Raw genomic sequence first — 121,896 nt, 5'->3', positions numbered from 1 at the left:
GCTGTTCTAACATCTGTGATCTCAGTGGTGGTGGAATAATGACACGTCTCCCCCACAACAAACAACCAGATTGGACCGATAACTCCGTCCGCTTGGACATGTAGGGAACAAGGTCAGATGAGACCGGAGAGGTCTGTCGAGATGTTCCATGCATCACCAGGTCCATAACGTGGGACAATACTGGGTCAACGCGAGTTGCCTTCTTTATCTGAGTAGCAGTGATGGGTGTATTCTCTACCTGTTCAAAGTAGAAGATTTCCTTGTGGGCACTATCGTGGTGTTTGACCGGCAAAGGCAACCTTGAGAGGCCATCTGCATTGCCGTGTAGAGTGGATTTCCGATATTTGATTTCATATGTGTGTGCTGAAAGTAACAATGCCCAACGTTGCATACGACTAGCAGCTAATGGGGGAATGCCTGTGTAAGGTCCAAAAATTGATGTCAGAGGTCGATGGTCTGTGAGAAGAGTAAATTTTCGCCCAAACAGGTACTGATGAAACTTCCGAATTCCAAAAACAATTCCTAATGCCTCACGTTCGATTTGGGCGTAGTTAGTTTCTGCTTTGCTTAGAGTGCGTGAAGCAAAAGCAATAGTTCTCTCTTCTCCTGAAGGCATAATATGTGACACGACTGCTCCCACTCCATAAGGGGAGGCATCGCAGGCCAATTGCAGTGGTAAGGATGGATCAAAGTGCGTTAGAACTTCGGAATTTAGCAATGCATCCTTAGCTTTGTTAAACGCAACATCACAGGCTTCAGTCCACTTCCAGGCCTTGTTCTGCCCAAGGAGCTCATGAAGTGGTTTTAGCAGTGTGGCTAACTGTGAGATGAACTTTCCATAATAGTTCAGGAGTCCTAGAAACGAGCGCAGCTGGCTTACATTTCGAGGTGGGGGAGCCTCCACAATAGCTTTAACTTTTGCAGGGGCCTTATGAAGACCTGCAGAATCAATGATGTGTCCCAAATATTCAACAGAGGGCTTGAAGAATTCACACTTGTCTTTGCGAACTCGTAGGCCATACTCTTCCAGTCTTTGTAGGGTAGCCTCTAAATTCTTTAAGTGATCCTCTTCATTTCTTCCAGTGACCAGGATATCATCCAGATAGCACTGAACTCCTGACAAGCCACACAAGATCTGGTCCATAGCCCTCTGGAACAGGGCGGGAGCAGATGTTATTCCGAAGGGTAGACGACAGTATCGATAAAGCCCCTTATGAGTCACAATAGTCAACAGCTCTTGGGACTTTTCATCGACGTGCATCTGTAAATATGCTTGACTCAGATCAATCTTACTGAACTTTTGTCCCCCAGCCAGGCCTGCGAAGAGGTCATCGATGCGGGGAAGTGGGTATTGCTCTGCACACAACACTGGGTTGACAGTGATTTTAAAATCACCGCAAATCCGGAGAGAGCCATCTTTCTTCACGATTGGAACGATAGGAGTGGCCCATGAGCTATGGGTAACTGGTATTAGGACTCCATTGATGACCAGGCGCTCCAGGTCTGCTTCAACTTTTGGCCTGATGGCATATGGCACAGTTCGGGCTTTCAGATATTTTGGCGGACTGCCAGGTTTAATGTTCAATGTCACAGTGATTCCCTTCATACTTCCCAAATCATCTCCAAAAACAGCAGCATGTTTCCTTAGTATAGGGGTTAGACTGGTTTCTTCTTTAGTCATCCGGTGCACTTCTGCCCAGTTCAGTTGAATCTTCCCAAGCCAAGACCTACCCATTAAGGCTGGGTAGTTACCTCTCACCACAAACAGTGGCAATTTAGCCACCTGTCCATTGAGCTCCACCTTAACATCAATAGTGCCCAGCATAGGCACAGCTTCTCCCGTATACGTCTTCAGAACAGTTTTTGTTGCCTTAAGCGGAAGATGCTGTAGCTTTTCTTTATACACAGTCTCGGAGGTCAGTGAGACGGCTGCCCCGGTGTCCAGTTCCATGCGTATACGTTTGCCATCCAATAACGGGGTTACCCAGTATTCATGTGAGCCCATTGCCAAAGACAAAACATGCAGTGGCACTTCCTCTTGCGATGAGGTGTCACCTTGATCATCCTGGGTCTGCTCTAGGGTATGCAGGGTTCCTCTTTTTGTCGGCCAGACCACAGGCCTCTTTTTCTTTTGTTTACAGGCACACTCAATGTGTCCCTTTTTGCCACAGTGTCGACACACCAGGTCCTTACACCAGCATTCTGATGCCTGGTGACCCAGCTTACCACACCGGTAACATTCTTGACTCTGCACAGTTTTGTGGGTCGGTTCTTGTGACACTTTTTGCACCCTAGGGGGTGCACCGATGTATTGTGCCTCCCTTGTAGCCAGTTCCATGGAGACAGCAATATCAACAGCCTTCTGTAAGGTAAGCTGAGCCTCTGTCAGTAGGCGCTTCCGTATAGCTTCACTGTACAGGCCACACACTAACCTGTCACGCAGGGCATCATGTAACATTTCTTTAAATTCACAGTGTTCTGCTAGCTTTTTTAAAATGGCTACAAATTGTACAACTGTTTCATCTTCCTTTTGGTCTCTTTTGTGGAACCTATATCTTTCAGCAATTACCAGTGGTTTTGGGGAGAAATGAGACCCCAGGATTTCCACAATGTCACTGTAAGATTTAGTCTCAGGCTTAACAGGGTGTAGTAAGCTGCATAGCAGAGAGTAGGTTTTAGCCCCTACAACAGTTAAGAATATTGGCACCTTCTTCGCTTCTGTAATGTCATTTGCAATACCAAAAAGCTCAAAACGCTCAGTATACACATGCCACTGCTCTGTATTCTCATCAAAAGGCTCCAGGGGCCTGGTCAGAGTAGCCATGATTTTTAGTTTCACTTTCACAGTCAGTGCAAAGAAGCAGCTTTTTTCCTTTGTTTGGTCTTTACCTTGACTTCTACTTCCTTCTGTTACTGGAGCAGCACCGGAGTCTCACCCTCGTCGCCAGTGTTGTATCCTTGGGGCAGCCAGTGTAGGAAGCAATCACTTGAGGCCAGAGAGCAGGCAGCTAACCAAAACCTCCATTTTATTTACATATATACAGAGAGCTCCTCAACCGGTTGGAACCGGTTGAGCTAACCCATAATAATCTAACTCAGTTGCCATAGCAACAAAACCATGACAACCAAATACACAACATCTTTCACCCTTCCCTTGACAAATATTATGGAGGATACAGCACGCGGATATAACCGCTGAGATGCTGCTTTCCCCCAAGTCTAGTTTCCCATACAGAGATCGCCAGCTGTCTGAACTGGAGAGAAAAAGGGGAAATCCCTAGGACCATTCAGACAGGGTGAGATTTTAGGAGAAGATTGTCTTTAAATTAGGAGAAAATTTCAGTGCAAACATCTCCCTGGGATTGTAGCTAAAGTTACCAACCAAAGCGACGGTGGCCAGGACACGAAGCCCTAAAACTAGCCGATGTAGCAGTGAGGAGATCCAGGGGCACTGGAACAGGGTAGACCAGGGGCCATGGTGGTGAGGCCACTGAGCTCTGCCCATTTTTTACATGGGCACAGTTTGGGGGCAGGAGGCCACTGCAAGCCTTGGGCAGGTGCGGAGTGTCACAGGCAGTGGTTGGGCAGGGCAGGGCAGGGCAGCTGATCAGCTCCTCCCCATGAGGAACAGCCCCTGCCCGCCGTGCCAGCTTCTTCCCAGTGCCAGCCCCTCTCAGTGGCCCCACCCCTGCTCAGGCTGGGGGAGGGGCTGACCTTAGGGTGCACAGGCTGTGCTGTGCTGGGGCCCTATGTCCTGCCCCCAGAATGGGGGTGGATTTCACCTCCCCAACCCCCCTGCACTGCATGTGCAGAGAACCCAGTTTGGGGGTGCAGTGAATGGCACTCAGGGTGTCTGACCAAGTCACTCAGAGATTGATCCAAAAGCCTTTGATGTGAGTGGGAATCTTTCCTCTGCTTTCAAGAGGCACCAGATCAGGTTGTGGGATCTTCTTGTGCCTTGGGGTCTCTGCTTGCGAAAGAAGTTTAACAACACTCAGGTTATCGGCATCTCTGGGGAAGTGGCTGGTGACGGTTTCTCAGTCATTGTTTGACACCAAGTACTAAGATCCATTGTACGTTGAATTATAATTTTGATTGTTCAACCCCCAGTGAGCACCCAATCAGCATCTTCGCTGACATGAGCTGTGAATATCTAAGGGACACAGCCCTGAGCACCTGTCCCGTTGCCTTTCTCACCACCGCTGGATTTCAGTGTCTGCTCCCAGGTAGCTGCCCCCCCCCGCCCCCCGACTCTCCCAGGCCCCCTCTGTCTGTCCCCAGATCCCCTCCTGCAGCCAGGCTGGACAAGTGGCCTGAGAGCCTGGGGGACAGGAGAGCTCTGGTTAGCCCATCCCCTGTACAGTGCAGGAGCCCCAGTGCCAGCTCCCCTCACACCCGCTGCCATCTGCAGAGAGCCAGGAGTCCCGGAGAGCTGGGGAGACTGTGCAGGGAAACAGAAGCAGGAGCCGCCAGGCTAAGAACAGGTGTGACGGCTGCTCTCTTGGCCAGCGCACCCAGCACTGAACCAGGGACCCCTAGAGCTCTCTGTTTGTCCCACACCCTGTGCAGTGCAGGACCCCTAGTGCCAGCTCCCCTCACACCCGCTGCCCTTGGCCATTGGGCCCCAGCCCTCACCCAGGGGACAGGAGCTTGGTCTGAGTACATCACTGAGTCCCTGGTCTCTCTGCTGGGACTGACAAACAGGGAGAAAATGGGGGCAGGCCTTGCTGGGTGTGGTTGTGTTACAGGGTCACCTGCCCCACTAGGACCCAGGCTGAGATCCCAGCACGTTCCACAGGCCCCTGAGCTGCCATCAGATGGACTTTCAGCCAGGGCTGGTGCAAGTAAGTTTTGCACCCTAGACGAACTTGCACCTTGCACCCACGCCCCCGCTAACCCCGTCCCCCGCTGCAGCTAACCGAGCCCCCTACCCAGGGAGCCCGCCACCCGCCCAGGGAGCCCCCCGCACAGCTACCCCCCGCGGCAGCTAACCTCACCTGGGGAGCTCGCCCCAGCTGACCTCGGCTCCGCCTCCTCCGCTGAGCACACGGCGTGGCTCTAATTCTCCTCCCCTCCCAGGCTTGCGGCGCCGATTGGAGGAGATTTAGAGCGGGGATTATGTGCTCAGCGGAGGAGGCAGAGTGGAGGTTATCTGGGGCGGAGAGCAGTTCCCCTGTGCGCCTCCCCCACCCCCGTTACTGCGGGCAGACCTCCCCGCACACCTCCCCCAGCTCACCTCCACTCCACCTCCTCGCCTGAGCAGGCTTTTACGCACCCCCAACCACTAGGCGCCCTAGGCGGCCGCCTAGTTCACCTAAATGGTTGCATGGCCCTGCTTTCAGTCTCAATCCCTGTGGTGGGGAGGAATTGGGTTATTGCCCTGGGGGAGCTGCTGGGGGAGGGAGGAGATTTACCTGCTCACAGACTATTTTAATAGTTCTAAAGCTTCAACTTTTTGAATCTCAGTGTCCAGTGTCATTAAATAGTTCTCGTCTGACTGAAATATTCTCTGATCCCCCCATAATTTCCCAGAGCTGTGAACATTTAAATTGGTAACAATTGGAATGAAATGCTGAAACTGGGATTTTTGTGCAACTGTGAAAGTTTACAATAAATATAAAAATTGCTTAAAATGAGCATTATGTATCAAAATTATATAGTATAAAACAAGAAAGAAACCCACCAATTCTGACTATCGCTCCTTAGACACACAGACCCTGCTCCAGCAGGCTCATCCTCACAGGGAGAGCTGACGTCCATGTGAAGCCCCAGTGACCCTCCCCACCAGCACAGGGGCTGATTGCCAGACCACAGCCCTAGTGGTAAATTTTTCACCACAACCTCCAGGGCTCTGATCTTACAGGTAGGCCCCTTCCAACTGAACAAAGAGCAGGAAGGGAAACACCCCCTTGCTGCTGCAGGCGGGGGAGGCATAGTGTGAATTCAGGAATTTGAAACAAAGCCTGTTACAAACTGCCCAGAGGGAGCCATGGCTGCAGAGAACCCCATGGAAAGTCTCCAGAAGGAAGCGACATGTCCCGTCTGTCTGGAGTATTTCACAGAACCTGTCACTCTGGAGTGCGGGCACAATTTCTGCCGAGCCTGCATCAGCCAGTGCTGGGAGGGAGCTGATACAGACATCTCCTGTCCTCAGTGCAGACAAACTGTGCAACAGAGAAACCTCCGGCCCAACAGGCAGCTGGCAAACATGGTAGAAATCGCCAAGCAACTGAGTTTACAGGCAGCAAAGGGAAGCGGAGGGGACAGGGTTTGTGGGAAACACCAGGAGGCTCTGAAACTGTTCTGTGAAGAGGATCAAAGCCCCATCTGTGTGGTGTGCGACAGATCCCGGGCTCACCGCGCTCACACGGTGGTTCCCATCCAGGAGGCTGCCCAGGAGTACAAGGTAGGGGACTGCTCTCCCATCTAATGGATAATAACTTTGGATTTGAATTACAGGTTAATAGCATCACAAGTTTCCTGAGACTGGTGTATCTGTGTCACTCAGCTGTGTGTAGCCTTCACTGCGTGAAAGAGGCTGTACAAATTAATGATACTCCAGCCTGGCAAGAAAGGCAAGAGAACGATTTAAAAATTGTCTGATGTGGGAAAGTTTTCTCTGAGCAGCTGAAAACTTTTCAAGCTCCCACCAGTGAACTAAGGGAACTCTCTGCAGACCGGAAGTCATTAAATGACTAGTGAGGTTTTATCCACAAGAGCTGCAGGCCAGTCTATGTGGGAGCGCTGCCTTCAGACTGGAGAAGGGGGAGTTACAAGCTGTGGCTGTTATTACTGACTGTGTCACAGTGTTTATTATTGTTATTGGCATCCCAGCAGCCCCTACAGCCCCCAGATGAGATCTAACTCGATTGTGGGGGGGGGGCCCTGTAGAAAACCCAATGAGAGACAATCCCTGCCCTGAGCCATTTACAGTGTAACTCAGGGGTGGGGAAACTACGGCCTGTGGGCCACATCCAGCCACAGGCCTATCCTGCCCGTCCCCTGAGCTCCTGGCTGAGGAGGCTGGCCCCTCCCCGCTCCCATGTTGTCCCACCCCTGGTCTGACTGGACAAGAGAGACAAAAGGTGGCAGGGGAAACTGAGGCACAAAGAGGGGAAGTGACTTGTCCGAGGTCACTCAGTAGAGCAGTGTCAGAGCTGGGTATAAACCCCCATTTTTCCAAGGCCAAGCCCAGCGCCCTAACCACTAGGCTTCACTGTCCCCCTCAGGAGCACGGAGAAAAAGACTCCTTGAGAAAAGCCCCGGATTCACCAGGGAGACGAGGTTTCCCATGGGGAATCTGAACTCCTATGTTGCTCCATGAAGGGTTAATCTCAGATGCTGCCGGTCTGCACTAGAGGAGATCAGTGGGCTAAACACTGTGTGGGAACCCGAGCACCTTGAGTCCGCACACAAAAGGATTCCAGACAGTGCAGGTCCATGCCAAGTACCACTGGGATTACACTGGATTGTAGCAAAACTGACCCCAGGCTGGAACTGACCTGTTCTGTTGTGTACGTGGGCAAGGACCAGCCAGAGCTGTTCTGTTAGTCCCAACAGGCAGCCTTTAGAAATCTCACAGAATGCACTGCTTCCAAGATCTTTACCAGGGAATGGGACAGTGGGGACCTACCCAGAGGGCATTGCCACTGAAAGGGTTTAGGGCAGCACTGGGGCAAACCCCAACCGTTCCTTATACAAGTCTGCCTCATTAGGAGGGGCCCTGAGGCATCCCCAGAATATAGGACATGCCCACGCCTGCCTGCATGGGGCCCTCCCGCACCTGAATCGATCAGCCTGCTTGGGCCCTCCCCCGCCTTTGTCAGCTCGACCCCCCCCTGCATCATTCTGCATTGAAGTGCCACTCGCACCCCTCTTCCCTCTCCTCTTCCCTCTTTTTCACCAGACGAAGCCACACACAGTCCTGGGTCCCTACCAGACACGAATAGTGCTCCACAAAACTGGGATTGTGCAGCTTCCAACCAAACGAATGGCCTCCTGACGTCTCATGGGGTTTGCCCCAGTGCCTAGACCAGCTCAGCCCAACCAGTGAAGTCCCCAGGGCTTCAGGGGTGAAATCCCAGCCCATATTGAAACCCTGGTGGCTTCTGGGATTTGTATCACTTTGTTCATTAAACCTCAAAAACAGATTTATTGATTCACCCCCATGTGACTCCAATGTAATGTTATGCTCTGTACCACTGATCAATTCACAAATACCAGTAAAGCTTGGTTATAATTGAGATCTCTGTCTAATTATTAAAAAGACTGAATCTGAATTGGTAACGAGTCTGATAATGATTAGGACCAACAGTCATCTTGGATGAAAAAACGAAAAGCTCCACACCCCTCTCAACCATTCAAATTAAAGTTCCCAAATCATTTCTGTTTCTTCAGGAAAAAATCCAGATCCAATTGAAGACTCTGAGGGCAGAGCGAGAAAAGCTGCTGGGATTGAAAGTGACTGGAGAGGGGAAAAGCCAGGAGTATCTGGTAGGTGCCTGTTGTTATGAACCAGCAGGAAGTGGCAGTGGGAGGTCTGTTTGGAGGCAGACTCCTGTGTGGCCTTGGTGAACGTGGGCTTGTGTGTGTTTCTCCATGACCATGGATTACTGGGTTAGATTTAGGGCTTGTCTATGCACCAGCTTCCATTTCAGCTGATCAGTTAATGTCGAGCTCTTCTGACTTGCCCAGAAATCCCCCCCCAAGTGAACTGAATGTCACCTGTGAAGTGCTGTCCACTGGGTCTGGTCATTTCGTGCATTAACATTTGTTTCTTTTTTCTCCCCTGGTGTCTCTGTCAGTGTAGTGCTGAGTCCTGCCTCCTGCTGCTCTGGGTCTGAATTCCCAGAGACCATGAATGACATAATATGTTAACATGACAGACATGGAAACCTCCCTTTCAGAGATACAGGGGCTGAAGGGGAAGCTGTGAGAGAATCCTCTCCCCTTGGGTAAAGTCAAATGTCCGAAATCTTAGGATTTTCAACTAAGTTCTCCCTCCTGCACACTAAGCTCTCCATGAAAGGACCCCAGGCTCCATCCATGTCCCTGACCAGCCCTTGCCCTATTTTCGAACAGAAACAAACACAAACTGAGAGGCAGAAGATTGTGTCTGAATTTCAGCAACTGCAGCAGTTCCTGAAGGAACAAGAGCGACTTCTGCTGGCCCAGTTGAAGAAGCTGGATGCGGAGATTGTGAGGATCCAGAATGAAAATGTCAGTAAACTCTCCTGGCAGATTTCCCATCTCAGTGAGCTAATCACTGAGCTGGAGGGGAAGTGTCAGAAGCCAGCGAGTGAATTCCTGCAGGTGAGACAGGGAGAAACAGAGGCGCCAATTCCATGAGTGCTTAAGGGCCAGAGCACCCATGGAAAAAAAATAGTAGGTGCTTAGCACCCATTGGCAGAAAGCTCCCGCCTTTACCCCCAACGCCTCATGCCCACCGATCAACTCCTCCCCCTCCCTCCCAGCACTTCCCACCTGCCTCAGTGATAAGAGGGAGGGTGGAGGTGTGGCATTGGGGAAGGGGCGGAGTTGGGGCAGGTCCTGCGGTTGAGCATCTCCAGGGACAATTGGAAGCCAACACCTGTGGTTAGAAACATCCCAGATCCCCACACAGGGAAAGGAGGGCTCCTGAATCATAAGCACTGGAGCCAGCGGTCAGAAATCTGAGTGTAACTTGGCGTGTGCATTGCTGACATGTGAGTGACTATTGTTCTTTGCAGAGTTACAGAGAGAGATCTTAGAGATGGAAAAGCCCCATTAGCTCAGGGAATCCATGGCCCTGGGATCAGGGCAGGGCTTCTCTTCCCCATATTTGCAAAATCCCTTCCCTGGGATCCCTTGTGTGCATCAAATAGAACTGAGAGTCTTTCCTCTATTTCTCTCTCCCTCTCCTTCCCCTCTAGGACGTCAGAAGCACCTTGAGCAGGTACATAGCTCCCTCTCATTCCCCCTCGTACTTCACAATACTGGGAAAGAGCTTAATGGTGATTTTAGCACTGTATCTCCCCCCCAGGGCTGTACAGAAAATGTGTGGGGAAGGTCACATTCTAGATACAAATCTCTCTGATCAACTTCATCCGGAGGTTCTCACCCTTGCACAGAAAACTCTGGGATTCTCCATTCAGTGGGAAGGACTGACCTCAAGTATTTCCCAGAGATGTCACCTCCCTGGGGGACTGGCCTCCTCAGGATAATGGAGATGGAATATGGGCCTGTCACTCCTGGGGCCCTGGTTACCATTCAGCCCAGGCCAGCAGTGGTCAAGAGTCTTTTCCGCCTGAAGACTGTTTGGAGACCTGTGTGGAATGAGCTGGGGAGGTGGGAGTTTGTGCCTCAGTCTAGTTCCTAGGGGACAGAAATCTGCAGCTGGGAGAAGCAGAAGAATTCTAACTCCAGGCCCATTAGAGCAGCGACTCCCTGGCAACCACTTATCATGAATCTCACAATGAACTGTAATCACATGAAATTGTTTCTCTACAGGTGTAAGAAGAGGAAGTTGCAGCAGCCAGAGGAGATTTCTCCTGAATTGGAAGAGCAAGTCAGTGGTTTCTCCCAGAAAACTATTGCGCTACTGGAGGCTCTGAGGAAGTTCAAAGGTACCTAGAAGGGATCTAGGAGGGGAAACTGGGATCAGTGTCTGAGGCTGTGGAAAGAGAATGGCTCTGGTCAATTGGTTCATAATTACATTATGCTTCCATTTAATGTTTGGATGAGAATGCCACACACTTAGGGTCCAAGACACTCAGACTGATTAATTCAACCCGTTATTTGTTCCAAAAGCATGTCTTGCCATTATACTTACTGTTGAAGTAAGAAATGACAGACATACTGAAAGAAATACTGCCCAGTTACCTTCTCCTAGGGCATAGGCAGGTCATGATGCATTTCTCCTATGATGCTCCTTACAATGTCTGACGTATTACACACATCCAGAGTATATATTTATTAGTTCTTTTCCAATCACCTTTGAATGTTATGAATAGGAAGTATCTTGTATAACTCAAACACTACACATGCATGTGTTATGCATTGTAAGTATCTTCTAACTGGCAGGGCTTTTGCTGTCCAAGCTATTTTCAAGTTATTCTCGTTTCTGATTCGTTCATTACCAGTCATTACACACTGACGTGCACGGGTCACTTAGACCCGTTTCTCCACATTGGATTTTTTGGACTTTGCTAACTGCTCCTGGGCAGCACATTATGGGTGTCTGGTGTCTTTAAGCACATTGTGTGGTCGAAACTTCTCTTTGTCCCACAAAGGAACTTATGAACACATCACTTAATAACAAGGTCACTTAAGGAAACATTTCCCTTAGTGTCAAATACGATGATTTCTGAAAATCTTACTTCATCATATAACAGAAAAGGTTCTACCAATCCCAAAGGATTGGACACATTACGCCTCAGGTTAACAAATGTTTCAGATCTTACCCAAATACACGCTACAGCCATTTCTTGTTAACGAAACTATACTATATTAAAAAACAAAAGAGAGAGAGTATGGTTAACAGATCAGTATACACACAGACATGCGTTTGATTCATCAAGGTTCAGATTCATAGCGGAGATGGCGAGTTTTCTAGCTGTAAAGAGTTCTTTCAGAAATAGTTCATAGTCCAGTGTCCAATATCACCTTGAGGGCGCACCAGCATAACTGGGACCTCAGTCTTGCGACTCAAACTTCCCCTGATGAAACCTAAGCAGATCTCGGATGACAGAATCAGAACCCAAGGGTCTTTTCTACAATTTCATATCTTTTGACAAGTTGGGAATTCACAAGGATGTTGGGTCCATTGCTGGGAGATGCCTGAATGAGAGAGGAAAGAGGTTTCAGACCTTTTCACGTTAAATACCTGAGTGTGTCTCCGTCTCTTTCTGTGTCATGATGAAAACACAGTTATAGGAGATCAGAGTGACGATACTGTTATGTATATGAAGCCTGAAATCTCACCTCTCTTATCCTTTCCCCTCCAGACACTCTGCCGTCTGCACTGGAGAGAAAAAGAGGGGAACCACTCAGAGCACACAGACAGGGTGAGATTGCAGCCTCTTCCCAGCACTGGCCCTTCTCAGCGACCCCACCCCTGCTCCTCTTCCCCTGAGACCCTGCCCCTGGCCAGGCCAGAAACCAGAGCCGGGCTCCCACCCTGGGAGCTCGAGTGGCAGTGTGGAGCCCTGCACCCTCCACCTGCCCGGGGTGGAGCACCCCGAGAAGCGGGGACATGGGACGGGGGCTGCTCTCAGGCCCCTCAGGTCAAGGGCTCTCCCCAGCAGGCAACGCTCCCAGCCTGGCCAGGGGTCAGGGCTTGGTGGGAAGAGGAGTAATGGGGCAGGTCCACGGAGTGGGTGGGGCCACCAGTGGTGGGATCTCGTGCCCCACCCCCAACTTCTACCAGGGGTCCGGAACTCCTGGGGAGATCCGAAGCCAACATCACACATTCCAGGGAGCGGGGACCTGGGCTGGGGGTTGCTCTTAGGCCCCCCAGAAACCCACCCAGCAGAGGTGGAGGATTAGAAGCTCTCCACAGCAGCCAAGTTCTCAGCCTGGCCAGGGGGCAGGGCCTCAGTGGGAAGAGGGGGAGTGGGGCAGGGCCATGGAGGGGATGTGGCCATAGGTGGAGAGACCTCGTGCCCCCCACAGCAACTTGTACCAAGGTTCCAGAACTTGTGGGGAGATCCCAGACTGACATCACACAAACACTCCTGACACCAACCTTAGTGCTGAGTTCATGCCCACACTGATGAACAGAAACACTCACTGAGCAGCACCCGAACAGAGCTCTCTGCCCTGAGGGCTCACACATCCCTCTGCTTCACCCTAGTGGAGAGGTCTCCCCATCGCTCTTCTCCAACATCCTGCCTTTCCTGTGGGCAGGGCTGGGCTCTCCCATTGGAGCTGCTCACTGCTTCCTGGATTGGGGAGATGCTCTCCCTGTGATGCTGCCAGCTCCTCCCTTCTCTCTAGGCTGGGGATGGGGCTCCCCCACCTAATGCCACCTCCTACTCTCTGGTTTTAAGCAGCTCTTCCCCAGTGCTGCACCTTCCTCTCTGTTCCCCGGCCTGGGAGTGGAGGCTGCCTTAGGGGAGGGAGTTTCCCTCTGGGGTATAAAGCTGGTACCGGCCTCCTCTGCTCCCTCCTCAATAAAAGCTTCTGACGCCTTCCTGGCTGTGTCTGTGCCCCTGGGAATGGAGCAGCCCCAGCAGGGGGAGCAGGGAGCTGAAGCTTCTGGAAGCAAATGAGAAACACACTAGGCCCTGGTCTATGCTAAGGGGTGGGGGTGGAGGGGGAGGTTTGACCTAAAATGCTGCCCCTCCCCCATCGACTCCACTTCCGCCTCTCATGGCTGGGGGAGAACCGGAGTTGATTGGGAGAGAGCTCGGGGATCGATTCATCGTGTCTAAACTAGACTCTATAAATTGATCCCCGATAGATCAATCATTAACCTGAGGAGCTGCAGTGACCTCCCTGCTCAGTCTCAGGTGCCCAGGACAGAGGCAGCTCCCTGGGATCCAGGCCTGTCCCAGCCAGGACGGGGCTGCTGGGGAGTGTGAGAAATGGCCCCAGCTTCCCCCAGGGCCAAGCTCTGCCCCTCACGCTCTGATTCTCTCTCCCCAGTGAATGTGACTCTGGATCCAGACACGGCTCATCCGAAACTCGTCCTGTCTGAGGATCGGAAACGTATGAGATGGGGAGACATACGGCAGCGACTGCCCAACAACCCTGAGAGATTTGACTATTGGGAATGTGTGCTGGGCTGTGAAGGATTCACCTCGGGGAGACATAGCTGGGAGGTGGAGGTGGGGGATGGGCGATTCTGGGCTGTGGGGGTGGCCAGAGAGTCTGTGGCGAGGAAGGGAGAGATCAGCACTAGCCCTGAGGGGGGGATCTGGGCTGTGGAGCGGCTGGATCAGTTCTGGGCTCTCACCTCCCCTGCGACCACCCTGGCCCTGAGCCGGGTCCCCAGCAGGATCTGGGTTTGTCTGGACTGTGACCGGGGGCAGGTGACATTTATCGATGCTGGTGACGAGGCCCCGATCTTCACTTTCCCGCCAGGCTCCGTCCCTGGGGAGAGAATCCGACCCTGGTTCTGGGTGGGACCATATAACCGGCTCAGCCTGTGTCCCTGAGACATGCAGGGGAGGGGAAATATCTCACTGGGAGCCCTGAAATCAGCCTCTCCCTGTGGACTTTCTATCACACACCCTTGTCTCTGTGACCCTGGAGGCTTCTGCATGGTAGAGAAGCCAATCCCATCACTGCCCCAGGACTGGGCAGCCTCTTTGCCGCTGTCCTCTATGATCCAGGAAGACTCTGGGGATCCTGGGTCAGACAGTGCCACTGAGACATGGGGGGGAAGATCCCACTGGGAATGGAAAAATGGGTTTCTCTAGCCAAGTAATCCTATGGCCCCTATGGCTTGGAGGACTCCTGTCCACCCAACCTCTGACCTCTTAGCTCTATGATCTGGAAGCTCCTCCTCCTCCCTCCCTGCAGCACCAGGTATTGGAGGCGAAGGGGTGAAGAACTTCTGGGGGTGCAGGAGGAGAAAAGAGGTTTTACCATTAATGCAATAAATCCACCTCCAGGAGAGGCAGTAGTTAGAGCAACAAAAAATTTTCCCTTGACCCATCTGCATCTACATCAGGGATTAGATTGACCTAACTACATCACACAGGGTGTGTAAGTTTTCACAGCTCTGTGCAATTGTCATAAGTATAAAGGGAAGGGAACAGCCCTCCTGTGTACAATACTATAAAATCCCTCATGGCCAGAGACACCAAAATCCTTTTTTACCTTTAAAGGGTTAAGAAGCTAGGAAACCTCGCTGACACCTGACCCAAAGGACCAATAAGGGGACTTTAAAATCTTGGTGGGAGAAAGTCTTTTGTTTGTGCTCTTTGTTTTTGGGTTGTTCACTCTTGGGACTAAGAGGCACCAGACATCAATCCAGGCTCTCATGTTTCAAACTTGTAAGTAACAGCCAGGCAAGGCGTGTTAGTTTTATTTTTGTTTTCTCAACTTGTAAATGTTCCTTTTTACTGAGAGGATTTTACCTCTGTTTGCTGTAACTTTGAACCTAAGGCTAGAGGGGGTTCCTCTGGGCTATATGAATCTGATTACCCTGTAAAGTATTTTCCATCATGATTTTACAGAGATTATTTTTACCTTTTTTTTTTAATTAAAAGCTTTCTTTGTAAGAACCTAATTGATTTTTCCTTGTTTTAAGATCCAAGGGAATTGGATCTGGACTCACCAGGAATTGGTGGGGGAAAGGAGAGGGGATGGTTAAATTTTCCTTGTGTTAAGATCCAAGGGGTTGTATCAGTGTTCATCAGGATCTTGGTGAAAAAATCTCTCAAGGCTACCCAGGGAGGGGAAGGTTTTGGGAGAAAAGGGGGTGTTCCAGACTGAGGAATCTGGATGGTGGCAGCGAAACCAGATCTAAGCTGTTAGTTAAGCTTAGAAGGGTCCATGCAGGTCCCCGCATCTGTACCCAAAAGTTCAGAGTGGGGGAGGAACCTTGACAGCAATGTAGCTAGATTAACCTAAGGTTTAGGGGTGGGCCAGTGGCTAGAGTGGGAGAGCTACAACGTTACAGCTGTGTCCCTGAAGTGCCCTAGTGTAGATGTTTCCTTCATTGACAGAAGTGGTTTTTCTATTGCTCTAGTTAATCCCCCTTTCTGTGAGGCCGTAGCCAGGTCACCGGCAGAATTCCATTGTTTGCACCGGGGGTTAGGTCGATCTAGCTGTGGCACTCAGAGCACACAAAGTTTCCCAGCCCTGAATAATGTCGCCAGGTTGATCTAAGTGTTAAGTGTAGAGCAGGCCTAAGAGGGGTTTCCCTGGAGCTTGCTGAAAACACAGGGGCTGAGGGACTGGCTGGCAGCTTGGTGTGTGTGTGAGGCAGAAAGCCAAGAGAACCAGTCCTGAGTGTGATCCCAGCAGGAAACTGAGTAACAGAGTTTGCTTCAGGCCCAGGGTTCCCTGGAAAGGCAGACGTGGAGTCCTAAGTAAGAAAACTGCTGGCTGCAGTTTGTTTGTACCATGTTCAGGGCACAGGAATGTGTGGACATCATTTGTAACTAATACAGATTGCACCACAGAAATACCTGACTCCTATAATCCATTTCTCCTGCCAATGGAAGAACCTAGCAAGGCCCCAAACCCTGGCTAACTGCTGAGGTCAAAGGAGCAATGGTACAACCCGAGTCAGAATCTAGACCTATGGAGGCAAATCTATTGGTGGGAAACAGCTGTGGGGAGCTCCAGCAGGAAAGAGCCTGTGCAGAGGAGCAATTGCTGCTAACTGTGGACTTCAGCATGTCCAGTTTTGTGTGCTGAGCAGTCCCCATTGTCCCTTCTCTCCGGCCTGATACTCCTCTGCCCACAGTCAGACAAAACCCAAACGAGGATCCATGGCTCATATTTCCGCACAGCAGAACCAGCCCAGACAGTAATAGGTGGTAGCCGTGTTAGTCTGTATCCACAAAAACAATGGGGAGTCCAGTGACACCTTAAAGACTAACAGATTTCATAGAAATCATAGAATCACAGGAAGGGACCTCAGGAGGTCATCTAGTCCAACCCCCTGCTCAAAGCAGGACCAATTCCCTGCTAAATCCCCAAATCTCTAAATGGCCCCCTCAAGGATTGAACTCACAACCCTGAGTTTGATGTATTTGGTCATAAGCTTTCGTGGGTAAAAAACCCACTTCCTCAGATGTATGGAGTGAAAATTAGATTCAGGCATTATTATACATGAAGAGAAGGGAGTTACCACCCAGTGATTATGGGGTCAGTATTGGGCCAAGAACAAAGACCACATCAAGGACTGGTGACATCACCATTATCACCTGACTCTGCACAGACTGGCCTAGGGTCGGTGGGGAGGGTCCGTGAGATGATTATCAGACAAACTGTGTCTGAGCGTGTCCATCCGTCTCCTCATCCTCCTCTCCCAGGATCTGGCTGCAGAGGGAAAGATTTACCCAGTAGCGAATGCGCTAAGTTACCCAGGTTCTGTTCTCTGCTCTGTGTGAAGTCACTGATTCTGTCTGGGCCTGAATTTCCCCTCTTCTAAAAAGGGGGAAACAGCCCTTCCCCATCTCACAGCAGCAGAGGCATCATATGGGTGTGGGGGAGGGGGAAAGAGGCACATGGGGTCATGTGTCCCCCAGATTTGCTGCCTGGTTTGCAGTGACCATGCTCACACAGACTGTTCAGTAACATCAGAAGGAGGCACTGCCTTCACTCTGCCCCCTCCCCCCCCCACTGCAGGCAGGTTGTCTCTGCACAGCAGTATGGTGAGGCTAAGCCCATTGGTATTTGTGAGGTGCTCAGACAGTGCAGTGATAGGGGCCAGATAAGGACCTGCAATCGCTAGAAGTGCAGCTGTTTCCTGTCACATCAGATCACAAAAACATCACATTGGGGTTGTCACAAACTTTTCTAATTTCACACTGACTCTTTCACTAGCTGGTGTTTCTCTTAAGACGCCAGCTCCTGGAATCCTGTGATTATGTGACAATCTCAGCTCTCACTTTAACAAAGGTCAGTGTCTTGCTCTCATGGCTGAGTAGAAAGGGTTGAGAACGTGATCAGAGCAAATCATGAATGCTCTGAAACAAACAAAAGCTCCAGAATGTAATTTTTTAGAAGAAAACCCCTCATGTTTCCTTCAGCCAACCTCAAGATTTTTGATTACGCGGTGCTGGCAACACTGCCTTGGCATTGATCAGTTTGTTTTCAGGCCTCTTGTCTCCAGCAAAGGCTCTAAGGACCTAAATATAAAAATGAACAGCTATGCTAGTGCAAGGTGGGAGGCACTAAGGGGAGAGGAGAGCGGTGCTGGGAGCAGAGCAGACCCAGCCAGAGCCAGAGAGGCGCAGCCCAAGGAGCTGAGGTGGAGGCCGAGCATCCACAGCGCTGAGGCAGAGGGGAGCTGCACCTAGGGCAGTCTGGAGCCGGGTGCAGTGAGCAGCTGGGCAGAGTGAGGGGGACCCTGAGCAGAGAGCCTGGTGCAGGGAGATGCCCCCAACCAAGGGGCCTTGCATACCAGACTTGGAGGAGCATAACCCTGACAGGAGGAGATGGATGCTGGGTAGAAGGGTCCTGCCACCTAGAGCCTGAGGGCATGTGGCCACCACTAGAGCACGTGTCCAACCTGCAGCACCCCTGCAGCACAGCCAGGGCCTCTAAGCAACGGTCTGTGAACTGCCCTGACATTCGAGAGATACTGGTTGTGGTTCCCCCTATGCCCACAGAGCGGGGTGACATGTTTTCCTTTCATCTTTCCCATTTTTTTCCTTTTTTTAAATTACTTGCTGTTTAATAAATTGTATTTGTTCTGAACTCTATGCAATGGTCAGGGAAGAGATCAGGGACGCTTGCAGAGTGGAGAGAGCACCCCACAGAGGGGACACCCTAGCCCCTGTCCTGAGTGACCATGACAAGGCTGGGGGTTGAGCCCCACAGGAATCCTGGGCCCAGCCTTGTTGGGGTTACAAGAACTCTCCCACACAGAACAGTGGAAGGGCAGACCTCGAGGTCAGGCAGGTCTCTGGGTAAAGGGAGTGGGAGCAAGGACTCAGATCCTTTCACTCTCTGATTCCACCGGGTGGTGCATAAACCAGGAAAGTTCCCCACAATAGCGGGACTGTTTTCCCCCACTTTTTTAGTGTGCACATCTAATGGTTTTTCAGAAAAATTAATTACGTATTTTAGGAAAAAGTGTCAGAGCGGCCACCAGCGAGAGCTGCTGGCTGCACTCTGACACCACAAAAATTTGGTCGTGAGAACCCGTGGGCTAGATGATCGATTTGTGATGATCCCTTCTGATCCTAACATCTGTGATGCTAACAGAAGACAGACACAGAGAGGGGAAGCGCAGATCGGTAGGTTGATCGCTAGGACCCAGGAGCTGCCGGGAGGCGGCCCCGGGCAGCGAGCGCTGGGCTCAGGCCCGGCCGCAGGAAGTGACTCGCAGCCGCTGCGGTGACTCTGGCTCCCAGGCTCCTGGCGAGATCCCCGAGCCCCGGGGGGCGGCTGGTGCTGGGAGCCCGGAGCCCTGGCTGCAGCCGGGAGAGGGGAATCTCCAGCAGGGCCCTTCCCGCTGCTCCCCCCCCAGGAGCCTCTCCCAGGGCAGAGCCCCCAGCCCGGCCCGGCCCCTGCCCCGGGGGCCCCGCTCGGAGGGAAGGTGAGAGAGACCCGCCCCCCCCGCCCCCCCGGGCTGCAGGGGGAGGTTTGGCCCCAGGCTGCTCCCAGCGGAGCTGGCTGCGATTCCCGCCCGGGGCCCGGGAAAGCTGCCGCCAGCCCCGGTGGGGGCGAGGTGGTGGGAGCCCGGCCGGGGGTGGGACAGACACACGTGGGGGGAGCCGGAAGGGGACTGAAGAGGGGCGGGGGGATTGAGGGGGGGCAGGGAAGTGTGAGGCCGGGGGCAGGAGGGGGCGCAGGGGGCAGGTGGCACCGAAGGGAGGATGGGGCATTGTAGGGGAATCAGGGCGTGGGGGGAATGATGGGGCCGAGGGAAGGAGGCTGGACTGGAGGGAAGATGTGGGGGGGTCACTGCGGGGGGAAGGGGGGATGTGGGGTGGCGGGGCTGGGAGGAGACAGAGCAAGAGCAGACTTGGGGGGAAGGGGCAGGGACAAGGCGGAGGGTGGGAGAGATACAAGGCAGCTCCCCGCCCCATGGGGGTAAGGGCGGGGGAGGAGGGTGCCCTGCCCATCAGCCAGTGGGGATTTGTTCCCCCAGAAATGGCCAAACCAGCGGTGGGGGGAGGGCAGAGTGACCATCTGTCCTGACTTGGGCAGGACAGGCCTGAAGGGCAGAGTTCAAGTCCCGATCCTGGGCTGAATGACTCCGGGACACCATTTGTCCCGGATTCCCGGTGCCAGGGCTCTGCGCCTGCCCCAGGCTCAGGGGTAGCGCCAGCCTGTTCCCTGTGGGCGGGGCTGAGGTGAGCTACGAGGCCCCGCCCCTTACTCCTCCTCCTTCCCTGAGGCCCCTCCTACTGGCCAGGCCAGAAACCAGAGTCAGGCCATAGCAAGAGCCCCCCAGGGACCCTAGGCTGCTTTGAGGAGCCCCAGAGCCTCCCCCTGCCCTGGGCAGTGCACGCTGGGGGGTGGGGATACAGTCTGGGGGATGTTCTCTCGCACCCCCGTCTGGGCTCCCTGAGCAGCTCTGGTCATTCCATGGCGGCGCTAGGCTCTGCCGACGACGGGGAAGAGGAAGGCGATCACCTAGGGATAGGGGGTGGGCAGACAACTTCCCCCGCAGGGCCAAGAATTTACAATGCAAATACCACCCCACCCCCTCACACACACACACACACCCTGCTCCCAAATTTCATATTTGTGTTTAAAGACAATCTCATCATTTGCGGGAGTCTGACTCCTGGGCTGACAGGAGTAAACAGGGGCTGGTCTGATTTCAGAGCAGGATTCGGTGTCCAACCAGAGTCACTGTGGGCCACAAGGAGTGGAACTGGGGTTTGGCTTGGTTCAGTGGCACTCGTGTTCTTTTCTTGTTCAGGACAGTCCAAAAATGTTTCTGTTACCAGGCAGTGCCCCAGAAGAGGGGTGGGTGGGAGTGAGCCCTGTGGCTTGCTTCAGTGGGGAACTGAATTTGGGGCATGGGGCCTACCTCAAGTGGGGCAATTGGAGGGAGGAGCTGCCCCAAGGGCTGAGGACAGGTGAGAAGAGGCCCCGTCTAAAGGGAAGAAGAATTGAGCAGCCTTTTTCCTGGCTCTTGAAGAGTTAATGTTAACTTCTGGGAGCAGGGAGCCACACACTTCTCCCCCCTCCCTCCTGCTCCTGTGGGCTGCCCCCTTCTCTTCTCCTTCTACTGGGACAGGCCATTCTGGTAGCGATCACATGCCTGGGCGTTGTCTTGTTTTATAATGAGTGAGATCAGAGTAGGTTTTATTTTATATTGTCAAATATTGAGCTGAAAAATTGCTGAAACTTTATTTTAACTGGCAGCCAGTTTTTCCCCCTGAGTTTCATTCAGGTTGATCCCGTAAGAGAAAAATTATGGTTCATGTCTGGTTCCAGTTCCATTTAAAAAAATACTGGTTCAAACTGGTTCTCCGGTTCTGTTCTGGTGTGAGTCCAGGTGGGCAAATGAAATCTGCAGCTGCTGAACTGTGCCTGGGATCTGCTGGGGCAGCCCAGGGAGGCCCAGTCATGGGAGGGCACCTCTGGTTACTGCTAAGCAGAGGTGGCTGGTGTCTCTCTGTCTCTCCCTGCTCATGATATTAGAGCCCAGGAGTTAATTGAGCTTCCTGGGTCAGCTGATGTTGTGTCCTCCCTTGTGATCCTGGAGCCCAGACTGAGCAGCTGCTGCTCCCCCAGGGGGTCTGTGCTGGGGAGAGACCTTCATTAAAGTCCTCTCTGTGCCCAACCCTGGGCTTTTCCCACACCAACTCCTGAGCCGGAGCTTGCAGGGGAGGAAAGAGAACAAAAACACCTTCAAAACCAGACTCCAATGAGAAACTGTAGAATTGGAATTAATTTGCAAACTGGACACCATTAAATTAGGCTTGAATAAAGACTGAGAGTGGATGGGTCATTACACAAAGTAAAAACTATTTCCCCATGGTAGTTTTTTTCCCCTACTGTTACTCACACCTTCTTGTCGACTGTTGGAAATGGGCCATCCTGATTATCACTACAAAAGTTATTTTTCTCCTGCTGATAATAGCTCACCTTAATTGATTACTCTTGTTATAGTTGGTATGGCAACCCCCATTTTTTCATGTTCTCTGTGTGTATATATATATATCTTCCTACTGTATTTTCCACTGCATGCATCTGATGAAGTGAGTTCTAGCCCACGAAAGCTTATGCCCATATAAATGTGTTAGTCTCTAAGGTGCCACAAGTACTCCTGTTCTTTTTGAGGGAAAGGGCTGGGGCTAGGCAGGAAAGTGACTCTGCACAAAGGGCCTGTTTCAGGGACCTGCTGGTGAGTTTATACTGGAGTGGGAGGGGCTCCCCATGAATCTGTGGATCCCAGAGCTGCTGTCCTGAGTGACACAGACAGGGTCACACTGGAGAGCAAACACCCATGGGAACGGGACAGTCCCCAGTTCTCCCAGGCAGAGGGAGAGGGAAGGAGACAGGAAGGGGAGGGGTGAGACCGAAAGGGGCAGCAGGAGCAAGAAGTGGGGAGGGAGGTTCCCAGCCCTGCCCGGATCCATTCCCTGCAACTCCCTGGGCCTACTGACTCTCCTTGGAACAAGGGGAGGAGCTGACAGAGGAGAAGCCAGGTTCTGCCCCGGCCAAGTCACCATGCTGCTGGGGGGACGTGCTGCCCTCGGGGCCAATGTCGGGGGGGATCCCCCAAGTGGCTCCTTTGATTCTGCTCCTGTCTAGACTTTGTCTTAGTGACTCTGTCCCTGGGAGGGTTTAAAAGTGTCTCAGGGGGTTCGTGCTGATGGGTCTGTGTTGTAATAAAGGGACTGAGGGTTTTCCCAGCGTGGCAGAGTCCAGAGCGTCTGTCTGCAGGGAGAGGGGGTGTGACATGGACTCTAGCCCCTTCTGAAACCTCCCCCATCGCCCCTCTCGCCCCCACAGGCTGAGGAATCACGTCAACGTTTCATTCCTGATCATCCTGTTTTCCAGGGGACAGGGAAGGGAAATGGTTGTGATGGAGCCAGCTCAGGTAGGGGATTTCCAGGGAGTTGCAGGAGGAGGTGATATAGAGCGGGAGGGACAGGAAAGACACAGGATGAAGCAGGGAGGCGACAGAGTGTGTAAACCCTCTGTGACACATTGAACCTGGGCCTGATTTTCTAAAAAAGGCCCATTGGCAGGGGGGGATTCCCCCATTTCTGAAACAGGAAACACCTCACTGGGGAAAGCTGGGAAAACTGACCAGACTCCCAGTGCTGGAGCCTGGACTCAGTACCCAGAAACTGCTGTGAAATATGAAGGGAAGCTGTTGGGATTCCTGTCCCTATCCCCGGCTCAGAGCTCCGCTTCCCGTATCAGCCTGTGGCTGGCAGGTGTGTGGGAAATGAGAAGACCCTGCTCTGCTCCGTGTGCTGGAGGACAAGGAGCTCTCACCTTCTCCCACTCCCTGAAGCCTCCTCGCTGCTCCGGGGAGGGGGAAAGAATTCTGCTTTTCTGGGCCTCCTCCCCTGTAAATAGTGGGATTGTGGCTGGGGCAGCAGGTGCTGAGTGGGGGACTCTTGTTGTTCCAGATGCCGGTGACCTTCGAGGAGGTGGCTGTGTATTTCACCCAGGGGCAGGGGGCTCTGCTGGACCCCGCTCAGAGAGCCCTCTACAGGGACGTCATGCAGGAGAACTACGAAATGGTGACCTCGCTGGGTAAGGGATTCCCATCCTCTCGGTTATTAGAAGCTGTGGGGTCTGTGTGTCTGACTCTGGTCAGGTTCTTCCCTGGTCAGTTAGATTTGAGGAGGAGGGTCACGTAGTCCACAGCTCCATTGTGAGAGACTTTCATCTCCATACCCCCTTCGAGGGAACAGAAGAGTCAGAAGCCTAATGGACAGGCTAATTCATCCCCATCTCCCCAGCTGTCAAGGGTCCAGAAACAGGGGATTGCCCTGCCTGTGTTATTTCTCCTTCATACACCGTTCACCTTGCTCCATCCGTGGGGAGGGCTCTAGGTTCTGCAGGCTTGGAATCAGGCAGGAGTTTAACATCCGAGCTATGTGTGTGTTGGCAAGTCCCCCAGAGCATCTACCCTGAGACCTCCTAGTGAGGGTGTAACAACACCTCCGCACCCTCAGAGTCTGAGTTACCCTACATGGGATTGTGGTAAGGTTAAACTCAGGGAATGTTCCTTGTCACAAATACTCTACCAATGCTCCATGTGCCCTGAGTTTGCCTGATTTCATCCCTGCTCAGGATTCCCCATTCCCAAACCTGACCTGATTGCCCGGCTGGAACAAGGGGAAGAGCCATGGGTCCCGGATCTCCAGGCCAATGAGGAAAGGGAGAGCCCGAGAGGCACCCGCACAGGTGAGGAGTCAGGGAAACTGAGACAAAAACATGGTGAGTGAAGGAAAAAACTGGGGCTCCCAAAATGTGCCATGAGCGAGAGCCCCCAGTTCTGCCTCATCTCACCCAGGTGAGGGCTGCAGTCAGCAGGTGTCATATTATCAAGTGAAATTCAGTCACAGCTTCCCACTCATCCTGTTGGCTGTCGGGAATTTCCTCCCTGACTTTCCTTCCCTGGGAGTGTTGGGGTGGGATGTGGAGGCAGACTCCAATGTCTCCATCTCCCAAACAATTACTGCGTTGTTCGTTACCCCTGTGCTATTCCCCTTTCTGTCCTATCTCCTCGGCACAGGCAGTGACTCCTGTCTGGATTCTCTCTCTCCCAGCAGGTGACAAGACAGTGAGTGAGAACAAGGAGGAGAATCATCGGCAGGAAGATCCTGAGAAAGTGGAACTGCAGGGGATATTTTTGAGAAGAGCTGAAGGGAATTTTTCCCAGTGCTTGGAACAGGGAAACGTCTGGGGAGATGGACACAGATCAGAGATGCAGCTGGGAAAGTATCCCAGGAAGAAACTGGATGAATTCATTCAAGGTGGCGGAGGATGGAAGGATCCCAAGGAAACCACAGTCCAGCAGACAAGTCACAATGAAGAGAAACCCTACAAATGCCTTGACTGTGGGAAAAGTTTCTGTTTCAGTGCAAACCTTCTTAAACATTGGAGAACCCACACAGGAGAGAAGTCCTACGAATGCTTGGACTGTGGGAAAAGCTTCAGCGAGAAGTCAAACTTTATTATACATCGGAGATTGCACACAGGAGAGAGACCGTATAAATACCTGGAGTCCGGGAGAAGTTTTAGTCAGAGGTCACTCCTTCTTGCACATCAGAGACTGCACACAGGAGAGAGACCCTATAGATGCCTTGAGTGTGGGAAAAGTTTCAGTTTGAAATCAACCCTTAATAGACATCAGAAAACACACACGGGAGAGAAACCGCATAAATGCCTGGACTGTGAGAAAACTTTCAGTCAGCGCTCAAACCTTATTAAACATAGGGGAATCCACACAGCAGAAAGACCATATAAATGCTTGGATTGTGGGAAAACATTCGGTCAAAGCTCGTACCTCGTTAAACATCGGAGAATCCACACAGGAGAGAGACCGTATAAATGCCTTGAGTGTGGGAAAAATTTCATTCGTCACTCAAACCTCACTAAACACAGGAGAATCCACACGGGTGACAAGCCCTATGAATGCAACGACTGTGGGAAAAGTTTCATTGAGAGAACAAAACTTACTAGACATCAGGCAATCCACACAGGAGAGAAACCCCATAAATGCTTGGATTGTGGGAAAACTTTCAGTCAGAAGTCACAACTTCTTATACACGGGAGACTGCACACAGGAGAGAGACCTTATAAATGCCTTGAGTGTGGGAGAAGTTTTAGTCAGAGCTCAAATCTTGTTACACATCAGCGAACCCACACGGGAGAGAGACCTAATATATGCCTTGAGTGTGGGAAAAGGTTTAAGCACAGTTCATCCTTAATTAATCATAGGAGAATCCACACAGGAGAGAGACCCTATAAATGCCTTGAGTGTGGGAAAAGTTTTATGGAAAGTTCATCGCTTACTAAACATGGGAGAATCCACACGGGAGAGAGACCCCATAAATGCCTCGAGTGTGGGAAAGGTTTTATAGAAAGTTCATCCCTTACTAAACATGGGAGAATCCACACAGGAGAAAGACCTTATAAATGTCTTGAATGTGGGAAAAGTTTCAGTTTGAAATCAACCCTTAATTCACATCAGAAAACCCATGCAGAAGAGAAACCCCATAAATGCCTGGAGTGTGGGAACACTTTTGCTAGGCACTCATCCCTTATTAAACATGGAAGAATCCACATGGGGGAGAGACCTTATAAATGCTTTGACTGTGGGGAAAGCTTCAATAAGAGCTCAGCACTGACCAAACATCAGAGAATCCACAAGGGTGAGAGACCCTAGAAATAGCCTGACTGCAGGAAAAGATTCCAGTTGACTTCACACGTCACTGACCCACACAACAGGATCTGGGGGAAGCTTTGTTTGGTGCTCCCAGAGTATCAGACACCTGCAAATCCACACAGGGAAGAAACCTCTCAGAGGTTCTTAGTTTGGAAAATGCTTCAAGTGGAGCTAACACCGTGTTGGACATCAGAGACTCCTCCACACAGCAGGGAAATTCTTTGAGTACCCTGACTGGGGCTGGCCATGGTGACAAACCCATTTCCTCGTTCCCACACACATCAGGGGCGTTTGGCTCCCAAGGATCCAGCTGCCCATTGCTGGGGTGAGGATCCAGCAGCAGCCAAGCATCAGCTGGTCAGTGACCCTCTGGCTCTGCCTGGTCTAAGCAAACCCCAGGCAGAGGAGGAGAAGCCCCCATCAGCCCCTCCCCCCTGCTGCAGCCCTGGCTGCTGAGCTGATTGGCCACAGGTGGGGAAAGGCTCCAGCACCCATTGCTGCGAGGGCTCTGGGGTCTCATGGCGGCTGGGCAGCTGCGGGGACTCTCTCTCAGAGCTCTGAGGTCCCCCCACCATTTGTGGCTCGGAGCTCTTGGGCCCTCTGCCGCCTGTGGCATCCGGGAGCTGTTGGGGGGCTCCAGCCGCCCACAGTGACTCAAAGCCCTGGGGGCCAATCACGGCAGCGGGAGTTGTGGGACACCCACACAGCCGCAACAGCTCAGAGCTCCGGGCGGCAGCTCTTGGCTGCCATGGGTGACAGGGGACCCCGCAGCTCCAAGCCGCCACGGGCTGAAGTCACAGAGGTTTCTGGAAGTCACAAATTCCGTGACTTCTGCGAATCCATAACAAAATCGTACCTTTACTTACGTGTTCTGACCCCCTCCCGTTCGCAGGGTGATCATTAGTGCCTGAGTTCCCCCTTTGGGGCCAGATTGTCTCATTCCTAGATAGTCTCACATTACTCCAGGCTGTGCTGAAAAGCATTTACGTGTTTGTATGTTTTCTCCCTTATGGACCAGAATTAACTAGATGCTAAAAAAGTGGGAGCAGGGACAGTAAAATGTGGAGTTTTAGCTTCTGTGCTAGTTTAGGGCAATGGGGTGAGTCTGAGGGATTCCCTCCTCCCTCAGCACTGTTACATTCCACTCTCGATAGAGCAGCCTCTATCCAATCGATGGAGAGTTTTATCCTGTCTCCATCCTACCCCTCCACCTTCCAAGGTGTCACTTACCACCGTGTCCCTGGCTCTCCATGCCTGGGAATCACAGTTTTGATGTCTACGATCTTAAGTCAGGCTCCGGAGGGCTGGAGAAGGAAGTGTCACACACCTGGGAGTGGGCGGGGAAATCCCAATGAACCCCAAAGCACAGTTTGACCTTTCAGAATTTATAGCCCTGTTTCCATCTATTGGTAAAATTGCTTCCTGATTTTTTCTAGGATAATCCAGATTATTTTTAGTTGGGTAGGTTTTTTGTCTTTCTCTCTCATTCTTTAATGATATTGATGCTAAAGCTTTTGCCACTAATACAACCAAATAATGAGGTGAGAAATGATGCCTTTTTGGCCACTTCAGAAGAAAATTAGGTACCTTTTTTCCCCTTGATTTTGAGTCTTAAGGGATTCTCTGAGATTTCACTTTATGAATATGAAAGTGTTTTATAACTCACCCAAACATCAGAGAATCCAGAAGGGTCTGTGGGTTTTTCTCTCTTCGTGAAGGCCGGTAGGTCACGTACTTTGATACTGGTTTCGTTTGACAGGATGTAGCTCAGATTTGTTGAGGAATTCACGAGACAAATGGTCATTTGCCAAAATCGTCCTTTTTTAGATTTTATTCTAATCTTTAACTAACCCTTTGTCATGAGATTTTTGTGTGTGGTTTGAACAATGACAGTGTTCAGTATCTCTCAGCAGAAAGGCTGATAGGGCGAGCTAAAGTCACACTGCGAGAGGCTGAGACCGAAACGAAGTTACTGCCTGATCCCCGCAGAGATGTGAGATACCATCGGGAGCGGGAGAAGTTGGGGGGAACAGAGCTGGGAAACTGCTGGGTTTGCTCCTCAGAGACTGATGGCTGAAGCTCAGAACTGTGAACTCGCTGCAGAGAAAAGCTAGAATTGGACTGTGAGTGTCGTGTGAACCTGCGCCAGAGCTCTGAAGGGCCATGAACAACATCCCAAAAAGAATGATGGAGGAGGGGCAGCATCTCCCTATTGCTGTGATGCCGAGGTTGAGCGCAGGCGAGAAGGGAGCCAGGGATGTCAACGGGCCAGGGCCAGCCTTGAAGCCAAGCCGACACCCAGCATTGAGGCAGAGGGAGATGGGGAACCTGACAGCGCAGCTGGTCACTGTGACACGGCATCCCATTTCTTTATAGAGATACTATTATGATATGGTTATGGCATAACTATGATGTATTTTAAACAAGATAGGTCATGTGAGATATCATTGAAAAGGTTATGATTTCCTGAACATGATTATGCTATTTGTATGCGTGTATCATTTTTGTATCTTAAGTTAGGAATATTGACTGTGTATCTGTATTACAAATGTGTTTACACCTGGAGAACGCCCACCAAACGAAAGATTCAATCTAAATGGCAGGCTGGGAAGTGCCATTAAAGAGAACAATAGGTTTTCCACAAAGCTAGTCTCCCACCAGGGAGCCTTCCTGAGAAAGCTTCAAACCACCTCCAAGTCATGGCTGTTGTGATGCTACAGGGTCATGTGACCAGATCACCTAGTACTGGACTCCATCTTGGAAAAGCAGTGTTTTTCCACTGAAAGGTGAGGGAACCAAGCTTGGCGACAAAGGGTTCCCACCATATGCACAAGCTATTTAAGGCAGGGGAGTGACGACATCATGGTTCTCCCCTTACTCCCTGCCCAAAGGAGACTCTGGGGAACAAGGATTGAACTGAAAGAAAGTGCTGAACCCAGGCTAGTGGGGTTTCTAGCCTGTGAAAGGAATACCTGAGAATTTTAAGCTGCAAACAAGGGCAGCTGACCCCTTAAGAATCTCTGAAACTGGCTTAAATCATCATTTAGGGTGAGAAGTTGTTTTTCATATCCAATCTCTTTAGTATATTAAGCTTAGATTGTGTTTTGTTTATTTGTTAGGCAATCTGCTTTGATCTGTTTGCCATCCCTTATAATCTATCTTTTGTAGTTAATAAATTTGTTTTTGCTTTATCAAAAACCAGTGTGTGTGGAAGACATAACTTGGGGCAGAACGCTGTTGTATATTCCTCTCCACATTGAGGGAGGGGGTGAATTTCAGGAGCTTACACTGTACTGTCCCTGTGCAGTGCAGGATGGTATAATTTTTGTTTTAAACTCCAGAGTGGGGTGCGTGCCTTAGGAACTCTCAGGTGCCTCAGCTGTGCCTTCCCATGCGGAGCTGATCACAGAGTCTGTATGATCTTCAGCTGGGTGTGTCCCTACCTGTACGTGTGCTGGCAAAGTGCAGACTGAAGCTTGGGAGAGGGCTTGGCAGGCTGGTCACAGCAAAACAGGCTGGTTGGATAGGGGGGCTCAGTGGTACCCCAGTTCCAGATGTGACAGGTTCCTCCCGGGGTGCCAACCCCCTCCCCATCTACCGCAGTGTCCTGTGTGGGGACAAGAGAGACTGTCTCTGCCCCACTGACCCCACACTGCATCCCTCCTGTAACTAACCTCCTGTACCTCATGTTAACCACTTCAAGACGGTTATGAAATATTGTACATAAAGAATGTCCGGTGAGGAATCATTGGAAAACTGATGATCTGCTGAACATTATGCCGTTGAAATGTGTGTAACACCAGTGCATGTAGAATCGTGAGATTTTACTGTATGTTTGTTATTAGGGTGACCATATTCCAGGTCCCCAAAAAGAGGACACTGAGGGGGAGGGAGCTGGGGGAGTAGAGTTGTGGGTTCTGGGGGGGTGCGGTGGGGGTATTCATGAGGTGAAGGCAGTGTCAGTCACCATCACAGTGGCAGGGTGCTGGCACAAGCCCAGAACGCAACGACAGGCATCAGTCGGCCTACTTGTGGGACCCCCTCCCCAGGGCTGGGAGCTGGGACCTGGGTGGGTGGGATCTGGCAGCAATCTGTCAGCTGTGGATGCAGGGGGATGGACCAACTGGGAAGGTGACCGATCAGGGCTGTTTCTGAGCTGCAGTCTGTCTGCTCTGCGGACATTTGCTGTTATGGGAAAACCCACTCACACAGAGGAAGCAGGCTCATAAAAGAGGTTCTGTCTGGGAAAACCCAGACATATGGTAACCCTATTTGTTACTGAAATATTTTGTAGTTCTGGGGAATGCCCATAGATTAACTCCTCAGAGACGAGAAAGGACCGACCATCGGTGTTAGAAGGCTATCATCTGGCCATCCACCAATAGGAAGAAGGGGGTAAACCAAGACATGTACAGTTCATCTGAAGGACAGTTTGGAGCTCACATAGGCCATGGAGTTGCCTGACTCCATGATCCAGCAAAGACTTTTCCACTATAAAGGGTCTGAGTCTAAGAAGGGGGGCGGAAAGACCTCTGGCCACCTCCCCTCCCACATCTCTACTTACAGTTGCAAGATCACATGAAAGACAATAGGGGCATCATTGAACTGGGGGGAGTGGTCCTAGCTGGAAGGCTTCCCAGTGAGCAGGGACTGCTGAAAGCTTTGGTGTGAGAGAAATCCTTTTGCTTGTAAGGGTGTGTCTACATGCCAAGCCAAAGTCTACATATATTCGGTTGACTTACAGCCACCACAGTAATTACTGCAGTAGCTGATGTCCACACTACCCTCCTTGGGTCAGTGGGGTGTATCCTCACCAGGAGCGCTTCCACCTACCTAAGAGGGGCAGTGTGGGGAGCTGAGAGCCCGGGCTCTCAGCTCCAGCGGCAGCTCCCTCCTAGGAGTCTGACTGCCCCACAAGCTCTGGGTGGGCATCACCCCTCTCCACTCCCCATTCCCTGGAAAGAGCAGGATAAGCCACCTGGGGCTTCTTGTCCCCACAGCGTTCCCCTCTCAGTTTGACACCAGATCATTGAAAGATGCTCTGAGTACAGTCTTTCAACCAGTTGTGCACCCACCTTATAGTAATTTCATCTAGATGAATGAATTCCTCCCTGCTGGTCAGAACTGAGTCTGACCTGGCTGCCCCCGGTTACTTCCCCCACCATCAGAAAGCAGCAGTTGTCCCCAGTGCATTCCCAGTACTTACTGCACATTGGGTGCTGCTAGGGTGGCCAAGCGCCCGGTTTTCAACCAGAAAGTCCAGTCAAAAAAGGGGACCTAACAGTTTGTGGTCAGTTCTACTGACTGGACACCCAAAGTCTAGTTACTGTGGGTTGGGGGGCACTGGGTCATCACTCACACCAGACCCTACTCAACCGGGGCTGCCTCCTACCGGCAGTGGGCAGCTGCAACTCCCAGCCCTGGCTCCACAGGCAAGTCCCTCCTGACCCAGCCAGGGAGGGGGAGAACCTTGGGGGAAGAGGCAGAGTTGGGGCAGGGCCTCGGGGGGGGGGGGGAGAGGTGGGACCTCAGGGGAAAGAGGTGAGGCAGGGGACGTTCCAGCATTCCTGCTGGAGTGTCCGGTTTTTAAATATTGCCAAGTTGGCAACCGAAGTAGCTAGCTGAGAGGCTGGGAAAAATATGAACAAACACACAAATATCACTTTTCACAGCAGCAGACTTAACTAGCTAGCAATAAAGAAATTATGATTTTGATGGGTCTCTGGGTAAGGGAACTGTTTGCCCCTCACTGAAACTTAGTGGGGCGGGGGGTTGGTTGGCCCTCCCCTGGCACCAAAAGAAAGGGGAAGGTGAATGGGAAATCAAGATCCTGAAAGTGACAATGGGAGGGGTCAGCACTCCAGGTCAGCCTGATTGACAGGGCAGGCAGGCTAATGAGGGAGTCAGGAGCCTGGGGTCCCATCCGCTGTGTGAGCTGGAGCTGGCTGGGCCGGAGCAGGGCAGGAGCTGCTAAGGAGAGAGCAGAGTGGTGCTGGGATCAGAGCAGCCCCAGCCAGAGCCAGAGAGGTGCAGCCCAGGGAGCTGAGCTGGAGGCAGAGCAGCAGCAGCAGGTGTGAGGCAGAGGGGAGGTGGGGCTGGAGCAGTCCAGAGCTGGGTGCTGTGAGCAGCTGTGGAGAGCAAGGGGGGACCCTGGGCAGTGGGCTTGCAGGCTGGACTAAGAGGCAGATCGTAACCATGACCGGGGTCGATGCTGGGAAGAAGGGTCCTGCCACCTAGTGCCATAGGCGGCAGGTTCGTATAATTTTTGGTGGTGCCCCCCCGCTCCCACCCTGTAAAACCGATATAAAATGAAGCTACAACGCGTCAGCGCCACAAGATTACAAGGGTCAATTAAAAGTGGAAAGTCAGAAGCAGCACTTGCCTACTTCAATATACAGTATTATATTTTGTTGCACCTGTTGTGATGAAGTGGGAATGTTCTTAATATTTTCTCTGAATACTGTGTGGGTGCCTCAGTTTCCCCTGCAAGATGCCAACTGAAGGTCTTGGGGACAAAGAGATCAGGTGGCCTCCTTGTCCGGAAGAGAGACAGAGGCCAGAGGAGGGAGTGTCAGTTTGGAGCTGGCTGGGGAAATGGGGGAGAGACCCAGAACTTGGTTCTGGACTCCCCACCCCGCAAGATGGACCTGACAGAGGAGTTCTGTTTTCTGTACCAACAAGCTCTGTTTAAACTGTGTTCCCGTCATCTAACAAATCTTCAATTTTAATGTCTGGCTGAGAGTCACATCTGACTGCGGAGTTGGGGTGCAGGGACCTCTGGTTGCCCCAGGACCCGCCTGGGCAGACTCGTTGTGGAAAGTTAATACTAACAACCGGTTCCCTCCTCCTCACCCCAGGAGGGGATCATGCCCCCCCCCGGGGACTCCTGCCCCATCCAACACCCCCATGTTCCTTGACAGCCCCCCCCCGGGACCCGTGCCCTATCCACCCCCCTTCCCTGTCCCCTGACTGCCCCTTGCCACCCCATCCAACCCCTTCTCTCATTCCTGATGGCACCCCGGGACCCCTGCCCCATCCAACCACCCCTTCCCTCTGTCCCCTGACTGTCCCTGGAATCCCTACCCCTAACTGCCCCCCACCACCCCATCCAACCCCTGCTCCTTCCTGACTGCCCCCCCGGACCCTTGCCCCCATTCAATCCCCCTGTTCCCTGCCCTCTGTCTGCTCTGACACTAATCCACCCCCCCACCATGCCGAACTCCCCTGCTCTCTATCCAACACGCCCTCCCTGCTCCCTTACCGTGCTGCCTGGAGGTGGGGGCCGGGGCAGGAACCACGCCGCCCGGCCGGAGCCTGGGGGCCGGACCCCGGGCAGGAACCGCACCGCCCGGCCGGACCCCGGGGGCCGGGGCAGGAGCCGCGCCGCCCGGCCGAGCTCGTGGCAGGACCCGGGGGCCAGGGCAGGAGCTGCACCACGCTGCCCTGCCCGGTGAGGTCGCAGCTGGACCCCGGGGGCCAGGAGCCGAGCTGCGCCGTGCCGCCCAGCCCCAGGGTCCGGCCGCGACCTCACCTAGCGGCGCGGCACCTGGAGCCCTCCTCCCGCTGGCGCCCCCGCCCTCCAGCCTCGGCCCCAGCCACTGCTTTCTTCTCACCCCTCCCAGGCTTCCCGCATGAACAGCTGATTCGCGGGAAGCTGGGGAGGGGGAGGAGAAGCCGGAGGATCGTTCAGAAGAGGAGGCAGAGTGAGGTGAGCTGGGGCTGGGGGAAGGGTAGGGAGCTGCTAGAGCTTTTATTAAATTTAAAAGCCCTTTTGGAACTAGTTGTTCCTCCAGGAACAACCGGTTCTAAATGGGCTTCTAAATTTAACAACCGGTACGAACCGGCTGCAGCTCACCACTGGGTGAGAGGCGGGGGCGGGCGCTCCAAGCAGGGGAGAAATCTAGCTCCAAATATTGGTGGAACAGAGCCCCTGACTTTAAATATTCCTGGGGCTTTAGCCCCAGGAGCCAATATAAGTTGGCGCCCATGGCCACTGCCAGAGCAACTGTCCAACCTGCTGCATCCCTGCAGCACAGCCAGGGCCTGGGATGTGCAAGGAACGAACTGTGAACTGCCCTGACATTCCAGAGACACTGGTTGTGGTTCATCCCGCAGAGCAGGGTGACGTGTTTTCCTTTCACCATTCCCATTTTTTTTATTGCTTGCTGCTTAATGAATTGTATTTGTTCTGAACTCTATGCAATGGTCAGGGAAGCATCCAGAGTGGAGAGAGCACCCCAAAGTGGGGACACCCTAGACCCTGTCCTGGGGGTCGAGCCCCACAGGAATCCTGGGTCCAGCCTTGTCCGGATTATGAGAACAAGTGTGGAAGGGGAGTCCTCGAGGTCATTCAGGTCTCTGGGTGAAGGGAGTGGGAGCGAGGACTCAGATCCTGCTGCTATTCCACTCCTCCAGGGTGGTGTATAAGCCAGGAAAGTTCCTCACAATAGCAGGACTGTTTCCACGCTTATTTCTGTGCATATTTATTGGTTTTTCCTAAATTTAATTAAGTATTTTAGGAAAAAGTATCAGAGCGGCCACCAGCGAGAGCCACCAACTCTTAGGCCACCAACAATTTTGTCGTGAGAGCCCCTGGACTAGATGATCGGTGATGGTCCCTTCTGATGTTCCGGTCTGTGAGTGCAAGGGCTTGTCTACACGGGCAAGATTAAAGTGCTGCTGTGGCATAAAAGAGGTTCTGTCTGGGAAAACCCAGGCAAAAACTCACCTCCATGAGGGGCATAGCTAGGGGGACCAGATAGCAACTGAGAAAAAACAGGACGGGGGTAAGGAGTAATAGGAGTGTATAGAAAAAAAGTCACAAAAAACAGGGCTGTCCCTATAAAAACGGGACACCTGGTCACCCTACTCCCAGCGCTGGTTCGCTGTCTACCTGGCGCTTTACAGAACTGAAACTTGCGGTGCTCAGGGGGGTGTTTTTCTCCCACCCCTGAGTGAGAAAGTTGCAGCGCTGGAAAGTGCCAGTGTAGCCAAGCCCAAAGAAGCCGGGACACAGAGAGGCGAAGCGCAGTGCGGGGATATCGCTAGGACCCAGGAGCAGCCGGGAGGCGGCTCCGGGCAGCGAGCGCTGGGCTCCGGCCCGGCCGCAGGAAGTGACTCGCAGCCGCTGCGGTGACTCTGGCTCCCAGGCTCCTGGCGAGATCCCCGAGCCCCGGGGGGCGGCTGCTGCTGGGAGCCCGGAGCCCTGGCTGCAGCCGGGAGAGGGGAATCTCCAGCAGGGCCCTTCCCGCTGCTCCCCCCCCAGGAGCCTCTCCCAGGGCAGAGCCCCCAGCCCGGCCAGGCCCCTGCCCCGGGGGGCCCCGCTCGGAGGGAAGGTGAGAGAGACCCGCCCCCCCGGCACCCCGCGGGGATCAGAGGTGCAGGGGGTGAGGGCAGGCGGGGGGAGCGGGGTGGGTGCTGGGGAGGGCTGGGATGGGGGCGGGGACGCACTGAAGGGAAGATGGGGGGGATCGGGGGGCTGAGGGGATCGAGGCTGGAATGGGGGAAGATGTGAGGGGGGCACTGCGAGGGAAAGGGGGGGATGTGGGGGGACTGGCTGGGGAAGGGAGAGACAGAGGCAGGGAGAAGGCAGCCGGGTAGGGAGAGAGACAACGGCAGCTCTTTCGGCCCTTGGGACGCGAGATGTTGAGGGGCTGCCCTGCCCAGCAGCCAGTGGGGATTTTTTTTCCTCCTGAAACTGGTGAAACAAGGGGACTAACCCCTCAGGGCTCAGCAGCTACAAGGCAAATTTACACACACACACACACACACACTCACACTCTTACTTCATTATTTTAAGGCAGACCCATGATTTTGGGGTCTGTCTCCTGAGTGTTGGGGGCTGCCCAGGGCCCTGGTCTGATTTCCGGGCAGGATTCAGATCTCAGCCAGACCGGAGTCAGATCGGAGTCACTTCTGGCTCTGGCAGGGGTGAGTGCGGATTGGGCCAATGAGATCAGCCCCTGCCTGTCCGGGGGGGCTGCAGGGGCAGGACAGGGAGGTTCAGAGGGCCATCAAGGGGCTCCAGTTCTGGCTAAGGGAGAGTAGGAGGCAGGTGTGTGTCTCTCCTTGCTCATATTATTACAGCCCAGGAGTGCAGCCCCCCTCACCCCCATCAAAAGCTGCTGCCTCCTCCATTTTGAGCTGGGAGCCCAGACTGAGGTGCTGCTTCTTATCCGGTGGAGTCTGGGCCTGGGCGAGACCTTCATCAAAGCCCCTTCCCTGCCCAGCCCCTGTGGGAACTTTCTCGGTGGCTGGAACCAGCCCCAGGGGCAGCCCCGGGCTCTGCTGACACCAGCCCCAGATCTGCAGCCTGCAGGTGATGGGGAGACCCGGGGGAAAGAGCTGGGGCCGGGCAGGACAGTGACTCTGCACAAAGGGCCCCGTTCAGGGACCTGCTGGTGAGTTTGTACTGGAGGGGGAGGGGCTCCCAGATCTGTTGCTCCTTGCACAGCCAAGTTCAAACCCATCAGTCTACTGAAGAGCAAACGCCCATGTAACTGGGGCAGAATCAGTTCTCCCAGACAGAGAGTGACCAGACCGGAAGGGGCAGCAGGAGCAGTAAGCAGGAAGGGAGGTTCCCAGGTCCCAGCCCTGCCTGGATCCATTCCCCACATTCCCCTGGACAGACAGACTCTCCTGGGCACAAGGGGAGGAGCTGAGAGAGGAAAAGCCAGCTCCTGTCTCTCTTGAATCACTGGGCTGCTCGGAGGGTGGGGGGATGTGCTGCCTTTGGGGACAGTGTCGGGGGAATCCCCCAAAGTGGCTCCTTTGATTCTGCTCTTTCTCTAGCATTCAGCCCAGGGATGCTCTTACTGGGAGGATTTAAAAGTGCCCCAGTGAGTTTAGTTCTGCTGGGAGGGGCCTGGCCTGGATGGTAATGCACTAACAGGGTTTCTTCCCAGCATGGCAGAGTCCAGAGCGTCTGTCTGCAGGAAGATACACTCCTGAGGGCATTCTGCACCCCCAAAAAATAAACATTTTGTGCACAGTATTTTAAAATTCTGCAATTGTTTTTGTCAAATAAATGTGGAGGCTCCAGCCTGGCATTGGGGAGCACAGGCCACCGGCTGCACAGAGGTGGGAGATCACTCTGCAGCTCCCCCTTCCAGGACACGGACTCAGTGGTGACGCTGCACCCAATCCTGACACAGTGCAAGGACCGGGCCTGCCCCAGAAACACCCCAGGGTCCTGCCCCCCATGCCAGGTGGCAGGATCCCAGTGTGGAGGGGCTTGGTGTGGGCGGGGAATCCAGGTGTGGGTTGAGAGGGTCTTGTGTGGAGCAATCTGGATGGCTCAGTGGAAGATCCATGTGAGGGGGGATCTGGATGCACAGGTGCTTTTGGGGGGTTCTCGGTGGAATGGTAATGGGACTCTGCAGGGGGGTCCAGGTGAAGGTGGATAGGGCTCAGCAGGGTGAGGTCTGAGTGGGGGTCAGGGATGGATCTCAGCCAGGGGGTCTAGGTGTTGGAGGCTTAATGGGGGCATCCAGATGCTGGGGAGTGGGATCAGTGGGGTTGTGATCCAGGTGTATCTAGTTGGGGCTCAGTAGGATGGGGATCTGGGTGCGGGTGGCTCCTTGGGGTGGTCAAGGTGCAGGAGGAGTGGGTGTGAGGGGGTCTGGATGGGGGAGCAGCTCCCTGCATAGCCATCCATCCCCCTGCAGCTGAGGAGCGATGGGTGCAGGAAGCATGGGTGGGAGGGTGAGTTTTCAGAGCTTTCTACACCAGGGGATAAATCTGGGGGTGCGTCTGACATGGCCCCAGGTGCCGTGCTGGGGAATAGGAAGTCCCATCTTCCCCAGCCCAGCTGGGACTAGCAGCTGAGCCCAGCACAAGGTAGGAGCCACCCTACCCATCCCACAGTGATTTACCTCTCTGCCAGCTGTCTTGCACACCAGAAACGTACTGCTGGGGAGGGTCGCATGACTTCTTTTGTGCTTCTCTTTGCTTCCCCATCAGAGAGTAATTTTTCTGCGGGGAAACAAAGAAATATGTGGGGCACATAAATTCTGTGCACACGTACTTGTGCAGAATCCCCCCCAGGAGTACGGGAGAGAGGCTGGGGGGAATTGGGATGTGAAATGGACTCAAGCCCTTTCTGTAACCTCCCCTCTCACCCTGACAGTTTGGAGAATCACATCCAGGTTTTGGTCCAGATCGGCCCGTATTCCCACGGGAGAGGGAAGGGAAATGGCTGTGTTGAAGCCAGATCAGGTAGGGGATTTTCAGGGAACTAAAGGGAGGGTTGTTGTGGAGGGGGAGGGGCAGGAAACACACAGCATGAGGCAGGGAGGGAGGGGCCAGAGTGTGATAAACCTGCTGGGACAGGTTCAACTTGGGCCTGATTTTCCAAACTGGTCAATGGGGGTATGGGGGGGCACCCCCCTATTTCTGAACCAGGAAACATCACCCTGAGCAGGGCTGGGAAGAGTCCAGAGTCCCAGTGCTGGAGCTTGAACCTATTAGCCAGAGGCTACTGTGAAATACAAAGGGAAGCTGTCAGGATTCCTGTCCCCGGCTCAGAGCTCTGCTTCCCGTATCAACCTCTGGGTAGCAGGTGGATGGTAAATGAGAAGACCCTGCCCTGCTCCATCTACTGGGAGGGACAAGGAGCTCTCAGTTTCTCCCCACCCCCTGAAGCCACCTGGTTGCTCTGAGCAGGGTACGGGTGAGATTCCACTCCTGTTGTCCTCCCAAAGCTTCTGAGATGTTTATTTTTTCTTCTTCCTTTCCTGTGTGACTAGTGGGATTGTTGCTGGGGGACTCTTGTTGTTTCAGATGCTGGTGACCTTCGAGGAGGTGGCTGTGTATTTCACCCAGGGGCAGGGGGCTCTGCTGGACCCTGGTCAGAGAACCCTCTACAGGGATGTCATGCGGGAGAATTATGAGACTGTGACCTCACTGGGTAAGGGACGCCTGTGCCCTCGATTATTAGAAAGTTTTGGGACTGCATTTCTGACTCCGGTCAGGTTCTTCCCTGGTCCGTTAGATTGAAGGGGAATGGGTTCCATAATCCACAGCTGCCGCGTAAGAGAGAGAGTTGCATCTTCAAACCCCCTTCAATGAGACCAGGGTGCTAAAACCTAATGGATGTGCTAAACCATCCCCACCCATCCCCCAGCTTTCAAGGGGATAGCAGCTGTGTATTATCCTGTCTGTATTGTTTCTCGGTTGCAAACAGAATCCCTGGTCACCTCCCTCCTTGGGAATAGCTCCAGCCATGGGGAGGGCTCTAGGCTCTGCAGGGGTTTAACTCCAGAGCTGTGTGTTTATCTGCAAGGCCCCCAAAGTGCACAGATCCTGGGAACTGCTAGTGAGGGCATAACAATTCCCTCCCACCTCCCCAGATGACTGCCTCCCCCAAGAGGGCTCAGCTGTGTTCCCGTCTCCTTGGATTCCAAATTCTCTCAGCACAGCACGGGAACAGGTTCAATTCATAGAATGCCCTTTGTGACAGACACTCTCCCAATCCTCCACACACCCTGATCTGGGCTGATTTCCCCCCCCTGCACAGGATTCCCCATTCCCAAACCTGAGCTGATCACCCGGCTGGAACGAGGGGAAGAGCCATGGATCCCTGATCTCCGGGCTTGCGAGGAAAGAGAGATACCAAGGGGCACCCACACAGGTGAGGACGCAGTGAAACTGACAGAGAAATGATCCGTCGAGTGAAGGAAAAAGTTGAGAAACTCAAACATGTGCAATGAGCGAGCGCCCTTAGTTCTGCCTCGTCTCAGCCAGGGCAGGGCTGGAGTCGGCAGATATCGGTCACGGCTTTCCACCCATCCTGTTAGCTGCAGGAGTTTCCTTCCCAACTTTCCTTCCCTGTGAGTGTTTGGGTGGGAAGTAGAGACAGAATCCAATTGCTCAGTCTTCACAGCTTTAGCGTGTTGGGTTTTTGAGCTATTCCTCTTTCTCCTGGAGTGTCTCTCTCTCTCCCAGCAGGTGCTGAGCGAGGGAGTGAGAACGAGGAGGGGAATCAACATGAGGAAGTTCCTGGGGAAGTGAAACCACAGGGGACCTTTGAGGGAAGAGCTGAAGGGAATTTTTCCCAGTGCTTGGAAGAGGGAGAAGCCTGGGGAAATTGGCACAGGTCAGAGAGGCTGCTGGGACACCACCCAGAGAAGAAAGTGGATGAAACTATTATATATGGGGGTGGAGACAAGGATCCCACAGCCCAGCAGACAAATCCTCAGGAAGAGAAGCCGTACCACTGCCTCCAGTGTGGGGAACAATTCATTCTGAGATCACAGCTCATTACACATCAAACAGTCCATACTGGAGAGAAACCCCATAAGTGCCTGGACTGTGGGAAAAGTTTTAGCCGTAGCTCACACCTCATTGGACATTGGAGGACCCACACTGGGGAGAGACCCTATAAATGCCTCCACTGTGGGAAGAGTTTCACTGAGAGCTCACACCTTATTCGACATCAGAGGATTCACACGGGAGATAAACCTCATCAGTGCCTGCACTGTGGGAAAAGTTTCATTCAGAAAACAGACCTTCTATCACATCAGACAATCCACACAGGAGAGAAGCCCTATAAATGCTTGGACTGTGGGAAAAGCTTCAATAACCGCTCAAACCTTACTAAGCATCGGCAAATCCACACAAGAGAGAGACCTTATAAATGCCTGGACTGTGGGGAAAGTTTCAGCCACAAATCAGACCTTACTGAACACTGGCGAATCCGGAGGGGAGAAAGACCCTATAAATGCCTCGATTGCGGGAAAAGTTTCACACAGAGATCAGGCCTTGTTACACATCAGAGAATCCACACAGGAGAGAAACCCTATAAGTGCTTAGACTGTGGGAAAAGTTTCACACACAGATCGGCCCGTAATAGACATCAGACAGTCCACACAGGAGAGAGACCCCATAAGTGCTTGGAGTGTGGGAACAATTTCACACGGAGATCAGCCCTTATTACACATCAGGCAACCCACACAGGCGAGAGACCCCATAAGTGCTTGGACTGTGGGAAAAGTTTCCCACACAGATCATCCCTTATTAGACACCAGGCGAGCCACACGGGAGAAAGACCCTATAAATGCCTCGACTGTGGGAAAAGTTTCATGCACAGATCAAACCTCATCTTACATCAGAGAATCCACACGGGCTATAAACCTCATGAATGCCTTACTTGTGGGAAAAGCTTCAGTAAGAGCTCAAACCTCACTAAACATCGGAAAACCCACAAGGGTGAGAGCAACCCTATGAATAGCTTGACTGCGGGAAAAGATTCAAGCCAAGCTCACACTTCAGCGATACAGACAACAGTGGGACCTTGAGTGTGGGGGCAGCTTCATTTGGTGCTTCCATTGTATCAGGCATCCGCAAATCCACACAGGGAAGAAACCTCTGAGATGTTCTCAGTGTGTAAAATGTTCCATGTGGAGCTAACACCATGTTAGACATCAGAGCAGGGAAATTCTCTCAGGGTCCTGACTGGGGCTGGCCGTGGTGACAAACCCATTTCCTTGTTCCCACACACATCAGGGGTGTTTGGCTCCCAAGTGTCCAGCTGCCCATCGCTGGGATGAGGATCCAGCAGCAGCCGAGCATCAGCTGGTCAGTGACCCCTCTGGCTCTGCCTGGTGTAAGCAAACCCCGGGCAGAGGAGGAGAAGCCCTGATCAGCCCCTCCTCCCTGCTGCAGCCCTGGCTGCTGAGCTGCTGGGACACAGGTGTGGGGAAGGAAGAGAGAGAAACTCCTCCAGCCGCTTCCTCTGTCTGGCTGAAGTTCCCTTCTAGAAACAAGAAAATTACTACAAAAATAATAAAATCCTATGTACAAGAATAAAAGCAGTCTTCCTGGAAAGATTGGACAGCGCAGCGCTCAGGATGAGAAGACAGCAGAAGCTCTGACTTGGATCCTGTGGCGGTGAGAAGGAACTGAAGATGTGGTCGGTCTGTCCCGCCCCTTAATGCCTGGGGTGAACCCACAAGCTGGTACAAGGGCACATGCGTGGACCAATGGACGCTCCTACTTTGAAAAGCTCTGGCTCCTGGCACAGTGTAGGTGCATAATCCTCATGGAATACAATAGGGACTATCACTCGAAGAAGAAAGATACTTGGGCCAGGCCTCAGCTTCACTCTAGACACCTGTCATCCCCCACCCCATCTTCCACCAGCCCCTGGGCTGGGCTCCCCCACTTACCTGGAGCTGTTTCCTGCAGGGGGAGTGTCCATGGGGTTGGTAACTCCTCCCCTCCCCAAATTCCCCAGGGTGCTGGGTTCTGGGGGATTAAGGGTTAAGGGACAAGGATGTATTTTGGAAGGAAACTAGACATTAAAAGGGTGGGGCTGGAGGAACTGGAACCAAGGGAGCTGGGTGCTGGGGTATCGAGTGTTTGGGGATGATGGGATAAGAGGCGAGGGAGAGCAAAGGGGTAGAGAGATGCTGCCTCTCCTCACTCACCCCCTCTGCCCCTTCTCCCTGCCCCCGCTGCATTCAGACAGCGCCACTGAGCGGGATTGATTCCCACAGGGCCTTTTGTGGGGGGCCTGGATATCCCACCTCTGCAACATCAGCCTCGGAGGTTCTCTCTGTGGTAGGAAATGTGGTTGGCATTAGCCAGCGCATCTCTGTGACCCTCCACCAGATTCCTCCAGGGCTGCGGTGGGGAGAGAGGTGACAGGACTGGGGCTGGGTTTGGGGAGGGGCACCCTGTGACAGGGCCGAGCCACCGCACCTGGGACCAGGCCAGGTTGCTGTGGCTGGGGCCAGGCTATGCCCTGCCACCCCGGCCGGCATTGGGCTGGGATAGGGGTGCCCTGGCCATGGCATAGCTGGGGCTGAAGGCCACCCCGGCAGGTCTGCGCTGCAGCATAGTTGGGGCCAGGTGAGGGGCATCGTGGCAGGTCCCCAGGCGGGTTCCCTGAGCACCTGCACAGAGCTAAATAGGTTGTTGTGCAGCCTTAGGTGGGGACAGTGAAATGTGATGTTTTAGCTTCTGTGCTATTTCAGGACAATGGGGTGAGTCCAAGAGATTCCCTCCTTCCTCCAGCACCGTCACCCTCCACACGACGCAGCAGCCTCCGTCCCAGCAATGGAGAGTTTTATCCTGGCCCCATTTTACCCGCCGCCTCCCAAGATGTCACCACCGTGTCCCTGGCTTTCCGTGACAGAAAGTGTCCAAATCCAAATGAATCTGAAGGCACATTTTGACCTTTCTGATCTTATAGCCCCGTTTCCATCTCTTGGGGTACGTCCACACCACCCGCCGGATCGGTGGGTAGCGATCAATCTGTTGGGGATTGATTTATCGCGTCTCGTCTAGACGCGATAAATTGATCCCCGCCGCGTTCCCCGTCCGCGTTCCGGAACTCCACGAGGGTGAGAGGCGGAAGTGGAGTCGACGGGGGAGCCGCAGCCGTCGATCCCGCGCTGTGAGGACGGGAGGTAAGTCGATCTAAGATATGTCGCCTTCAGCTACGCTAGTCTCATAGCTGAAGTTGCGTATCTTACATCGACACCCTCCCGCTCCCCCACCCCCTCCCAGTATAGACCAGCCCTTGGTAAAATTGCTCCCAGTTTTTGTCCAGGCTAGTCCAGATCATGTGTAGATGGGAAGCTGCTTTGTTTTTATTATTAGGATGATGCTAAAACTTGTGTAACTAACATGACAAAATAATGAGGCGAGAATAGGGTGACCAGATGTCCCGATTTTATAGGGACAGTCCTGATATTTGGTGCTTTGTCTTATCAGGCACCTATTACCCCCCACCCTCTGTCCCAAATTTTCACACTTGCTGTCTGGTCACCCTAGGTGAGAAGTAAAGCAGGTTTAGCCATTTTAGAAGAAGATGGGTAAATATATTGTCCTGATTTTGAATCTGAAGATTCTCTGAGATTTCACTTTATGAACATGGTTTTTGTGGGTTTTTCTCTCTTCCCGACCACCAATTGGTCACTCATTTTGGTATTAGTTTAGCTTGACAGGGTGTAGCTCAGATTTATGGAGGAAATCACAACACAGGTGGTCCTTTGGCAGAATAGTCCTTTTAAACTGTATTTTGACCTTTTTCTACCTTTGTCACAGGATTTTTGTGTTGTTAGAACCATGATAATTACCAATATCAGCACAAACATGGAGATTGAGCGCTAGATTTACACTCAGAGACTGAAACAGGGAATGAAGTTACTGCCTGATCCCTGCAGAGATGCGAGATACCATTGGGCCGGGGAAAAGACGGGGAGAACAGAACTGGAAAATGTCTGAGTTTGCTCCTCAGAGCCAGACAGCTGTGAACTCGCTGCATCAGAGCCAGAGAGAGACTAGACTTGGCCTGAGAGTTGTGTGAAGCTGTCCCTAAAATCTACATGGCTGTGAACGACACCCCAAGAAAAATGACAGGGGAGGGGGCAGCGTCTCCCTATTGCTGAGATGCTGCGTGGTTGGGCGCAGGCAAGAAGGGAGCTGGGGATGTTAGGAGACCTGGGCAGCCTTGAAGCCAGGCCGAGCCTCAGTGATGGGGGCAGAGGGAGATGGGGGAACCTGACAGCCCTGCTGGTCACCCCCCTCCCCATCTACCGCAGTGTCCTGTGTGGGGATTACAGAGACTGTCTCTGCCCCACTCACCCCTCTAACCTGAGCTCTTTGGATTCCCTGCTCCCAGGGTGTTTGCTTTTGTGACGGGCTCCCAACGCCTCTTGTGGTTTCTCTGCGCTTTTCACACAATGTGTAGATGTTGCCGGTCCGTGGGGGAGTTGGGTGCAGCAGTGGGCTGGGGGTGGGAAAAGGAGTCTGGAATAATAAAGGACAATTTAGTTTCTCTCACTCCCAGTCTCCGTTGTTTTGCATGAAATGGCTGCCAACTGCAGAGGTGAGGTTCAGGACCGGCTCTAGGCAGCAGCAAAGCAGGCACATGCTTGGGGCGGCACATTTCCAGGGTGACATTCCGGCCGACATCTTCAGAAATTCCAACATCAAGCCCCAGCTCTCCTTGGGCAACAACGTGTCAACCAACTGCCTGGATGTGGTGGGCGGCGGCCCTCCAGGCTACTGCTACAAAGTCTGCCTGACCTCGGAGTCCGCCAAGAGCGACTTCATGTTCCTAAAGCCCTACAGCCCCCGAGGAACAACGAGAAAGCTGCTGAGAACTTACCAGGGCTGGGAAGGAAGCCCGGAGCGGCCAGTAACACCATCAGTGCCACCAGCCAGGTAACCCTGCGCTGCAGTACAGCCGGTGGGGCTCAGTGAGACGCACCGGGAGAGAGAGCCATGAAAATACCCCTTCAAGGGTTAGCCTGGCATTCCCCTTTCTTCTCTCCCATCCCCCTGAAAACAAATCTGAGCCAGGAGAAATCCTTTCATTCAGGCACAACTTTTAAAAGATAATGACCCGACCCTTTGATCAAGGGGCAGTGTTGGAATTAGCACCCGTCAGACAGCAGACAAGTCTCCAGCGCGTGCCTTGCCCATTTCAGTTAATGATTTGGGGAATGTTAGGCTCATTTTAAATGAGCAAAAGTAGCAGAAAGTGCTCAGAAACAGCAGCCCAGCTCCTGTTAAGACTGAAATACGGAGCATGCCCAGGAAAGCCAAGGGCTGTCTCAAGCGATAACTGTCCCCTTGTGAGGGCTCTCGCTTAGCCTCCGATCGCGGCTGCATGAGCCCCTCGCCTTCCTTCAAGAGACCCAGCCGTGACCCCAGGGCAGCAAAGCACGCGGTGATTTAAGCCTCTTGAAATGTCCCTCTCTGTTCCGTATTTCCCCTCCGCACATGTCATGGGTGTCACGAATTACTCAGGTGTTCTAATGGCCCATGAGGTTTTCAGCTCCTCTGTCTCAATAAGAAAATCAGGCAGATACACCCAGCTCAAGCAGATTCAGAGGCCGTCATTGCCCAATGCCGCATCAGTACCGCACCCAGTCCAAAAAACCCCCCAAAAAACAACATTGCAAAGTGCAAATGTGTAAAAGCCAAAAAAAAGGGCGGGGGGGTTTGCTTGGGGTGGCAAAAAACTTAGAGCTGGCCCTGGGAAAGTGAAAGGTAAAGGCGATGCAGACGTGGTCTGGGATGGAAATGCACAGGGAGGTCACCCAACCAACCTCATCCTACAGTGTCACAGGCTCCTCAAATTTCTCATAGAGATAAAACTCACTGAAATCTTATGCTCCTCTCCCTGACCCCAGTACAAATCAGGAACAGTCTGACTGCGCTGTCGGTTCATCCTCCTTTCCCTCCCCCGGTGTTAATCAGGAGTAATCCCACCGGAGTCACGTGACCTGTGTACACCAGTGTGAAGTTGTGAGAAGAGAATCAGACGACTGGCCTCTAGGTCTGTTTGCAGGAGATACACTCTCGTTGTGATCCCTGAGCTGGGTTTCCCAAAGGCCCTGTTCTCTCAGCCTTACCACCAGTGTTCCCACTAATATTTCCCACCCATGTGCAGAATGAATTTTGTTCTGTGCACTGATATGGAGGTGATGTGTGACACATCACCTTCATATCGGTGCACAGAACAAAATTCATGTGGTGGGGGTGGGGCCAAGGGATTCATAGTGTGGGTGGGGTGGGGTGCAGAGCTCGGGTTGGGCTGGGGATGAGGGGTTTGGGGTGCAGGAGAGTGCTCCAGGGCTACATCAGCAGTAGAGGACTCCCCCGCAGCTCTGTCTCCTTGCAGCAGTACCTGGGTTTCAGGGCTGTGGCCACAGGATAAGCTCCCTGCACCCAGCCCCCGCAGGTCCAGGCCGGGGCTAGGTTCAGGGGGGGGTGCCCCATGACAGGGCTGGGCCACCTGGGTTTGGGTCAGGCCACCCTAACTGTGGCTGGGTCTGGGTCAGGCCAACATGGCTAGATCTAGACTGGGCTTTCCTGGCCGCAACTGGGTTCAGGCCGGGCCGCCCCAGCTGCGGCTGGCTCTGAGCCAGGGCCGCCCAGAGGGGGGGGGCAAGAGGGGCAATTTCCCCCAGGCCCCGAGCCCCACGGGGGCCCCCACCAGAGTTTTTCGGGGCCCCTGGAGCGGGGTCCCTCACTCACTCCTGGGGGGCCCGGAAAACTCTTGCGGGCCGGGCGCCGGAGCTTCTTCTGCTCCCGGTCTTCGGCGGGGGTCCTTCCGCTCCAGGGCGGAAGGACCCCCCGCTGGCGAATTACCGCCGAAGATGGAGCGGGACCCGCCGCCGAAGTTCAGCTCGGTCTTCGGCGGTAATTCGGCGGCGGGGGGGCCCTTCCCTTCCGGGACCCGCCGGCGAAGTTCAGCTCGGTCTTCGGCGGTAATTCGGCAGCGGGGGGGCCCTTCCCTTCCGGGACCCGCCGGCGAAGTGCCCCGAAGACCCGCGGCGGGGGCCCCTCTCCGCCGAATTACCGCCGAAGACCGGGCTGCACTTCGGCGGCGGGTCCGTCTTCGGCGGTAATTCGGCGGTGGGGGGGGCCCCGCCGCGGGTCTTTGGGGCACTTCGGCGGCGGGTCCCGGAACGGAAGGGCCCCCCGCTGCTGAAGACCCTGGGCCCCCGGAATCCTCTGGGCGGCCCTGCTCTGACCTGGGCCGTCTGGGTTCTGGCTGTGCTGCCCCAGCGGAGGCTGGCTCCAGGCTCGGCCATCACAGCTAGGTTTGGGCTCGGCCACCACAGCTGTGTCCAGGCCAGGCTGCAGCTGGCTTTGAGCTGGGCCACCTGGGTTTGGTCGGGCCGCCCTGGCTGTGGCTGGCTCTGGGCAGGGCCGTCCCAGCTGGTTCCAGGCCGCGCGGCACTGCCCAGCCCTCTCCTGGGTCCAAGCCAGGCCACCCAGGTTCGTGGCTGGTCCATGCCACCCGGGTTCGGCAAATTGCACGAAATTTCATAGTGCCCTAGGCAGCTGTGTGCTGCATATGTGGCAGCACCAGTCCCAGCGACCAGCCCTATCCCCTTGCTGGTCCTGCCACAAGCTGCGCTCGTAGGTGTCAACTTTCTCCAGCCCCGGTAGGTGCCTGCACCCCCCAGCCCCTGGGGTGCCGGGGCTGTGAACTGCCAGGCCCAGAGCTGCTGGCTGAGGCTCACCCCTGGGAAGTCCTGGTACAAATTAAGCACGGGAAAAACGACATTCCTTTGTGTAGGGTGAGCTGTCCCACAGAGTCAGTGTCCCCGAGAAATGTGTCCCCTGCTGCTAGGGCTCAGGGCAGCCTCTCTAGGATCAGGAGCTCTCACCCCCATGGGCTTGAGGATTTCGAGGAGTCTCTGGAACAATCCCCCGTCTCCATCAGAAACGCCCCTTCTCCCCCGCCCTGGGGTCGGGATGTCTCCTTTCTGTCCGGTCACTAACAGGGAGGCTTCTATGTACGATGCCCCCTTAATGCGGGCAGAAGCTGCTGGAGCCCAGGGGCGGTGGGGCCCCAGGGGGCAGGGTCTGGGGCAGGGGGGCTGCAATTCGCTGGGTTGATCGCTAGGACCCAGGAGCGGCCGGGAGGCGGCTCCGGGCAGCGAGCGCTGGGCTCGGGCCCGGCCGCAGGAAGTGACTCGCAGCCGCTGCGGTGACTCTGGCTCCCAGGCTCCTGGCGAGATCCCCGAGCCCCGGGGGGCGGCTGGTGCTGGGAGCCCGGAGCCCTGGCTGCAGCCGGGAGAGGGGAATCTCCAGCAGGGCCCTTCCCGCTGCTCCCCCCCAGGAGCCTCTCCCAGGGCAGAGCCCCCAGCCCGGCCCGGCCCCTGCCCCGGGGGCCCCGCTCGGAGGGAAGGTGAGAGAGACCCGCCCCCCCCCCCGGCACCCCCGGGCTGCAGGGGGAGGTTTGGCCCCAGGCTGCTCCCAGCGGAGCTGGCTGCGATTCCCGCCCGGGGCCCGGGAAAGCTGCCGCCGAGGGTGACCAGATGTCCCGATTTTACAGGGACAGGCCCAATTTATGTTTTTTTTTCTTTAATAGGCTCCTATTGCCCCCCACCCCGGTCCTGATTTTTCACACTTGCTGTCTGGGCACCCTACTCCCGTCAGCCCGGCCCTGCAGAACAGGCCCACTGCGGGGAGGGAAATTCCTGCATTTCTGAACCAGGAACCCCCCCTACACACACACACACACACACACAGGGATGAGAAAACTGAGCAGACTCCCAGGGCTGGAGCCTGACCCCACTGGGCAGAGGCTGCTGTGAAATACGCAGGGAAGCTGTTGGGATTCCTGTCCCTGTCCCCGGCTCAGAGCTCTGCTTCCCGGATCAGCCTGTGGCTGGCAGGCGTGTGGGAAATGAGGAGACCCTGCCCTGCTCCGTGTGCTGGGGAACAAGGACCTCTCACCTTCTCCCACCCCCTGAAGCCTCCTGGCTGCTCTGACCAGAGTGGGGGAGGGATTCTGCTGCTCTTTCCCTTCTCCCCCATGACTAGCAGGATTGTGTCTGGGGCAGCAGGTGCTGAGTGGGGGACTCTTGTTGTTCCAGATGCCGGTGACCTTTGAGGAGGTGGCTGTGTATTTCACCCAGGGGCAGGGGGCTCTGCTGGACCCCGCTCAGAGAGCCCTCTACAGGGCCGTCATGCAGGAGAACTACGAGTCGGTGACCTCGCTGGGTAAGGGATTCCCGTCCCCTCAGCTATTTTAAGCCATGGGGTCTGCATGTCTGACTGCTCAGTTGGGGTCACAGAGTGCCGTGGTTCTCAGCCTGCGAGCAGGTTTCAGGGGGGCCACCAAGCAGGGCCAGAATTAGATTTCCTGAGGCCCAGGGCACAAAATGGAAGCCGCACTGCATGGGGCTGAAGCTGAAGCCTGAGCAACATAGCTTTATGGCGCCCCGTGTTGTGTGAGACCCTGGTAATTGCCCTGCTCCCTACCCCCTAATGCTGGGCCTGTCTTTTATACGCAAAAAACAGTTGGTGTGGCAGAGGTGGGCCGTGGCATTTTTATACCATGTTGGGGGAGGGGGGAGGCTCAGACAGAAAAAGTTGAGAACCCTGGTGCAGTCCACAGCTCCACTGTGAGAGGGATGTGCATCTCCACACCCCCTTCGAGGGAACAGGGGAGGCAGAAACCTAATGGACAGGCTAATTTGTTCCCATCTCTCCAGCTGTCAAGGGGCCAGAAGCAGGGGATTGTCCTGTCTGTTATTTCTCCTTCACACTCCGCTCACTGGCCCTCTTGGGACTAGCTCCACCCCTGGGGAGGCTCTCAGTGCTGCAGGCTCAGGGCGGCTGGGACAGGTTGTACAGTGGGGGGCGCTGAGAGCCATTGAACCAAACTGTAAACCCTGGATATAATGGAAACCACTTCAAGCCAGGAGGTGCGGCAACTCCCGCAGCACGGCTAGTTCCAGCACCGCCGTGCTGCTTTGGAAATAGGCAGGAGTTTAACACCAGAGCTGTGCGTGCCAGAAAGTCCCCAGACGCATCTACCCTGAGGCTTCCTAGTGAGGGCGTGACAACTCCCCACCCCTACCCTGAGATGTCTGCTGCTCCCAAAGGGTCTGAGTTACCACAGTCGCTTGTAGGGCCAGGTAAAACTCAAGGAATGTTCCCTGTGACAAATACCCTGCAAGACTCCGGACCTTGTCTGATTTCACCCCCTGTGCAGGATTTCCCATTCCCAAACCTGACCTGATCACCCGGCTGGACCGAGGAGAAGAGCCGTGGGTCTCGGATCCCGAGGCCGATGAGGAAAAGGAGAGCCCGAGAGACACCCGCACAGGTGAGGAGTCAGGGAAATTGAGACAAACATCTGGAGAGTGAAGGAAAAAGCTGGGACTCCAAACATGTGCTGTGAGCGAGGACCCTCAGTTCTGCCCCATCTCACCCAGGTCAGGGCTGCAGTCAGCAGGTGTCGTATCATTAAGGCAAATATCAGTCACGGCTTCCCACTCATCCTGTTAACTGTCGGGAATTTCCTCCCTGACTTTCCTTCCCTGGGAGTGTTGGGGGTGGGATGTGGAGGGAGAATCCAGTGTCTCCATCTCCCCAACAGTCACTGTGTTGTGTTTTCCCTCTTTGCTATTCCCCTTTCTGTCCTATCTCTCCGGCACAGGCAGTGACTGCTGTCTGGATTCTCTCTCTCCCAGCAGGTGATAGGACAGTGAGTGAGAATAAGGAAGAGAATCAGCAGCAGGAAGGTCCTGAGCAAGTGGAAGCGCAGGAGAGGTTTTTGAGCAGAGCTGAAGGGAATTTTTCCCAGTGCTTGGAACAAGGAAATGCCTGGGGAGATCAACACCGATCAGAGATGCAGCTGGGAAACTATCCTGGGAAGAAACTGGATGAATCTATTCAAGGTGGTGGAGGACGCAAGAATCCCAAGGAAACCACAGTCCAGCAGACAAGTCACAATGAAGAGAAACCCTACAAGTGCCTTGAGTGTGGGAAAAGTTTCCGTGTCAGTACATTCCTTCTCAGACATTGGAGAACCCACACAGGAGAGAAGTCCTATAAATGCATAGACTGTGGGAAAAGCTTCAGTGAGAAGTCAAACTTTATTGTGCACCAGAGACTGCACATAGCAGAGAAACCCTATAAATTCCACCTTGAGTATGGGAAAAGTTTTAGTCAGAGGTCACCACTTATGGCACATCACAGATCCCACACAGAAGAGAAGCCCTATAAATGCTTAGACTGTGGGAAAAGCTTCAGTAAAAAGCCACGTCTTGTTATACACCAGAGAGTGCACACAGGAGAGAGACCATATAAGTGCCTTCACTGTGGGAAAAGTTTCAGTCAGAGTTCAAACCTTACTGTACATCAGACACTGCACACGGGCAAGAGACCATATAGATGCTGTGAGTGTGGAAAAAGTTTTAGCAAAAGTTCATCCCTTATTCAACATGGGAGAATCCACACGGGAGAAAGGCCATATAAATGCCTTGACTGTGGGAAAGGTTTTATTGAAAGTTCATCGCTTACTAACCATGGGAGAATTCACACAGGAGAAAGACCTTATAAATGTCTTGAGTGTGGGAAAAGTTTCAGTTTGAAATCAGCCCTTAATATACATCACAAAACCCACTCAGGTGAGAAACCCCATAAATGCCTGGACTGCGGGAAAACTTTCAGTCTGCGCCCACACCTTAATAAACACAGGAAAATCCACACGGGAGAGAGACCTTATAAATGCCTTCAGTGTAGTAGAGGTTTCATTCAGCACTCAAACTTTATTAGACATACATGTCTGAAGACAAGAGAGAGACGCTATAAATGCCTTCAGTGTGAGAAACTTTTCAGTGCGGGATCGGACCTTATTAAACATGAGAGAACCCACACCAGCGAGAAACCGTATAAATGCTTGGACTGTGGGAAAACTTTTGGTCAGAGCTCATACCTTACTAAACATAGGAAAATCCACACAGGAGAGAGACCTTATAAATGTTTTGAGTGTGGGAAAAGTTTCATTTATCAATCAGTCCTTATTAAGCATCAGAGAATCCACACAGGTGACAAACCCTATAAATGCCTCAACTGTGGGAAAAGTTTTGTTGACAGAACAAAACTTACTAGACATCAGGCAATCCACACAGGAGAGCAATCACTTAAATGCTTGGACTGTGGGAAAAGCTTCATTCGGAAGTCACAACTTACTATACACCAGAGAGTTCACACCGGAGATAGACCCTTTAAATGCTTTGAGTGTGGGAAAAGTTTTGGTCAGAAGTCACATCTTACTACACATCAGAGAACACACACAGGAGAAAGACCTTATAAATGCCAGGAGTGTGGGAAAAGTTTTGTTTATAACTCAAAGCTTACTACACATCAGAGAACCCACACGGGAGAGAGACCCTATGGATGCCTTGAGTGTGGGAAAAGATTTATGGAAAGTTCATCCCTTATTAAACATGGACGAATCCACACGGGAGAAAAACCCTACAAATGCCTCGTGTGTGGGAAAAGTTTTATGGAAAGTTCATCCCTTACTCAACATGGGAGAATCCATACAGGAGAAAGACCTTACAAATGCCTCGAGTGTGGGAAAAGTTTCAATATGAAATCAACCCTTAATACACATCACAAAACTCACACAGGAGAGAAACCCCATAAATGCCTGGAGTGTGGGAAAACTTTCAGTCTGCGCTCACACCTTACTAAACATGGGAGAATCCACACAGGAGAGAGACCTTATAAATGCCTTGACTGTGGGGAAAGCTTCAATAGGAATTCAGAGCTCACCAAACACCAGAAAATCCACAAAGGTGAGAGACCCTAGAAATAGCTTGACCGCAGGAAAAAATTCAATTTGACTTCAAGCATCAGTGATCCACACAACAGAGAGACCTTGAATGTGGTGGAAGCTTCATTTGGTGTTTCCGGAATATCAGGGATCCACAAATCCGCACAAGGAAGAAACATCTGAGACGTTCTTAGTGTGGAAAATGCTCCAAGTGGCGCTAACCCTGCATTGGACATAAGAGACTCCTCCATACAGCAGGGAAATTCTCTGAATGCCCCAACTAGGGCTGGCCATGATGACAAACCTATTTCCTCGTTCCCACACACATCAGGGGTGTTTGGCTCCCAAGGATCCAGCAGCAGCTGGTCAGTGACCCTCTGGCTCTGCCTGGTCTAAGCAAACCCCAGGCAGAGGAGGAGAAGCCCCGATCAGCCCCTGCTCCCTGCTGCAGCCCTGGCAGCTGAGCAGATAGGCCAAAAGTGGGGGAAGGAAGAGAGAGAAACTCCTCCGAACGTTCCCAGTTTGGCTGAAGTTCCCCCCTCTTCCTTCCCCTCCCAACCAGGATCCCCCTGCCATGGAGAGGAGGAGAAGGGCACTTGGGCCAGGCCTCATCTTCACTCTAAGCACTGGTCCCCACCCCCCATCTTCTACCACTCCCTGGGCTGGGCTCCCCCACTGACCTGGAGCTGTTCCCTGCAGGGGGAGTGTCCCTGGGGGCTGGTAACTCCTCCCCTCCCCAAATCCCCCAGGGCGCTGGGCTCTGGGGGATCAAATATTGAGGGAGCAGGAGGATGGGTTCTGGGGAGGGAACTGGGATCGAATGGTTGGGGCTGGTGGAGCTGGGAAGCAGGAGGAGCTGGGTGCTGGGGTATTGGGGATGATGGGATAAGAGGCGAGGGAGAGCACAGGGGCAGAGAAGTGCTGCCTCTCATCACTCACCCCTTCTGCCCCCTCTGCATTCAGACAGCACCACTGAGAGGGGCTGATTCCCACAGAGCCATTTGGGGAAGGCCGAGAGATCCCACCTGTGCTTCCAAGCATCTGTCTATGGTAGGAAATGTGGTCGGGATTAGCCAGCGCATCTGTGTGACCCTCCACCAGATTTCCTAGTGTAACCTCATCCTGAGCATCTTATGTGTAAGGCTAAGGTTTTGTCATGGATATTTTTAAGGAAAGTCATGGACAAGTGACAGGCAATAAAGAAATATTCACGGCCTCCCGTGACCTGTCTGTGACATTTACTAATAATATCTGTGACAAAATGGGGTGGGAAACAGCTGCAACACCCATTGCTGGGGCTCTGGGGTCCCGTGGCAGCTGGGCAGATGCGGGGGCCCTGGCTGGGACCTGCATGGGCCCCCTGCCACCCGTGGCTCGGAGCTCTGGGACCCCAGCCCCCACGACGACTCAGATCTGGAGGCCACCTCTGGGAGCCAGGTGCTGCGGTGTACCCCCATGGCCTGCAGCAGCTCAGAGCTCCGGGGGGCAGCTGTCAGATACTGTGGGCAGCAGGGGTCCCCCTGCTGCTCAGAGCCGCCACGGGCTGAAGTCACAGAGGTCTCTGGAAGTCACAGATTCCGTGACTTCCATTACCTCCGTAAAAACACTGAAGCCTCACTTCTGTGTTCTGACTCCCTCCCATTAGCAGAGTGATCGTTAGTCCCTGAGTTCCCCCTGTGGGCCTGGATGGTTCATTCCCAGATAGTCTCATGTTACTTCAGGTCCTGCTGAACAGCATTTAGTTTTTGTATATTTTCTGCCTTATGCACCAGAATTAATTAGATGCTAAAAACATGGGAGAAGAGACAGTAAAATGTGGTGTTACCTTCTGTGCTATTGCAGGGCGATGTGGTGAGTCTGAGGGTTTCCGTCCTTCCCCCATCACTGTCACCCTCCACTCTGCAGCCTCCGTGCAACTGATGGAGAGTTTTATCCTGTGACTGTTCTACCCCTTCACCTCTGTGTCACTTACCACCGTGTCCCTGGCTCTCCATGCTTAGGAATCACAGTTCTGATGTCTGTGATCCTAAGTGAGACTCCAGAGGGCTGGAGAAGGAAGTGTTACAGATGTGGGAGTGGGCGGGTAAATCCCATTGACTCTAAAGCATAGTTTGACACTTCAGATCTTTCAGAGTAGTAGCCGGGTTAGTCCGCAAAAAGAACAGGAGTACTTGTGGCACCTTAGAGACTAATAAATGTATTGTAGCATAAGCTTTCGTGGGCTACAGCCCAGTTCATCGGATGCATGTAGTGGAAAATACAGAAGGAAGATATATACACAGGGAACATGAAAGAAATAGTGATTAGTTAAAAGAAAGCTGGGGTAAACAAATAATCTTGTTTTGCTAAAATAGGCCTGGTCAGCAAATTGCCAGGTGTTGGAGCTAAGAACTAAATAATTGTGTCTTATTCAAAGTTGCAAATTGAACAAAGGATCCCTGTTCCTATTGTGTCAGTCTCTTCTGTAGGGAACATTCTTCCCACAGATCCAACCTTGAGTTTATGAAAAGATATGGCATTCTTTCACCTCCCTTCCCAGGGACCAATGCCTGCCTTAAGACATAAAGGGGACAATCTTTATTGTCATATACTTTCACTGTTTCTTTGCTTTAACCCCTAGGAATGTAGCTGGTGGACAATCAAAGGAGTTGCTCCATTCCTATGGACCCCAAATCAGAATTCAACATATATATTTTATACTAATAACATTTTATCAAAGTATTAATTAAATGTTAACTTGCTAACTTGAGACCATGGGCGGAGACATTATGTAACCTTTTAACCATTGGCTAATGTGCTATCTTGTCTTGCTGCAAAACCTATCCCGGGGTGTGGAACTGCCTACCCCATCACTTCCCCACCCATGGAAAATCTATATATTCTATTGTAATCCGTTCGTTGACAGTGTCTCTGAGTCTAATAAGCCAGGTGACACTCTGCCAGCGGTGTGTGTAATAAACTCCTGTGCTTGGCCTCTACACGGTGTGGATTTATGTCCTTCACTTCACGAGACAAAGGATAATTTGCCAGAATAGTCCTTTTTTAGACTGTGTTATTTTAATCTTTATCTAACATCTTTTGTCATGAGATTTTTTTCTGTAGTTTGAACAATGACAGTGATCAGTATCTCCCAGCACCACCGATGGTGCGAGCTAGATTCATAGTGCAAGAGTCAGGGGAATGATGTTACTGCCTGATCCCTACAGTAATGCGAGGTACAGTTTGAAGGGGTGGGGGGAACTGAGCTGGGAAACTGCTGGGTTTGCTCCTCAGAGCCAGATGGCTGAGGCTGAGAACTGTGAACTCGCTGCATCAGAGCCACAGAGTGACTAGGCTTGGCCTCTCAGTGTCATTTGAAGCTGCCCCTGAAATCTAAAGGACCATGAATGATGCCCCAAAAAATAATGAGAAGGGGCAGTATCTCCCTATTGCTGAAATGCTGCGGTTGGGTACAGGTTAGAAGGGAGCCGGGGATGTCAACAGACCTGGGCAGCCTTGAAGCGAGACCGACCCGTATCACTGAGGCCAGAGGGAGATGAGGAACCTGACAGGCCAGCTGATCACCCCCCTCTCCATCTACCGCAGTGTCCTGTGTTTTGATGACAGAGATTCTCTTTGCCCCACTCACCCCACACTGATCCCTCTTGTGACTAACCCCCTGTGCCCCATGCTCCCCACTTACGTATGGTTCTGATATGTCGTGTACTAAGAGTGCCTGGTGGGGGATCATTGGACAATTCATGATCTGCTCAATATTATGCCAATGAAATGCATATAACACCACTGCATGGAGAATGATGAGATTTTATTGTATGTTTGCTACTAGGGTGACCATATTCCAGGTGCCCAAAAGGAGGACAGTGATGAGGGGTGGGAACCTGGGGCAGGGGGAACAGTTGTGGATGCTGGAGGGGGTGCAGTGTGGGTACTCACAAGGTGAGGTCAGTGTCGGTCACTGTCACAGTGGCAGGGCAGTGACACAAGCCCAGAACGCAGTGACAACTGTCCGTCAGCACCTACCTGCGGGACCTCCTGCCCAGGGCTGGGGCCTCGGTGGGTGGGATTCGGCAGCAATCAATCAGCTGCAGCTGTAGGGGAATAGACCAATCAGCTGTGGATGCCAGCGAATAGATTTATTGGGAAGCTGACCAATCAAGGGTATTTCTGAGCTGCAGCCCCTCTGCTCTGCAAACCCCCTGGACATGTTGTTGTTATAGGAAGACCCTGCTCAGACAGAGAAAGCAGGTTCAAAAAAGAGGCTCTGTCCAGGGAGATCCAGACGTATGGTAACCCTGTTTGTTACTGAGAGATGTCGTAGTTCTGGGGAACGCCCACAGACTAGCTCCTCAGAGACCACAAAGGACCGACCATTGGTGTTAGAAAACTATTATCTGACCATCCACCAGGAGGAAGAAGGGGATAAACAAAGACATTTACAGTTCATGTGAAGGACAGTTTGGAGCTCGCATACACCATGGAGTTGGCTGATGACATCCCCCAGCAAAGACTTTTCCGGTATAAAGCGGGGAGGGGGCAGGAGGAAAGGCCTCTGGCCACCTCTCCTCTCCCATCTCAACTCCCACCAACAAGATAACTTGAAAGACAATAGGAGCATCATTGAACTGGGGAGAGTGGTCCTCGATGGAAGGCTTCCCAGCAGGGGCGGCTCCAGACCCCAGCACGCCAAGCACATGCTTGGGGCGGCATGAGCAGGGGGCGCTCTGCCGGTCGCCAGGAGGGAGGCAGGGGGCACTCTGCCGGTCGCCAGGAGGGCGGCAGGCGGCTCCGGTGGACCTCCCGCAGGCATGCCTGCGGAGGGTCGCTGGTTCCCACGCGGCTTTGGTGGCTGTGTGGGACCAGCGCACCCTCCACAGGCACATCTGCAGGAGGTCCACTGGAGCTGCGGGACCAGCGACCGGCGGAGCGCCTCCCGCGGCATGCCGCCCCTGCTTCCCAGTGAGCATGGACTGCTGGAAGCTCTGGGGTGAGAGAAATCTTTCCTTGTAACGGGGCATCTACACTTCAAACCTAAGGCGACCTACCAGTATATTCGGTTGACTTACAGCCACCACTGTAATTACTGCAATAGCTGATGTCTATGCTACCCTCCTGGGGTCGCTGGGGCATGTCCTGCCGAGGAGCCCTTCCACCGATCTAAGAGGGGCCGTGTGGGGAGCTGAGAGCCCAGTTTCTCATCTCTAGCGGCAGCTCCCTCCATAGGCGCCAACTTCCCCTCTGCCCGGGGGGTGCTCAACCCTCATTCCACCCCTTCCCCAAAGTCCCCATCCCACCCTGCCTTTTCCCACTCCAGCCCTGCCCCCTTCTCCCATGTCCCCACCCCTGACCTGCCTCTTCTCCGCCTCCTCCCCGAGTGAGGTGGGGGGAGAAGGAGGCCAGGAGTGGGGAGCTTGGCTGCCCGTAGGTGTGGAGCACCTGCTAATTTTTCCCTGTGGGTGCTCCAGACCCTGTTCTCTGTAAAGAGTGGGGGAAGCCAGCTGAGGCTTCTCACCGCCCCCTCCCCCTGTTCCCTGCTGGGAGTGTGGAAAAGCCGCCTGGGGCTCCTCCCCACGCCCCATCATTCCCCTCCCAGGTTGACCCCAGACCATTGATAGCTACTTGGAGTACAGTCCTTCAACCAGTTGTGCACCTACCTTATAGTAATTTCATCTAGAGCAGTGAATTCCTCCCTGCTGGTCAGAACTGAGTCTAGCCCGGCTAGCCCATTGTTACCTCCCCCACCGTCAGAAAGCAGGAGTTGTCCCTCACATGTTCCCAGCACTTATTGCACGTTGGGTGCTAATGCCAACTGCCAGCTGCAGCGCTTCACTTCCCGCTACCGGTGAGTGAGAGGAGGTTGGGGAAAGGACGCCCCGCCCCCCGCTCGCACTCACCGGCGGCGGGAAGTGGAGCAATGCGGCCCCAGCCATGTTGCTCAGGGAGGGAGGGGGTTAGAGAAAGGTTCCCCCTCCCACTGCACTCACCCGCGGTGGGAAGTGGATTGGTGCAGCTGGGAGCTGGCTGAAGCCGGGCTACTCAGTTTCCCGCCGGGGAATGGGGGCGGGGAACCTTCCCCCAAGCCCTCTCCCCAGAGCGACATAGCTGGGGCCAAGACAAGGGAAGCGTCGCGCCCTGCTCCAGGTCCCCACTAATCCCCTGGGCCATGCTGGACCTGTGGGGACCCTAAAAGTGCCCCCCACAGTTCCTGCCTCCCAGACCCTTGCGGGGAGGCCTGGAGCCCCACACAGCCCCCCCCCCGCAGGGGGCTGCACAGAGCACCCAAATGGTTAGGGACAGCCCTGGGAGCAAGGAATCAGATTCTTCTGCTATTCGATTCCAGCGGGCTGGGGTGTAAAAGGAAAGATCCCCAAAATAGCAGGACCCTTCTCCCGCTTACCTCTGTGCAGGGGTCAGCACCACCATGGTGCACGACAGACACTTGACATTACTGGGCTTAGTGACAGACACTGGTGGTGGGCAGGAGGGGGCTCTGGGCTGAGGCAGGGGGTTGGGGTGTGGGAGGAGGTACAGGCACTGGGCTGGCAGTGTGGGTTCTGGGGTGGGGCCAGGCATGAGGGGTTCAGGGTGCGGGATGGGGCTCTGGGTTGGAGCAGGGGGTTTGGATGTGGGGGGTGAGGGCTCTGGCTGGGGGTGCAGGCTGTTGTGTGGGGCTGGGGATGAGGGATTTGGGGTGGAGGAGGGAGCTCCAGGCTGGGGCTGAAGGGTTCAGTGTGTGGGAAGGAGCTCAGGGCTGGGACAGGGGATTGTGGCATGTGAGGGCTCCAGCTGGGGGTTCAGGCTCTGGGGCGGGGCTGTGGATGAGGGGTTTGGGCTGTAGGAGGGTGCTGGGACTGAGGGTTTCAGAAGGGGATCAGGGCTGGAGCAGAAGGGTCAGGCATGGTGGGGTGAGGGCTCTGGGGTGGGGTTGGGGATGATGGTTTGGGGTGCAGGATGGTGCTCCAGGCTGGGCCCAAGAGGTTTGGAGGGTGGGAGGGGGGTCGGGGCTGAGGCAGAAGGGTGGGGCACAGGAGATGTGTTCAGGCTCCATGCAGTGCTCACCTCAAACAGCTCCTGGAAGCAGCAGCATGGTCCCCCCTCTGGCTCCTACTTGAGGTGCCCTGTCCTCAGGTGCCACCCCCACAGTTCCCATTTGCCGTGGTTCCCAGCCAATGGGCTCAGAGCCACGGAGTCAGCGCTCAGGGAGGGGGGACGGAGGCAAGGTGCAGAGCCGCCTGGCCGTGCCTCTGTCATCAACAGCAGGGTTGGGGGAGGCGCTCGTGGGGAGCAGCCCCCATGGACATCATAATTTTTACCGTGTACAGACACGTTGCTGAGCCTGGCTGACGTGCACAGTTCGTGGGTTTTGGTAAAATTAATTATTTTAGGGAAAAGTGTCAGAACGGCCACCAGCGAGAGCTGCTGGCCACACTCTGAAGCCACCAACATTTTAGTCATGAGACCCCCTGGGCTAGATGATGGTGATGGTCCCTCTCCGATCCTAAAGTCTGGGAGTGGAACAGGAGCCGGAGCCAGAGATGCTGCAGCGCGATCCCTTCAGCGCTAGGACCCAGGAGCGGCCGGGAGGCGGCTCCGGGCAGCGAGCGCTGGGCTCAGGCCCGGCCGCAGGAAGTGACTCGCAGCCGCTGCGGTGACTCTGGCTCCCAGGCTCCTGGCGAGATCCCCGAGCCCCGGGGGGCGGCTGGTGCTGGGAGCCCGGAGCCCTGGCTGCAGCCGGGAGAGGGGAATCTCCAGCAGGGCCCTTCCCGCTGCTCCCCCCCCAGGAGCCTCTCCCAGGGCAGAGCCCCCAGCCCGGCCCGGCCCCTGCCCCGGGGGGCCCCGCTCGGAGGGAAGGTGAGAGAGACCCGCCCCCCCCGGCACCCCCGGGCTGCAGGGGGAGGTTTGGCCCCAGGCTGCTCCCCGCGGAGCTGGCTGCGATTCCCGGGCCCCGAGGGTGACCAGATGTCCGATTTTACAGGGACAGGCCCAATTTTTGTTTCTTTTTCTTTACTAGGCTCCTATTGCCCCCCACCCTGTCCCGATTTTTCACACTTCCTCTCTGGGCACCCTACTGCCGCCAGCCCCGGTGGGGGCAGGGCGGGGCGGGGGGGAGCCAGCCCCTGCCCTGCTGAACAGGCCCATTGGGGGGAGGGAAATTCCTGCATGTCTGAACCAGGAACCCCCCCCCCCCTGCCCCCACAGGGCTGGGAAAACTGACCAGACTCCCAGTGCTGGAGCCTGACCCCACTGGCCAGAGGCTGCTGTGAAATACGCAGGGAAGCTGCTCGGGTTCCTGTCCCTGTCCCCGGCTCAGAGCTCTGCTTCCCGCATCAGCCTGTGGCTGGCAGGCGTGTGGGAAATGAGGAGACCCTGCCCTGCTCCGTGTGCTGGGGGACAAGGAGCTCTCACCTTCTCCCACCCACTGAAGCCTCCTGGCTGCTCTGAGCAGTAGGGGTCTGAGTTTGTTACTCTGGCCTCCCAGAGCTTCAAGTACTTTTCCTTTCCCATGACTAGCAGGATTGTGGCTGGAGCAGCAGGTGCTGAGTGGGGGACTCTTGTTGTTTCAGATGCTGGTGACCTTCGAGGAGGTGGCTGTGTATTTCACCCAGGGGCAGGGGGCTCTGCTGGACCCCGCTCAGAGAGCCCTCTACAGGGACGTCATGCAGGAGAACTATGAGACGGTGACCTCGCTGGGTAAGGGAGTCCCATCCCCTCAGCTATTTTAAGCCATGGGGTCTGCATGCCTTACTCTGCTCAGTTGGGGTCACATAGTGCCGTGGTTCTCAGCCAGGGGCCCCTGTGGGGCTGCGAGCAGGTTTCAGGGGTCCACCAAGCAAGGCCAGAATTAGATTTGCTGAAGCCCAGGGCACAAAACGGAAGCCGCACTGCATGGGGCTGGAGCTGAAGCCTGAGCAACGTAGCTTTACTGCACCCCGTGTTGTGTGAGACCCTGGGTAATTCCCCTGCTCCCTACCCCCTAATGCTGGGCCTGGCTTTTATACGCAAAAAACAGTTGGTGTGGCAGAGGTGGGCTGTGGCGTTTTTATACCATGGGGAAGGAGGGCTCAGACAGAAAAAGTTGAGAACCCAGGTGCAGTCCACAGCTCCACTGTGAGAGAGACTTGCATCTCCACACCCCCTTCGAGGGAACAGGGGAGGCAGAAACCTAATGGACAGGCTAATTCGTCCCCATCTCTCCAGCTGTCAAGGGGCCAGAAGCAGGGGATTGCCCTGCCTGTGTTATTTCTCCTTCACACTCCGCTCACTCGCCCTCTTGGGACTAGCTCTACCCCTGGGGAGGCTCTCCGTGCTGCAGGCTCAGGGGACAGGTTGTACAGTGGGGGTGCTGAGAGCCATTGAACCAAACTGTAAACCCTGGATCTAATGGCAACCACTTCAAGCCAGGAGGTGCGGCAGCTCCCCCAGCACGGCTAGTTCCAGCACCTCCTTGCTGCTTTGGAAATAGGCAGGAGTTTAACACCAGAGCTGTGCGTGCCAGAAAGTCCCCCCAGACGCATCTGCCCTGAGGCTTCCTAGTGAGGGTGTGACAACTCCCCACCCCTACCCTGAGATGTCTGCTGCTCCCAAAGGGTCTGAGTTACCACAGTCGCTTGTAGGGCCAGGTAAAACTCAAGGAATGTTCCCTGTGACAAATACTCTGCAAGACTCCGGACCTTGCATGATTTCACCCCCTGTGCAGGATTTCCCATTCCCAAACCTGACCTGATCGCCCGGCTGGAACGAGGAGAAGAGCCGTGGGTCTCGGATCTCCAGGCCGATGAGGAAAGGGAGAGCCCGAGAGACACCCGCACAGGTGAGGAGTCAGGGAAACTGAGACAGAAACATCTCGAGAGGGAAGGAAAAAGCTGGGACTCCAAACATGTGCTGTGAGCGAGGACCCTCAGTTCTGCCCCATCTCACCCAGGTCAGGGCTGCAGTCAGCAGGTGTCATATCATTAAGGCAAATATCAGTCACAGCTTCCCACCCATCCTGTGAACTGTCAGGAATTTCCTCCCTGACTTTCCTTCCCTGGGAGTGTTGGGGTGGGATGTGGAGGGAGAATCCAATGTCTCCATCTCCGCAAGAGTCACTGTGTTGTGTTTTCCCTCTTTTCTATTCCCCTTCCTGTCCTTTCCTCCCAGCACAGGCAGTGACTCCTGTCTTGCTTCTCTCTCTCCCAGCAGGTGACAGGACAGTGAGTGAGAACAAGAAGGAGAATCAGCAGCAGGAAGGTCCTGAGCAAGTGGAGCCGCAGGAGAGGTTTTTGAGCAGAGCTGAAGGGAATTTTTCCCAGTGCTTGGAACAAGGAAATGCCTGGGGAGATCGACACCGATCAGAGATGCAGCTGGGAAACTATCCGAGGAAGAAACTGGATGATTCTATTCAAGGTGGTGGAAGATGCAAGAATCCCAAGGAAACCACAGTCCAGCAGACAAGTCACAATGAAGAAAAACCCTACAAATGCCTTGAGTGTGGGAAGAGTTTCCGTGTCAGTACAATCCTTCTCAGACATTGGAGAACCCACACAGGAGAGAAGTCCTATCAATGCATAGACTGTGGGAGAAGCTTCAGTGAGAAGTCAAGCTTTATTGTGCACCAGAGACTGCACGCAGGAGAGAAACCCTATCAATGCCGCCTTGAGTATTGTAAAAGCTTTAGTCAGAGGTCACCACTTATGGTACATCACAGGTCCCACACAGGAGAGAAGCCCTATAAATGCTTAGACTGTGGGAAAAGCTTCAGTAAAAAAATACATCTTGTTATACACCAGAGAGTGCACACAGGAGAAAGACCATATAAGTGCCTTCACTGTGGGAAAAGTTTCAGTCAGAGTTCAAACCTTATTGTACATCAGACACTGCACACGGGCGAGAGACCATATAAATGCTGTGAGTGTGGAAAAAGTTATAGCAAAAATTCATCCCTTATTCAACATGGGAGAATCCACACGGGAGAAAGACCCTATAAATGCCTCGAGTGTGGGAAAAGATTTATGGAAAGTTCATCCCTTATTCAACATGGGAGAATCCACACAGGAGAAAGACCCTATAAATGCCTTGAGTGTGGGAAAAGTTTCAGTTTGAAATCAACCCTTAATTCACATCAGAAAACCCACTCAGGTGAGAAACCCCATAAATGCCTGGACTGTGGGAAAGCTTTCACTCTGCGCTCACACCTTAATAAACACAGGAAGATCCACACGGGAGAGAGACCATATAAATGCCTTCAGTGTGGTAGAGGTTTCATTCAACACTCAAACTTTATTAGACATACATGTCTGAAGACAAGAGAGAGACACTACAAATGCCTTCAGTGTGAGAAACTTTTCAGTGCGAGATCGGACCTTATTAAACATGAGAGAACCCACACTGATGAGAAACCATATAAATGCTTGGACTGTGGGAAAACTTTTGGTCAGAGCTCATACCTTACTAAACATAGGAAAATCCACACAGGAGAGAGACCTTACAAATGCCTCGAGTGTGGGAAAAGTTTCATTTATCAATCAGTCCTTATTAAGCATCAGAGAATCCACACAGGTGACAAACCCTATAAATGTCTTGACTGTGGGAAAAGTTTTGTTGATAAAACAAATCTTACTAAACATCAGGCAATCCACACAGGAGAGCGATCACATAAATGCTTGGACTGTGGGAAAAGCTTCATTCAGAAGTCACAACTTACTATACACCAGAGAGTTCACACCGGAGATAGACCCTTTAAATGCTTTGAGTGTGGGAAAAGTTTTGGTCAGAAGTCACATCTTACTACACATCAGGGAACACACACAGCAGAGAGACCTTATAAATGCCAGGAGTGTGGGAAAAGTTTTGTTTATAACTCAAAGCTTACTACACATCAGAGAACCCACACGGGAGAGAGACCCTATGGATGCCTTGAGTGTGGGAAAAGTTTTATGGAAAGTTCATCCCTTATTAAACATGGACGAATCCACACGGGAGAAAAACCCTACAAATGCCTCGAGTGTGGGAAAAGTTTTATGGAAAGTTCATCCCTTACTCAACATGGGAGAATCCACACAGGAGAAAGACCTTACAAATGCCTCGAGTGTGGGAAAAGTTTCAATATGAAATCAACCCTTAATACACATCACAAAACTCACACAGGAGAGAAACCTCATAAATGCCTGGAGTGTGGGAAAACTTTCATTCTGCGCTCACACCTTACTAAACATGGGAGAATCCACACAGAAGAGAGACCTTATAAATGCCTTGACTGTGCGGAAAGCTTCAATAGGAGTTCAGAGCTCACCAAACACCAGAAAATCCACAAAGGTGAGAGACCCTAGAAATAGTTTGACCGCAGGAAAAGATTCAATTTGACTTCACACATCAGTGATCCACACAACAGAGAGACCTTGAATGTGGTGGAAGCTTCATTTGGTGTTTCCGGAATATCAGGGATCCACAAATCCGCACAGGGAAGAAACATCTGAGACGTTCTTAGTGTGGAAAATGCTCCAAGTGGAGCTAACCCTACATTGGACATAAGAGACTCCTCCATACAGCAGGGAAATTCTCTGAGTGCCCTGACTAGGGCTGGCCATGATGACAAACCTATTTCCTCGTTCCCACAGACATCAGGGGTGTTTGGCTCCCAAGGATCCAGCAGCAGCTGGTCAGTGACCCTCTGGCTCTGCCTGGTCTAAGCAAACCCCAGGCAGAGGAGGAGAAGCCCCGATCAGCCCCTCCCCCCTGCTGCAGCCCTGGCTGCTGAGCTGATGGGCCACAGGTTGGGGAAGGAAGAGAGAGAAACTCCTCCGGACGCTCCCTGTTTGGCTGAAGTTCCCCCCTCTTCCTTCCCCTCCCAACTGGGATCCCCCTGCCATGGAGAGGTGGAGAAGGACACTTGGGCCAGGCCCCATCTTCACTCTAAGCACTGGTCCCCACCCCCCATCTTCTTCCACTCCCTGGGCTGGGCTCCCCCACTGACCTGGAGCTGTTCTCTGCAGGGGGAGTGTCCCTGGGGGCTGGTAACTCCTCCCCTCTCCGAATCCCCCAGGGCGCTGGGCTCTGGGGGATCAAATATTGAGGGAGCAGGAGGATGGGTTCTGGGGAGGGAACTGGGATCGAATGGTTGGGGCTGGTGGAGCTGGGAAGCAGGAGGAGCTGGGTGCTGGGGTATTGGGGATGATGGGATAAGAGGCGAGGGAGAGCACAGGGGTAGAGAGGTGCTGCCTTTCATCACTCACCCCTTCTGCCCTTTCTCCCTGCCCCCTCTACATTCAGACAGCACCACTGAGAGGGGCTGATTCCCACAGAGCCATTTGGGGAAGGCCGAGAGATCCCACCTGTGCTTCCAAGCATCTGTCTATGGTAGGAAATGTGGTCGGGATTAGCCAGCGCATCTCTGTGACCCTCCACCGGATTTCCTAGTGTAACCTCACCCTGAGCATCTTATGTAAGGCTAAGGTTTTGTCATGGATATTTTTAAGAAAAGTCATGGACAGGTGACAGGCAATAAAGAAATATTCATGGCAGCCTGTGACCTGTCTGTGACATTTACTAATAATATCCGTGACAAAATGGGGTGGGAAAATGCTGCAGCACCCATTGCTGGGGCTCTGAGATCCCATGGCAGCTGGGCAGATGCGGGGACCCTGGCTGGGAGCTGCATGGGCCCCCTGCCACCCGTGGCTCGGAGCTCTGGGACCCCAGCCCCCACGACGACTCAGATCTGGAGGCCACCTCTGGGAGCCAGGTGCTGCGGTGTACCCCCATGGCCTGCAGCGGCTCAGAGCTCCGGGGGGCAGCTGTCAGATACTGTGGGCAGCAGGGGTCCCCCTGCTGCTCAGAGCCGCCATGGGCTGAAGTCACAGAGGTCTCTGGGAGTCACAGATTCCGTGACTTCCATTACCTCCGTAAAAACACTGAAGCCTCACTTCTGTGTTTTGACTCTCTCCCATTAGCAGAGTGATCATTAGTCCCTGAGTTCCCCCTGTGGGCCTGGATGGTTCATTCCCAGATAGTCTCACGTTACTGCAGGCCCTGCTGAACAGCATTTAGTGTTTGTATATTTTCTGCCTTATGCACCAGAATTAACTAGATGCTAAAAACATGGGAGAAGAGACAGTAAAATGTGGTGTTACCTTCTGTGCTATTGCAGGACGATGTGGTGAGTCTGAGGGTTTCCTTCCTTCCCCCATCACTGTCACCCTCCACTCTGCGGCCTCCGTGCAACTGATGGAGAGTTTTATCCTGTTACTGTTCTACCCCTTCACCTCTCAAGGTGTCACTTACCACCGTGTCCCTGGCTCTCCATGCTTAGGAATCACAGTTCTGATGTCTGTGATCCTAAGTGAGACTCCAGAGGGCTGGAGAAGGAAGTGTTATAGATCTGGGAGGGGGCAGGGAAATCCCATTGACTCTAAAGCATAGTTTGACACTTCAGATCTTTCAGAGTAGTAGCCGTGTTAGTCCGCAAAAAGAACAGGAGTACTTGTGGCACCTTAGAGACTAATAAATTTATTGTAGCATAAGCTTTCGTGGGCTACAGCCCACTTCACCGGATGCATGTAGAGGAAAATACAGAAGGAAGATATATACACAGGGAACATGAAAGAAATAGTGATTAGTTAAAAGAAAGCTGGGGTAAACAAATAATCTTGTTTTGCTAAAATAGGCCTGGTCAGCAAATTGCCAGGTGTTGGAGCTAAGAACAAATTAATTGTGTCTTATTCAAAGTTGCAAATTGAACAAAGGATCCCTGTTCCTATTGCATCAGTCTCTTCTGTAGGGAACATTCTTCCCACAGATCCAACCTTGAGTTTATGAAAAGTTGGCACATGTCAGTATAAGATATGGCATCCTTTCACCTCCCTTCCCAGGGACCAATGCCTGCCTTAAGACATAAACGGGACAATCTTTATTGTCATATACTTTCACTGTTTCTTTGCTTTAACCCCTAGGAATGTAGCTGGTGAACAATCAAAGGAGTTGCTCCATTGCTATGGACCCCAAATCAGAATTCAATGTATATATTTTATACTAATAACATTTTATCAAAGTATTAATTAAATGTTAACTTGCTAACTTGAGACCATGGGCGGAGATATTATGTAAACTTTTAACCATTGGCTAATGTGCTATCTTGTCTTGCTGCAAAACCTATCCCCGGGTGTGGAACTGCCTAACCCGCCACTTTCCCCGCCCGTGGAAAATCTATATATTCTATTGTAATCCGTTCGTTGACAGTGTCTCTGAGCCTAATAAGCCAGGTGACACTCTGCCAGCGCTGTGTGTAATAAACTCCTGTGCTTGGCCTCTACACGGTGTGGATTTATGTCCTTCACTTCACGAGACAAAGGATAATTTGCCAGAATAGTCCTTTTTTAGATTTTGTTATTTTAATCTTTATCTAACATCTTTTGTCATGAGATTTTTTTCTGTGGTTTGAACAATGACGGTGATCAGTATCTCCCAGCACCACCGCTGATGGTGTGAGCTAGATTCACAGTGCAAGCGACAGGGGAATGAAGTTACTGCCTGGTCCCTTCAGTAATGCGAGGTACCGTTTGAAGGGGGGGTGGGGAACTGAGCTGGGAAACTGCTGGGTTTGCTCCTCAGAGCCAGATGGCTGAGGCTGAGAACTGTGAACTCGCTGCATCAGAGCCACAGAGTGACTAGGCTTGGCCTGTCAGCGTCATTGGAAGCTGCCCCTGAAATCTAAAGGACCATGAATGATGCCCCAAAAAATAATGGGAAGGGGCAGAATTTCCCTATTGCTGAAATGCCGCGGTTGGGTACAGGCTAGAAGGGAGCCGGGGATGTCAACAGACCCGGGCAGCCTTGAAGCCAGACCGACCCGCATCACTGAGGCCAGAGGGAGATGAGGAACCCGACAGCCCAGCTGATCACCCCCCTCCCCATCTACCGCAGTGTCCTGTGTTTTGATGACAGAGATTCTCTTTGCCCCATTCACCCCACACTGATCCCTCTTGTGACTAACCCCCTGTGCCCCATGCTCCCCACTTGTGTATGGTTCTGATATGTCGTGTACTAAGAGTGCCTGGTGGGGGATCATTGGACAATTCATGATCTGCTCCGTATTATGCCAATGAAATGCATGACACCACTGCATGTAGAATGATGAGATTTTATTGTATGTTTGCTACTAGGCTGACCATATTCCAGGTGCCCAAAAAGAGGACAGTGATGAGGGGTGGGAACCTGGGGCAGGGGGGACAGTTGTGGATGCTGGAGGGGGTGCGGTGGGGGTACTCACGAGGTGAGGGCAGTGTCGGTCACTGTCACAGTGGCAGGGCAGTGACACAAGCCCAGAATGTCGAGATAGGTGAGAGACAGGTATTCAGCCTGTAACATGAGGAGGCAGGGCGGAGGGGAGGTCGACACCCCTGCCCGGGAAGCTAGACAAAGGAAAGGAGCTGAGTGGAGAGGGTGGGGTCAGTTTTTTCAGTTTTTCGGGTTGGGACCTGGGTGGTGGGTTTTCAGGGGAACCTATGCTGGAATCCACACCCTGAACCCCCAGAAGGGCCAGATTGAGGGGTCCTGGCTCTGAACATGAGCTCTGCTGTATCCTGTGCTCCTGTTGTCCAATAAACCTGTTTTACTGGCTGGCTGAGAGTCACTGGGGGTCCCAGGAAGAGGGGTGCAGGGCCGGACTCCCCCACACTCCGTAACAACTGGTGGTAGCGGTGGGATCTACTGCACCCCGTGGACGGCGCTTCCTGCAGTAAGTGACTGGGGAGCAGTAAAACAAAGGGGCGATTGCAGGGGTAATTAACCCCTGGAAAAGTGTGACCAGAAAGTAGGACTTTGCAGTAACAGGGTCCCTCGGGGGATCGCAGCGAGAGGTCCCAGGGGTGGAGGAGGCTGCAGCTCAACCCTGGCAAAGAGGTGGTGACCTGAAGGACTGGCACACTAGGGGTCCCCCTGGAAACTGTGGGGAGCGGCGAGCACCCCGGCCTGCGAGTGGCCAGCAGGAAGATGTATGCCAAGCGGCGCAAGTGCGACCTGGTGGAGCTGTGCAAGCGGAGGGGGCTGCGCAGTGGGAAGCTCACCAAGGACCAGCTGATTGCCCAGCTGGAGAAGGGGGATCGTGTGAATGAACCGATCCCTGTCTCTGAGGGAAGCAGCCCGGCAGATGCAGCACAGGCACCAGTGTCTGTCCCCGCTGGGAGTGGTCAGCCGGCCGCTGAGGGCTTTCCGAGACCCCCCATCCCTATGCCGAGGGGGAGGAGGAGCCCAGCGACTACCGAGGGCACCGTGACCCCCCCGGCCAGCAGGGGATCCTCCCGGCAAAGCTCACCCCCCAGCAGGGGATCGTCCCGGCGACGCTCATCCATGGAGCGGAAGCGGCTGGAATGGGAGAAGGAGCTAAAACTGAGAGAGCTGGAGGATCGTGAGAAACAGAGAGAACATGAGGAGAGACAGAGGGAACATGAGGAGAGACAAAGCCAGCGTGCACTGGAGGAGAAGGAGAAGCAGCGTAAACATGAGCTGGACCTGGCCCAGCTGAAAAACAGCGAGGCCCTGGCTGCGGTGAGTGAGGGGAAACCCAAGCCTACAAAGAGCTTTGATAAGAGCTTCCTGGCCCGGCGTAAGGAGGGGGAGGACATAGATACCTTCCTGACGGCCTTTGAGAATGCCTGCGAGCTGAACCGGGTGGACCCTGCAGACAGGATCCCGTTTCTCACCCCCTTACTGGACTCCACAGCCGTGGCGGTGTACAGCCGAATGAAAGGGGTGGAGGCAGGGGACTACGAACTGTTCAAAAAGGCCCTGCTCTGCGAGTTTGGGCTGACGCCTGAGATGTACCGGAAGAGGTTCCGGAGTCAAGATAAGACCCGGGAGGTCACATACCTACAACTGGTCAACCGGGCGCAGGGGTACGCCCGCAAGTGGACAGTTGGGGCCCAAACTGAAGAGGACCTGCTTGACCTATTCATACTGGAGCACCTGTATGCGCGCAGTGCCCATCCGACCTGAGGCTGTGGTTGATGGACCAGAAGCCGGAGAACCCGCAGCACGCAGGCCAGCTGGCCGACCAATTTGTGGACAGTCGGGCAGGGGATGTCAGGGAGGAGTCTCGAAGGAGCAGGCCTGCCTCAACGCAGAGAGAAAGTCACCATGGGACCTCCCAGCGGGGGCCTATGGAGAACCCCCACCAAAGGGGAACATCCAGTGTCAGGCCCACCCGACCCACTCGAGGGGACCCACGAGACATGGGCTGCTTTCACTGTGGCCAACGAGGCCACATACGGGCCCAGTGCCCCAAGTTCAGGGACAGACCGAGCAGACCCAACCCGCAGAGGGTTGACTGGGTAAAGACCTAATCGGATGAGGGGCAACATTACCAGGAAAGGGGGGCTGGCAGCGTCCCACCTGGGAAGGAGGGAGGAGGGCCCCAGCTCAGCTCCTCTGGGGAGCTGGATGCTCCGGACACAGGGTTTTTGGTCTACAGGGTGGGCACGGGGCTGCCCCTCCAGAAACAATGCCTTGTTTCCCTGGAGGTGGATGGGAGGAAGGTCACTGGGTACTGGGACACAGGCGCAGAGGTGATGCTGGCCTGGCCCGAGGTGGCGGCCCCAGATCGGATGGTGCCTGATACCTACCTGACCCTGATGGGTGTGAGCGGAACCCCATTCAAGGTGCCTGTGGCGAGGGTGCACCTGAAGTGGGGGGCCAAGGCGGGCCCCAAGGACGTGGGGGTACACCCCCATTTGCCCACAGAAGTATTAATGGGGGGGGGACCTCGAGGCCTGGCCAGGCAATGCCCGGGGTGCCCTGGTCGTGACCCGTAGTCAGAGTCGGCGCAGGGCACTGTGCCCTGACGACGGGGAAGGTACTCTGCCCGAGGCGCAGGACCCTAACCTGGTGGGGAGGGAACACCCAGAGACACGGCCCAGAGAGGCTGCGGCCTCAGACCTAGCTGGTGAGAGAAAGCAGGTCCCCATCTCTGTCCCAGCTGCTGAGTTCCAGGCCGAGTTGCAGAAAGATCCCTCCTTGCGGAAGCCCAGGGACCGGGCTAACCTCAGTGTAGTACAGACCATGAGGAGAGGTTGCAAGGAGAGATTCCTGTGGGAGAAGGGGTTCCTCTACCGAGAATGGGCTCCCCCTGGGGAAGTGGAGTCATGGGGGATCAGGAGGCAGCTGGTGGTTCCCCAGAAGTTTCGCCACAAGCTCCTGTACCTGGCCCATGACATCCCCCTCGCAGGGCACCAGGGAATCCGGCGCACCAGGCAGAGGCTGCTACAGAACTTTTACTGGCCTGGGGTCTTTACGACAGTACTGCCAATCCTGTGACCCCTGCCAGCGGATGGGGAAGGCCTGGGACAAGGGGAAAGCGGCTTTGAGGCCTTTGCCCATCATAGAAGAACCTTTCCAGAAGGTGGCCATGGACATAGTGGGACCTCTCAGCAAGGCGACCCGGTCAGGGAAGAAACACATCCTGGTGGTGGTAGATTTCGCCACTCGCTACCCCGAGGCGGTGGCCTTGTCCTCTACCGACGCAGACACCGTGGCGGATGCGCTGCTGACTATTTTCAGTCGGGTGGGGTTCCCCAAGGAAGTCTTAACGGACCAGGGGTCCAACTTCATGTTGGGCCTGCACCAGTCCCTGTGGAAGAAATGTGGGGTCCGGCACAACTGGGCCTCAGCGTATCATCCCCAGACCAACGGGCTGGTGGAGAGGTTCAACGGGACGCTAAAGATGATGCTAAAAACATTTATGCACCAGCACCCACAGGACTGGGACAAGTATTTACCTCACCTGCTGTTCGCGTACAGGGAGGTACCCCAGGAATCTACCGGGTTCTCGCCTTTCGAACTGTTATATGGAAGGCGGGTAAGGGGGCCCCTGGACCTGCTGAGAGACAAATGGGAGGGGAAGGCCGCTCCCGATGGAGAGTCGGTGGTGGAGTATGTCCTGACCTTCCGGGAAAGACTTGCCGAGCTCATGGGCCTGGCCAGGGAGAATCTGGCCCGAGCCCAGAGGAAGCAGAAGGTCTGGTACGACCGCACAGCGCGGGCCCGCGCCTTCGCCACCGGGGATCAAGTGATGGTTCTCATCCCCATGAGGAAAAACAAACTCCAGGCCGCCTGGGAAGGGCCCTTCAAGGTTGCCAAGCAACTAAATGAGGTAAACTATGTGGTGGAGCTGTTGAACCGGGCGCACCACCGCCGGGTGTACCATGTGAATATGATGAAGCCATATTATGACCAGGGGAATATGGTGTTGGCTGTGTGTGGACATTGGGAGGAGCCGGGGGATGACCCTTTAGTGGATCTATTCCCAGGGACAAAGGCTGGTTCCCTCCTGGAGGCGATTCCCCTCTCTGATCAGCTGACCCCGGCCCAGCAGACTAAGATGAGAGGGGTGCTGCATCTGTACCGACAGCTGTTTTCCAACCAGCCTGGGCGCACTAATTTGACTGTCCACCGGGTGGAGACCGGGTCACACCCCCCTATAAGATGCTCCCCTTTTCGGGTCACCGGGAAAACTGCCCAGGAGCTAGAAAGAGAGGTCAGGGACATGCTGGCCTTGGGGGTGATCCAGCCGTCCGCCAGCCCCTGGGCCTCCCCAGTGGTGCTGGTCCCCAAGAAGGACGGGTTGATCCGGTTCTGTGTGGACTATCAAAAGCTCAATGCCATCACTGTATCGGATGCCTACCCCATGCCAAGGCCTGACGAGCTCCTGGACAAGCTGGGAGGCGCTCGGTACCTCACCACCATGGATCTTACAAAAGGCTATTGGCAAGTGCCGCTGGACGCAGATGCCAGGCTGAAATCGGCCTTTATCACCCCTTTGGGGCTCTACGAGTTTCTGACCCTGCCCTTTGGCCTCCAGGGAGCGCCGGCCACCTTCCAGCGGCTGGTGGATCAGCTACTGAGGGGGATGGAGAGTTTTGCCATGGCATATATTGACGACATCTGCATCTTCAGCCAGACCTGGGAGGACCACGTGTCCCAGGTTAGACAAGTGCTGGACCGACTCCGGGAGGCTGGGTTAACCGTAAAGGCTGAGAAGTGCAAGGTGGGGATGGCGGAAGTATCCTACCTGGGCCATCGGGTGGGGAGCGGCTGCCTAAAGCCGGAACCAGCCAAGGTGGAGGTGATCAGATACTGGCCCGCTCCCAAAACCAAAAAGCAGGTCCAGGCCTTTATCGCGATGGCGGGGTACTATCGAAGTGGGTATGGCCCCACTTTAGCGCCATAGCCGCCCCCATCACTGAGCTGTGCAAGAAGGGGAAGCCAGACAAGGTGGTCTGGACCGAGCAGTGCCAGCAGGCTCTCCAGGCGCTGAAGGAGGCTCTGCTCAGAGGCCCAGTTCTGGCAAACCCAGATTTTTACAAGCCCTTTATGGTGTTCAACGACGCCTCAGACACGGGGCTGGGGGTGGTGTTAATGCAGGAGGATGAAAAGGGGGAGAGACACCCCATCGTGTACCTGAGCAAGAAGTTGCTACCCCGGGAGCATAACTACGCGGCCATCGAGAAGGAATGCCTGGCCATGGTGTGGGCCCTTAAGAAACTGGAGCCCTATCTCTTTGGGCACCACTTCACCGTGTACACCGACCACTCTCCCCTGACCTGGCTGCACCAGATGAAAGGAGCCAACGCCAAGCTCCTGAGGTGGAGCCTGCTCCTGCAGGACTATGATGTGGTCCATGTGAAGGGAAGTGCCAACCTGATACCGGACGCGCTGTCCCGGAGAGGGGGCCCTGAACTTCCCCGGGTCACTGGGCAGAGTGACCCCGCTCAGTTCAGTCTCGGAGGGGGGAGAGATGTGATGGAGTAGGGGCTGTCGAGATAGGAGAGAGACAGGTATTCAGCCTGTAACATGAGTAGGCAGGGGGGAGGGGAGGTCAACACCCCTGCCCGGGAAGCTAGACAAAGGAAAGGAGCTGAGTGGAGAGGGTGGGGTCAGTTTTTTCAGTTTTTCGGGTTGGGACCTGGGTGGTGGGTTTGCAGGGGAACCTATGCTGGAATCCAGACACCCTGAAACCCCAGAAGGGCCAGATTGAGGGGCCCTGGCTCAACATGAGCTCTGCTGTATCCTGTGCTCCTGTTGTCCAATAAACCTTCTGTTTTACTGGCTGGCTGAGAGTCACTGGGGGTCCCAGGAAGAGGGCTGCAGGGCCGGACTACCCCACACTCCGTAACACAGCCGTCCATCAGCACCTACCTGCGGGACCTCCTGCCCAGGGCTGGGGCCTCGGTGGGTGGGATCTGGCAGCAATCAATCAGCTGCAGCTGTAGGGGAATAGACCAATCAGCTGTGGATGCCAGGGAATAGATTAATTGGGAAGCTGACCAATCAGGGCTATTTCTGAGCTGCAGCCCCTCTGCTCTGCAAACCCCTGGACATGTTGTTGTTATAGGAAGACCCTGCTCAGACAGAGAAAGCAGGTTCAAAAAAGAGGCTCTGTCCAGGAAGACCCGGACATATGGTAACCCTGTTTGTTACTGAGAGATGTCGTCGTTCTGTGGAAAGCCCACAGACTAGCTCCTCAGAGACCACAAAGGACCCACCGTTGGTGTTAGAAAACTATTATCTGACCATCCACCAGGAGGAAGAAGGGGGTAAACAAAGACATTTACAATTCATGTGAAGGACAGTTTGGAACTCACATACGCCATGGAGTTGGCTGATGACATTCCCCAGCAAAGACTTTTCTGGTATAAAGGGTGGGGGGGTGGGGGTGGGAGGGAAGGCCTCTGGCCACCTCTCCTCTCCCATCTCAACTCCCACCAACAAGATAACTTGAAAGACAATAGGGGCATCATTGAACTGGGGAGAGTGGTCCTCGCTGGAAGGCTTCCCAGCAGGGGCGGCTCCAGACCTCAACACACCAAGCATGTGCTTGGGGCGGCATGCCACGGGGGGCGCTCTGCTGGTCGCCGGGAGGGCGGCAGGCGGCTCCGGTGGACCTCCCGCAGGCGTGCCTGCGGAGGGTCCGCTGGTCCCACGCGGCTTCGGTGGCTGTGCGGGACGAACACACCCTCCACAGGTACGTCTGCAGGAGGTCCACCGGAGCTGCGGGACCAGCGACCGGCGGAGCGCCTCCTGCGGCATGCTGCCCCTGCTTCCCAGTGAGCATGGACTGCTGGAAGCTCTGGGGTGAGAGAAATCTCTTTGCTTGTAACGGGGCATCTACACTTCAAACCTGAGGCGACCTACCAGTATATTTGGTTGACTTACAGCCACCACTGTAATTACTGCAGTAGCTGATGTCTATGCTACCCTCCTGGGGTCGCTGGGGGGTGTCCTGCCGAGGAGCCCTTCCACCGACCTAAGAGGGGCCCTGTGGGGAGCTGAGAGCCCAGTTTCTCATCTCCAGCGGCAGCTCCCTCCATAGGCGCCAACTTCCCCTCTCCCCGGGGGGCGCTCAACCCTCATTCCACCCCTTCCCCAAAGTCCCCATCCCACCCTGCCTTTTCCCACTCCAGCCCTGCCCCCTTCTCTCATGTCCCCACCCCTGACCTGCCTCTTCTCCGCCTCCTCCCCGAGTGAGGTGGGGGGAGAAGGAGGCCAGGAGTGGGAGCTTGGCTGCCCATAGGTGTGGAGCACCTGCTAATTTTTCCCTGTGGTTGCTCCAGACCCTGTTCTCTGTAAAGAGTGGGGGAAGCCAGCTGAGGCATCTCACCCCGCCCATCCCCCCGTTCCCTGCTGGGAGTGTGGAAAAGCCGCCTGGGGCTCCTCCCCACGCCCCATCATTCCCCTCCCAGGTTGACCCCAGACCATTGATAGCTACTTGGAGTACAGTCCTTCAACCAGTTGTGCACCCACCTTATAGTAATTTCATCTAGAGCAGTGAATTCCTCCCTGCTGGTCAGAACTGAGTCTAGCCCGACTATCCCATTCTTACTTCCCCCACCGTCAGAAAGCAGGAGTTGTCCCTCACATGTTCCCAGCACTTATTGCACGTTGGGTGCTAATGCCAACTCCCAGCTGCAGCGCTTCACTTCCCGCTACCGGTGAGTGAGAGGAGGTTGGGGAAAGGACACCCCCCCCCGCACTCACCGGCGGCGGGAAGTGGAGCAATGCGGCCCCAGCCATGTTGCTCAGGAAGGGAGGGGGTTAGAGAAAGGTTCCCCCTCCCACTGCACTCACCCGCGGTGGGAAGTGGATTGGTGCAGCTGGGAGCTGGCTGAGGCCGGGCTGCTCAGTTTCCCACCGGGGAATGGGGGCGGGGAACCTTCCCCCAAGCCCTCTCCCCAGAGCCACATAGCTGGGGCCAAGACAAGGGAAGCGGCGCGCCCTGCTCCAGGTCCCCACTAATCCCCTGGGCCATGCTGGACCTGTGGGGACCCTAAAAGTGCCCCCCACAGTTCCTGCCTCCCAGACCCTTGGGGGGAGGCCTGGAGCCCCAAACAGCCCCCGCTCCCGCAGGGGGGCTGCACAGAGCACCCAAATGGCTAGGGACAGCCCTGGGAGCAAGGACTCAGATTCTTCTGCTATTCGATTCCAGCAGGCTGGGGTGTAAAAGGAAAGATCCCCAAAATAGCAGGACCCTTCTCCCGCTTACCTCTGTGCAGGGGTCAGCACCACCATGGTGCACGACAGATACTTGACATTACTGGGCTTAGTGACAGCCACTGGTGGTGGGCAGGAGGGGGCTCTGGGCTGAGGCAGGGGGTTGGGGTGTGGGAGGGGGTACAGGCCCTGGGCTGGCAGTGTGGGTTCTGGGGTGGGGCCAGACACGAGGGGTTCAGGGTGCGGGATGGGGCTCTGGGTTGGAGCAGGGGGTTTGGATGTGGGGGGTGAGGGCTCTGGCTGGGGGTGCAGGCTGTTGTGTGGGGCTGGGGATGAGGGATTTGGGGTGGAGGAGGGAGCTCCAGGCTGAGGCTGAAGGGTTCAGAGTGTGGGAAGGAGCTCAGGGCTGGGACAGGGGATTGTGGCATGTGAGGGCTCCAGCTGGGGGTTCAGGCTCTGGGGTGGGGCTGTGGATGAGGGGTTTGGGCTGTAGGAGGGTGCTGGGCCTGAGGGTTTCAGAAGGGGATCAGGGCTGGAGCAAAAGGGTCAGGCATGGTGGGGTGAGGGCTCTGGGGTGGGGTTGGGGATGATGGTTTGGGGTGCAGGATGGTGCTCCAGGCTGGGACCAAGAGGTTTGGAGGGCGGGAGGGGGGTCGGGGCTGAGGCAGAAGGGTGGGGCACAGGAGATGTGTTCAGGCTCCATGCAGTGCTCACCTCACACAGCTCCTGGAAGCAGCAGCATGGCCCCCCCCCTCTGGCTCCTACTTCACCTCCCTGTCCTCAGGTGCCACCCCCACAGCTCCCATTTGCCGCGGTTCCCAGCCAATGGGCTCAGAGCCACGGAGTCAGCGCTCAGGGAGGGGCAATGTGCAGAGCCGCCTGGCCGTGCCTCTGTCAGCAACAGCAGGGTTGGGGGAGCCGCTCGTGGGGAGCGGCCCCCATGGACATCATAATTTTTACCGTGTACAGACACGTTGCTGAGCCTGGCTGACGTGCACAGTTCGTGGGTTTTGGTAAAATTAATTATTTTAGGGAAAAGTGTCAGAACGGCCACCAGCGAGAGCTGCTGCCCACACTCTGAAGCCAACAACATTTTAGTCATGAGACCCCCTGGGCTAGATCATGGTGACGGTCCCTCTCCGATCCTAAAGTCTGGGAGTGGAACAGGAGCCGGCCCCAGAGATGCTGCAGCGCGATCCCTTCAGCGCTAGGACCCAGGAGCAGCCGGGAGGCGGCTCCGGGCAGCGAGCGCTGGGCTCCGGCCCGGCCGCAGGAAGTGACTCGCAGCCGCTGCGGTGACTCTGGCTCCCAGGCTCCTGGCGAGATCCCCGAGCCCCGGGGGGCGGCTGGTGCTGGGAGCCCGGAGCCCTGGCTGCAGCCGGGAGAGGGGAATCTCCAGCAGGGCCCTTCCCGCTGCTCCCCCCCAGGAGCCTCTCCCAGGGCAGAGCCCCCAGCCCGGCCCGGCCCCTGCCCCGGGGGGCCCCGCTCGGAGGGAAGGTGAGAGAGACCCGCCCCCCCCCGGGCTGCAGGGGGAGGTTTGGCCCCAGGCTGCTCCCAGCGGGGCTGGCTGCGATTCCCGCCCGGGGGCCGGGGAAGCTGCCGCCGAGGGTGACCAGATGTCCCGATTTTACAGAGACAGGCCCAATTTTTTTTTCTTTAATAGGCTCCTGTTACCCCCCACCCCCCGTCCCGATTTTTCACACTTGCTCTGGGCACCCTACTGCCGCCAGCCCCGGTGGGGGCGGAGCGGCGGGGAGCCAGCCTGGCCCTGCAGAACAGACCCACTGGGGGGAGGGAAATTTCTGCATTTCTGAACCAGGCACCACCCCCCCCCACCCCCCACAGGGCTGGGAAAACTGAGCAGACTCCCAGGGCTGGAGCCCGACCCCACTGGGCAGAGGCTGCTGTGAAATACGCAGGGAAGCTGTTGGGATTCCTGTCTCTGTCCCTGGCTCAGAGCTCTGCTTCCCGGATCAGCCTGTGGCTGGCAGGCGTGTGGGAAATGAGGAGACCCTGCCCTGCTCCGTGTGCTGGGGGACAAGGAGCTCTCACCTTCTCCCACCCCCGAAGCCTCCTGGCTGCTCTGAGCAGTAGGGGTCTGAGTTTGTTACTCTGGCCTCCCAGAGCTTCGAGTTCTTTTCCTTTCCCTGTGACTAGTGGGTCTGTGGCTGGGGCAGCAGGTGCTGAGTGGGGGACTCTTGTTGTTCCAGATGCCGGTGACCTTCGAGGAGGTGGCTGTGTATTTCACCCAGGGGCAGGGGGCTCTGCTGGACCCCGCTCAGAGAGCCCTCTACAGGGACGTCATGCAGGAGAACTACGAGACGGTGACCTCGCTGGGTAAGGGATTCCCGTCTCCTCAGCTATTTTAAGCCATGGGGTCTGCATGTCTGACTCTGCTCAGTTGGGGTCACATAGTGCCGTGGTTCTCAGCCAGGGGCCCCTGTGGGGCTGCGAGCAGGTTTCAGGGGGGGCCACCAAGCAGGGCCAAAATTAGATTTCGTGAGGCCCAGGGCACAAAATGGAAGCCCCACTGCATGGGGCTGAAGCTGAAGCCTGAGCAACAGGGCCGGCTTTAGGCCTATTCCACCAATTCCCCCGAATCGGGCCCCGCGCCCATTGACAATCCCTTCCCCGGCTAGAGGTGCCATTTTAATTTTTACTCACCTAGTGGCGCTCCGGGTCTTCAGTGGCACTTCAGCAGTGGGTCCTTCAGTGCTGCTGAAGACCTGGAGTGAGTGAAGGACCAGCTGTCAAAGTGCCACTGAAGACTCTGAGCACTGCCCGGTGAGTACAAGCCCCACGTTTTTTTTTTTACAGGGTTTTTTTTTTTTTTTTTTTTAAGTCATCCCTGCTGGGGCCCCCTCAAAACTGTTTGAATTGGGCCCCTCACTTCCTAATGCCGGCCCTGCTGAGCAACGTAGCTTTACTGCACCCCGTGTCGTGTGAGACCCTGTGTAATTGCCCTGCTCCCTACCCCCTAATGCTGGCCCTGGCTTTTATGTGTAAAAACCAGTTGGTGTGGCAGAGGTGGGCTGTGGCATTTTTGTACCATGTTGGTGGGGGAGGGTAGGGCTCAGACTGAAAAAGTTGAGAACCCCAGTGGGGTCCACAGCTCCAGTGTGAGAAAGACTTGCATCTCCACACCCCCTTCGAGGGAACAGGGGAGGCAGAAACCTAATCGACAGGCTAATTCGTCCCCGTTTCTCCAGCTGTCAAGGGGCCAGAAGCAGGGGATTGCCCTGCCTGTGTTATTTCTCTTTCACACTCCGCTCACTAGCCCTCTTGGGACTAGCTCCGTCCATGGGGAGGCTCTCAGGGCTGCAGGCTGAGGGGGTTGGGACAGGTTGTACAGTGGGGGCGCTGAGAGCCATTGAACCAAACTGTAAACCCTGGATCTAATGGCAACCACTTCAAGCCAGGAGGTGCGGCAGTTTCCCCAGCACGGTTAGTTCCAGCACCTCTGTGCTGGTTTGGAAATAGGCAGGAGTTTAACACCAGAGCTGTGCGTGCCAGAAAGTCCCCCAGACGCATCTGCCCTGAGGCTTCCTAGTGAGGGCGTGACAACTCCCCACCCCTACCCTGAGATGTCTGCTGCTCCCAAAGGGTCTGAGTTACCACAGTCACTTGTGGGGCCAGGTAAACCTCAAGGAATGTTCCCTGTGACAAATACTCTGCAAGACTCTGGACCTTGTGTGATTTCACCCCCTGTGCAGGATTTCCCATTCCCAAACCTGACCTGATCACCCGGCTGGACCGAGGAGAAGAGCCGTGGGTCTCGGATCTCCAGGCCGATGAGGAAAGGGAGAGCCCGAGAGACACCCGCACAGGTGAGGAGTCAGGGAAACTGAGACAAACATCTCGAGAGTGAAGGAATAAGCTGGGACTCCAAACATGTGCTGTGAGCGAGGACCCTCAGTTCTGCCCCATCTCACCCAGGTCAGGGCTGCAGTCAGTAGGTGTCGTATCATTAAGGCAAATATCAGTCATGGCCTCCCGCCCATCCTGTTAAATGTCGGGAATTTCCTCCCTGACTTTCCTTTCCTGGGAGTGTTGGGGGTGGGATGTGGAGGCAGAATCCAATGTCTCCATCTCCCCAACAGTCACTGTGTTGTGTTTTCCCTCTTTGCTATTCCCCTTTCTGTCCTTTCCCCCCGGCACAGGCAGTGACTCCTGTCTGGCTTCTCTCTCTCCCAGCAGGTGATAGGACAGCGAGTGTGAAGAAGGAGGAGAATCAGCAGCAGGAAGGTCCTGAGCAAGTGGAAGCGCAGGAGAGGTTTTTGAGCAGAGCTGAAGGGAATTTTTCCCAGTGCTTGGAACAAGGAAATGCCTGGGGAGATCGACACCGATCAGAGATGCAGCTGGGAAACTATCCTGGGAAGAAACTTGATGAATCTGTTCAAGGTGGTGGAAGATGCAAGAATCCCAAGGAAACCACAATCCAGCAGACAAGTCACAATGAAGAAAAACCCTACAAATGCCTTGAGTGTGGGAAAAGTTTCCGTGTCAGTACATTCCTTCTCAGACATTGGAGAACCCACACAGGAGAGAAGTCCTATCAATGCAGAAACTGTGGGAGAAGCTTCAGTGAGAAGTCAAGCTTTATTGTGCACCAGAGACTGCACACAGGAGAGAAACCCTATCAATGCCGCCTTGAGTATGGGAAAGGTTTTAGTCAGAGGTCACCACTTATGGCACATCACAGATCCCACACAGGAGAGAAGCCCTATAAATGCTTAGACTGTGGGAAAAGCTTCGGTATAAAAACACATCTTGTTAGACACCAGAGAGTACACACAGGAGAGAAACCAAATAAGTGCCTTCAATGTGGGAAAAGTTTCAGTCAGAGTTCAAACCTTACTGTACATCAGACACTGCACACGGGCGAGAGACCATATAGATGTTGTGAGTGTGGAAAAAGTTATAGCAAAAGTTCATCTCTTATTCAACATGCGAGAATCCACACGGGAGAAAGGCCATATAAATGCCTTGACTGTGGGAAAGGTTTTATCGAAAGTTCATCCCTTATTCAACATGGGAGAATCCACACAGGAGAAAGACCTTATAAATGCCTTGAGTGTGGGAAAAGTTTCAGTTTGAAATCAACCCTTAATTCACATCAGAAAACCCACTCAGGTGAGAAACCCCATAAATGCCTGGACTGTGGGAAAGCTTTCACTCTGCGCTCACACCTTAATAAACATAGGAAGATCCACACGGGAGAGAGACCATATAAATGCCTTCAGTGTGGTAGAGGTTTCATTCAACACTCAAACTTTATTAGACATACATGTCTGAAGACAAGAGAGAGACACTACAAATGCCTTCAGTGTGAGAAACTTTTCAGTGCGAGATCGGACCTTATTAAACATGAGAGAACCCACACTGACGAGAAACCATATAAATGCTTGGACTGTGGGAAAACTTTTGGTCAGAGCTCATACCTTACTAAACATAGGAAAATCCACACAGGAGAGAGACCTAATAAATGTTTTGAGTGTGGGAAAAGTTTCATTTATCAATCAGACCTTATTAAGCATCAGAGAATCCACACAGGTGACAAACCCTATAAATGCCTCCACTGTGGGAAAAGTTTTGTTGATACAACAAAACTTACCAGACATCAGGCAATCCACACAGGAGAGCAATCGCTTAAATGCTTGGACTGTGGGAAAAGCTTCATTTGGAAATCACAACTTACTATACACCAGAGAGTGCACACCGGAGATAGACCCTTTAAATGCTTTGAGTGTGGGAAAAGTTTTAGTCAGAAGTCACATCTTACTACACATATAAGAACCCACACAGGAGAGAGACCTTATAAATGCCAGGAGTGTGGGAAAAGTTTTGTTTATAACTCAAAGCTTACTACGCATCAGAGAACCCACACGGGAGAGAGACCCTATGGATGCCTTGAGTGTGGGAAAAGTTTTATTCAGAAGTCACATCTTACTATACACCAGAAAGTTCACACAAGAGAGAGACCCTATGGATGCCTTGAGTGTGGGAAGAGTTTTATGGAAAGTTCATCCCTTATTAAACATGGGAGAATCCACACAGGAGAAAGACCCTATAAATGCCTGGACTGTGGGAAAACTTTCAGTCAAAACTCAAACCTTACTCAACATAGGAGAATCCATGCAGGAGAAAGACCCTATAAATGCCTTGAGTGTGGGAAAAGTTTCATTCAGCACTCAGTCTTTATTAAGCATCAGAGAATCCACACTGGTGACAAACCCTATAAATGCCTTGACTGTGGGAAAAGTTTTATTGAGAAATCATATTTTACTATACACCAGAGAGTTCACACAGGAGAGAGACCCTTTAAATGCCTTAAGTGTGGGAAAAGTTTTATTCAGAAATCATATTTTACTATACACCAGAGAGTTCACACAGGAGAGAGACCCTTTAAATGCCTTAAGTGTGGGAAAAGTTTTAGTCAAAGTTCATCCCTTACTAAACATGGGAGAATCCACACAGGAGAAAGACCCTATAAATGTCTTGAGTGTGGGAAAAGTTTCAGTTTGAAATCAACCCTTAATACACATCACAAAGCTCACACAGGAGAGAAACCCCATAAATGCCTGGAATGTGGGAAAACTTTTATTCTGCGCTCACACCTTACTAAACATGGGAGAATCCACATGGGAGAGAGACCTTATAAATGCCTTGACTGTGGGGAAAGCTTCAATAGGAGTTCAGAGCTGACCAAACACCAGAAAATCCACAAAGGTCAGAGACCCTAGAAATAGTTTGACCACAGGAAAAGATTCAATTTGACTTCACACATCAGTGACCCACACAACAGAGAAACCTTGAATGTGGGGGAAGCTTCATTTGGTGTTTCCGGAATATCAGGGATCCACAAATCCGCACAGGGAAGAAACATCTGAGACGTTCTTAGTGTGGAAAATGCTCCAAGTGGAGCTAACCCTACATTGGACATAAGAGACTCCTCCATACAGCAGGGAAATTCTCTGAGTGCCCTGACTAGGGCTGGCCATGATGACAAACCTATTTCCTCGTTCCCACACACATCAGGGGTGTTTGGCTCCCAAGGATCCAGCAGCAGCTGGTCAGTGACCCTCTGGCTCTGCCTGGTCTAAGCAAACCCCAGGCAGAGGAGGAGAAGCCCCCATCAGCCCCTCCCCCCTGCTTCAGCCCTGGCTGCTGAGCTGATGGGCCAAAGGCGGGGGAAGGAAGAGAGAGAAACTCCTTCGGACGCTCCCTGTTTGGCTGAAGTTCCCCCCCCCCCTCTTCCTTCCCCTCCCAACCGGGATCTCCCTGTCATGGAGAGGAGGAGAAGGACACTTGGGCCAGGCCCCATCTTCACTCTAAGCACTGGTCCCCACCCCCCATCTTCTTCCACTCCCTGGGCTGGGCTCCCCCACTGACCTGGAGCTGTTCCCTGCAGGGGGAGTGCCCCCGGGGGCTGGTAACTCCTCCCCTCCCCGAATCCCCCAGGGCGCTGGGCTCTGGGGGGTCAAATATTGAGGGAGCAGGAGGATGGGTTCTGGGGAGGGAACTGGGATCTAATGGTTGGGGCTGGTGGATCTGGGAAGCAGGAGGAGCTGGGTGCTGGGGTATTGGGGATGATGGGATAAGAGGCGAGGGAGAGCACAGGGGCAGAGAAGTGCTGCCTCTCATCACTCACCCCTTCTGCCCCATCTGCATTCAGACAGCACCACTGAGAGGGGCTGATTCCTACAGAGCCATTTGGGGAAGGCCGAGAGATCCCACCTGTGCTTCCAAGCATCTGTCTATGGTAGGAAATGTGGTCGGGATTAGCCAGCGCATCTCTGTGACCCTCCACCAGATTTCCTAGTGTAACCTCACCCTGAGCATCTTATGTGTAAGGCTAACGTTTTGTCATGGATATTTTTAAGAAAAGTCATGGACAGGTGACAGGCAATAAAGAAATATTCACGGCAGCCCATGACCTGTCTGTGACATTTACTAATAATATCCGTGACAAAATGGGGTGGGAAAAAGCTGCAACACCCATTGCTGGGGCTCTGGGGTCCTGTGGCAGCTGGGCAGATGTGGGGGCCCTGGCTGGGAGCTGCATAGGCCCCCTGCCACCCGTGGCTCAGAGCTCTGGGACCCCAGCCCCCACGACGACCCAGAGCTGGAGGCCACCCCTGAGAGCCAGGTGCTGCGGTGTACCCCCATAGCCTGCAGCAGCTCAGAGCTCCGGGGGGCAGCTGTCAGATACTGCGGGCAGCAGGGGTCCCCCTGCTGCTCAGAGCCGCCATGGGCTGAAGTCACAGAGGTCTCCGGAAGTCACAGATTCCGTGACTTCCATTACCTCCGTAAAAACACTGAAGCCTCACTTCTGTGTTCTGACTCCCTCCCATTAGCAGAGTGACCCTTAGTCCCTGAGTTCCCCCTGTGGGCCTGGATGGTTCATTCCCAGATAGTCTCACATTACTCCGGGCCCTGCTGAACAGCATTTAGTGTTTGTACATTTTCTGCCTTATGCACCAGTATTAACGAGATGCTAAAAACGTGGGAGAAGAGACAGTAAAATGTGGTGTTACCTTCTGTGCTATTGCAGGGCGATATGGTGAGTCTGAGGGTTTCCCTCCTTCCCCCATCACTGTCACCCTCCACTCTGCAGCCTCCGTGCAACTGATGGAGAGTTTTATCCTGTTACTGTTCTACCCCTTCACCTCCCAAGGTGTCACTGACCACCGTGTCCCTGGCTCTCCATGCTTAGGAATCACAGTTCTGATGTCTGTGATCCTAAGTGAGACTCCAGAGGACTGGAGAAGGAAGTCTTACAGATCTGGGAGGGGGCGGGGAAATCCCATTGACTCTAAAGCATAGTTTGACACTTCAGATCTTTTAGAGTAGTAGCCGTGTTAGTCCGCAACCTTAGAAACTAACACATTTATTGTAGCATAAACTTTCGTGGGCTACAGCCCGCTTCATCGGATGCATGTAGTGGAAAATAGAGAAGGAAGATATATACACAGGGAACATGAAACAATGGGTGTTACCACACACATTATAAGGAGAGTGATCAGTTAAGGTGAGCTGTTGTCAGCAGGAGAGAAAAAGAACTGTTTGTAGTGGTAATGAAAATGGCCCATTTCCAGCACTTGACAAGGAGATATAAGGAACTGGGATGGGGGGGCAGGGGTGGAGATAAACATGGGAATCTTGTAGCCCTGTTTGCATCTACTGGTGAAATTGCTTCCTGGCTTTTTCTAGGCTAGTCCAGATCATTTGTAGATGGGAAGACTTGTGTTTCTTTCTCTTTCTTTTAGTATAATGATGCGAAAACTTTTGCAACTAATACAACCAAATAATGAGGCGAGAAGTGAACCCGGTTTAACCGCTACAGAAGAAAATGGGTACATTTATTTTCCTGATTTTGAGTCTTAAAGGATTCGCTGAGATTTCATTTTATGAACATGAAAGTGTTTTATAGTCCACCCTGGATTTTGGGTTTTTCTCTCTTTGTGAAGGCCATTTGGTCACATACGTTGATATTTAATTCGACAGGATGTAGCTCAGATTTACTGAGGACTTCGTGAAGGGTTAAAATCCGTGTGCATTTTATATAACAACCTGGTATATGGATTGTGCCAGCTCTTTCTCAGACCCAAAGTCCAGAGTTTGGTCAAGAGACCAGAGGTCTAGTGAATAGTGATTAGCTAAGAGAAAGCTGGGGTAAACAAATAATCTTGTTTTGCTAAAATAGGCCTGGTCAGCAAATTGCCAGGTGTTGGAGCTAAGAACTAAATAATTGTGTCTTATTCAGAGTTGCAAATTGAACAAAGGATCCCTGTTCCTATTGTGTCAGTCTCTTCTGTAGGGAACGTTTCTTTGCTGTAACCCCAAGGAATGTAGCTGGTGGACAATCAAAGGAGTTGCTCCATTCCTATGGACCCCAAATCAGAATTCAATATATATATTTTATACTAATAATATTTTATCAAAGTATTAATTAAATGTTAACTTGCTAACTTGAGACCATGGGCGGAGACATTATGTAACCTTTTAACCATTGGCTAATGTGCTATCTTGTCTTGCTGCAAAACCTATCCCGGGGTGTGGAACTGCCTACCCCGTCACTTTCCCCCGCCCATGGAAAATCTATATATTCTATTGTAATCAATCGATTGACAGTGTCTCTGAGCCTAATAAGCCAGGTGACACTCCGCCAGCGCTGTGTGTAATAAACTCCTGTTCTTGGCCTCTACACGGTGTGGATTTATGTCCTTCACTTCACGAGACAAAGGATAATTTGCCAGAATAGTCCTTTTTTAGATTTTGTTATTTTAATCTTTATCTAACATCTTTGTCATGAGTTTTTTTCTGTGACTTGAACAATGACAGTGATCAGTATCTCCCAGCACCACCACTGATGGTGTGAGCTAAATTCACAGTGCAAGAGACAGGGGAATGAAGTTACTTCCTGGTCCCTACAGTAATGCGAGGTACCGTTTGAAGGGGGGGTGGGGAACTGAGCTGGGAAACTCCTGGGTTTGCTCCTCAGAGCCAGATGGCTGAGGCTGAGAACTGTGAACTCGCTGCATCAGAGCCACAGAGTGACTAGGCTTGGCCTGTCAGCGTCATTTGAAGCTGCCCCTGAAATCTAAAGGACCATGAATGATGCCCCAAAAAATAATGGGAAGGGGCAGAATTTCCCTATTGCTGAAATGCCGCGGTTGGGTACAGGCTAGAAGGGAGCCGGGGATGTCAACAGACCCGGGCAGCCTTGAAGCCAGACCGACCCGCATCACTGAGGCCAGAGGGAGATGAGGAACCTGACAGGCCAGCTGATCACCCCTCTCCCCATCTACCGCAATGTCCTGTGTTTTGAGGACAGAGATTCTCTTTGCCCCACTCACCCCACACTGATCCCTCTTGTGACTAACCCCCTGTGCCCCATGTTCCCCACTTGCGTATGGTTCTGATGTGTCGTGTACTAAGAGTGCCATGATCTGCTCAATATTATGCCAATTAAATGCATATAACACCACTGCATGGAGAATGATGAGATTTTATTGTATGTTTGCTGCTAGGGTGACCATATTCCAGCTGCCCAAAAGGAGGACAGTGATGAGGGGTGGGAACCTGGGGCGGGGGGGACAGTTGTGGATGCTGGAGGGGGTGCAGTGGGGGTTCTCACGAGGTGAGGTCAGTGTCGGTCACTGTCACAGTGGCAGGGCAGTGACACAAGCCCAGAACGCAGTGACAGCCGTCCGTCAGCACCTACCTGCGGGACCTTCTGCCCAGGGCTGGGGCCTAGGTGGGTGGGATCCAGCAGCAATCAATCAGCTGCAGCTGTAGGGGAATAGACCAATCAGCTGTGGATGCTAGGGAATAGATTAATTGGGAAGCTGACCAATCAGGGCTATTTCTGAGCTGCAGCCCCTCTGCTCTGCAAACCCCCTGGACAAGTTGGTGTTATAGGAAGACCCTGCTCAGACGGAGAAAGCAGGTTCAAAAAAGAGGCTCTGTCCAGGAAGATCCGGACGTATGGTAACCCTGTTTGTTACTGAGATATTGTGTCGTTCTGGGAAACGTCCACAGACTAGCTCCTCAGAGACCACAAAGGACCCACCGTTGGTGTTAGAAAGTTATTATCTGACCATCCACCAGGAGGAAGAAGGGGGTAAACAAAGACATTTACAATTCATGTGAAGGACAGTTTGGAGCTCACAGATGCCATGGAGTTGGCTGATGACATCCCCCAGCAACGTCTTTTCTGGTATGCGGGGGAGGGAAGGCCTCTGGCCAGCTCCCCTCTCAACTCCCACCAACAAGATAACTTGAAAGACAATAGGAGCATCATTGAACTGGGAGAGTGGTCCTCGCTGGAAGGCTTCCCAGCAGGGGCGGTTCCAGACCCCAGGACGCCAAGCACGTGCTTGAGGCGGCATGCCGCGGGAGGGCGCTCTGACGGTTGCTGGGAGGGCGGCAGGCAGCTCCGGTGGACCTCCCACAGGCATGCCTGTGGAGGGTCCGCTGGTCCCACGCGGCTTCGGTGGCCACGCAGGCCAGCGCACCCTCCGCAGGCACGCCTGCGGAAGGTCCGCCGGAGCCGTGGGACCAGCGACCGGCAGATCACCTCCCACAGCATGCCGCCCTGCTTGGGGTGGCAAAATATCTAGAGCTGCCCCTGCTTCCCAGTGAGTATGGGCTGCTGAAAGCTCTGGAGTGAGAGAAATCTCTTTGCTCGTAACGGGGCATCTACACTTCAAACCTAAGGCGACCTACCAGTATATTAGGTTGACTTACAGCCACCACAGTAATTACTGCAATAGCTGATGTCTACTCTACCCTCCTGGGGTCGCTGGGGCATATCCTGCCGAGGAGCCCTTCCACCGACCTAAGAGGGGCCGTGTGGGGAGCTGAGATCCCAGTTTCTCATCTTTAGTGGCAGCTCCCTCCATAGGTGCCAACTTCCCCTCTGCCAAGGGGGATGCTCAACCTTCATTCCACCCCTTCTCCCATGTCCCCACCCCTGCCCTGCCTCTTCTCCGCCTCCTCCCCGAGTGAGGTGGGGGGAGAAGGAGGCCTGGAGTGTGGGGCTTGGCTGCCGGTAGGTGTGGAGCACCTGCTAATTTTTCCCTGTGGGTGTTCCAGACCCTGTTCTCTGTAAAGAGTGGGGGAAGCCAGCTGAGGCGTCACCCCCCCCCGCCCCGTTCCCTGCTGGGAGTGTGGAAAAGCCACCTGGGGCTCCTCCCCACCCCCCATCATTCCCCTCCCAGGTTGACACCAGACCATTGATAACTACTTGGAGTACAGTCTTTCAACCAGTTGTGCACCCACCTTATAGTAATTTCATCTAGAGCAGTGAATTCCTCCCTGCTGGTCAGAACTGAGTCTAGACCGGCTATCCCATTGTTACTTCCCCCACCATCAGAAAGCAGGAGTTGTCCCTCACATGTTCCCAGCATTTATTGCACGTTGGGTGCTGATGCCAACTTCCAGCTGCAGCACTTTGCTTCCCGCCACCGGTGAGTGCAGGGAGGTTGGGGAAAGGACGCTCCCCCCCCCCCCCGCACTCACCTGTCACTGGCAGGGCCGGCTCCAGGCACCAGCATTCCACGCTGGTGCTTGGGGCGGCATTCTGCAAGGGGCGGCAGTCCCCCTTGTTTTGCCCACAAGTAGCGCGCCGAATTGCCGCCGCGGGCAGGGGCGGGGGCAGTCTGTGTGCCCTTAGGGCGACAGGCGCGTTTCCACGTCAGCGGCAATTCGGCGGCAGCTTCTATGTTTAGCTGTCCAGGGCGGCTTCAGCTAAACATAGAAGCTGCCGCCGAATTGCCGCCACCGCGGAAACGCGCCTGCCGCCTTAAGGGCACACGGACTGCCCCCCATCCGCCCGCGGCAGCAATTCGGCGCACTGCTTGGGGCGGCGAAAACTGTAGAGCCGGCCCTGGTCACTGGTCCAGGGATGGTTGTGCCCCTGTCACTGGTCCAGGGATGGTTGCAAATCTGGAGGGACAGGGATTGTGGTCGAAAACACTCACGATCTGCTTCCTCCTGGCTAATGTGCCAAATTGACCTATTGGATGATTGAGGCATGCTCTTTCACTGTTGTGTGTGTGAATACGTGAAAAGGGAGGTAAGGTTTGGGGGTACAGAGCACACCCCTGACCCCAAGGTGATAACCAGAATGGCCCCATTCATTTTTTCCACTGGCTTCCTCCTTGATTATTTCCAATGACTTGGCTGCCTATGCACCTGTCACTGGTCCGGGGATGGTTGTGCACCTCTCACTGGTCCAGGGATGGTTGCAAATCTGGAGGGATGGGGTTGCGGTAAAAAATGCTCATGATCTGCTTCCTCCTGGCTAATGTGCCAAATTGACCTACTGGATGATTGAGCTGCGCGCTTTCCCTTGTTTGTGTGTGAATACCTGAAAAGGGAGGTGAGGTTTGGGGGTATGGAGAACGCCCATGATGAGACCACTTTCTTTTTTTAAATTTACTTTTATAATTTTATAATTTGCATTATATATATGGACACAAATACAGAGAATAATTTTCTTCAAGTAAAAATGTTTTATTAGAATCTGATTATACATAAAACTATATTTCTTTGGGTTGCATTATGTTTTGAACAAGAGACATTTAAACTATTGGTTTTTTGGGGGGTAATGAAGTGAACTATGCACATTTCTTGCAGTTGTACTCTTTCTTCTCATCTGTCAGGTTTTCTTCATTGGTTCCTTCTGTAATGCAGGGTACCGTATTGTCCTGAGTATAGGCCGCACTTTTTTCCCCTAATTTAAGTCTTTAAACTAGGGGTGCGGCCTATAAGCGGGATCTTGCCAAAAAAAAACACCAATAAAAATACTTTCAATCCCAGCCGCGGCGGGGAATCAGAGGGCTCCGGGCTGCCCATTCCCCGCCGCGGCTGGGATTTAAAGAGCTCTGGGCTCCCCGCCGCAGCGGGCAGCCTAGAGCCCTCTGAGTCCCGGCCGCGGCTGGGATTGAAAGCGCTCTGGGCTCCCCGCCGCGGCGGGCAGCCCAGAGCGCTCTGATTCCCCGCCGCGGCTGGGATTAAAAGGGCTCTGGGCTCCCCGCCGCAGCGGGCAGCCCAGAGCCCTCTGAGTCCCGGCCGCGGCTGGGATTTAAAGGGCTCTGGGCTCCCTGCCGCGGCTGGGATTTAAAGAGCTCTGGGCTCCCCGCCGCGGCGGGCAGCCCGGAGCCCTCTGATTCCCCGCCGCGGCTGGGATTGAAAGCGCTCTGGGCTTCCCGCCGCGGCGGGCAGCCCGGAGCGCTCTGAGTCCCGGCCGCGGCTGGGATTTAAAGGGCTCTGGGCTCCCCGCCGCGGCGGGCAGCCCGGAGCCCTCTGATTCCCCGCCGCGGCTGGGATTTAAAGAGCTCTGGGCTCCCCGCCGCGGCAGGCAGCCCGGAGCGCTCTGAGTCCCGGCCGCGGCTGGGATTTAAAGGGCTCTGGGCTCCCCGCCGCGGCGGGCAGCCCGGAGCCCTCTGAGTCCCCGCCGCGGCTGGGATTTAAAGAGCTCTGGGCTCCCCGCCGCGGCGGGCAGCCCGGAGCGCTCTGAGTCCCGGCCGCGGCTGGGATTTAAAGGGCTCTGGGCTCCCCGCCGCGGCGGGCAGCCCGGAGCCCTCTGATTCCCCGCCGCGGCTGGGATTTAAAGAGCTCTGGGCTCCCCGCCGCGGCGGGCAGCCCGGAGCGCTCTGAGTCCCGGCCGCGGCTGGGATTTAAAGGGCTCTGATTCCCCGCCGCGGCGGGCAGCCCAGAGCGCTCTGATTCCCCGCCGGGGCGGGCAGCCCGTTGCGAACTGATACCCCGCCAGGGCGGGGATTGAATGGGCTGTGGGCAGCCCGCCGCGGCGGGCAGCCCAGAGCGCTCTGATTCCCCGCCGCGGCTGGGATTGAAAGCGCTCTGGGCTTCCCGCCGCGGCGGGCAGCCCAGAGCGCTCTGATTCCCCGCCGCGGCTGGGATTTAAAGGGCTCTGGGCTCCCCGCCGCGGCAGACAGCCCAGAGCGCTCTGAGTCCCGGCTGCGGCTGAGATTTAAAGGGCTCTGGGCTCCCTGCCGCGGCAGACAGCCCAGAGCCCTCTGAGTCCCAGCCGCGGCTGAGATTTAAAGGGCTCTGGGCTCCCTGCCGCGGCAGACAGCCCAGAGCCCTCTGAGTCCCAGCCGCGGCTGAGATTTTCTTTAAGTTAAAAAAAGTTAAAAATTTAATTTTTTTAAAATAGCACCAAACTTTAAGGGTGCGGCTTATAATCAGGAGCGGCCTATACTCGGAACAATACGGTATGTGTGCCCACCTCTTGCAAGAATCACACTGGACCTTTGATAAGTAACAATTAAGAAATGAAATCACAGAAGTTATGATGTTACATATACTTTGCATTCACTCATGCTATTCCTTACACATGGGAGCGTTACCTAATATATGACTATCAGCATGAAGAAAATGATTACTGTTTTGGAATTTTTACAGGAATCATGATCCTTAGCCAGTTTATGGCATATATTTCTCATTCAATCCTATGTTTCTTACCATCGTGCAATCCTCAATTTCTTTTTCATAGTTGATAAAGTTGCAGTAGTCCTCCATGCTTTCTTAAAAATAAATATAGTGTTATGAAATGATGAATATGGTACGACCAACACTGAAAATGCAAATTTTGATTTATTAATTGACAATATTTTAATCCAGTCAATGGTTTGAACTTTTTTTTTTCTTTTTTGGAATCATATTTTCTCAAATTTTTACTTTACTGCACCTGTATCTAAAAAAGCAAATTTCATTCAACTGGTCGATCAGTAGCAATTGTTCACACCATTCAAATTTTTGTGTACTTAAAGATATTATTGATTCATAGTCACCATTAGAGAACCAAAACTGTGAGATCTCCCACTTTAGGGGTATTAAGAAAACTGTCTTCTATGTGACAAAGTTCCACTCTTCAAGTTATCTTCACATGTGCCTAATGAGTCCACAATACATGGAAGAAAGTAATTACCTGACTCCTTCATTAGAAGAATTGCTATATGTCTTCTAAACGCAGTATTAGCCTCTTGTGTTGTTTCTACTGTACTGATGTCTTTGTGCTGCAAATACGTTTCTGCAAACTACCAACACAGATATTTAGAATACACCTAATTACCAGAGGTGAAAGTGGGCTGGTCCAGTGTACCGGTAAGAACTGGCCACTGGTTCCTTCCCGTACATGGCTGACATTACACTTCCACTGTGGCAGTGCTTTATGCTTTAATGGCTCTGCCCCTTTTATCCCATCGCCCCCGCATCAGCGGTCCAGCCATAGGGTCCAGCAATGCTGTTGAATGCTCCTGGCAGGGCTGCCTACAGTGGGGGAGCCAAAGGGGCTCTGGGTTACGGTGATTTACAAGCACCTGGTGCTCCTGGCCACTGCAGCAGCAGCTGTCGGGAAGGGTTGGCTGGTAGAATCTGGTTCCCCCAGCACCGCACCTTCCACTGGAGACCCCATCCCTTCTTGGGGCCAGAAGCGAACCCCATACACCCTGGCAAGGACGCTGGTGCAGTGCCCACTGGTAATCTCTGGCATTTACTTTCAACATGGATAAGTAAACATACATAACCAATATTAATGGCAATTTGGTATTCAATACCTTTAAGATGAGTGGTCCGCAGTTGTGGCCATCACTTTGTCTGGGATGCGGAACAATTTTACTGTTCCAATCAGATGAGGATTTACTAGTTAATCGTTTGATGAAGTTTCTGAAATTTTTAGAGAGTACATTAGCAGACTGCATAAATGAGCTTTGGTTTCCTTTTTTCCCCCCTCTGGTTTCTGGACATAGATAAAAATCCATTCTCTCTCTTTTTAATTAGTAACTGAAATGACTTATTGCTCACATATATACACACTTGTTTTCATATTATTGTCTCACACTTACACAATGTATCACCTGATTTGCTGTGCCCCATGTTGATAATAACACATTCTCAAACATGCGACATACTACTGTTTCGTGTCCACATTCTGTGAAGTCTTTCCCCAGAGTCAAATCACACAAGTTCACTCAAAGTCCATTATTAAGCATATTCAGTAGAAGTACATGCTGTTTCAACGTTTGCTTGCAGGGCCGGCTCTACAGTTTTTCCCATCCCAAGCAGCGCGCTGAATTGCCGCCCTGGGGGCGGAGGGGCAGTCCATGTGCCCTTAGGGCGGCAGGCGTGTTTCCGCAGCGGCGTCAATTCGGCGGCAGCTTCTATGTTTAGCTGAAGCCGCCGCGGACAGCTAAACATAGAAGCTGCCGCCGAATTGCCGCTGTCGCGGAAACGCGCCTGCCACCCTAAGGGCACACGGACTCCCCCCCCCCCCCCGCCTGCGTTTCCGCGGCAGCAGCAATTCGGCGGCAACTTCTATGTTTAGCTGTCCGGGGCGGCTTCAGCTAAATATAGAAGCTGCCGCTGAAATTGCGCCACCGCGGAAACGCGCCTGCCGCCCTAAGGGCACACGGACCGCTCGCCCCACTGCCCGCGGCAGCAATACGCTGGAGCCGGCCCTGCATCCCTACGTATGTCACGGGGGAAAGTCAGGGCAAACTCCTACGGGACACTTTAGCAGTTTGAGTTCATGGCCATCTGAGTAGTGCAGACTTGGCAAAAATATAACCTGCCTCGGGACAGAAATGGCAGGGAGCAATTTGGCAAGCAGTCCCGCTTCGCTGGAGCTGTGGGAGGCGAGGGACACCTGAGAAACTTAACTTACCTCCCCCTCCCGTGACTCTAGGTGAGGGATGATGCCTGTAGTGAGCAAATCAGCACCTCCCCAGCCGGGCTCGGGTCGCTGCAGAGCCGCGTCTCTCAGCTTGAAGCCGCCCCGGACAGCTAAACATAGAAGCTGCCGCCGAATTGCCGCCGCCGCCGAAATGTGCCTGCCGCCTAAGGGCACATGGACTCCCCCCCCCCCCCGCCGCCCACGGCGGCAATTCGGCGCGCTACTTGGGGGCAAAACAAAGGGGACTGCCGCCCCTTGCAGAATGCCGCCCCAAGCACCAGCTTGGAATGCTGGTGCCTGGAGCCGGCCCTGTTTGCTTGTAGCTAACAGGAAGATATTAGTCTCACTATTGTTACATTCCCTTTAAAAAAAATTTCAATGGAACAGTTAATGTCCAGTGTAAAAGTATCTAATAAATCACTTCCAATTCCTCAGGCATGTTCTTTCATATCTGATCTCATCACACAAGGGGTCAATTATTAACAATTCCTTTTTTTTCCCCATCAAGGCTATCTGTAAGTTTCAATATATTCACAAATTTTATTGGTAATGAGATTTTTTCAAAAACTTTATACTGATTTATCAACAATCATTATGCAACTAACATATTGTTGTTTGTAATGTCTCAGTAACACACAAGATATAAGCATATTGTGAAATCAATCAATTCTTTACAGAATGTATTCTTCCAGGATACATGAACAATGTAAAGTGACAGTAGCAATTTTTTACAACATTCACATTCCTCTTTCCTTTGCATGCACTGAATTCACTGAAAACCCGCAACAAGGGAAATTATAGTACAATACAAAACATCTTACCGCAATAACCCAATGACCTGGTGTGTGGTAAGGAAGCAATAATATATCATTTTGAAGTAATTCACTCTGTGTTTCTTTAAAAAACAAAACATTAGAATTTTAATTATAGTTTCCAGTGAAGCAAATCATGAAATGTACGTTATACTGTATTTCCCAAATTCATTACATGTATTACTATTAGACTACTCCTCCACATCAAACATACCACTGTATTTGCTGTTTCACACTGTGTTTAACTCACTGAATGAAATTGTGCTTTTCTCATGCTATGTAGGAAAGTGTGTTAGCATTTACCTTCATTTTCATTTGAGTAGCTCTGCCTGAGAGAATGACAGTGGAAACTACTGATGAGATGGCTTGTACCTGTTGACAGTCAACAAAGTAATTAATGCATTAATAATTGTGGCACGTCAAGAACATAATGAATTTAATATAGACAGACATGCAAGGGATCCTTCGTTTTACAAATCAGATACGTATATGTAAGAGTGTCCTATAAAAACAAAATGATTTGTAATCAATGTGCTCTGTCTTAGCTTAATTTAAAAATGTGACTAAGCTGTTCGCATACTTGTGTACAATTAATGGACCCACTGAACTGTACAGCAAAACTAACATGGCCCTCTATTGTATGTCCGATATGCACCTCCAAATACATTTTACTAAATTTTTGGAAGCAATAAATACACAGAAATGTTGCAATATCAGATGTCTGTTGATATTTCAAGGGTATTTGGACTTACATATGCCCTGGACCCTTACCCCCAGCCAATTACCCCTGGCGCCCCGCTCATCCGGAGCCATATCCAAAAGTGTCCCTGAATAGCTGCAGCATGGCTCCTGAGCTCCGCCATGCTCAGAGCCACGTGGTAAAGGGCGGGGCTGGGAGCGCAGGTCCCGCTGGAGCTCACAGCCCCGCCCCCTTACCACATGGCTCTGAGCAGGGAGGGGGTCAGGCCACGCCGGAGTCAGGCTGCAGTTGTTCAGGGATACTGCTGGATCCGCTGAGGCTCCGGGAGAGGGGCAGAGGCGGGGTCAGGCTGGGCCGGGAGCCTCACACATTCTCTTGGGGGCCCCTGCGGAGCCCGGGGCCTGCGGCAAATTGCCCCACTTGCCCCCCCACCTCTGGGCGGCCATGTCTCATTCTCATCAATGCCTTTAGTCAATCATTGTAATATGATTTAACTAATCAACCGTAACATAATGTTACTTGATTATCTTACCAATTAGATCCCACCATCTAAATTGTTTTAAACCAAGCAAAATTACTTATATGTCAACCAAAGACATTTAAAAAAACAGACACCGCACAGATAAACAATATAGAAATCAGGAGCAATAAAGAAATCACCATGATTACAGGCATGCAAACCATTTAAGAAATGACTATATTGTGAAGATTTTTTATTATTCATGCAGTTAGCCAGGAAGACCCTTAGTATTTGGGTACTTTTAACAGATTTGCCCATTAATTGGGATATGCTCATTTATTGTGGTTACTTATCTTGATTTTCCCCGATATTTCTACTCTTCTGGGGGGTGGGGGGCGTTGTGTAAGTCTATCAATGTACTGGTTGCGTGCCCAATGGAATGATTCAAACAGCACTTTCAAGCTGACACCCTTATTTGTCCCAGATTTAGCATGTCCCTATCATCACCCTTACATCACAACGAGAGCCTAAACAAAATAAGTTACATTCTTAAAGATTAATACCTGAGGTAGAAAAGGAAACAGAGAGATAAAAGGAAACAGAGAGATAACAGGAAGCTTGAACTCGTGAATCTTCATTGATGATCTTAACTCAGAATCTTGATTCTGTCAGGAGTAGACGTGGTTACCTAGGGAAGTGGTGGAATTTCCATCCTTAGAGATTGTCATAGGTTTATTCCCCACTCTGAACTTTAGCGTTCACAAGATGGGGACCTGCATGGACTCCTCTAAACTAAAATCCTAGTTTAGATCTGGTTTCTGCTGCCACCAGCCAAGTTTTTAGTGTCTGGCACACTCCCTGTTCCCCCAAACTCCCCCTAGGGAACACAGATCCAAATTCCTTGAATCTCAGCACAAAGGGAAATAAACCATTCCCCTCCTGCTTCTCCTAGTCCTTAGGAGAGATACCTGGATTCAAATTCCTTGAACCAAACAAAGAGGGATTCACTTTTCCCCCCTCCCCTTCCCCTGAAAATCCAAACAAGGGAAGAAATCAATCAAGTTCTAAAAAGAAAAGATTTTATTAAAGAAAGAAAAAAGTACACTATCTCTGTATTATCAGGATGAACAAATACAGAGTCTAACCAATAAACCTGGAGAGACTGCCCCTCCCTCCTCCTCAGAATAATCAAAGTAACAGCAAACAGAAATAAAGATATTTCTTCAGCAAACACACAATTGCAAATGTAGCAATCAATTATAAGACTAATTTGCCTTTCTAATACTCACTATACTGGATAGTAGAAAATACTTCAGGAAACCTTGGAGAACTTGAAGAATATGTCAGGCATCTCTTAAATCCAAAGAGAGAACGAACACTCAAACAAAGAACACAGACAAAGACCTCCCTCCACAGAGATTTGAAATTATCTTGTCCCTTGATTGGTCCTCTGGTCAGGTGTTCATCAGGTTACTGAGCTTGTTAACCCTTTACAGGTAAAAGAGACTTTAACCCTTAACTATCTGTTTATGACAGAGATTTTTAAGCTCAGGCTTCAGAAAGCCCTGGCTGGGATGATTTAGTTGGGGATTGGTCCTGCTTTGAGCAGGAGGTTGGACTAGATGACCTCCTGTGGTCCCTTCCAAACCTGAGATTCTATGATTCTATTATATGATTCTAAATCAGGCATATTTTGGGTCTATGCACGCATAAGAATTCTTACTTGAGAGTGAGGAAATGGTTTGGTAGAGAAAATATGCAATTGGTTGAATTGGTTGATGGGAGAACACTAGATTTGTTTATGGGTGAACCGAAGACTGAAGGAATTTCTTTAGGCTAGATAATAAGAGCTGATCACTTTTTACTATGGGTGATGTTCCTTCAGGGGGCTGACAATTAATTTGTCTGCTTTGGTATTTTGGATATCAATCAGAGTTTCACTACTAGAAGTCTGTCCAACTGCTAAGGTGGGTGTGAATGAGGATAGGGGTGTTGCCTAAAGCTTGTCACCAGGGATGTAGGTATGTCTCGCACCTCCATTAACTGCTCTATGCAAGTTTTTTTCTCAGATCAGTTTTGGTTGTACGGGGGTGGGGGAAAAGACTGGATAATGTGCCCTGGTTTCCAAAGAACACAGGTATTATCTGTGACCGCTGAGTTCTTAACAGGATGTTGATCTTAAAATATTTAACCATATGTTGTGACTACTTATATTAAAGAAATCCATTCACCTTAGTTTAGGAGAGAGACCACTGATTGACCGAAAGTAATCTGGTGTTGCAGATCCCCATAGTGCAATTGTTTTTTCTTCTCCACTGTCAGTGCAGCTTTCATTTTGGTGAGTTTTGCACAAAGATGCATCCAAAAATTCTGCAGCCACTGGTCATCAGCCCAAGCCTTCATTGTTGCAGAAGATTTTTGCCCTTGGGAACGATGTAGGGTGAGACCATATAATACACTTACTGAATATTTGTGAATCAGCTTCTACATACAAGCAATGATGTGTGAACATGGGACTGTAAGAGCTGGATTCACAGGCAAGAGTAATGCAGCAAAAGGCAATCCTAAAATTTGTGAACTGTTCTGATACTTTACATAGACAAATAGTTATGAGAGACTCTTTTAAATACTCAAGAGGTGTGATGCAGAGTTTGATGGAATATAGGGAAATTATTTCACTGCATCAAGTCTCCTGTAGCAGTAAATTAGCACCGGGGAAGCAGATTTTTATATTTTTAGTGGCATCCAGAAAAGGTCCAAGGGAGTTTTCCTGTGGGAGGGGGATTAGAGTCAGTACCGACTTTACAATGGTGCCAACGGTGCCGTGGCACCAGGTCCACCCTGCATCTCACTGAAGACACTGCTCAGAATTAAGCAATGTTCTCAGGGCTATTGTACTCTATACTAGTTTTCAATTGCCAGCTACATGCTTCAGCCAGGCCACTTTCTCACTAGGTTATATCCTGAATATTGTGACTGGGAATGAGGCAGGGGCAGGGAGTGTAGCAGATGCCAATTCGAGGTGAATATTGTCTTGTCCATACTGTCCTGGGTTTATGGTGCTTTATGCCATGGACTGAAGCAAAGTGGCTGGTGAATAACCAAGAATCTGGTTAATAATTGTTCTCTAAATTCAGCTTTCTTCTTTCTCTCTCTGTGAATTATCACTAATTCAAAATAGTAGTGTGCAAGTTGACTGGATAATGGTAATAGCATAATCTCTTGTTATAACATTGTAAACCATACTACCTGGTTTTTATATTAAACACCTACTATACATAATACAATAAATCTGACAGAAACAAAACCTAGGAAAAGTTTATTCTTTCTGCGTCTTATTTAAAGTATTACAATAATCTCTTGCTTCAGAATGCCTCGTGGGTCACCCATACTGTTTGCAATAGGATTCAACATGTGGCTTGGCAGCTGACTCTTTACTGATTCCTGAACAGCTGGTAGCTCAATATTAATCTGAGTTAGATACTATGTGCAGAAGCACAACTCGGTATATATGGGGAGGGGGTGATTATTGACCTTTGTGCATATGTAATAATAGTTTTTGGTGTTTTAAGACAAGGTATAATAATGAACTTTGGAAAAGTTCCTGTTTGGTGTGAGAGATGTTACTTGTACCTAAATGCACTCCCCTTCCCCACTCCCAGCCCTATGCATGCTGGCTTGGGAATATCACTACTGTAGTGTCAGCTTTTAAGAGAGCTTCACATGCAGAGCCGTCAGTAGGGATTTTTGCACACAAGGCAAGGAACAGAGGCAGCATGTCCGGCTCTTCCCTATTGGAGGGAAGGATCCACCAACGAATTTCTGCAAAAGAGCTGTATTTGCCGCCCCTCTCCATTGCTGATGACCAGCGGCAATCCGGCAACGGGTCCCCCAGTCCCTCTCAGAGGGAAGGACTTGCTGCCGAATTGCCGCTGAAGGAGAGACTGTCTGAGCCCCTCACTTTCCGTGCCCGAGGCAAGTGCCTCACTCGCATTGCCCTCGTTACGGCAATGTTCACATGCACCATTTCTAGTATTACGGTAAGTTAAAACAAGCTGCAGTACATTGGGACATTAATGCTCTATTACAGTGTTTGCATTAGCATATTAAAAGCTATAACACTTAACAGACTAGTTAGGGTTGGCTTTAGGAAGTTTGGGGTCCACCCAATTCAAACATTTTCGGCGGGGCCCCAGCAGGGATGACTTTAAAAAAAAGAAAAACAAGGTTAAAAAAAAAAGCCTTTCCTTTCTTAGCAACCGGTTCCCTTTAAAAAGTTCTGATTTAAGGGATGTGCCAGAGTATGTATTTTTGGTACCAATAGGGTTACCATACGTCCATATTTAAAAATTCCTCCCGGACAGCAATTTAAGAACCAAAAAGTCTGACATGTCCGGGAAAATATGGCTGTATGTTAACCCTACCTACAGTTCTTTTTTTAAAAGATGGGACTGAACTAGAAATGAGCTCCGTTTCATATGTGTGGGTCCCCGCCACTCCCTGGGAGTGTTCTAGGGTGACCACATGTCCCGATTTTATAGAGACAGTTCCAATGTTGGGGTCTTTTTCTTATATAGGATCCTATTAACCTCCACCCCATCCTGATTTTTCACACTTGCTGTCTGGTCACCCTAGGGTGTGCACATGTGTGGGTACCAGCTGCTCTCTTCTCCCATCATTGAAGCAGGTATGCAGGGTTACTGCCCAGGGAATTGCAGGGCACCAGTGGACATGGGGCTGGCTGCAGGCAGGGCAAGGGGTGCAGCAATGGCTGGAGACAGGGGTGTGTGGGGTGGGGTGGGGTGGGCTGGCTGGCTTCAAGCAGGGCCATAGGGGGGTGTGGCATAGATTGGCAGTGCTGAAGACAGAGGAGTGCAGGAATGGCTGGCTTCAGGCAGGGGGGGTGCAGCAGGGGTTGGCTGGAGATAGGGCACGGGGTGTAGGTACAGGGGGTACAGACCACCCGGTATGGTAAGTGCTCCCTCCTCCTCCTCCCTCCCCCACCAGGGTAGCAGCAGCTGCCTGGGGCTCCCCTGCTTCCACAGCCCTGGCCATGTACACAGCTGCCGGAGCCCTGGGGAAGCGGCGGGGCTCCAGTGGCTATTTAAAGGGCTGGGATGATAGAAGCAATGGGAGCCACGGACTTTTTAAGTAGCCCACAGATCCCCACAGCCCTACCCCAGGGCTCCAGCAGTGTGGCTGTTTTGGCAATTTAAAGGACCCCCAGGCCCTTTAAATTGTCCCCTGGAGAAGCCGGGCCACCCCGGTACAGTGCACTGACTCTTGCCAATACACCAAACTGGGGCTTGGGCGCGGGACCCTCTTAGGGGCAGGGCCCGATTCAGGGGTATTGGTTGAATTGGCCTAAAGCCGGCCCTGCCAGTATATCCAGGACATTACTAGCACACTTTTCCCCCACCAATACCTAGTAGTTGCACTGTCATCTCCCATAGCTACTTACGTTGCAGCTTTATTGTTAAAACTAAATTGGGAAGAAAGACGACTGATTCAGAACTTGTTTAATGGTTACTTTATTGCTAAAGAGTGTAGTGGGGTGTAGACTTAGAGAGAGAAAGGTTTCTATGATGTAGGCAAGATCAAGTATTTTATCCAAAACCAGAATATGAATGGTGCTGGTCTTCTTGGTGTCTGACCTTGAGCTATTGTCAAAAGTTTGAGGGTGACTCTTCTCCTTCCTCATATTTTGGTTAGGATTCCATTGATAAAGGGATTGGCCTCAAATACCTGGTTGTAGGACTCTTCCACAGTGTAGTTTTCATCTTGGGTTGCCCGGTCCTAATTATATTAAAGCATGTACTTTAGTCTTTGTAATTATCTGTTATAACTCTGTAGCTTTTTATGAAGGCAGGAGTAAAAGAAAAGTAGCTGCAATAGTTCCACAGTTAACTAACACTGAAAATGTACATAATTTAAATCAGACTCCTAATCTTAATTTTTGCTTAATAAATAAATCCATAAGAAAACTATGTTGTGAAACTGCTATAGGGAAGTGCACTTCTCCTATATAGGTCATAAGGATCCTATCTGTCTGAAACTGACTGCTCTTTCTTTCTTTGATCTGCAGAGTGACTGATGCTTTTCAGACATCAGTTGTGGGTACAGAAGGGTTTCATTGCATCTTCTCTCTTGGCACCAGCTACTGTTCTCCCTTCTTGTTGTATTGATAGTGGGTGGGTGTGTCTCACCTTTCTTTAAAATCATATATGCTAGGGACAGTCTTGTCCTCTTCTCTCCTGATGTCACTGTAGATGCAGGCAGTGCAAAATGTATTACAGTCATATAGTATCTCAAATGCAAAGCTGCATTTCAATGATCTGAAGTTTGAAGAACAATGTGTAACTAGCTGTTTTACGAGATGTCTTGATTTCATTCCTGTAGTAACAGAACTGGTGATAGGAAAGCAGGGAGAGAGAGAGGTGTGTGCTCTGCAAGGCTGCTGGCCACGGGGCCAATGGGTGTGGGTGGGCTGGGTAGGATCTCGGGAGTCACGTCTCAGGGATCTGCCCACTCCCCGGCACTGCTCCAGCTCTGAGCTGTGTCCACTGCCTGGGACCTGTGGGGCCCCACCTGCCTCCCTGGGGGAAGAGCCACCTGGGACTGGTGCAGAGGCTGGGCCAGTCTCAGCCACTCACAGGGAACAGTCGGGGACGGGGGAGGCTCAGCTGGGTCCTGAGAGAGCCTGGCCCGGGTAGGCTCTGCTCCTGCTGTAGCCTGGCTGCTTCCACCACTCCCAAGGGGCCAGAGTTATCCTGCCCCAGGACCAGCTCTGGCTGCGCTGCTATCTCAGCCTGGCAGACATAGTCACCTCCCATCAGGGCTGGCTAATGTGGCTGGGGGTTAGGGTGTGGGAGAGTAGGTCTCTAGTGGGTCTGGGTAGGTGCTGGGCACTGGGGGGTGGGGAGATCTGTGTGTTGGGAGGCTGTCAGTGGGGGAGATCTGTGTGTGTGTGGGCGCTGGGAGGTGTGGGGGGTCTGTGCGGGGCACTGTGCAGTTGTGGTGGGGGGGCACTGGACAGTGAGGGGATCTGGGGGGGGTTCTGAGTGGGTGGGGGAGTGATCTGGGAGGGCACTGGGCAGGGGGGTTTGTGGGGGTCTCTGGGTGGTGTGGCACTGGGCATAGGGAGCCAGAGGGGTGCTGGGCAGGGGGTAGCATGGGCCCACCCACAAGAGGAAGAAGCACAATGGCAGCGCTGGGATGGGCTGGACAGCGTGGGTCTGGCAGCTCCTGGTTTGTAAACAGTGCCCTTGTACTGGGCTGGGTGGAGCGGGGCTGTCCCTGCCGTGCCATGACTCATCTCCCATTGCCCCCGGCCAGCCCCTCGCTCTGATGACTCTGCCCCCCTGCCCCATCTCCCCATCTCCCCCATGGGGACCCACAAATATGTTTAGCACCGGGCCCACAAAACATTAATCTGGCCCTGTTTGGGGTGCAGGCTCTGGGATGGAGTTGGCGGTGCACGAGGGTTGCAGGCTATGGGGAGTTTGAGTGACGGGTGCAGGCTCTGACCTGGGGCAGGGGATTCGGGTACAGGAGGGGGTACAGACATGTGGGCTCTGGGACGGAGTTACCAAATCAGCACGTTGTATAAGGGAAAGGTGCTGAAGTGATTTCATATAGACACAGAAAATGATAGAAGACACTTTTCTATAGTCAAAATGTGAGAGGCAGAGTGTCAGGGAGGGAGGGGGCGTCTGTACAATATTTCCCCGCATTCAGTCTCCTGGCTGGAGCAGTAACAGCCCCGCAGCACTTGTATAGGATAGAGAGGAGCTGCGGTGTCTGACAGTCTAGGAACTGGGCTACAGGTGCCTTTAAGACCCAGCCCCAGGAACCCGCCCCCTGCTCCGGGGCTGACACGCGGCAGAACTGAAAAAAGCCTCTGCCCCCCCCACAGCTCCGACACCCCCAGATCTGTGAGCGCAGCAGGTGGCTCATCCCGAGGGGCCACTGTCCCCCCCCACCCCCTCCCTAAACGGGGGCTTTGTCCCCGCACAGGGTCTGGCAGCGTCTCCCCCTCCCCCCCCGCCTTAACCGCAGCTACCACCCCCGATTTTTCCCCTTCAGCCTCTCTCCTGCCGCTGCCTACAGCAGCTTGACCCTCCCTGGGCAGTAAATTTCTGCCCCCTGCTCAGACCCCGGCAGCCCCCCCGCTGCGATTTGCCCCCTTGAGTCTTTTAAACCCCCACAAAGAGCAGGCAGCAAATAGTGAGTAGAAGTGAGGGCAGAGAGAGGGCAGCGGCGACAGCGAAGGTTACTGGGCATGCTCAGTTTGAGTACGCATGCTCAGTGCAGCCAAGGTAGCGAATCCGGAGCGCTTCATGTTTCTGTCGTTGCAGCTGTAAGTGACTCGCAGGGTCTGGGGCAGGGGCTGCAATCGGTGGGTTGATCGCTAGGACCCAGGAGCAGCCGGGAGGCGGCTCCGGGCAGCGAGCGCTGGGCTCAGGCCCGGCCGCAGGAAGTGACTCGCAGCCGCTGCGGTGACTCTGGCTCCCAGGCTCCTGGCGAGATCCCCGAGCCCCGGGGGGCGGCTGGTGCTGGGAGCCCGGAGCCCTGGCTGCAGCCGGGAGAGGGGAATCTCCAGCAGGGCCCTTCCCGCTGCTCCCCCGCAGGAGCCTCTCCCAGGGCAGAGCCCCCAGCCCGGCCCGGCCCCTGCCCCGGGGGCCCCGCTCGGAGGGAAGGTGAGAGAGACCCGCCCCCCCCCGGCACCCCCGGGCTGCAGGGGGAGGTTTGGCCCCAGGCTGCTCCCAGCGGAGCTGGCTGCGATTCCCGCCCGGGGCCCGGGAAAGCTGCCGCAGAGGGTGATCAGATGTCCCGATTTTACAGGGACAGGCCCAATTTTTTTTCTTTACTAGGCTCCTGTTACCCCCCACCTCCTGTCCCCATTTTTCACACTTGCTCTCTGGTCACCCTACTGCCGCCAGCCCCGGTGGGGCTGGGGCGGGGGGAGCCAGCCCCAGCCCTGCTGAACAGGCCCATTGGGGGGAGGGAAATTTCTGCATGTCTGAATGAGAAACACCCCCCCCCCCTGCCCCCACAGGGCTGGGAAAACTTGACCAGACTCCCAGGGCTGGAGCCCGACCCCACTGGCCAGAGGCTGCTGTGAAATACGCAGGGAAGCTGTTGGGATTCCTGTCCCTGTCCCCGGCTCAGAGCTCTGCTTCCCGCATCAGCCTGTGGCTGGCAGGCGTGTGGGAAATGAGGAGACCCTGCCCTGCTCCGTGTGCTGGGGGGGGACAAGAGCTCTCACCTTCTCCCACCCCCTGAAGCCTCCTGGCTGCTCTGAGCAGGGGCGGGGGGAGGATTCTGCTTCTCCAAACTTCCTCCCCCATGATTAGTGCGATTGTGGCTGGGGCAGCAGGTGCTGAGTGGGGGACTCTTGTTGTTCCAGATGCCGGTGACCTTCGAGGAGGTGGCTGTGTATTTCACCCAGGGGCAGGGGGCTCTGCTGGACCCCGCTCAGAGAGCCCTCTACAGGGACGTCATGCAGGAGAACTACGAGACGGTGACCTCGCTGGGTAAGAGATTCCCGTCCCCTCAGCTATTTTAAGCCATGGGGTCTGCATGTCTGACTCTGCTCAGTTGGGGTCACATAGTGCCATCGCTCTCAACCAGGGGCCCCTGTGGGGCTGTGAGCAGGCTTCAGGGGGGCCACCAAGCCAGGCCAGAATTAGATTTGCTGAGGCCCAGGGCACAAAATGGAAGCCGCACTGCATGGGGCTGGGGCTGAAGCCTGAGCAACATAGCTTTACGGCGCCCCGTGTTGTGTGAGACCCTGGGTAATTGCCCTGCTCCCTACCCCCTAATGCTGGCCCTGGCTTTTATGCGCAAAAACCAGTTGGTGTGGCAGAGGTGGGCCATGGCGTTTTTATACCATGTTGGCGGGGGGAGAGGGGCTCAGACAGAAAAAGTTGAAAACCCCAGTGAAGTCCACAGCTCCACTGTGAGAGAGACTTGCATCTTCACACCCCCTTCAGGGGAACAGGGGAGGCAGAAACCTAATTGACAGGCTAATTCGTCCCCATCTCTCCAGCTGTCAATGGGCCAGAAGCAGGGGATTGCCCTGCCTGTGTTATTTTTCCTTCACACTCCGCTCATTGGCCCTCTTGGGACTAGCTCCACCCCTGGGGAGGCTCTCAGGGCTGCAGGATCAGGGGGGCTGGGACAGGTTGTACAGTGGGGGTGCTGAGAGCCATTGAACCAAACTGTAAACCCTGGATCTAATGGAAACCACTTCAAGCCAGGAGGTGCGACAGCTCCCCCAGCACGGCTAGTTCCAGCACATCCGTGCTGGTTTGGAAATAGGCAGGAGTTTAACACCAGAGCTGTGCGTGCCAGAAAGTCCCCCAGACGCATCTGCCCTGAGGCTTCCTAGTGAGGGCGTGACAACTCCCCACCCCTACCCTGAGATGTCTGCTGCTCCCAAAGAGTCTGAGTTACCACAGTCGCTTGCAGGGCCAGGTAAAACTCAAGGAATGTTCCCTGTGACAAATACTCTGCAAGACTCCGGACCTTGCATGATTTCACCCCCTGTGCAGGATTCCCCATTCCCAAACCTGACCTGATCGCCCGGCTAGAAGGAGGAGAAGAGCCGTGGGTCTCGGATGTCCAGACCGATGAGGAAAGGGAGAGCCCGAGAGACACCCGCACAGGTGAGGAGTCAGGGAAACTGAGAAAGAACCATCCTGAGCATGAAGGAAAAAGCTGGGACTCCCAAAATGTGCCATGAGCGAGAGCCCTGAGCTTTGTCCCATCTCACCCAGGTGAGGGCTGCAGTCAGCAGGTGTCGTATCATTAAGGCAAATATAAGTTATGGCTTCCCACCCATCCTGTTAGCTGTCGGGAATTTCCTCCTTGACTTTCCTTCACTGGGAGTGTTGGGGTGGGATGGGGAGATGGAGACATTGGATTCTCCCTCCCCAACAGTCACTGTGTTGTGTTTTCCCTCTTTTCTATTCCCCTTCCTGTCCTTTCTCCCCAGCACAGGCAGTGACTCCTGTCTGGATTCTCTCTCTCCCAGCAGGTGATAGAACAGCTAGTGAGAACAAGGAGGAGAATCAGCAGCAGGAAGGTCCTGAGCAAGTGGAACCGCAGGAGAGGTTTTTGAGCAGAGCTGAAGGGAATTTTTCCCAGTACTTGGAACAAGGAAATGCCTGGGGAGATCGACACCGATCAGAGATGCAGCTGGGAAACTATCCTGAGAAGAAACTGGATGAATCTATTCAAGGTGGTGGAAGATGCAAGAATCCCAAGGAAACCACAATCCAGCAGACAAGTCACAATGAAGAAAAACCCTACAAATGCCTTGAGTGTGGGAAGAGTTTCCTTGTCAGTACATTCCTTCTCAGACATTGGAGAACCCACACAGGAGAGAAGTCCTATCAATGCATAAACTGTGGGAGAAGCTTCAGTGAGAAGTCAAGCTTTATTGTGCACCAGAGACTGCACACAGGAGAGAAACCCTATCAATGCCGCCTTGAGTATTGTAAAAGTTTTAGTCAGAGGTCACCACTTATGGCACATCACAGATCCCACACAGGAGAGAAGCCCTATAAATGCTTAGACTGTGGGAAAAGCTTCAGTAAAAAAACACATCTTGTTACACACCAGAGAGTGCACACAGGAGAAAGACCATATAAGTGCCTTCACTGTGGGAAAAGTTTCAGTCAGAGTTCAAACCTTATTGTACATCAGAAACTGCACACGGGCGAGAGACCATATAGATGCTTTGAGTGTGGAAAAAGTTATAGCAAAAGTTCATACCTTATTAAACATGTGAGAATCCACACGGGAGAAAGACCCTATAAATGCCTCGAGTGTGGGAAAAGTTTTATGGAAAGTTCATCCCTTCTTAAACATGAGAGAATCCATACAGGAGAAAGACCCTATAAATGCCTGGACTGTGGGAAAACTTTCAGTCAAAGCTCACACCTTACTCAACATGGGAGAATCCACTTGGGAGAAAGACCCTATAAATGCCTCGAGTGTGGGAAAAGTTTTATGGAAAGTTCATCCCTTCTTAAACATGGGAGAATCCACACAGGAGAAAGACCCTATAAATGCCTGGACTGTGGGAAAACTTTCAGTCAAAGCTCACACCTTACTCAACATGGGAGAATCCACACAGGAGAAAGACCCTATAAATGCCTTGAGTATGGGAAAAGTTTTGTTGTCAGAACAAAACTTACTAGACATCAGGCAATCCACACAGGAGAGAGACCCATTAAGTGCCTTAAGTGTGGGAAAAGTTTTATTCAGAAGTCACATCTTACTGTACACCAGAGAGTTCACACAGGAGAGAGACCCTTTAAATGCCTTAAGTGTGGGAAAAGTTTTATGGAAAGTTCATCCCTTACTAAACATGGGAGAATCCACACAGGAGAAAGACCCTATAAATGTCTTGAGTGTGGGAAAAGTTTCAGTCAGCGCTCAAACCTTACTAAACATGGGAGAATCCACACGGGAGAGAGACCTTATAAATGCCTGGAGTGTGGGGAAAGCTTCAATAGGAGCTCAAAGCTCACCAAACACCAGAAAGTCCACAAAGGTGAGAAACCTTAGGAATAGTTGACCTTAGGAAAAGATTCAATTTGACTTCACACATCAGTGATCCACACAACAGAGGGACCTTGAATGTGGGGGAAGCTTCATTTGGTGTTTCCGGAATATCAGGGATCCACAAATCTGCACAGGGAAGAAACATCTGAGACATTCTTAGTGTGGAAATTGCTCCAAGTGGAGCTAACCCTGCATTGGACATAAGATGTAGGGATATTAAAGAACGTTTACATTACACGTTTTATATGAGAAATGATTTATTGATTTATTGTTTTATTATTAACTAATACTTTATAACTTAAGGTTTATGTTAGAAGTAAGTTTGTAAGGATTTATTGTTAGAAATAGCTGTGTCTGTGTGAAGCCTGCTCAAGGAGATACTTTGTACAAAACTTTTTAAACGTCAATTAACTCTAAGTGCCTGTTTTCTAAGTGAAACTTTGTAACATTTTGTAATGGCCGCTGTAAGCCGCTGATTGGTTAATTGACTCAGCACCAAGCGCGAGCTGTCAATTGACTCTGTAAGCTGCTAATTGGCCAATTGACTTTAACTCAGCGCACAAGCTGTCAATTAACCCTATGCCTCAGGCAAAACTATGTAACTACCTTGTAACCACCCCGGTAAGATACAAATAGAGAGCCCCCACCTCTGTTAATTCATTTTTATCTCACTTTGTTTCTTAATTGTTAAAAGACAAGGAGTCTCACACCCCAAAAAGATAAAAAGACAGTAAAATAAATGTAGTTAAGATAAAAAGTATATGTGAATGAATGTCTAGTTTAAATGATGAATGAATGGTTAGGGAGTTACCAGCCTGAAAAATTCAGTGTCGTTGAAGAAGGTGTCAAGTGGAATCAACCAGATGACCCCTGGAGGGCAAACTGGAATCCACCCCGGCACCTCAAAGGAAACATCTGACAGAATGGAGCCAGCCACCTGCTGATTGATTCAACAACAGCAGAATGAAGAACTAACATAGGGAAAAATCCCTATAAAACTAGACTCTGGAGAATAAGGACTTTGAGTCAATGGTTCTGCTGCCAGCCTCCAGGAGCATCAGGTGCACCTGACCCGGACTCGACTCCACTCTTGTGTGCAGGATACCTGGCCAGTATTCTGTCACAAGCAACTTTAGGCTGGTAACTATAATATCTACACAGAACTTGTATGAATGATTGTGTGAATGGAGATATATATATATATATATATAGGAATATATAATCATAGGAACAAGTAGCCAAACAACGTTGTTTGCTATCTTTTATTTTATTATGGTATTTACAATAAATGTGACAAATGTCTTTTCCCCTTTAATAAGATCCTGCTAGTTTTTATTGGTGTAACAAAGAGACTCCTCCATACAGCAGGGAAATTCTCTGAGTGCTCTGACTAGGGCTGGCCATGATGACAAACCTATTTCCTCGTTCCCACTCACATCAGGGGTCTTTGGCTCCCAAGGATCCAGCAGCAGCTGGTCAGTGACCCTCTGGCTTTGCCTGGTCTAAGCAAACTCCAGGCAGAGGAGGAGAAGCCCCGATCAGCCCCTCCCCCCTGCTGCAGCCCTGGCAGCTGAGCAGATAGGCCAAAGGTGGGGGAAGGAAGAGAGAGAAACTCCTCCGGATGCTCCCTGTTTGGCTGAAGTTCCTCCTCTTCCTTCCCCCCGCCCAACCGGGATCTCCCTGTCCTGGAGAGGAGGAGAAGGATACTTGGGCCAGGCCCCATCTTCACTCTAAGCACTGGTCCCTGTCTGTTACAGCTGTCCCCCAACTTTCTGTTTTTGCTGAGTGGCCGCCCCCCCGGCCATGGAACTAACAAAAGTCACGGCCTGGCCCTGCTGTTCATGGAAATGACTTGTGCAGACTAACTGGAGCCATTGCTTTGCTCAGGGAGGGGGGCTTTTTGCTCCTTTGTTCAGACCTGGGCTCGGTGTAGAGGTGCTCTGCCCAGGAATGCAAGACCTAAAGTGGCCACATAGCTGAGTGTATGAGTCATGCCTGTGGCCTAGAACATGCCCAGACATGCCTATGCCTACCTGGAGTTTTTCCCTGCCTCCTCTCCTCCCTGTAACAAGGGGAACCAATCAGAGTTACTGGCGGGAAACTGCCTAAGTTTGCCTTTATAACCAGACATTTTCTGATCAGACCTCAGAGAAGGTCCTTGCTTTGCCACCTGGTCTGATCAGCTAGGGGTCTTTGGGGAGCCCTCTCCCCGCTCTCATTTGTTTTTGAGCATACCCCCGTTTTAAACTCCCCTCCCACAAACAACGAATTTTGCCTGGAGATCTCCTGATTACTGTAAGCGAATCGAGTCCTCTCTGCATCCTCCGATGCTGAAACTGCTGATCCTGCTGCTGCTGCTTTGGGGATTGGTAAGAACTCCCTCTTGCAAACTCCCCCTGTGTTGGCTGCTGGCTCTTTCCCCAGCAGACAGACCTAAGCTAACTCCCTGGTCTGTGCTGCTAAAAATAAGCCTGTGCCTCTGCTAAGCTGTAACTCCCTGAACTCTATCCTGGGCTCACACCACTCTGCCCTCTGGAACTACCCCTAGTCTAAGGTGCACCCATTAGGTTAGGTTTAGCCTTTAGTCTAGATAAGTTGTAATTTCATTTTGCATAGCTGTGGTTAAGTTAGGTTTAGCATTGTACTCTGTAAGTTAGGCTTAGAGAATTGTTGCATTGTGTTTTGTTACTTGCTAATTTGTGTAGTCTTGGTTAAGTTAGGTCATAGATAAGATTTTGCTGTGTTCTGTATAATTGTGATTGTCTGTCTTCCCACTGTCGGCCCCCCTCAATTGTATTGCTGAACTCTAGCATCAAACCCCATTGGTTATCCTTTCTTCTCTCTAATACACCTCACATTCTACATTTACACCACTGTGACACATCTTTACCTAGAATTGTTTGCTATTTAACATATTTTATCCATAGCTGTTAGTTGGTTACATGCTGCTGTAACACATCCCTTGCATAGAAAATTGTTAGAAATATATGATGGAACAGGTAGCTGTGTTAATTGGTTACCCACTGTATTGTATCCTACTGTATTGTACCCCACTATTGAAACCCCCTATACTGTTCACCAAAAGAAACCCCTCCCCAATAATCTACCTTAACAAACCCCATACCCCTCACTATTGAATTTTCCCTGTTTTTTGCATTTTCTCAATAAAGTTTATTTTGCACCCCACCAGTGCAGTAATTGTCCCCCAAGATCCCCTACCTGCTGGCAGGGTCAGTCCCCACCCCCCATCTTCTACCACTCCCTGGGCTGGGCTCCCCCACTGACCTGGAGCTGTTCGCTGCAGGGGGAGTGTCCCTGGGGGCTGGTAACTCCTCCCCTCTCCGAATCCCCCAGGGCGCTGGGCTCTGGGGGATCAAATATTGAGGGAGCAGGAGGATGGGTTCTGGGGAGGGAACTGGGATCGAATGGTTGGGGCTGGTGGAGCTGGGAAGCAGGAGGAGCTGGGTGCTGGGGTATTGGGGATGATGGGATAAGAGGCGAGGGAGAGCACAGGGGCAGAGAAGTGCTGCCTCTCATCACTCACCCCTTCTGCCCCCTCTGCATTCAGACAGCACCACTGAGAGGGGCTGATTCCCACAGAGCCATTTGGGGAAGGCCGAGAGATCCCACCTGTGCTTCCAAGCATCTGTCTATGGTAGGAAATGTGGTTGGGATTAGCCAGCGCATCTCTGTGACCCTCCACCGGATTTCCTAGTGTAACCTCACCCTGAGCATCTTATGTGTAAGGCTAAGGTTTTGTCATGGATATTTTTAATGAAAGTCATGGACAGGTGACAGGCAATAAAGAAATATTCACGGCAGCCCATGTCCTGTCTATGACATTTACTAATAATATCCGTGACAAAATGGGGTGGGAAAAAGCTGCAGCACCCATTGCTGGGGCTCTGAGGTCCCATGGCAGCTGGGCAGATGCGGGGGCCCTGGCTGGGAGCTGCATGGGCCCCCTGCCACCCGTGGCTCGGAGCTCTGGGACCCCAGCCCCCACGATGACCCAGACCTGGAGGCCACCCCTGAGAGCCGGGTGCTGCGGTGTACCCCCATAGCCTGCAGCAGCTCAGAGCTCCGGGGGGCAGCTGTCAGATACTGTGGGCAGCAGGGGACCCCAGCTGCTCAGAGCCGCCACAGGCTGAAGTCACAGAGGTCTCTGGAAGTCACAGATTCCGTGACTTCTATTACCGCCATAAAAACATTGAAGCCTCACTTCTGTGTTCTGACTCCCTCCCATTAGCAGAGTGATCGTTAGTCCCTGAGTTCCCCCTGTGGGCCTGGATGGTTAATTCCCAGATAGTCTCACGTTACTGCAGGCCCTGCTGAACAGCATTTAGTGTTTGTACATTTTCTGCCTTATGCACCAGCATTAATTAGATGCTAAAAACGTGGGAGAAGAGACAGTAAAATGTGGTGTTACCTTCTGTGCTATTGCAGGGTGATGTGGTGAATCTGAGGGTTTCCCTCCTTCCCCCATCACTGTCAACCTCCACTCTGCGGCCTCCGTGCAACTGATGGAGAGTTTTATCCTGTTACTGTTCTACCCCTTCACCTCCCAAGGAATCACAGTTCTGATGTCTGTGGTCCTAAGTGAGACTCCAGAGGGCTGGAGAAGGAAGTGTTACAGATCTGGGAGGGGGCAGGGAAATCCCATTGACTCTAAAGCGTAGTTTGACACTTCAGATCTTTCAGAGTAGTAGCCGTGTTAGTCCGCAAAAAGAACAGGAGTACTTCTGGCACCTTAGAAACTAACAAATTTATTGTAGCATAAGCTTTCGTGGGCTACAGCCCGCTTCATCGGATGCATGTAGTGGAAAATACAGAAGAAGTTATATACACAGGGAACATGAAACAATGGGTGTTACCACACACATTATAAGGAGAGTGATCAGTTAAGGTGAGCTGTTGAAAAAGAACTGTTTGTAGTGGTAATGAAAATGGCCCATTTCCAGCACTTGACAAGGAGATATAAGGAACTGGGGTGGGGGGGCAGGGGTGGAGATAAACATGGGGATCTTGTAGCCCTGTTTGCATCTACTGGTGAAATTGCTTCCTGGCTTTTTCTAGGCTAGTCCAGATCATTTGTAGATGGGAAGACTTGTGTTTCTTTCTCTTTCTTTTAGTATAATGATGCGAAAACTTTTGCAACTAATACAACCAAATAATGAGGGGAGAAGCGAACCCGGTTTAACCGCTACGGAAGAAAACGGGCACACTTATTTTCCTGATTTTGAATCTTAAAGGATTCGCTGAGATTTCATTTTATGAACATGAAAGTGTTTTATAGCCCACCCTGGATTGTGGGTTTTTCTCTCTTTGTGAAGGCCATTTGGTCACATATGTTGATATTTAATTCGACAGGATGTAGCTCAGATTTACTAAGGACTTCGTGAAGGGTTAAAATCCATGTGCATTTTATATAACAACCCGGTATATGGATTGTGCCAGCTCTTTCTCAGACCCAAAGTCCAGAGTTTGGTCAAGAGACCAGAGGCCTAGTGAATAGTGATTAGCTAAGAGAAAGCTGGGGTAAACAAATAATCTTGTTTTGCTAAAATAGGCCAGCAAATTGCCAGGTGTTGGAGCTAAGAACTAAATAATTGTGTCTTATTCAGAGTTGCAAATTGAACAAAGGATCCCTGTTCCTATTGTGTCAGTCTCTTCTGTGGGGAACATTCTTCCCACAGATCCAACCTTGAGTTTATGAAAAGTTGGCACATGTCAGTATAAGATATAGCATCCTTTCACCTCCCTTCCCAGGGACCAATGCCCGCCTTAAGACATAAAGGGGACAATCTTTATTACCATATACTTTCACTGTTTCTTTGCTTTAACCCCTAGGAATGTAGCTGGTGGACAATCAAAGGAGTTGCTTCATTCCTATGGACCCCAAATCAGAATTCAACATATATATTTTATACTAATAACATTTTATCAAAGTATTAATTAAATGTTAACTTGAGACCATGGGCGGAGATATTATGTAACCTTTTAAGCATTGGCTAATGTGCTATCTTGTCTTTCTGCAAAACCTATCCCGGGGTGTGGAACTGCCTACCCCATCACTTTCTCCGCCCATAAATAAATCTATATATTCTATTGTAATCCCTTCATTGACAGTGTTTCTGAGCCTAATACTCCAGGTGACACTCCACCAGCACGGTGTGTAATAAACTCCTGTGCTTGGCCTCTACACGGTGTGGATTTATGTCCTTCACTGCACGAGACAAAGGATAATTTGCCAGAATAGTCCTTTTTTAGATTTTGTTATTTTAATCTGTATCTAACATCTTTGTCATGAAATTTTTTTCTGTGGTTTGAACAATGACAGTGATCAGTATCTAGCTCGCACCATCAGTGGTGGTGCTGGGAGATTCACAGTGCAAGCGACAGGGGAATGAAGTTACTGCTGGATCCCTTCAGTAATGCGAGTTACCATTTGAAGGGAGGTGGGGAACAGAGCTGGGAAACTCATAGGTTTGCTCCTCAGAGTCAGATGGCTGAGGCTGAGAACTGTGAACTCGCTGTATCAGAGCCACAGAGTGACTAGGCTTGGCCTGTCAGCGTCATTGGAAGCTGCCCCTGAAATCTAAAGGACCATGAATGATGCCCCAAAAAATAATGGGAAGGGGCAGAATTTCCCTATTGCTGAAATGCCGTGGTTGGGTACAGGCTAGAAGGGAGCCGGGGATGTCAACAGACCTGGGCAGCCTTGAAGCCAGACCGACCCGCATCACTGAGGCCAGAGGGAGATGAGGAACCTGACAGCCCAGCTGATCACCCCCCTCCCCATCTACCGCAGTGTCCTGTGTTTTGAGGACAGAGATTCTCTTTGCCCCACTCACCCCACACTGATCCCTCTTGTGACTAACCCCCTGTGCCCCATGTTCCCCACTTGCGTATGGTTCTGATATGTCGTGTACTAAGTGCCTGGTGGGGGGTTATTGGACAATTCATGGTCGCCTCAATATTATGCCAATTAAATGCATAACACCACTGCATGTAGAATGATGAGATTTTATTGTATGTTTGCTACTAGGGTGACCATATTCCAGGTGCCCAAAGAGGACAGTGATGGGGGGTGGGAACCTGGGGCAGGGGGGACAGTTGTGGATGCTGGAGGGGGTGCGGTGGGGGTTCTCACGAGGTGAGGGCAGTGTTGGTCACTGTCACGGAGGCAGGGCAGTGACACAAGCCCAGAACGCAGTGACAACCATCCATCAGCACCTACCTGCGGGACCTCATGCCCAGGGCTGGGGCCTCGATGGGTGGGATCCAGCAGCAATCAATCAGCTGCAGCTGTAGGGGAATAGACCAATCAGCTGTGGATGCTAGGGAATAGATTAATTGGGAAGCTGACCAATCAGGGCTATTTCTGAGCTGCAGCCCCTCTGCTCTGCAAACCCCCTGGACATGTTGTTGTTATAGGAAGACCCTGCTCAGACAGAGAAGCAGGTTCAAAAAAGAGGCTCTGTCCAGGAAGACCCGGACGTATGGTAACCCTGTTTGTTACTGAGAGATGTCATAGTTCTGGGGAACACCCACAGACTAGCTCCTCAGAGACCACAAAGGACCGACCATTGGTGTTAGAAAACTATTATCTGACCATCCACCAACAGGAAGAAGGGGGCAAGCAAAGATATTTACAATTCACATGAAGGACAGTTTGGAGCACACATACACCATGGAGATGGCTGACGACATCCCCCAGCAAAGACTTTTCCACCAGAAAGGGTCTGAGTATAAGAAGGGCAGGGAAGGGTAAGGCCTCTGGTCACCTCCCCTCCCCATCTCTACTCCCAGTAAGAAGATCACTTGAAAGACAATAGGAGCATCATTGAACTGGGGAGAGTGGTCCTCGCTGGAAAGCTTCCCAGTGAGCATGGACTGCTGAAAGCTCTGAGGTGAAAGAAATCCCTTTGCTTGTAAGGGGGCATCTACACTTCAAACCTAAGGCGACCTACCAGTATATTAGGTTGACTTACAGCCACCACAGTAATTACTGCAATAGCCAACGTCCACGCTACCCTCCTTGGGTCGCTGGGGCGTGTCCTGCCGAGGAGCCCTTCCACCGACCTAAGAGGGACCGTGTGGGCAGCTGAGAACCCAGTCTGTCATCTCCAGTGGCAGCTCCCTCCATAGGTGCCAACGGGGAGTGCTCCAGCCCCACCCATGAATTTCCCTTACCCCACCCCTATTCCACCCCTTCCCTAAAGTCCCCATCCCACCCTGCCTTTTCCCACTCCAGCCCTGCCCCCTTCTCCCATGTCCCCACTCCTGCCCTGCCTCTTCTCCACCTCCTCCCCTGAGTGCACCACATCCCCGCTCCTCTCCCTCCGTCCCAGAAAGTCCTAAGCGCCACCAAATAGCTGTTAGGTGGCGGGGGAGGGAGAGAAGCACTGGGAGGGGGAGGAGCAGGGATTTGATGTGCTGGGGGGTGGCGGGGAAGGAGGCCAGGAGTGGGGAGCTTGGCTGCCAGTGGGTACGGAGCACCTGCTAAATTTTCCCTGTGGTTGCTCCAGACCCTGTTCTCTGTAAAGAGTGGGGGAAGCCAGCTGAGGCTTCTCACCCTGCCCCCTCTCCCCCGCCCTCTGATGGGAGTGTGGAAAAGCCACCTGGGGCTCCTCCCCACCCCCCATCATTCCCCTCTCAAGTTGACACCAGACCATTGATAACTACTTGGAGTACAGTTTTTCAACCAGTTGTGCACCCACCTTATAGTAATTTCATCTAGACCAGGGGTAGGCAACCTATGGCGCGGGTGCTGAAGGCAGCGCAGAAGCTGATTTTCAGTGGCACTCACACTACCCAGGTCCTGGCCACCGATCCGGGAGGCTCTGCATTTTAATTGAATTTTAAGTGAAGCTTCTTAAACATTTTAAAAACCTTATTTACTTTACAGACAACAATAGTTTAGTTACATATTATAGACTTATAGAAAGAGACCTAAAAACGTTAAAATGTATGACTGGCCCGCAAAACCTTAAATTAGAGTGAATAAATGAAGACTCGGCACAGCACTTCTAAAAGGTTGCCGACCCCTGATCTAGACCAACAAATTCCTCCCTGCTGGTCAGAACTGAGTCTAACCTGCTGTTCCCTGATTACTTCCCCCACCATCAGAAAGCAGAAGTTGTCCCTGACATGTTCCCAGCACTTATTGCACGTTGGGTGCTGATGCCAACTCCCAGCTGCAGCGCTCCGCTTCCCGCTACCGGTGAGTGCGGGGAGGTTGGGGAAAGGACGCCCCTTACACTCACCGGCGGTGGGAAGTGGAGCAACGTGGCCCCAGCCCACTCCGCTTCCCTTGCCTGGCCCCAGCCATATCACCCGGGGGGGGGGTGGAAAGGGGGTAGAGAAAGGTTCCCCCCACACACACACACACTCACCGGTGATGGAAAGTGGAGTGCTGTGGCTGGGAGCTGGCTGGGGCTGGGCTGCTCAGCTTCCCACTGGTGAGTGCAGGGGTGGGGGATACCTTCCCCCAAGCCTTCCCCGCCCCGAGCAACATGGCTGGGGCTGGGGCCAGGGCAAGGGAAGCAGAGTGGGCTGCTCCAGGCCCCCACTAATCCCCTGGGCCACATGGGACCTGTGGGCCCCTAAAAGTGCCCCCCCACATCTCCTGTCTCCCAGATCCTTGGGGGGAGGCCTGGGGGGCTGCATAGAGCACCCAAATGGCTAGGGACAGCCCTGGGGGCAAGGATTCAGATTCTTCTCCTATTCGATTCCACCAGGGTGGGGTGTACAAGGAAAGTTCCCCAAAATAGCAGGACCCTTCTCCCGCTTATCTCTGTGCAGGGGTCAGCACCACCATGGTGCACGACAGACACTTGATGGTGGGCAGGAGGGGGCTCTGGGCTGAGGCAGGGGGTTGGGGTGTGGGAGGAGGTACAGGCTCTGGGCTGGGAGTATGGGTTCTGGGGTGGGGCCAGACATGAGGGGTTCAGAGTGCGGGATGGATTCTGGGTTGGAGCAGGGGGTTTGGATGTGTGGGGGTGGTGAGAGCTCTGGCTGGGGGTGCAGGCTCTGGGGTGGGGCTGTGGATGAGGGGTTTGGTATGTAGGAGGGTGCTGGGACTGAGGGTTTCAGAGGGGGATCAGGGCTGGAACAGGAGGGTGAGGCATGGTGGGATGAGGGCTCTGGGGTGGGGTTGGGGATGATGGTTTGGGGTGCAGGATGGTGCTCCAGGCTGGGACCAAGAGGTTTGGAGGGCGGGAGGGGGGTTGGGGCTGAGGCAGAAGGGTGGGGCACAGGAGATGTGCTCAGGCTCCATGCAGTGCTCACCTCAAACAGCTCCTGGAAGCAGCAGCATGGCCCCCCCTCTGTCCTCTACTGGAGCTGCCCTGTCCTCAGGTGCCACCCCCACAGCTCCCGTTTTCCCTGGTTCCCAGCCAATGGGCTCAGAGCCACAGAGTCAGCGCTCAGGGAGGGGGAACGGAGGCAGCGTGCAGAGCCGCCTGGCCGTGCCTCTGCCAGCAACAGCAGGGACAGGGAGCCGTTTGTGGGGAGCGGCCCCCATGGACATCATAATTTTTACCATGTACAGACACGTTGCTGAGCTCGGCTGACGTGCACATCTCCAGGTTTTTGGTAAAATTATTTTAGGGAAAAGTGTCAGAACGGCCACCAGCGAGAGCTGCTGCCCACACTCTGAGGCCACCGACATTTTAGTCATGAGACCCCCTGGGCTAGATGATGGTGATGGTCCCTCTCCGATCCTAAAGTCTGGGAGTGGAACAGGAGCCGGCCCCAGAGATGCTGCAGCGCGATCCCTTCAGCGCTAGGACCCAGGAGCAGCCGGGAGGCGGCTCCGGGCAGCGAGCGCTGGGCTCAGGCCCGGCCGCAGGAAGTGACTCGCAGCCGCTGCGGTGACTCTGGCTCCCAGGCTCCTGGCGAGATCCCCGAGCCCCGGGGGGCGGCTGGTGCTGGGAGCCCGGAGCCCTGGCTGCAGCCGGGAGAGGGGAATCTCCAGCAGGGCCCTTCCCGCTGCTCTCCCCCCCCCCCAGGAGCCTCTCCCAGGGCAGAGCCCCCAGCCCGGCCCGGCCCCTGCCCCGGGGGCCCCGCTCGGAGGGAAGGTGAGAGAGACCCGCCCCTCCCCCCCCCGGCACCCCCGGGCTGCAGGGGGAGGTTTGGCCCCAGGCTGCTCCCAGCGGAGCTGGCTGCGATTCCCGCCCGGGGCCCGGGAAAGCTGCCGCCAGCCCCGGTGGGGGCGGGGCGGGGGGAGCCAGCCCGGGCCGGGACAGACCCACGTGGGGAGGGGGAGGGGAGTGAGCCGGAGTCACGTTACCACGCGCTGCCCCCGCCCCCAGCTGGTGCTTTGTGGTCCCAGCCCCTGCCCGCGCTGGGGTGGGCGGAGGCTGCTGCTCGGTGAGATCTGCTGGCCTCGCCCTGTCCGCACCCCGCGGCTGACCAGGGGCTCCCGGCTGCGCCTGCGGGCGAAGGGAGGAAGCGGGGGGCTGCCCCACCCTGCAGCCAAAGGGGGGTTCTTTTACCGCAACTTGCCAGTGAGGCTCCTGGGGTAGCTGCAGGGGGAGGAGAATAAGAGGTGCGGGGGGTGAGCCGGTTGCAAAAATAGGGTGGGGAGGGCAGAGCAGAGGGGTTTTCCTCCTCCGTTTGGCAGAATCTCAGCTCCCATTTCCCAGGGC

The 121,896-nt window shown here is 53.0% G+C and overlaps 4 protein-coding genes and 1 long non-coding RNA gene across 9 annotated transcripts; 4 read left to right on the top strand and 1 right to left on the bottom strand.

Annotated features, from left to right (window-relative positions):
- Positions 1-5,864: 5,864 nt before the first annotated feature.
- Positions 5,865-14,839, top strand: LOC123345534 (zinc finger protein RFP-like). The gene is made up of 7 exons (XM_044982512.1): positions 5,865-6,406; positions 8,398-8,493; positions 9,082-9,312; positions 9,912-9,934; positions 10,489-10,604; positions 11,985-12,044; positions 13,627-14,839. Exons 1-7 carry the CDS (start codon positions 5,990-5,992, stop codon positions 14,136-14,138), a joined length of 1,455 nt encoding a protein of 484 aa, XP_044838447.1. The 5' UTR covers positions 5,865-5,989; the 3' UTR covers positions 14,139-14,839.
- LOC123345553 lies at positions 10,748-13,355 on the bottom strand. 2 transcript variants are annotated; one of them, XR_006572806.1, is made up of 3 exons: positions 12,505-13,355; positions 11,962-12,001; positions 10,748-11,817 (listed from the first exon to the last, which is right to left on the bottom strand). It is a non-coding gene; the product is annotated as an uncharacterized LOC123345553 (long non-coding RNA). The 2 variants fall into 2 exon arrangements; XR_006572807.1 differs by having other exon boundaries at positions 12,725-13,355.
- An 8,450-nt stretch (positions 14,840-23,289) lies between the features above and the next one.
- LOC123346671 (zinc finger protein 585A-like) lies at positions 23,290-44,776 on the top strand. The gene is made up of 6 exons (XM_044984146.1): positions 23,290-23,343; positions 23,887-24,000; positions 24,366-25,980; positions 38,734-38,894; positions 39,504-39,617; positions 39,932-44,776. Exons 1-6 carry the CDS (start codon positions 23,310-23,312, stop codon positions 41,281-41,283), a joined length of 3,390 nt encoding a protein of 1,129 aa, XP_044840081.1. The 5' UTR covers positions 23,290-23,309; the 3' UTR covers positions 41,284-44,776.
- Positions 44,777-50,423: 5,647 nt separating this feature from the next.
- Positions 50,424-86,460, top strand: LOC123345518 (zinc finger protein 850-like). Of its 4 annotated transcripts, XM_044982490.1 has the most exons (4): positions 61,671-61,724; positions 62,731-62,844; positions 63,213-65,327; positions 67,961-68,011. In XM_044982490.1, exons 1-4 carry the CDS (start codon positions 61,691-61,693, stop codon positions 67,966-67,968), a joined length of 2,271 nt encoding a protein of 756 aa, XP_044838425.1. In that variant the 5' UTR covers positions 61,671-61,690; the 3' UTR covers positions 67,969-68,011. The 4 variants fall into 4 exon arrangements, with proteins under 4 accessions (XP_044838426.1, XP_044838425.1, XP_044838424.1 ...); XM_044982489.1 differs by lacking the exons at positions 61,671-61,724; positions 62,731-62,844; positions 63,213-65,327; positions 67,961-68,011 and adding exons at positions 79,700-79,826; positions 81,203-81,316; positions 81,687-86,460; XM_044982488.1 differs by lacking the exons at positions 61,671-61,724; positions 62,731-62,844; positions 63,213-65,327; positions 67,961-68,011 and adding exons at positions 79,700-79,826; positions 81,203-81,316; positions 81,684-86,460.
- A 20,509-nt stretch (positions 86,461-106,969) lies between these two features.
- On the top strand, positions 106,970-111,080 carry LOC123345523 (zinc finger protein 883-like). The gene is made up of 3 exons (XM_044982500.1): positions 106,970-107,202; positions 108,223-108,336; positions 108,705-111,080. Exons 1-3 carry the CDS (start codon positions 107,076-107,078, stop codon positions 110,243-110,245), a joined length of 1,782 nt encoding a protein of 593 aa, XP_044838435.1. The 5' UTR covers positions 106,970-107,075; the 3' UTR covers positions 110,246-111,080.
- Positions 111,081-121,896: the final 10,816 nt, after the last annotated feature.

This window comes from Mauremys mutica, chromosome 12 (genome assembly GCF_020497125.1).
Source record: "Mauremys mutica isolate MM-2020 ecotype Southern chromosome 12, ASM2049712v1, whole genome shotgun sequence".
Lineage (NCBI taxonomy): Eukaryota > Metazoa > Chordata > Testudines > Geoemydidae > Mauremys > Mauremys mutica.
Note: the sequence above shows the minus strand (reverse complement) of the source record. Positions and strands in the feature narration are given on the sequence as shown.

Coding starts and splice junctions, on each gene's coding strand:
- LOC123346671 (XM_044984146.1), top strand. CDS start 23,310: ATGCAGGAGAACTACGAAATGGTGACCTCGCTGG. Junction 25,981..38,733: donor AGAATCCACAAGGGTGAGAG/ACCCTAGAAATA, acceptor CTGTGTGACTAG/TGGGATTGTTGCTGGGGGAC. Junction 38,895..39,503: donor TGAGACTGTGACCTCACTGG/GTAAGGGACGCC, acceptor CCCCCTGCACAG/GATTCCCCATTCCCAAACCT.
- LOC123345523 (XM_044982500.1), top strand. CDS start 107,076: ATGCCGGTGACCTTCGAGGAGGTGGCTGTGTATTTCACCCAGGGGCAG. Junction 107,203..108,222: donor CGAGACGGTGACCTCGCTGG/GTAAGAGATTCC, acceptor CCCCCTGTGCAG/GATTCCCCATTCCCAAACCT. Junction 108,337..108,704: donor CCCGAGAGACACCCGCACAG/GTGAGGAGTCAG, acceptor TCTCTCTCCCAG/CAGGTGATAGAACAGCTAGT.
- LOC123345518 (XM_044982488.1), top strand. CDS start 79,700: ATGCCGGTGACCTTCGAGGAGGTGGCTGTGTATTTCACCCAGGGGCAG. Junction 79,827..81,202: donor CGAGACGGTGACCTCGCTGG/GTAAGGGATTCC, acceptor CCCCCTGTGCAG/GATTTCCCATTCCCAAACCT. Junction 81,317..81,683: donor CCCGAGAGACACCCGCACAG/GTGAGGAGTCAG, acceptor TCTCTCTCCCAG/CAGGTGATAGGACAGCGAGT.
- LOC123345534 (XM_044982512.1), top strand. CDS start 5,990: ATGGCTGCAGAGAACCCCATGGAAAGTCTCCAGAAGGAAGCGACATGT. Junction 8,494..9,081: donor GGAAAAGCCAGGAGTATCTG/GTAGGTGCCTGT, acceptor ATTTTCGAACAG/AAACAAACACAAACTGAGAG. Junction 9,935..10,488: donor GTCAGAAGCACCTTGAGCAG/GTACATAGCTCC, acceptor GTTTCTCTACAG/GTGTAAGAAGAGGAAGTTGC.